Here is a 144,179-nt window from a genome sequence, read left to right on the forward strand (position 1 = left end):
ATGCAACAGATTAGCCTTAGGAAGGGAAAACAGCTACAGATGGTGGACAGTCATGAGTATGACAGCTCTGTGCGCTTGGAGGTTTTGTTATTAACATTATCATCACCCCCAATAAATGTACTGTACTCATTATTATTAAAGATAGTGTGTGATGCTGCAGGGAAGTCAGCAGAAGTATAATAAATATATACCAACAGTAAAAAATAAAGAAAAAATAACCAATTGGGTGCAACAATTACTCCTCCCCCCGTACTTTCGGCTCACACGCTATCGTAATACACTGTCAACGTTTTGTATACGTTTCTATTGTAACATGACATGTTCTTTGACATGATCCGTGTTTCGGTCATACATGAGATGGTACCGGCCAGCGGTGAGGTATTTCACGAGGGATGTCTCTAAGGTATTCAAGGCCGACTTTTAAGGATCGTCAGATGACAACCCAGTGTCTGCAGTCTACTACAACCACATTTTCAGGGATTTGCTAGTGTTAAATTACAGACATTCACTAGAAGCGTAAGGCCTTGACCCCACTGCGCTGCACGGACGAGAGCCCTCCCCTCAATGGCGCCGGGCCCCCTGCGAGGGGGCCATAGCGCTGGGGCGAGAGCTGCTCCTGATCTCAATGGAATTGAGAGCAGGACTCGCATCGAGCGATACTGCACGCCCCCCGGCGGTTGAGCCAATGAGGGCGAACCTGCCGGGTGACGTCATGGCCGTGCCCCCGTCACTCCCCCGCCACGCCCCCCCGGTCTCTCTTGCTGCAGACGAGGTAATCGGCTGCACGCGCCGCCAATCTCGCGGGCGCGGGTTGCAGCGGAGGTACCGGGGCCTTAGCCTAAGGTTGTATCGTTTTTAAGGATACGCCGCACAGGAACAAAGTGACAATTACAAAGAGAGGCGTTTTTCACAGACGGAAGTGTTACTATACATGGCACAGTCCTTAGAATTTAACATTTACTTTTAATGAATCCTATTAAAACCACGAAAATGGACCAAAATTCAACAAGTAGCACATAAAAAATAATTTGGCAAATTTACATGTAAAACCATTTACAAATGACCTAATTTAACAAGTGAATTTAAAAATCTTCTCGTTTGAGGATCAAAAATGACCTAATTTTACAATACAAATATCTGATATCTGTAGGGTGCGCGTGTTGCATCAAACTGGGTCCCTATCTATCCCATTAATAAATATAAGAGATATCAAGGGAAGTTGGTGTGTGTGTATAAAAGTGAGAGATAACCTACTGTGGTTTTTAAAAAAAAAAAATTTATTCAACTCCATGCCATTTTGAATGAGTTACAAAACATAATTTGATTTCTATAGTGGGTTTTAGCCCACCTCACCAAGCAGTGCAAGATCTTTGCAACACTTTCCTGTTAGGATACATAGTTACATAGTTACATAGTAGATGAGGTTGAAAAAAGACTTCCGTCCATCAAGTTCAACCTATGCTAAATTTAGACAACAGATACTTTATCCTATATCTATACTTATTGATCCAGAGGAAGGCAAACAAAAAACCCCATTAAGGGGAAAAATTAATTCCTTCCTGACTCCAAGAATTGGCAATCGGATTAATCCCTGGATCAACATCCTTCCCATGTATACTTATTTGGTATATCCCTGTATACCTTTCCCATCTAAAAAGATGTCCAACCTTTTTTTTGAACAAATCTATTGTATCTGCCACCATAGTCTCCATGGGTAATGAATTCCACATTTTAACTGCCCTTACTGTAAAGAACCCTTTCCTTTGTTGCTGGTGAAATTTCCTTTCCTCCAAACCTAAGGGATGGCCCGAGTCCTTTGTACTGCCCGTGGGATGAATAGTTCTTTTGAAAGCTCCTTGTATTGTCCCTGAATATATTTGTATATAGTTATCATATCCCCTCTTAGACGCCTCTTTTCTAATGTAAATAAATCTAATTTAGCTAGCCTATCCTCATAAGTTAGAATGTCCATCCCCTTTATTAATTTGGTGGCTCTTCTCTACACTCATCTAGTTCCATAATGTCTTTTCTTAGGATTGGTGCCCAAAATTGTACTCCATATTCAAGGTGTGGTCTTACTAATGCTTTGTAAAGGGGCATAATTATGTTTACTTCCCTTCCAGCTATTGCCCGTTTGATGCAAGATAAGATCTTGTTTGCCTTTGCAGCTACTGCATGACATTGGGCACTATTGCTTAGCCTGCTGTCTACAAGCACTCCTAAATCCTTCTCCAACAAGGATTCCCCCAATATATCTCCATTTAATTTGTAAGTCGCCTTTTTATTCTTGTATCCCAAATGCATAACCTTACATTTATCTGTATTAAACCTCATCTGCCATTTACCTGCCCACGTTTCCAGTCTCTCCAAGTCCTTCTGAAGAGAAATTACATCCTGCTCTGATTCTATTACCTTACACAATTTAGTATCATCAGCAAAGATGGAGACTTTGCTCTCGATCCCAACCTCAAGGTCATTAATAAACAAGTTAAAAAGCAGTGATCCCAGTACCGATCCCTGAGGTACTCCACTCACGACTTTAGCCCAACCTGAAAAAGTTCCATTTATGACAGGCCTCTGTTGTCTGTCCTTTAACCAGTTTTCAATCCAGGTGCATATATTATTACTGAGTCCAACTTTCTTTATTTTGTACACCAACCTCTTGTGTGAAACCATATCAAAAGCCTTTGCAAAATCTAAGTAGACCACATCAACTGCATTACCCTGGTCTAAATTCCTACTTACCTCCTCAAAGAAACAAATAAGGTTAGTTTGGCATGATCTATCCTTCATAAATCCATGCTGACTATTACTAATAATTTTGTTTTCCATTAGGTATTCCTGAATATTATCCCATATTAAACCTTCAAGTAGTTTCCCTACTATTGAAGTCAGGCTTACAGGTCTGTAATTTCCCGGTTCTGATCTAGCTCCCTTTTTAAATATAGGCACCACATCTGCTTTACGCCAATCAATAATTTGTTGCCAATGTTCCCAGCAGTTTGAGCTGTGAATTGTAACCATAGATTATGTTACCGTAGCAGCTGCAATGTATCTTTAGGCTTTGTCTATAGTGCCACCGACGGCGACACGATGGGTGACATCACCCGTCGCCACCGGCAAAAGTTATGTTTCGCTGGTCGGCGGCATCGTGGGATTCCCGCAATTTGATTTGTTAAAGGGCCGTCACGTGACGGCCCTTGAAAAATCAAATTTTGCCAGCGGCGGGTTTTTGTGACGGCGCTCCGTCGCTTGTTGCCGTCGCGTGCACTATAAGCGCACGCGGCGGCAATGCTTTTGTTTTTGGGCGAATTCGCGTCGCCGTCACTATAAGCACGGTCTTATACTGTATTACTGAGTTATACTGACTGAAGCTACCATTTTGTTAGGCACACAACAGGAGCACCAAACGATTACCAGCTTTGGTAAGAATGTAGAATTATACATTTTCACATGTAGTATTGCAGCTTTAAATTAGTCTTTAAGAATTTACTTGTGAAACCAGGTGATTTCTGAATTAGAGATCTATTGTTAAATGTCATTTTTGACTTGAGAATAAAATTCATTTATTAGGTCATTTTGGAACTCTCGCAAACTTGGGTTTTCTAAAATATTAGATTTTTTTTTTAGTATTCATTTGCCAAATTAGGGGGGGGGGGTCTGATGCGCTACTTGTTGAATTAGGCTTTTTTTAAATAGGATTCTGTGATAGGCCCCGTCTATATTCAGTATTCAACCACTTCAGCACACAACAGTTTAATTTGAGTTACAAGTTACATCTTGAAATTACAGATGGGGTCAGGCAAGAATGACCCGGCATTTGTCTAAATTGGGATTGTGTGTGACTTGGCGTGGAGTGATTGTCAACCAGGATTGTGGGTCTGTGGTTTTAGTCAAAGTAACCAGAGGATATTTATTTAACTTCAATTTGGAATAATTAATAATAATTATCTGGGCAGAACAAGTGTCTCTCAGGAAGACATTCCACGTCTGTGCACGTTTACTAAAAATAAAGATAGCTTGGATCTGATCAGGTTCATAAGAATAAAGGATACTACCCACATTATTAATCTTTTAAAAGAAGTGATCTGGCAAAACAATTATATCTTGAACACAATTGGTGTCTTCCCTGTACACAATCAGTTTCAATCATGATAAAGGTTGTGATGCTGTTAAAAGATTCTTATTGGACAGAATTTTTTTTAAAATATGGCCCAAGTACAATTTATTTTAGATATGTTTAAATACATTTTAACCCACAATTATTCATGGTTTGAAGGCCAGTTTTATTTACAACTTTGCTGCACAGTCATGGGGAGCAGGTTCGCGCCAAGTTATGCCAATTTATTTTTAGACACAAGGGAGGAAGATTTTATTTATCATGACAATCCCGTTGGTGAAACCTGGTCCTCTGGTGCCGCTACATTGACGATTTATTTTTATATGGAAAGGGGAAGAGGGTTCTTTACTCACATTTTTAGGATATTTAAATACGAATGTTCTTAATCTAAGTTTTACTTCAAATTATAGTAAAACATGCATCCCATTTCTGGATTTATGTGTTTACATTGAAAACAATAACACAAACGCATTTTAAGTGTGGATTACAATAATTTTATCTTAAATATTAGTTGCCACCACAAAAAATGGCTAAATAACAATCCATATGGACAGTTTAGAAGAATAGGGATGAACTGTTCAGATTTGAATGAATTTCATCTACAAGAGAAAATAAGATACCTGTAATCCATAACAGTGGAGCGAAACGCGTAGGGTGAGTAATGCAGACTGAGTACAACCAAGTGGTTGATGGATTAATTGGGGGATTTCTGGCCAAGGTTTGGTTCTTCCTTTCCTGGACATTACCTTCTTCCACTGTGGACGGCCACCGCAGGGGGGGGGGGGGGGGCGAGATTATCAGTGAAAGAGGGCTGTCTTTCCTCCATTCCTGACCCTGGGTGCTCTCACTGCTTATTAACACAGCTTACTTGTGAGTGTTACTTTTTTTTACCAAATGTATTATAAAGCAATCTGCCCTATATTTGTGTCCTCTTAATTTTTCATATGTGGGAATCCCCTCCCTTTGTCCCTCCACACTTGCACATCTGGCTTGACAGACTTCATCACGAAAGTGTATACACAAGTTGGTTACTCCACACTACCATTATTACTGAGCAATTTATTTCTTTAATAATTTCACTTATTTTGAGAACTCTATTGCATGGGTTTCCCATTTTTATATACACCTGGATGTGTGCGCTCCTGATCGTCTGTTCCTGTGATTCTTACACAGACTTGGATTAAAGCCACTTCTGGAGCTGCACCAAGTCAGAGGACTGTATAAATGTATTACCCTTATTTTCACCAGTGTTCACATGGTTTAATTTAAACCGATATTTGCGCTTGGATTTTTTTGTCTTCTCCTAAGAATAAACAAATATCTTTGTGATATCTGCAATCAGATGGATCACAAGACTACACAATGCATGAGGAGGGTGCAAAGTTCAGATTTGTGTGCCCCTAACAATTAGGCGTAGCCCTAGCACGACTAGTCTGTACCTGCTGGAAACTCACCTGAACACATTGTTTCGGGTTCCATCAGTCTAGAGGTTATAGGGAAAAAAGTAGTTATGTGTAGTTTTTATACTCAGTTTTTCTTTTCTTTTTAAACTGAAAATGCCTATCTGGTCACCCCAAGCCTTAAAAATGTCATTAGAGATTGAGGAGGAGTTAAGCCCACATTCTGGTGTCCTTATCCTGTTCCCAATCCAGGGCATTTTATGATTAAAAAAAACCCCATGCATTTGGAGATATGAAATTAGAATTCCGAGGCGTTTTGTATGCCAAAAAGACACGTGAATTTGCTTACTCCAAATAGCCATGATCTCTTGGGGAACCTGATATGATGTGGTAATGTACAGTACATTAAGTTTTCTGTTTTGATTGTGGTTATTTTATGAAATGGTCTGCATTTATTGTATGTTCTTGTAAAGTTTTTCTATAACTAAGCCCTGTACTACTTTGCTATATTATATCTAAAGTTTAATAAGTATTGTCTTGGGCTCTAATTGAACTTTGCACGTTTGAGATTGTAACTGTAGTAAAAGTTGTCCACAAATGCAGTGTATGTATATGCATGTAATCCACCTGCAGTAGGTAACTAAAGTACTATGGGTTACTAGTAAGCTGTGGCGGATCGTTCCATATGTCATGAAAACATGGAGCCTATGTGACAGGGGGTAAGGAATGTGCTACAGAAGATTCCAGCTTTTGAGGAGCCTCAGAGAGTAGAGGTAGGGGATATGTTCCCACAGTTAAAGTATACCTCAGCCCCCCCTTTTATTGTGTTTGTTAGGGACAGTGCCCTATATGTTAGGACCCCACAGTATGGCCATGAGAAGAACATGTCCAAAATTGGGACTGCAGACAAGCCACAAAGGGCAATGCAGAGAAGGACCCAGGATGACAAGGGCTGGGTGGTGAGGGGGGAAGAATCAACAATATACAGAGGCAGTAGACTTCATTGCTCCCACAGATGACAAATTTCACAATAGAAGACAAATATCAGAGTTGTATGTATGTGGGTCAGTGCTAATGTGTTTGAAGGTTGGTGCTTGTGTGGGGACCAGGAAGCCAGGTGTGTATAAGTGTGAATGTATTTCTTTGTCAGTGTACACAAGACTCCACCTGAAAGCCCTACTAATGACAGGTAAAACCTTCATGCAAGTTCATAAACAACTATTTTTGAACACTTTTGATCAACCAAATAACTTTGCCAGAAATCACTTTCACATACCTTGCGTAGATATAGAGAACGTCATATCAAATTAGCATTTAACAAAAATGTGATTGGCTTAATTTGAGCAGTGCTAATTTTTTATGGCTTAATTTGAGCAGTGCTAATTTTTTAATCTGCAAAATCAATAAATGGCTCACTCAAATGGCACACATTTCTAATAAGTAGATAAATACAGTACACACTTCTATCCAGCTGAATATTTGTATATTATGTATACACTTGAGAAGGCAGCATACATCTTGGCTTGATCTTTTGTTCTCGATCTGGATGTGCTGCACCAACAAAACTTTTACCCTGGTAATGTTCCAAGATTCTTTTTTTCTACAGTTTATAAAAGGATTGAAAAACAAATACAAGCTTTTCAGCAAACTTTAATAAAGTCCAAAGTTTAATACAGTTCAAATGAAATGACAAATTTAACAATGTGCACACAGTAAAAAAACAGCATGAGGTAGACCGACTAGTGAAGCCAAAATTCACCATATGTTTTTGGTTAATAAAAAGTACATTTACAAAGCAGCATATTACAACCTCCCTTTAGTCACAAAAAGCAATTGTATAAATTATAGCAAAATAAACATGGCATTGACAGAATACATTTTAGTTTACATTCAATATCTGCATTTTCTATGAACTGAACAATGGCATAATGTCAGCCATTAAAAAGCCAACATAAGTAACAATATAGTATAGCCATGCACTCTTGTGGCAGGGCTGAAGACTATGTAAGGCTGTCTGATACCACCACTAGTAAACTTTCTATAGAGAATAGCTATTGTAGTTTAGGGGGAGGGAGATCTCCAAAAACTGCATGTGAGCTCGGATCTAGTCTGCTACCTGTGTTCTAGAATCGTACCGTATATAAAATCGTGTTTTTGCTTTTCTTCCCACACCTGAAATTGGAATAATTTAGTGCAAACTTAAAACCTTTGGCAGGCTTTAGGGAACAAATATATTGCACTGCAGAACCCTTTGGCAGTTAGGACGCAAACATACTGAAATGTACACACACACACACACACACACACAAAATAAAGTATACATTTTGTAACAATGCTGAAATATACAGGCTATAAGAACTTCATCCGTTCAGCGCAAGACTACCTTAGGGACGGGCAAGACCAAAAATCTCCCACGATAAATGTATCAAAGACTGAAAATGTTCTAGTAAATCTGAAATAGCGTTATCAAAAGAAATATATATATATATATATATATTTAGATTTACTAGAAAAAGGGTCTATATTCGTTTCCAACCCCTTTCCATGTAGAGCACTTTCCCTTTGCACACCTACACTGCTCCCATCACCCTAAAATCCTCCACAGCCCATCACTCATCCTTGGGTACTCACAAAATGTAAAAAACCACATTTCATTTACAAACGGTTAATACAAAAAACGCTTAAACATACAGAACACATTTTTCGACAAGAACAAATGGCATCAAAATAATTGTTAAAACATTTTATAAATGAAATGTGTTTTTAAACAGGGAATATCTAAGGGTGATCGTGATGGGATAAGGTCTGGATGAATGAGTGATGGGAGCTGTCTTGGTGAGAAACTGACATGCAAGTGCAGACATGAAAAGGGGTTAACAATGAAGGGATTAACCCTATTGTTACGGGAGGGATTTGCATCAAATTGCTCTGCAATTTCTCACCGCCTCTTGTAGTAAAAGGGTTAAGAGGTGGGAGGAGGAAGGGGTTAAGAGATGAGGGGCGAGAAGTTGAGGAGAAAGGTGAAGGGCAGTTAAGAGTCCCAGGGAGGCAGGGGATAAGAGGGAAAGGAAAAAAGGGGACGGGTCAGGTTTAAGAGTGCAAGGAGAAGGAAACCAGTGAGGAGAGGGGTTGTGTGACCTTCTGGTTTCTTGGTCATCTCACATCCTGTCTCTCACATGGAGCTGCCAGACGCTCCTCCTCCATGCAGTTAGAAGCCCGGGAGGGAGGGTGAGTGAGAGAAGGGTGTCCAGCAGCGGAGACGCCACACCGTAGCTGCTTCAAAGCTGCACCTGCGACCCCCACAAGCCGGCACCCAGTAATACATCTCATTGATTTACCGTCCATTATTACCATGGCATTGCTATAGGACCAGTATATTGCCCAACCCTAGACTACCCTCAATTGTGGGGTGCCAGCAAACCCCAAGGCTAGAAACCTATTCCTTTGTAGCAAGAGAACGGAAAGGTCACCCTCGTTTATCCCATTCTAAAAACAGTCCACTCCAAAGCATATTGTACTCTGAAGCGTGGATAAGGCAAGTTCATTTGGAGAAGAGTAAAAAAATGTCAAAAAAGGTTGCTCTAAAACAAAGTTAATTTAAAATGTGCTACACAAGTCAATGTATATTACAAGTATGCAAAAAAGTTTATTTCTAATATATTAAGTATTTTGTTCTTATTTGTAAACAATTCATTTTTAATACGTTAATACTATGATTTCTATGACGAGACTGCGGCATGTGCTTACAAAAAAGCGAGAAAGAATGAGAAAGGATTGTTACTTGCATATTAAATATGCCATGTGCCAAGGTGTATGTTTGTATACTTGTTTTATGAATGGCCCAGTCATACAGTATGCATCCAGAATACACTTTGACACAACCCAAATGAATATGAGATGTACATTTCTATTGAGGAAAATCAATCACTACCTCTCTACAGTGAGAATTAAGGTTGTTGGTTTTTTTTTTTTTTTTTAAAGAATTCAACCAATAAAGCAGCAGAAACAAAGAACAGAATGTGACTTTCCACAGCGTTTCTCTGTTCCACCGTTTGCAATGTGTGTTCCTGACGATACCGTTTGCCTTCTTCTGCTCCATGTACTTTCTAGTTTTTACTTCTTGTTGGTCACCATGAGTGCATTAATGATGCAGCCACAGGAAGTGGGCAGGGTCGGCTGCACAGCACATGAGAAATATGTCGGAGCATTCTGAAAAAAATGTAAATTAAATTCTGCGTGTACAATAAGGTAACTTGTATGAAGATTACTGAGAGAGCAGGAAAAGCACTAGAAACCGATTTTTAAAAAAAAATCCACACCTCATCACAAACCCAATGCTGCTGGTTTTCAAGGTCCAATCCCACTTATTTTCCTCCTTTTCTCCGAAATCTGGGTTATCCAATTGCTGCAGTTCATCTTAAACAATTATTACTTGTAGTCACTTTTAAAAAATCTAGACCGAATAGTCTTCAGAGACCATTGAGATATTTGATGTGGAGAAATTACCAATTGCTGTATGGTTCCAGCACACCAAAAAGGCAAAGCAGACATACTAAAGCCAACACTGAAACGGGAGAGCAAAAGCTGCTCGGTCATCCAATATTTGGTAGTTCTGAACCCCTGAGAACGTGTACTTAAGAAAAGGTCCACAGAGTGGCCCATTAGAGCAATATATTCATGGAGATCCATGGCATGCAGCTTAAGGGCACAATCAAGCCACTGAGGTAACCAATGGACATGTAATATCGCAAACAGTCCAAGAGTGAACATGACACAAAAAAAACATGGTCATCAAGCTTCAGCTCTATTGGAAAGTTCTCTTCGTACGAACAGCAAAAATGTATTAACCAGTTCACTTTTCTGTGACTTCAGGGTCACAGCATCTTTTTAATGAAAGGATAGAAGTAAAACACGGTCTTCTGATCCACTGACAAGGACTGGTTTACACTTTGCTCCATGGTGATTGTTACAATCCATTTCTTTATGTCCCACACAAAACAACCTTCTGAAGCTCATACGTGGCGTCCTGTAAGGAAATAAAGTGGTTTGTCGTCACTGCTGTTGGCAGTCTGAAACTCATCCCGGAGACGGAACTGCCATTCATCTTCCAGCTCCAATCGGACAATGGTTTGACGGAGAGAGCTTCTATCTTGGCAAACTACACAAAGCGTTGCACCTTCAAATAATAATGAAAAACAAATACATAAGCTTAAGAACATAACCACTTTGGCTTACTAACCTTGCATCACTACATATTACTTTTAGTAGTGGAGTAGTGCTATCACTTGGCCAAATGGGTAGCACTAGTAAATTAATTTAGATTGGCAAGATAAGTGCATGTAGTCTTGCTTGTAAGAATTCTTTTTTTCATCATTAAACAATGAATCCATAAATGTGGAGTAGCCCAATTTAAATCTACCCCCTGAACCCAATACCGTCCAGATTCAGGAGCATGACTTATTTGTTGGAGATGGAATTGCTAGAACAAGGTGTCCTCCTAGTAGTGCCCTTCATGTAATGGCTCCATTATCTAATGCATCCCCCCTTTCTGGAAATTTACAAGCAATTATGTCTGAAAAACTTCAGCATAAAAATGAATAGAATCGATCATTGCACAAGACACAAAAAGGCTAATTAAAAAGGAACACACTGTACTTTAAAGGCCACAAAAAAAAAAAAGCTTTAAATATATTTAAACAGAGTCCATGATGACCCAAATCTTACATTACCCCTACTCCTCCCCTATAACATACTACAATGCTACTCTGTCAGGTAAAGATCTTTGCCAGCATCTTGTGCATGAACGGACATGCACCCCTCACCAAGACAACTGTAGGCAGCACAAAAGGTGTGTTTATTGAAAACTTTTTTTTTTTTATTACGGTCAGATTAGATTTCTAGGACAGACCCCCTACTCTATGGGGGTTATTTATTAAACTGCTATAGTGTCAAATCGGCACTATCCATTGACATCACCGAGTTTCTGTATTATATATTGCCCTAATGTGCACTCAGTATAATAACCCCCTATTTCTCCAAAACTTAAACCGCGCAGAAACGCTTTACTATTACTTAAATTTGAGATCATACCTTTAAGGAATCGAAATTTCTTCAGCATTGCTGCACACACAAAGGAGTCGCACAAATACAGCAGCAGTCCACTGAAAGCCATCCCCTCACAGCTCAAGTTAACAGAGTGCGGTCTTGAGCTCACACAGCACAAAGCAACCTGAGAACAGGGACATCATTTTTTTTCACATTACTTTAGTGTCAAAGTCGTAATCACATAGAAGAAAAAATTAGCTTCATTTCCCATATTAGTTTAAGAAATGGTTTAGTTTTGGGTTTTGAGCTTGCAGAGACTGGATTTCACATAGCATTATCCTTTTAAAAGGAGCACTCTTGGCGACACTGGTTTTCTTTCTTACATAGGTTTGAAGTAGGGGGTCTACAGAGCTGAACTGAGATTATTTCAGATCCAGGGACCCCCGCTTCCCGAGATAGTTACCCAGAACACATGGTCCGATAGTAAGCTGTGACGTCACCCCAAGTGCCTTCCCATCGGACCACAGAACATTTAAAGCCGCCATTGGCTATAGCCCAGTCTGGGCTGCTACCGGGACCCACTGCTTCAAATCCATTAAAAAAAATAAACACATTAAAAAAAAGTGTCCCTAGAAGTTCCTCTTTAAGCCTGCAAAACAGTTAACTATGTACGTACGAAAAAGTTTGGGAACCCCTTAGATTAAGATCTAATCACATTTTGGGATTGAAATGTGGAAATCCTAAATCCTAATAATAGATAAAAAGAACGTGAACAAACACAAAAACATGATACATTTTCACACGAGGTTGAATACTTGGTGGATAAATACATTTAGTAAAAGTATGTGAACCTTTAGTTTCAGTACCTCATGGCACCCTCCCCATCCCCCTCTCTTTGAGCAGCACTGAAGTCAACTAAGCGTTTCCTGTAAGGTCAGTCTCTCGCATATGAAAGGAGGAATGGGCCAAAATTCATCAAAACCTAACTGCTTCAACTCTGACATTTGAGCTCACTTCAGGTTCTGCCACAATATTTCGATGGGGTTTAGGTTCGGACTTTGACTAGGCAAGTCTAAAATTCGGAATTTCTTCTACAGCCATTCTTTTGTAGGTCTTCTTGTATGTTTAGGATCATTGTCTTGCTGCATGACCCACTTTTGGTTGAACTTCGGCTCACAGACGGACAACCTGACATTCTCCTCTAGAATCTCCTAATCTATGAATTCTGTATTGTTTGTGACAATGATGGCAAGCAGTCCATGTCCAGAGCCAGCAAAGCAGCCCCAAACTGTCACACTCCCACCACCATGCTTGACGGGTTGGGATGAGGAGTTTCTCCTGTTCGAATGAAGGGTTTGGTTTTCGCCAAACATATCGTTTCTCATTGAGACCAAAAAGTTATCCCTATGACTCGTTTGTCCAGAGAACATAGTTTCAAAAGTCGCGTGGATCAACGTGCGCTTAAAAAAAAAATCCTCCCATGAACACCATTCTTGCTCAGTCTTTTTGTGATAGTTGAGTTATGAACACTCACATTAGCAAACACGAGAGCGTCCTGCAGATCCTTGGATGTTACACTGTGTTTTTTGCGACTTCCCGTATGATTTGCCGATTTGTTATTGGACAGATTTTGGTAGGACGACCGCTCGTGGGTAGGTTGACTGGTCTTCAACTTTCTCAATTTGTAGATTACCTGTTTGACAGTGTATTGGTGGGGCCCAAATCCTTAGAAATGGTTTTGTAACACTTACTAGACTAATGAGACTAATAAAGCTAACTGCTTTTCTGAGGTCCTCAGATCTCTTTGGAAACACATCATGCCACGAACAACACACCTGTATGGTGAAGACCAAACACAACATTTCTGATCTTTATATAGGGTGAGGCTTCCCAAATTCCTCCCTGAAGATCTACCTAATTATTTTAACATCTAATTATAATGAGGCCCTTTAATTTAGCTGATAACACAAGGGTTTCCCTTGCTTTCGCGCATACCCAGATTCATTGTTTGTCTAATTCATACATCATTTTGCTTCCAACACAGATTTGGTCAATATAACCCTATTGGATATTTAAGAAAAGACGGCTTTTGATTGAAGAAGGTTATCATGGAACAATATGAATTGCTGTAATTATCATTGGGGTTCACAAACTTTTTCACCACTGTATAAATATATTTTTTTTAAAAAAGGAGAGAAATCAAGTGCATTATTACATCAACTCGAGGCAGACAGGAACGGATAATCTTACACAGGAAGGTTGATTTAATGCTCTACAGGCACTCCTGCAAAATACAGGAGGTATAATGATTTTGTGATGCTCAGACATGGCTAATTATTTAAAATAGAAAAATAGTTTCACACTAAACAAGTGGCCAGGATGATAGGTTGCATCACCATATAGGTTCTTATTGGAATGCATTGCACACACACACACACACACACACACAAAAAAAAAAGCGTGCACTGAGAAATCAGGCTCGAGAAAGGGGCACTTGGTCTCCAACACGTTGCCATTGTCATTTCCCTTGTTTTGGGACCATTATTTATTTATTTTTTAACCTTTATTATTGCATGACATGTGTGCGCTGGGTTTTGGTTTTGATATTTTTGTTGCATTATGATTGGGAATTAGCTAGCAGGTTTCCCAGGGAACTGGCTCTACCAATTCTTTAGTCCCATTTTGTGTATTGTGGAGATGCATTTTAGGTCTATTGTCTCACTGAGAAGGTTATCACTTTCTTACCTCAGGTCCTAAATTCAAGTAACAATCAATAGCCAGCACTGGGTTCCTGGTGTTGTTAAGAGCCTTTGGAAAGAGTTTGAGAGAGGTGTGCTGAAGGAACTTCTCCAGGAGGAACTGGGCTGGAGCAGCTAGAAGAGTCTGCTCACTGTCTGGGGCACATACATACTGCATTGGAGCAATAGGACCCGTGCTTTCTGTTATCTATAAAAGAAAGACTGATTAGTCAGTATGTGGTGGTACAGTTATGTATATAGCACCTGCTTGACAAAATTACAATACAAGGTAAATAAACAGGTAAATATAAGGCAAATGGTGACGTGCCTTAAGTGTATATGTGTGCGAGCGTAGGACATTGATTTCTTGCTGGAGGTCTTCTGGACTTGACCAAAATAAGAGACTTTTACCAAGCAAGAAAGAAGGCGGGCCTCCATATGACCAAAGTGATGTTCAACAAATGTGTGAACTCTGACTTAGTTGTATTTCATCTATTTTGAGATATGTCAAGACTATGTCAACATTGGCCAGCAAGTAAATGGATGGGAACCTTTCAAATCAATAGGATAATGAATATTGGATGGAGCACATGTGGAAGAAGAGAATCTTGCGAGGGAACCTTCCACTGTGCCTCACACATATTCTGCCCGTGCTCACATATGAATGCAAAACTTGGACCCTAAATGTGAAAATAACCCGACACCTCAGACAACTCAAAGTATGAAGAGATGTGTATGCTGGCTATTACTGCAAGACAAGAAAATGAATGAATGGGTTCAACAAAAACAAAAATAAGTCTGTGACATGAGTGCAAAGAAATGAAAAGGACAGTGGCCGGACATAAATAGCAAGAAGAAATGACCATCGTTGTACAAAGATGATACTTGACTGGATTCCAAGGGATATGGAGACCAAGACGACCAAATGTAAAACGGGAGGATTAAATTAAAAGAAAATCGTCAGAGCAACGTGGCAGAGAGACGCTTCCAATCGCAGTACCTTGAGGATCATTGGGGAGGCCTTCATGCAGCACTGGATCAAAGGCTGAATATGATCGATATACACAGAGTAAGTGTAGAAAAGGGCACTCTTGTATCTGTATATTCAGACCTGTGAGTGCGTTATTTTTCAGTGAAGTCAATTATAAACAGGCACACACATCTGTATATTTTTCCAAATGTCTAGAACAATCACAAACAGTCATACAATAATTTTGACGTGTCAGTGCTGTGTTCTAACCATACCAGGCATTACGGGATATTCCAGCATCTCACTCCTTAGGTCTGGGACATAAGCATATTTATAAAGGCGGTTGTTTAGATTATAACCTTTCTGACTAGGCACAAAGTGGCATGTTTAATTCATGTTTATGAATTTATAACAGAAAGTAGTGATGCTGTGAGAACATTCCTGTTAAATCAGATGTTGGGTGTTAAGATGGGAGCCCTCACAAAATACATATCTCTGAACCTACCATCATTTTAGGTTTGATGATGAAGTCCTTTTGCCCTCCAACATGGATATGTTTCTTCATGAGACTGAAACTGTTGAACCGGCAGATCAGCAGGCCACTACTGTTCGCTCTCAGATTGAAATCAATATCCTCACAGAAGTACCTGTAAAGCAAAATGGGAACACATTGGAAATGCAACAGAAGCCATGCAAAAAAAAAAAGAAGATGACCAGAATCAAAGTTTCGCAGTTTAAACAGACAAAGTTATAGTGCTGAAAAGCGGTTTAATACGGCAGGCATACGCTTATTCACAACAAGGGTTCCATGTTAAAATGGATGAGAAGAAAGTAACACTGTGCTCATTTGCATGTCTTTACCCAGAATCCCTGACTGCAGTGGAATAACTGTTTGCCAAGCGATAATGGGGACAGACAGGGTTGCAGACCTAACGGAAACATGAAAATACACCACAAGTGGTATTTTTTTTCTTTTTTTCTCCACATCAAATTTTTTATTGGATATCTGGTACAGACAGTAAGCAATCTTCCAACCCATTGTCCTGTATTGGTGTTACCAAATATCCCTTTTTATACAGTTTTGTAAATTCGGGAAACAACAGAGCCGAAAAGACATCACATATAAAAATAACTCGACTCGCTGAGGAGGCTCACAGACAAACTCTGACACACCACAAAAGGAAGGGGGGGATTGTAATCATAGATTTTTAGTTTTTTGTAGTTTCCTCTTAGAACTCAGTTATCAGCTATTTCCTCCGTTCCAATTATGGTTCTGTCCCATCCTGTCCTTGGTATCTTAATAGTCTGCCCTGTCGTCTTCTGTCCCAACTGGTTTGTCAGAGGAGACTGCACTTACACCTATTACTGCCAAATAGTAGTAGCATCTACCCCAGGGATATCTGATTTGTCTAACCAAAGGAACCATATTTTGAGAAGTTTTGTGCCGGTGTCGTTGACCAGACTTGTCAGCTGTTCCATCCTGCAAACGTACCAAATTCTGTTTCTAATCTTAGGAATCGTGGGTATTTCTGGTTGCTTCCAAAGTGCCGCGAGCTCACACCATGTGGCTGTTGCAAAATGTGCAACTAATTTGTGCTCTGATCTGTTAAGCCCCTGCGTGCGCCAACCGAGGGTATTTTTAAAAAAAATTACTTACTGTACAGTTTAAACCAAAATGTACTAAAAATGTGAACAAAATCAGACAGCTGCAACAGATTGCAGTGATTTCAGCTCGACCAGGAACATGATGAAATCAAAAACGGTTTTCTACTAACAGTAAAGACGTTTGTGAAGAGATATTCAACTTGGATGCAAACTCACTACCCACTGCAGTCATTCACGAAGCTAGGGTTGTGTGCGCGCCGCGCGATATGAAACAAGAACAAACGTGAACAATATCAAAAGTGTGTCTGAAAACAGTGTTCGAGGCAGGCACTGCAGGAGTTGTAACATGTTTGCCATTAGCGGACACCCTCTGTAGTTATGCAAATGAGTGCAGTGAAGAAATCACACTACACTCCCAACTTCTACAAGTAGGTCCTGAAAGCTTCAGAGCTGGTTACATAAAGCCGGATTATTAAAGGCATTACAGAGCAAGAAGCCCATTAATGGAACCACAATGTCACCTAAAAGAGGGGGACACATCTGTTAAAAAGGTACAGTGCCACATAGATTAGAAAACCAAAATTAAACAAAATATTTTAAAAAAAGCTAATAGAAAAGGTTTGTCTGCTTTAGTTTTTGAGGAATTTAGTGACAAGTTGAATTTATTGGTAGCCCCTGAATGAAGAATGGTTTGTCAATCAAGGTTTATTCAGGTTTATTACCATTATCCCATCCTGGCCATATCAGAGAGCCGATACAGCTAAAAGGAGGTGGGGAGGGGGAATTGGTGGTATAAGCACTGATCACACAGTGACAACGCACAAAAGGGAGCAGCCAGAGGAAATCACACCCCTCCCAAATCTAACTGTACAATTTAAGGGAAAATGCTTATTATACGTGTGAGATAGGTATAGGTTGAACTTGATGGACGTATGTCTTTTTTCAATTTCATCTATGTAACCATGTAGATGTTAAAAAAAAAAAACAATTAGGCATCACCCAGATCAGACCCCTTAAACATGTCACTGGAATTTGTTCACGTCAGTCCTAGGAGGGATTGACCTTTTATGACCAAGTTGTTATGCAATTGGCCACTGGCAAAACTTAGTTTCATAAATGCACAAAATTGACTAATGCCGCCTCTTTCATTGCCCGAGAACAGATGTTTCCGGCAGTGAATGGGTTAATGTGAGACTCTGGCAAGAGAAACGGTGTCCATCAGTGATCTTCTCAGTGGTTTCACAGCAGATAGGAGAATGAGAAGACCACATGGGCCAAGTGGTTCTTATCTGCCGCCAAAGTCTGTGTTTCTACAGTATGTCTCTGGTAACCAGGGCATGGATCGTAAAACCTCAGTGGAAGAGCCATGAGACATATTGTAATGTCATTTTAGAAATAGCGTATAATCCAATAAAAGAATACTTTTAATCACTTAAGTATTTATAACAGCGGTACTATATTGTCCATGCCTTATATTGAAAGGGGAGTTTCACTATGAAATATTGTACTGCTTGAACCATTGTAATGATTCAGCTAAATTTTAGGTGATCCTGAGCTAAATTAGGGAAAGTACACAGCAGGCACTTGCACTACCCATTACTTTCCTACCTAAATCAGTAAGTACTGTACACCAAGGTTTTAACATACCCCCCTGCAGAGATAATTCCCAACCTTGTGTTAAAACCGTATACCTGTTGAGATCATACTGCACATTCTGGGTAAGGTCTACGTTGAGAAGCATGAAGTCATGAAGGTGGCACCTGGAGAACGGGTGTCTCGGTAAAGTGGAATTCAACTTGCTGTTCCACTTTTGGATGCCCAGCATTGCATAGTTGGTAATCTTTGGTGTTGCTTCAAGATGCTGCAAGACATACTTCAGGGAGACATTCCTACTCGTACTGTCTGTCTCCATAGACTGGCTGCAAGTACAAGGCATACAGGACGGTATTTAGAACTGAGATGAGAATAGGATCCGTCACAAAGATACGAGGGCTACTCAGGTAAACCAACAGCAATTTAGAATTTAAATTGCTTATTTTTTTATTAAACAAAACTTCATAAGAAATTTTTAAAAAGTATGAGTCAGTAGAAAAAAAAAAAAGCTAATTACCCTTAATGCAACCGATATTTATTTTTTGAAACATGTAAATGCATCGCTTTGTCAGGAACGCTGCATTTAAAGCATTTTAGCTACTTTTACAAATGAGGACACCTTTACTTTGCAAGCAAACATCTAAAACTACAGTGAGAGCGGGGCAAAGGTAACCATATACTTGAGAGCACTGGCAAAGGACATTTGAGATTGTAAAAACTTTCAATGCTTTTGTTTAATGAATTGACTTAATAGCCCATGAGACAACCAAGGGTGATCTAGTCCACATTATAAATGGCAAACTAAAGGACCACGGCCTTTGTTTTTCCCATAAGGGCCAATTACATGCACTAAACATTTTCCCAGGTGACACTACTCACCTGGACTGTTCCTGTATGCCGCTGTGTGCATTCCATAGTACACAAGAGTCATCCATAACAACAGTAAAGGGCCACACACATTGACGTTTGACTCCCAAATCCTCCAGGCGATTTCTCTCCAGCTCCAAGTTGTGGAAGGACAGTTCTTTAATCAGGAATCTGGCTGCCCCTGTATTAAAAAAACAAAAAAAACAAAAACAAAAAAAAACAGTTGTCATTTAATTTAGGACAAAAGCTGCATATCCAGTTATTACACTTGAATGTGTGTTGTACAACTATATAACAGAGAGTTGTAAATGGAACTTTTTCAGGTTGGGCTAAAGTAGTGAGTGGAGTACCTCAGGGATCGGTACTGGGACCCCTGCTTTTTAACTAGTTTATTAATGACCTTGAGGTTGGCATCGAGAGCAAAGTCTCCATCTTTGCTGATGATACTAAATTGTGTAAGGTAGAGACTGGAAACTTAAGCAGGTAAATGGCAGATGAGGTTTAATACAGATACATGTAAGGTTGTGCATTTGGGAAACAAGAATAAACAGGCGACATACAAATGAAATGGGGATAAATTAGGGGAATCCTTGATGGAGAAGGATTTAGGAGTGGTGGTAGACAGCAGGTTTGGCAATAGTGCCCAAGTCATGCAGTAGCTGCAAAGGCAAACAAGATTTTATCTTGCATTAAATGGGCAATGGATGGGACGTAAAAACATAATTATGCCCCTTTATAAAGCATTAGTAAGACCACACCTAGAATATTGAGTACAATTTTGGGCACCATTCCTAAGAAAATACATTATGGAACTAGAGAGAGTGCAGAGAAGAGCCACCAAATTAATAAAGGGGGTTGACAATCTTATTTATGAGGAGAGCCTCTTTTCTAATGTAAATAAATCTAAGAGGGGATATGATAACTATATACAAATATATTCGGGGACAGTACAAGGAGCTTTCAAAAGAACAATTCATCCCACGGCCAGTACAGGGGACTCTAGGGGCATCCCTTACGGTCAGGGGAAAGGAGAGTTCACCAGCAACAAAAGGAAATGGTTCTTTACAGTAAGGGCAGTTAAAATGTGGAACTCATTACCTATGGAGACTGTGATAATAGATTTGTTCAAAAAAAGGTTGGATGTCTTTTAAGAAAGGAAAGGAATACAGGGATATATATAATAAGTAAACATGGGACAGATGTTGATCCAAGGAGTAATCCGATTGCCAATTCTTGGAGTCAGGAAGAAATTAACTTTTCCCCTTATGAGATATCATTGGATGATATGTCACTGGGTTTTCTGTTTGCCTTCCTCCGGATCAATATACGGCAAGTAGGATAGAGGATAAAGTATCTGTCATCTAAATTTAGCCTAGGTTGAACTTGGACGCGTCTTTTTTTCATCCTCATCTACTAGGTAACTATACTTTTTTCAGGGGGAGAAGATACCTTATTCACTGCAGAAGAGGAAAGGTTTCCGAATAAGTCATGTTTACTGTTTAAATAACTGGCTGCACTGCTATCCAATGCCCACCCGAAGCATAACATATGGGTCTGAACACCCATCATGCTTTCACACTGGGTGTAAACCCAACTAACCCCAGGCAGGGGCAATAGTCCCCAAGTCCACTAGCATTGTGCGGTGACTTCATATCCACCCCAACTGAAGTCATGATACCTCAGATAGCCACAACGCCTCCATTGGAATAAATACATCCTTAATATCCGTCATATCTACAGAGGCTCATCTCTGAGTTGGGGACATAGCCTGGGTCCCAGCTATCTGAAAGAGCTCCTAGTTCCTCCACTCATTCAATCACGTCGATCTGCAGATACAGGACCCCTAACAGTTCCCAGAATCTTCTTGACTTCCTTTGGGGCCCGAGCTTTTAGCCACGCTGCTCCCACTCTTTTAAACAGTCTGCCTTGTACAGTGCGAAGACCCCCCTCCCCCCACCCTCTCTCTCTCTCTCTGGAAACCTATTCTGTAAAGCCAGGCTCTAGAGCTACCCGTTTACCTAGACATTTAATTAATCACAACCGTCCCGTATTGTATCTTTTCTTGTGTTTGGAATCTTTAACATTGGTTTCTTCTTTTTTCATTTTTATAACTGAAGTGTTTGAGTTTCATTGGGAGAAAAGCGCTATATTAAAGTTATTTATTATAGGTTTTAAGAAATATGTTCAATTCACTACAATGCTATGCCATCCCTTCTTAACCCGTTCAGTGCAGGATATGGCTAAATGCCTCTGCTTTTATTGGGGGAGGTCATAGATGTGCACAAGTGCTTTAGCCCAAACATTTGTTCAGACCAAGATCGGAGATGGATTACTGCAGCTGTGCGCAAACTGGGAGGCGCGAGACTGACTGTGGGGGGCGCGGGGTTTACAGAGGCCCCGCGCGCTTCTCGAACACACTTAAATTAAGTGCCGGGGGAGCAGCGAAGGCCTCTGTAAACCTCACTTACCTTGGCTCCTTCGGCTTCTTAGACGCGTTGCCATGGCAACGTTGGTCATGCCGCAGACGCCTGAGCCGGGGTGAGGAGGTGGAGCACGGAGAGAGGGGAACCGCCGGCAGGGGGGCACAGGGAAAAAAGTTTGCGCCCCCCTGGATTACGGCAAAATAATCCTGCTCTATTACTTACCAACTCCAGCATTGTTGAACATGCCAGGCAGCACCAGCATGATGTGGTTGGACCAGTATTTACGGTAAAGTGGCATTTCATATTCCTTGACCACCAGAATGTGCAGGTGGCTGATACCTTCCATGGCATGGAAGAGATTCAGAAGGCCGTGTTCATGGCGCCCACTCGAAGGCGTGAAAATTGGGCTCTTCAGTATACTTGGGTTTTGCTACGAAAAAAAGTCAGAAACAATAAGTTGTATTTTTAGTTTTTCTCCATTGCACACTGCTGGCGATGTTATCACAACAGAGGCAGACCAGAAGCCACGCTGAAACTGGAGAACCATGTCTGCACCCCAAAGTGCTCAACTAAAATCATTCAACTGTTTATTGAAGCAAGTACAGCACACCATAAAATGACATGAATGCATGTATCTAAATGTAGAAACTTGTATAAATATTCCAACAAACTTTAAAAACGAGAGGTAATGTATTTTATATATATACTCAATCTCCAAATATACCATGTTTAAAACTATATTGGGGTGCACTAGGATAGGCTTGTCCATTCTACACGTCCTGTTTGCAAGAAATAAAAATGTGGTAGCATCTACCCTATGTGGTATATTAATCCAATCCTCAATTTTAAAAAGGTGTTGCTCATGTTTTACAACAAACATCTGGAAATACACATACATATCATGCACACACAAGGTAATGATTATATATGTATATGTATATATATATATTTTTTTTTTTTTCCCCCTTTCTTTTTTCCATAGAACTTTTAATTAATAAATACTTCTACATACAAATACAACATCTGAACGTACAGTAAATAGATGGGAAGCAAACATGATCCCACCTTGTCAGACACCAGGGGAAGGCGCATGCTTTCCAAGTGCTTGCCTTGTTTGCTGAAGACAAAATGATGTTCTTTAGACTTGGGGATGATGAAATGAAGCTGGACTTCTTCTCCCAGCATTGAAGACGAGAATGTGAAGGCATGCAAGGTGGATTCTGGCATCTAAAGAAGGGAGAAGTTTAAGTATGTACCCATATCCCAAGATGCAGTGTGCCACCAGTTTAGTACAAACAAAAAGGTTTGGCTGTTATTGTGAACACACACACAACACATTTAAAGCAGCAATACTACATTTCCCCGTTCCCCCTTCTTTTGCCTCTTTTTACTTGTTTGTATATGTCAAACATGTGACCATGTAGAATCCTACATTCTTACCCAAGCTGGCAATCATTTGGTGCACCGGTTATAAATCCTGTGTGCCTAACATAGTGGCCGCCTTGCAGTTTCAATCAATCCGTCAGCTAGCGTAACTTGGCAGCTACAATGTATTCTTGTATAAGGAAGGTAAAATTATCTATTGTTACAGTTTGCAGCTCAAACTGCTGGGAATATTGGCAACACTTTCCTGTTTGTGATAATTTGTTGCCAAAGATCCTGCACTGCTTGGGAGGGTTAAACCTGCTATAGAAATCAAAGGATATTTTAAAGCTCATTAAAAATAGAATTAAGAGTTGAATTAAAAAAAAAAAAAAATCACTATTATCTAATACTACAGAACTGATCTATTTATAAAAAAAATATTTCTCTATTTCGTAGAATTACTTAAGTAGACTGCAGTCAATTATTTTCTACACCCGGCTTTGTAACAGAATGTAGCCGCAATCCCAGAAATGCAGTGACCAAGGCTTTCTGAACTTACACAGGAGGACCAAAAATACCGCAGCATCTGTTGTACATTGTCGTTTTTATTGTGCACTTTGAGCTTAAATGTCTATTTCGAGTGCCACATACATTTGCTTCTTCATAAAATGGCAAAATTGCATTTGCAGAATCCCGATGCGCCAGAACGTTTTGAAAACAGAAAAATACGTTAGGACACTTCTAGACTGCGGAAAACAGGTCACCAACTGGGGAAGTGCTTAAAGTAATACATCATTTACTATTTTGAGGGGCTCCCCTGCCACTTTAATGCGAGTGTTAAATGAGGCTGTACAGTCTTGCAAGGCAAGTGACTTGTAGAAGTTTAGCATGTAAGGTTTGCAATCAGTCATTTAATAGGAGGCTTTTTCAATATTTTGCCAAGACCAGAAACTGGGTGAATGTAAATCGGCATTAAAAAGAAACCTTAATCTCCTTCGAGTTAACAAGATATCATTCTGGAATATAACCTGTGACACAAAGCATCTCCGTTATTTATGATTAAAATAGATTGGGGGGGGAGAATAAAAAAGGTTCAATATTAGTGCTTTACTTTATAAAATGCAAGTGGATGTGACTGAATTATGAACGTTACTGGAGTTATTTGAACCACAAAAGCCGCGGCCGATGTATACAGTAAACTTACTTACCTGTGCTACAGAGCTGACATCCATGTACTGGTGGCACTGCTCACAGTGATGGAATGTGTTGTATGCTGCATATTTAGTAAGCATCATGGAAACCGTTTCGCGCTTCCTGGATTCGTCGACCTTGATTTCTGCGTCCAAGTCTGTACAGGGAGGAAACGCATTTTAAAAAATGGCTTTCTTCTGATATAAACACACTGTAGTCGATGCAGCCAAATGATGAAATATTATTCGGAAATATATGAAATCCTGGAAGAACAGACGGCACTCTAGCGATCTTGGCAAAAAATGTTTTAGTGGACCAAAAAGTTGATTCTTGTACTTTTGCACTTCGTGTGGGCCGACCGAAACGTTTATTCTTATACCTTTGGCCCAGACTAGGAGCGAAACATTAATCTTTGTACTTTTGCACCACTAAAACATGTTTATTTTTTTCTCCCAAGACCACTGGAGTGCAAGCTTCTTTGTTCCCAGGATTTGAGCACCCGTGGCAGCTCTGCACCGAAATTGTGAGTGCACCTACCCTCTCAGTGATCTTTAATATATTAGTCTGTCCTAAGCATCTGAAAATAAAGGGTCAGCTCTGTAATACTTTAAAGCTGTATACAGTACTCATGTTGAGGTCATACTGTTAAAAGTTGGGTAAAACACAAGGTAGAAGCAGGATATATTCAGTAAAAAAATAAATCTATAGCATCTCTGCCAGCACCAAAGTCAAACAAAAGCAGATAAAGTGCAGAGCATGTTTATTGTGATGCATTTTTTTTAAAGAAAGGTCTGAGGTCATTTTAAATATACTTTTTTCATGTCATGCTGGATTGCTTGGTTCCATGTACTACAGGAACCTGGGATTTATTTCTATTCATTTAAGCTGCTCCTTCATGTGGTTGTGCTCAATAGGGCGGCATTTTGGCCCATTTAAAAGGTTCCTTTCCCCTACTCATGCCCGGCACTCACGCCAGTGAAGCAGCAGGAAACAAAGAACCAAGGGGAGGAGGGGGGGGGGCAGGAGTGTTACAAAGCAATGGAGGATAAATATTTTCATAAAGCTCCCTGAACAAGCGATTTTTTTTTTTTATCAGGAAGATACAATAGTGATCTGCAGATGCAGGACTAAACAAAAGCAGGTCTGTCTGCACACTATATATCAGCATCACAGGCCAAGAGACGGCTACTAAACCCCACATCCCTGTGTGTAACAATTACCCATGTACCTTGTAAACATTATACTCTACCCACTGCTATTCATTCTTTGGTAATACTGAAATGTTTTTCAGTCACGTCAATAAACCTGTTCTGGCCCCCGTTTGATTCTCCTTGTTATGTGACTGCTGTCAGTCCTTAATATATTTGTTGGTACAAATGTAACTCCCTTCCCTGGCTTCTGAGCCTGTTGCCTTGGTAACTCCCCTTTGCTCCTGTGTGAGTTGGACTGCCCCTCCTCTCCCTGCTATTTGGTGCAGCCCCTGCCTTGTTCCAGCAAGCACACTTCCTCTTTGAACCCTGCAGTCATTGTGAGTAGTCACACCTCCCCTATCCCTTGTTAAAGTCAATGTTATTTACCTATACCTAGTGCTTTCCCATTTGCCATTGTAGCTACCCCTTCACCTTCCTTGTTCCCATCCCACAGTGTTTACTGAATACTTGTTGCCCTTTTTATTTATGTGTTGTGCGAAATAAACACTTCGGCATATAAGAAGCATCCCCTAGCTTGGTAAATGGGATGGAGTTAAGCTGCCTGCCTATCCTCACTCGCTACAGTGTTGGAACAGAACAAACGTCGACGTGATTTGTGTTAACAAATAAATCCTTGTTCACCAAATAGGTACTTAAAGTTATGAAAATATTCAAGATCACTTGGTTATTAAAATATCTAGTTATTTTATTAATAAAGCACTAGCTGCCCCCCATCCCCCTCCAGTAAGAGGAGTTTCTCACCTTGTTTAGCCTGTGAAAACCTCTCAGTAAACAGTGGGCTCATGAGTCGATACTTTGGATCATGTACAGTGACATCAAAAGGCATTTTATTAAAGACTTCAATGTCAGGCCACTGAGAAAGTTCTGGTTGGGCGACTTCATCCTTTTCACACTCCTCTACTGAGGGGGGGGGGAAGGGAGGAAATTACATTTTATTTCAAATGGAATAGAATTACCAAAAAGGATGAGAAATCACAGGAAAACAAGACTCCTATTCCTTTAAAATTATACATAAAAACCACATTTCAAAAGATAAAACAGGTAACCTTATACACTACCCAAAATACAGAGTCCTCCAGAAAGCTACAGCATAATTATAATTTTTTTATTTAAATGTAACCACTCAAAGGAAGCATAAAACGGTGTGTAAGGGACTCTCAATACATTTTTCATTTGTACCTTTAAATTAACCATTATCATTTATTATTAGCATGAAAGAAGCAATCCAAGTCATTTATTTATTTTTTCATATGGTTTAAAGCACGGGGTCTCCAGAGCTGAACCCCATGAAATTCAGCTACGAGGGCTCTCCCTCCCCCCCTCCGAGATAAACCTTCAAAGGGGGGTGGCAAACAATTTAATGCTCCCGTGTCACGTAAACCAATTTTGATGACGTCACAGGTTCCTATTGGCCTGAGAACCCTGCTAGCCGAGTAGCTACCCCTACAGCGGTAGGCATCTCCGGAGCTGAAATTAATGGGGTTTATCTCCAGATATTCTCCGCTTTTATCCTATGTTAAAATAAATAGAAGGGCTTTCCCTCACAAAAAAAAAAAAAATCGCATACTTGGATTCCCTCTTGAAGGCACTTTAAACAAAGGCTTAATTATGCCAACTTCATTGCACATTTTATGTCCTATTTAACCATTTACTAATTCTTTGGTTAATCTATAACTCCTTTAGTGCTGGCGATAGGCTTCAGGGCTCACCAATATTTGGAGAGTTAAAGCAGTAACCCTCTTCAAAAGAAGCCCATGAGAATTTAACCGCTACATTATGTCCGAATCTTTCCCCCAAACATACCCTGTTCTGTAACTTTAGCTCTAAATTGTGATTTTTATTTATTTTTTATTACACTGCACAAGGTTATCCTCCCTGACACCTTATACTCCTTGATAAAGCGCCCACAGGTGTGAAACACATAGGTTACTTGTGCCTCTTTTTTATCCATGGAACAAGAATAAAGGTATTTTGTATTGCCCCTGACCCAGACTCCTTTTGGCTGTGCGCTGCTTTTACCGTCTCTTACTGGCTGGGGGCCAACACTCAGAGTGGGCTGGAGGAAAAAAGGGAGTAAACTATGCCCAAAATGGGAACCGTGTCTTATTTAATGTGTGATTCCGAGAAATATTTGTGATGTTATAGGGGTGTGAACCCAGCTCGGAGGAGTTTTTCACCGCTATGCTTCTGAAGAAAGTTTTGGACAACAAGACCGATGTGAACAACGCATTATTGTTTATTGCTCACCCACTGAGAATGGAGGCCACTATTTCAGTGTTTTCAATCTAAATAACATTGGGCACGGTGTTTCTTTAAACGTACTTGAGCACCCATACACAAATCTACACTTAATATTTCAAACCTGTATACCTCCCTCAACGGAGCATGGGATTTAAAAACAATAAAACCAGTGTTGAAAAGAGTAAGCAATAGGCAAGGAATGGTGAGGAGTGCGGGCTGTTGCTTTAATCCCTGCACGTGCTGCGAGACCTACCTGCATGTATCTCTTCCTCGTCATACACATCGACCTCCAGAAGACGGATAAGCATGCGGAAGAGTATCCTCAGGAACTGCAAGTAAGCACCAGTTTTCCCAACCTTTAGAGGGGGAGGACGAGGGGAAAGCATATGGATTTCCGAAATTAATCATTTGTTTGGTTCCAAAATCAGCAATATCTCAGCGTTGTATAACTAACCAATAGCATTTTAAATGAAAATATTTGGACATTAAGTCTATGGGACGAGTCCGACTATGGTAAAAATGAGAAGGGCTGGTGAAGACAACACAAGTGACATCTGACAGGCCTGTAAGTACCCTCTGAAGGTCTTGCATAGCGCCTACACAGAGCGAACCCTGCTACAATGTGTTATACAGGACAAGTACATATTGCACATAAGCATCAGCAAGTAACTATATTTATAAAAGGGACAGATGAAAGGGACAAGCCGTCTGCTTAAAGCCGACAAACTATACAGCTGTCAGATGTTATATTGCACATTGTAACATCTATTTTACATATTAAATCGTGGTATTATGAAGTTTTTTTAAATGATTAAAATGGGCCCTCTTACCAATTTGAGAGATTACGGTTGACCAGCATTTCAGCCCCACTAGTGAAGGACAGAAGTGTTGATCATGGTAGGGCGGCCTGTCGTGATAGTTCATATGTTAATGAAGGTTGGTGGCTGACTTACAGAAGCACTTAGTTTTTGCTATTGGGTGCCTCAAACCCGAGGTGCCAAGGGTATCAATGCCACTCAGTACTTTTGTATAATCCCTATGATCAGTTTTATCGGGTATTTAAAATATGTTCTCAAATAAGTACTTTAGATCAGGGGTGCTCTAACTGGGGGCGCAAGATTTTTGGGGCGGGGGGGGGGGGGGAAGGGGGGCTTTACGGCATTTACAGAGGTCCCACGCTCTCCCCCAAGGCATTTAAATTAAATGCTGGGAGACCAAGCGAGGCCTCTGTAACAAACTCACCTTGGCTTCCAGCGACGCATCGTCATGGTAACCCAGCGTCAAACGTCAAATGACCCACGCCGGAGCTGAGCGGGGGGGGGGGGGCGGATGTTGCGCAAGTAGGGCAGAAGAGCGGGCCGGGGCAGCGCAGGGGGAAAATAATGCACACCCCTGCTTTAGATACTACATATTATATACTTCTGTGCCTGTGTCTGAAGTGAGAATAATAATCATTGGTACACACAGCACACCAGTGAGAAGTAGCACATCGAAATCCCAGAGGGCATTTTCCACTCATATCTGATCAAGTGGAAAGCATGAACAATAATGACCTGCGGTGGTCCAGTCAGAAGCAGACGACGCAGGTGAGCAGTCCTCAATCCCCCAGCCTCACTGGGGTTACAGAAGTCTGCGTGGTGCTGCCTGGCTGCGGTCCACTGCCTGTAATGTAAGGACTGGTCTTCGCTGCTCATGTCTTTGTGCAGCAAGGGTCTCAAGGAGCTCAACCAAGTCACGTCTGCGTGGGGCAAGAGAGAAACCATAGAAAGGGTCTGTCCGCTTTTCTGTGAGGCCAGGAGGTTGTATGCAGCCTTCGACAGTACCACAATGCGAGGCAGAGCAAGATGCACAGTCCTGCTCTCTCTCCCTAACTCACAAGTCCACTGGAAAGCCTGTGATGAAGAAGGCAGCTTTGATGTGGTGCTGCTCGCCATTTGGTTATCCATAGAGTCACAGTCCGGTTTGCAGAGATCGCTGGCTGTAGAGTTTGGATAAGCGCCTTCATCCACAGAGCTAGTTGACATGTTCTGGAAGCCGAGGTTGGCTGGCTGCCTCTGTGTGTCGTCTGCAGCACTCGAGGAACTGACCCCATTCTCTGCAACAGAACCTGCGCCGGACAAAACGATTACAGCTTAGGAACAAGTATGGTGAACAGAAGGGACAAAATGTAAACCAATCCAGTGTCGTGTCTGCGCTCTTCCAAGACCATGCAGAACTAGTTTAACAAAATGCATTACATATTTAAGGAATGGTGTTCTCCCATAAATTACATTGCTAACTTTTGGTGAATTAAAATATATAGGAATTTAAAGACTTTAAAACTTGTCGGTAGAAATGTGCAATATCTGATGCTGCATCCCATCCAAAGGGCCTCATTAATAGGACCGTTTGTCCCCAAAGTTGTCAAGATAAGTATATTTCAGAAATAGACGTGCTAGAATAAGAGGCCTTCCTCTTAACCTGGTGAGAGGAGGTTCAATGGAAAATGTTAGGAAGTACTTCACAGCAAGGCTGGTGAGCGCCTGCAATAAACCACTCAGCACAGAGGGTGGTGGCTGGTATGGTGAAGGGATTCAAAAGTACTTGGGATAGACAAAAAAAAAAAAACCATCTCAAAATATGAGAGTCATGTTTTAAAGAAAGTGGGCTGACTAGATGGGCTTAAGTGTTCAACTGTTATCCATGTCTATGTTTACATGGAAAGTTCGTGCACGTATATAGAAAACTGTATGGGTCTAGCCAGTGCTGGGATCCCTACAAATACATGGAATAGTATTTCAAAACAAGCTCGGGTCCACAACTTAAGGTATTTACTAGTTGAGACAAAGGATTTGTATAAAGTTAACAGTTCCAACAGCATTGTGCTTTGTTTAAAAATATATAGCATAATGGGGTGTGGGGGGGGAGCCCCACCGTTAAATTGTATTCAGGGCTTTAAAGCAGCAACACAATTCAAATCCTCTATGGTAGTATTTGATAATTACTGTATTAAATTTTTTTTTTTTTTAAATTACGCCTGTTCGTGCTAAATTATCCTCCATGGATAGAACTGAAATGAAACAGTATTTGTATTTGATCAATTCAATGCATTATAAAATGACAGAATCAGCAGATTACGTTACCCGAGGTTCCAGTGACTGCGCTGCTGTTACTCTGGGGTCTTTCAAGGTCTATGAGCAGCTCTCCAGAATCATTGTCGCTGATGTTAACCTTGTCCACCACCTCCTTATCACTGAGGTCCAGAGCCACCATCGGTTCTCGAACAGCCTCTTTGGACACATAACAGCAGGCCAGGCCTACTTCTTGTTCCAACGCAGTACGAGTTAAAAAGCTGGAGTCAATTAGCCGGAGGTCACAGTATTTCAGCGATCTAGAACATAAAATACCAGTTCGTCTCCGGTCACTGATAAAGTATTACAAAAAACTGCAAGATGTTTATATGGGGGTGTATATACCTGGGGAATGTTTCTCCAAGGGGATCCTTGCCAGTAAGAATGACAATACAAGGCAGGCCTTCGAGATCCCAAAAGGTTCGTGGAACCCAATCTTCATGCTCACAAGCCCGCCAGACCTTGACAAAAAGATTTGCAGTTGGGTAACATATTTTGCATTTCAAACTTCTGCAATTATTCATTTTACTCATAAAACGTAAGCTTGTTAACATGCACTCTCTAATAGACACCTGCCAGACACGGCAAACCAGACTGACCCCTCAGAATTCAGCAAGAGCTTAAGAAAACAAAAAGTGAATCCTTAGTCCAAAAGCATAATTAGTTTTCCAAGATTTGCTTTAAAAAGTAGGCGATTGTCATCTCTGAAAGGTAAACCAAGATAAAGGATTGAGAAGTTCAAGTTTAAAGCTTAAAACCAACACTCACCCCCCCCCCCCCCCCCCCCAAAAAAAAACTAAAATTGGGTTACAATGTTTAAACATTCAGGGTAGAGCAAAAAAATTTATTTTAGAAATATTTAACACGCTTGTTTTTTTCTTTTAATGGTCAGTGAGTGACCTTGTTTTAAATATCAAATATTATCCTTTATAGTACTTCCCCTTTAAAGGGTGTTTGAAAAGGACCCCATTTAAAATCATTTTATATGTAGATAAGTTACATCCTTCGGTCTAAGGTTTCATACGAAAAAGTTACGGTCGGACAAGAGCCATTTTGCAAAACCAGTCTGTCGGCTGCCACGCTCGACATTTCTGCCCCGTCCTGGTTTTGACAATCCTCCCTTTTTATTGGATGTTTAGCCGTGCCCTTTGCATTTTGATACTGATACTACCCACTACTGGGTATGAGCAAAAAAGCACACGCCTGGATTTCAGATTTCTGGCACTCAGTGTACGATAATGAATTTGTGCAGCTAAATAACATCAGGTGCCGGCATTCGCAGGATCAACAGGTATACAAAAATAAGATGGTGACTTCAAAATATGGACTGACTGGTTATAAGATTGCTTTAGAAACAAAGAGTGGCCTAGACTGTCAACCAGTGTGTTCGCCTACATCCTTCTCACCTTTAACCGAGCCGCAAAGTGCTTAGCAACACTGAGCTCTGAAACAGGATTACCAAGGATGACTTCAAACCGGTACTGCAGCCCGAGCTTGTCTCTCACTTCCTGTAGCCTCTCCTTTGCCAGCATGGCCAGCTGCACTGAAGGCACTCTGATAATTAGCATGTGCCCCCGACCACTCTTGTCCTTTCCCGGGGAACTGAGGAGGTCATCTATGATGCTCAGCGTCTCCGGTGTGGTATGATCTCTGAGTGAGGCCATGGTTGTAAGGGCCATCAGAGCTTCAGAATACTGCTGAATGAGAAGGTAGCACCGGACCACCATGCTGTGCAGCCTGGGGTATCTGTAAAGAACAGCGAGGATAACAATGTGAGACCTGACTAGTATACTTCATGAGTAACAAAGGTGTACAAGCACATAGAACACAAAGCATAACCAAACATTAAAAGAAAGTGTCATTTACATGTGTGAAAGTGGCCCCTTTTCATGTGATAAATGTCAATATATATGAAACATGTAAAACTTCTATGATATACTACATGAGTTCATATGTCCTTTACACATGGGCACAAGTTACAGTTCACAATTAGCATATTAAAGTGCAATTCAATAGTACATAATCAGGGTTTTCCCAATGAGTGATTACTTTCAATTTTCATCTTGTACCCATACTTCAAATGTACACACACACCCCACACACACCCCACACACACCCCACACACACCCCACACACACCCCACACACACCCCACACACACCCCCCACACACCCCACACACACCCCACACACACCCCACACACACTTTTACAATCCTGACCAACGCATCCTTAATGAAACTAGCATATATTGTGTTCTCTGCTGCCCTTCAATGAGAGAATAGGCATTAATTGCGTTTGCAGTGTGTTTATCACAGGTTAAAGCAGCAATACTAATTTCCCACTTTTTATATGTAAACTATGTGACAATGTAGAATTCTACATTTTTACGCAAACGGTGTGCTCCTGTTATAAATCCTGATTGTGTGCCCAAGTGTAGCACATTATTGTAACAGCTTTCAGAGTCGTAGACAGTCTGTTTGGAACACAACAGATCTGTTTGTGATACTTGATTGCCAATTTCATGTGCTTATTTTGGGATCCATGCAATTTCTAGATTGTAAACTCCATTGAGCTAAAGCCTCCCTTTCACAGTACTGATTTTGTTATAAACATATTATCCTCCCTCCCAAATTGTACTGCGCCGAGGAATATATTGGCAACATACAAATAAAGTAGATCCTAAATATTTATGTATTATTATTATTATTATTAATAATAATAATACGGTCTAGCTCCGTTTACCTTTCCAAGAGGGTGTTAAGCATTTTTTCGAACGTCTCGTCACATCGTAGAAGGGGGCTTGTGATGCCCCACTGAAGAGATTTGCTGTATTCATTTAAGCCAAAGTAAAGCTTTTGGTCAATGCTCACGTCCTCCTGGGGCAGAGAAACACCAGTACAAGTTGAAACAGTGCATGCTATTTGTAATTGAACATGTCAATATGACGTCTACATGACACAAAGAACAAAGAAAAGGAAATGACAGAACTCTGCATCTTACCACGATGTCCGGCTGAATCCAGTGAACCTCGTTACACGGGCTGATCCTGGACTGCTGTGTTTGTAAGGCATACGGGAAAGAGCTGACTTGGAGCACAATGAGGTTCAGGGCTTCTTGCACTTCTCGGCTATTGATAATACGATCAGACAAGCCCTGAGTTGGCTCTCCATGTGACAGAGATCCTGAAATGGCACTGAGGAGGGGAGAAAGTGTCAGAGGATCCACCACGCAGTCAGATTTTTGCCCGTGTGTGTATAACAGTTGTACACATGCACGTGTGCATTTTTATAACCCCTTCAGTGATGCAATGGACTGTAACACATGGTGGCTGTTTATTTATAACGGAGCTGTAATCCCAGTTAATTGCTGCCAGCTTGTTTCCATCGCTAGATAAAGAGTCATGTGGTCAACATGTGAAACTGTCGGCAGTCTCTGTATCGAAGCAAAACCAGCGCAATTATAACGGGAGATGGGGGGGGTGGAGGGCGAAGGGACTGAACCAGATCCATAAAACAAAACATGACATTATGTAGGATTTATTTAATACATCTGCAGCATTTGTCAGAAATGACTTATGAAGCAAAATGTGTCATCTGCCATCAACCTGCATGTGCTTAAAAGAAAATAGAAAGACATGTTTTTTCAGCGTAATACAAGGAAGTCTTCCTTTAGATTAGAAGTAGTAATTCCCGTCTGTTTGTCATATTTCCCCAGCAGTTTATCAGGACTGTGCAGGATGAACCGGTCCAGGCATTTCAGTACGCTCACCTAGTTAAATCAACGTGGCTATTATCATGTATAAGAACAAAGAGTGTGTAGGGATTCTGTTTCACTTTCTTCACGAAGGCCTCAAACTTGGCTTGGACATCCCCGTCCAGTCGGAGAACGTATTTATCAGCTCTCTGATGTGCCGACGCCGTTTCCTCTAGACCCAGGTCTGCAAGCACTCCTGCCAAAAGGACAGATCATGTTTAAGGCCAAAAAAACAAAAAGCAAATGACTGCTTGGTATTCCGACTATACAAGCAAGGAGGAGAACCCTTTCACTGCCAGTGCAGTGCAGGCCACTGTAGCATGGAAAGAAAAAGTAGCAGCAGAATAGCTCCACCACCCGACTTTTGTATTTTTTTTACAACTTTGCCTCCCGTCTGCTCCCTATTCACAATAAGCTTTTTTTATACAGTAAGGACTAAAATTGATCTACATTGGCTCCTATGCTAAAAAAAAGTCCATTCCTGACAGTTCAGTCCCTGTCAGTAAACACGTACTCCAGGCATCTTGCTGTTCAGATCAAGACGTGTCATTGTTGCAGCGTGGACGTGAATTGACCCCTCCAACCTGAGTCGGTGTTGACCGCCATTGACTTGAATGGCAGTCAACGCCAGACTGGGGATCAATACTTTGCATTGGCAATCACTGAATCTCCCCTTAGACCCTGTAAATTGTGATTAAGGCTCTTTCATTGAAAAAAAAAATTATATATATATATATATATATATATTTTATTTTTTTTTAACTCCCTTACAATCCAATAGCTTCCGAACCAAAAAAGCATTTTTTAAATGACATTGTTACGGTGTTTAAATAAAACAATGCAACAATACGCCATGCTTCTCTTTTCTATGGCACTTCAGCCTCTACTATTCACCAGCTGATGCACAAATGAGGCTCATCAGCATTTATTAGTATTGACCAGAAAAATTAGCCTGGTGGTGAAGGTGCCTACAGGTTACTTTGCACCAAAGCTTTTAACTGGGTTCGCAACCCTATTGTCTGGCAAAACAATATTTACGGTTTCATTTTTTTACCCGATTGTCTAATTCTCCGCAGAGTCTGCTGCACCAGAACTTCTGAGCGAGGGACCAGGATGATGAAGTCAACTTTGCTGAAGCGACCCAAATCCAGACACTGACTGCCGCTGTCTGCTATGGCGCACACCTGTGACAAAAGCTTCCGGGCCAACAGGAGCTGAGACTGATGTATCTGGAAGCTCTCTGCCTCCGAACCTAGAACACATTTGCGTACATTAGCAGGGCGTGACTACACCAACGTGTTACACATCACAGACAGCAAAGGAATAGAACAATCGGGCAAACACTATACCCAACACAAAACCACATTTTAAAAGCGAAAATAAGATCCCCAGTAGAGCGTCCTTCCCTTAAATTAGGTCTTGTGTGTCTGGTGCTCGTCCCGTTATATAGTGTTTAAAATGCTATGGAAATGGTTATTAAATACAAAAATGTATTTAACAAGTGTCCGCATGGTCAGAATAAAAGGTCACTATAAACCATAACAGATTCACAAAGCATTTATAAAATGTAGGGTTTCTGGTAGCTTGAGTATAAAGCATCAGTATAGCTTGTTCCTCCGAAAAGCCTGGTTTCTAGTTGAAGTGATTGAGACAGTGCATTTAATGTCACATCCGGTGCAGGAAAACAGGATTTGCATGCCAAACTGCATGTTGTACGAATACAAATACAAATGAATGTGCCTGCAGTGCACTCAGGCAGTGAATGTCCAGGCCGCAGATTCCAACGTGACTGGAAACACAAGTGTTACCCAAACAAAGTGTTCAAAATTGCCCATTAAGCCCTTCAACAGAAGCTTCACCCATTGCAAACAGAAGGATACCTCTTCCTTGTGTAGGAACCATCGTGGCTGCTTCCTGAGATGACACACAGTCCTTAACATCTCCACTAAAAGGAACCACAACATTATCTCCTCTCTTGTGTTGTATTTTCTCCAGTAACTTGTCTAAATCATCACCTAGTAATGAATAAAACGTTCAGGAATAGATAAAATTAGTAGTGCTCTGGTTTCTAACTGCTTGAACCCCACACCCACACTAGTCACACAAAATATATACCGGTACTTTAACCAAACATCAAAAGGGCCCACAAATACAGACCAATCTCAACCTAAATCATGAATCAATTTCTACCCACATCTGACATTGTATGTTCCCATAAACAGATCAAAATATATTCAATTTCTAGGCTTGATGTTCCTGGGGAAAGATTAGGCACAGGTTTTGGATTAAGCCCATACAGCCATATATATTCTTTCCACATAAATGAACCATAAACAACATTTTTACAGAAAATTAATAAATGCCTTCCCTTCTATCCTATAATTAATCAACAAGGCCAAGGAAAGGTCTTCTATACTTTAGCAGCACTTCAAATGAAAACTCATGAGTGCTCATTTCACCAAACCTCACTCCCTCCACCAGCAAAATAAGTATTTTGTATGTATTATTGCCCTTCATATTCAAGTGGGTAGAAGTCAACTAGAGTGCAAGTGTCCTCTCCAAATAATAGTGCATTTTACCTCCAAACGCAGCAAATTATGTTCCAGGTAAAGGCCACAATGATTGTAAAACGGTATTTTGACAGCATGTTTAAATACCCACTTACCCAGGGATGTGTTTTTGAAGTGCGATGCCAGAAAGCTGACCTTGCCAGTGATGAGCTCGTAGCTGATCTCCTTCAAGAACTCACTTGTGGTAAGCATGCTCTCTGCCAGAGCCCTGGACTGGTACTGACCTGCAATAACCAGACACTTCATATCACTTACAAAGGGAAGACATTTGCATTCTCATTAAAAGCATGGACATGTGACCTGGTTTGCCAGTGCCAATTAACTTTGGGAAGTTTACTCTATGCCTCAACTAGCAAACAGAAGAGAACACCAGCCCTTGACATTTGACTATTCAGAGTACAGAGGAAGGTCGTCTTCTGACACTTTGGCTACAGACTGTTCATGCTGTTTGGTATGCATCATATTGCATCAGCACCACATATCCAGTTGTGTACACAATATAATTGCGGCTGGAAATATACCAGTTCATCTTTTTTTTTTTTTTTTTTTTTTTTTTTAAGGACAATCAAGGAATAAAAAGGAGCAAGGACACCATCTATTTTTTTTTTCAATTTACAAATAATTAGGTCCTTCTTTAAAGTACAGAGCCATTTCCGTAACCCGTATTGGAGCTGGAATACAGAGCAATCGCTAAGCCACGACAAGATTTATTTGTTATCACTAGTTTCTGAGTTTATAATTTATTGAACTTGGCTAGAAAAACAAACAATGCAATACATAAAACGGGCAGCTTCCAACAGGGGCCAGCTAGGGCTGTAACTGACCTAACAAAAGGAAAGGAAGGAGTAGCAATCTAGGCATTGCATTTAGAGAAAGGATCTGACCATTGTGAATTAAAGGAACTATATTTTTACAGAACAGGGTTACTTTAAAATGTCACAATAAAAAAAAAAAAAGAGTTGTATCAAGAAAGTAATGTGATTACAAACATATCGACTACAGGAACTGTAATCTTGGCAAAGCTCATGCAACCGGAAGAAAAACACACAACACAAAGTAAAGGAATGTTACAATGCTACAAATGGAGTGCTCTCTGTACATTACTTACCCAATGCGATCACACAGAATTCATTGCCGCGCGTCTTTGAGGAACAAATTGCCACCACGTAGTCTGGGAGTCTTTGCTGATGCTTTATTTCACTGAGAGATCTGAGCGTCTCTGAAATGCCTTCTGCCAGGGAATTCTGGGTAACGAGCACATGAACCAAGTCCTGGGAAACACTGGCTGACAGCCGGGCGAGCCATGGTAGTTGACTCTGTGACACAGACATGCACTGGGAAGCCATCTGCAAGCACCGCTCTTTGTAAGTGAACTCCTGCATCGCTTTCAATACGATCTGTTCAAACTCTTCACGGATTGGTATTTGATAAGGACCTACAAGCAAAAACAAACTCTAACTTTACACACATAGAATAGTCTGTGCATTCGTTGATTGCAGAGAAAGTTGAGAGAACTTTATGGCCAGCCACATAGCGACAGTATAAAAACTTATTACATCTTACAGAACGATAAGAGTGATATATCAATACACAGGTCCACACTTGGATTTCTGTGTTGTCTCGTCAGGTGTGTGCGATCTGGAATTACCAAACACACACAATTATCTGTGATCCTGAACCTATACGGCTGTCAGTACTATGGATCTACCTACCTGCAGCACGTTGTTTTAACACCCATTATTTTATATGTTGGTATTAATAAAGTTTATGTTTTAATTCATTCACTTATCACCAGAGGGTGAACCTGAGTGCTAATCTGGGTTCTCTCTCTCTATCCTCTAGTACCCTATCTTACAGAACGAGTAAATAATCAGACAATTTAAAGCACAGTTGGGATGTAACCAAGTGAAGGTCTCCAGCCAGGTAACATTTTGGCGTTCATTCATTTATTTTTAATATACACAAGTGTGTTTGCAGATCACATCTGAACTTTGAGATCACAAAAGTTCAGATAAAGCTGCAACTACATGTTACAAATTATTTATACATGTATCACAATACAATTTAATCTAAACCAATCAAGTTCAACAAATTCGAAGCAGAAAGAAAAAAACAAAAAAAAAACAATATGTAAGACAATATGTAGAGTACGTTCTTGTTAACTATTGACAAGTGCTCACCAAGCCTCACAAGATACTGTATGGTCAGCAGAATCATGTTTTCTACACTTAGTAACTGGCCACTAGACACTCCCATCTGATCCAGGGCCTTGTTTTCCAGCTGCGGTAACTTGTAACAGTTCACTAGCAATGGGCTTACAACAATATCTCCAACATTGCCATAGAAATAAGGTAAAGTGCCATATCCTGTAACCAAAGAGACAAGAAATCGTTCAATCACTGCAGATTGTTGTTGACCTAATAACTTGTCACAATCTAAGAACCAGCAATCCTTAGGAGATATGAGAAACATTCAGAGTCCAGGGACTGATTCTCCTTTGTAAGGAATAGCCAATGAATTACCATCTCTCATAGGTGAATGCGTGTATGCCTGCTTACAGGGAGGGCGTGATGAGGCAAGAAGGTATAGGTGGGGAGAGTGACTGGGTAATGGGAGGAGTCGTGGAGAACAGAGTTAAGGTAGTAACACTGGGCGGCAAGTGGGATAGAGGGCAATGGGGGTCAGGTGTGATAATAGGTGCAGCAGGTACAGGTGAGGATATCAGGGTACAAATGAAAGTAGTGTGATGCAGAAATGGAGAAAGGAGCAATACGGTGCAGACGGGAGGGAAAACATTCGTTTGGATGGTGGAGAAAGGTGATGAAAAAACAGACCACAGAGTTTACAGATGGAATTATAATGCTTTATAGAACAGTCACAGATTTCTTGTTAGTGCTGTGCACACTAATTTAATCTGCAAAAACACTTATGCTGGTCCCTAAAAAAGACACACCCTATAATGAACTTCCATTTCGCCAGGTCCATATTGAACTACTTTGCATGTGTTTTTTTTTGTTTTTTTTATATAATTATTTTCAAAAAGCAAACGCTTACCTATCAAAATTACAGGCCGGATGCCGGAGTTATTCAACAGATTTTCAGGGACGATCACCGTCTCCATCGCAGGAATAGGTTGAGGCTGTAAAACCCCTCCCGACATGGTCTGTGGCACAGAGGCTGCCATAGCAAGACACAAACCAAGGGAACACGTTACAACATCACAAAAGATAAAATCACAAAGACCAGTTGCATCAACATGAAATGGATGAGTAATAGGTGAGACGCGAGGGAAATCACACCAACACACCTCTAGCAATTTCCTAGCCATGTTTAACGTAGCCACAATCACGCAGCATTTAAAGCTATGTGGGGGGAAATTGGAATAGATCCAATTGAAATGCAGTTTTTCAAAAAGTTGGATTTATTTCCCCCACATGAGGACTACTGTGCACTGTACACATTACTGTACTCTTCAATCATTTAAAAAAATACAGCTACCTTCCTCATCAATGGTTACCTGCTCTCGCGAGTGGCCGGATAGCAGGCACAGGAACTGCCAAGACTGGTGCTTGCACAGGTGAGCCAGGAGGCCATCCGCGGTGTCTCTTCTTTGGGGGGCCTGAACAGGTGACCGTTGCTGTAGATGTAGTAACAAGACAGTCATGAAACGCAAACCTAGTAAGAGAATAATTAAAACACTACAACCAAGGGAAAACACGTAATATTGCTAAGTCAACAGAAATGAAGCCTCATTGAGACAAATTTGCAGGCAGTACCTTTATGGGTATTGTCTGTGTTTTTGACTAGAGTATAAACATCAAACTATATGATATTTTCTTTGTACAAGAACATTGCAGACCCACGCTTCACATACATAAGGTGGAAGTATGTCCTTCAGGGACCACAATGTTCACCACTATTAGGGTTTTATTGTTGGTTTCTGCAATGTTTCAAAATTCATTTCAGGCAAACTTCTATTGCCGTCTGTGGCTTTTCTACCACTGCCAGCAGATCAGGGCTGAAAAGTTATTTATTTTATTTTTTTTAGATGATACAAGTCAAATACTTTTAACAAACCGATATAGATCTATTTCTTAAAACTACTACATACACAACCACATTTCATTATTTTTTTATACATAGATGTACTCAATTAAATTCCAAAATATGTTGATCATCCAAACTATTAGCACTTAAGAGGCTTACTATAAAGTTAGAGTTTGGATACAAGCACCAGTAGCACCTTGCCTCAACTTCTCTGATGGAGTTCATCTTTAGAACATCTCTAGGAGTATGGCACCCAATGCCTGACATACCAATGCAAATTTGCATACCATGATCCCCAGCAATGCATCCAGGGCTTGGGGATGTTGAGTGAGGGGCAGGCTGAGAAGGTACAGGATTTAATACTGTTGCTCGGCCTACATTCCCAGCCCCATTGGAGAGCTCAGGAGCTTGAAATGAGATAGAAGCTGGAATACAAATATGGGTAATTAATAGTGTTCCTTGTATTTTATATCAAATAGTTTTGCATTGGGGAAACAATAATTTATGAAGGAACAAACCCAAGAAAGATCTATTCTTCAAAATCGGGATCTGGAAAAGCAACCGCAACTCACCTGCAGGAAACGTCTTCCCAACAAGTTGCATTGCCAAAGGTTTCACGACGCCCTTACTACGAGAGAGATCCTGAGCTGTACTTAAATTAAGAGCAGAGGGTGCTTTGGCAGGGCTGTAGGATGATATATCTGTCAAAAGAAGTATTCAGTTCATTGAATCAAACGGGTTAGGAATATGAAGGTTAGCACCATTTAGTAAATATTGCAGATAAACATAGAATTAGTGTTGACACTCTAGTCTGAGGTTAACACGAGCTTAAAAATTGTCAGATCCCATTTGATTCCCAAGTTTCATATTTAGGATAACATTATGTTGGTTCATCCCATTTTGCATTCCCTTAATGTACTACCCCTGATGAAGCGCATCCCAGAGAAACATACATTGGTGATACCGTCTGGCCAAAGGTAATGTTGTTGAGCTGCATGGGAGTCTAATGTGATGGTTGGCATGTACCAGCGACCATGCGTCTTCACATTCTCTTACCCCTATATTTGAGCACTAACTCAGTGGCAGCCCCAGCAAGCATTCAGCTTGCGATGAGCCATTAAGGCATAAGAAGAGGAGCATTTGGATATTGAAATATTGAAATATTGAAATATTGCACTAGCACATAAGTACAGTAAAATTTAGGATTCCTCAGACACTGCTTCCATTACTCTATTAGAGATTTCTTCTATTACTACCTTCTTTTCGGCCTACCAGTCCCAATCCAGACTAGGGTTACTAATAAATACTGCTTTAGTTGACGGTGTTGCTAGCAGATTAATACTTGCATTGCTACACTCAGACACTTGGGTTGCAGCAGCTAGGCCATTTTCTGATCAGCAACACTGTGCAATACTATTTCCACTATGTTGCTAAAACAATTCAATGTATTAGTCAGCCCAATGCCAGCTCCTATGATTTGACTGGTATATTATTAAATATACAATCCATCAAGAATGGCTGAGGACATTTAATAGTCAACACAATATTCAATATATGGAAAAACACCACTGCCAACCCCTCCATATTTCTAGTGCTGGCAATCTAATCATACCTGGGCTGTGCGCCTGTTCTCATTTTATTGTACTATAAAAACACTCCACCTTTATTTTAAAATAAGACGTAATTTTTTTTTTTTTTTTTTTTTTTAAAATAGAGTTTTATATATGTAATTTTTTCACTACATTGAATTTGAAGGCATATTGGGTGGAGTCTCCCACTTGGCAATTTGCCCTTATTTTACTAGCCTTTAGCATCTCTTTTGGGAGGCTGTGTCACAAGTCCATGGCCCAATCAGTGCGGGAAGGGCTGGTCCAGGTTTTTTTTGCTTTTCCCGAGCCTGCCACTCTCCAGTGTCACCGCATGGCCTCTTATTCCAATACTCATCTCTCTCTAAAATATACTTTCCTCCTGTATGTTAAAACCCTTTATACAGTTGAAATCATACCCCCCTCCTTTTCATATGTCCTACAAGCTGTACATATTGAGGTCTTTTAGTGTTTCCTGAAAAGTTGATGAGGACCATGCCTTTTCTTTGGACATCTAATTCACGTCCTTCTGCGGATATGCGCTCTGATTTATTACATTGCTGATTTACTTTGTAGTCAGCTGAAATACTGAGTCTTGTCCCTTTCCTATATAGTTAACAGTGCCCTAAAACCTGTATCCTGCCTTTGGATTTTTATGGCACATGTACATGTGTCGTACGCAAGAATGCAGACTATTTGCAATGTCGACAGCAGACAAAGCCTTAAGCGCAAACTCTGCATGTGTATCATAAATAATAAAAAAAAGTGCAAGTGAATGTGCAGTAAACAGAATGAATCCACTCACTAATAGATGTCATGAGGAACAGGATCAGGGTGTACTGATCCTAAATTAAGTTAGGAATATACCTGTGGAGATCCTGTATTCCTATCTTCATTTAGGATCAGTACACCCTGATGCTATTCCTCCTAACATCTATTAGTGAGTGGATTTATTCTGTTTACTGCACATTAATGTGCACTTTATTATTTATGATACACATATAGAGAGTTTGTGCTTAAGGGTTTTTCCGTGGCGGTCTATTAAGGGTGTTGAGAAATGCCCTACCACTAGCTGCATCTCTTTGTATGTGTTAATCATTAATCACATTATTTGATACATTTCACGGATCACCTAAGTGATTTCGTTGTGCACATTCACTTTGCTGCATATTTGCATTGGTCGCCAAGATTAAAGAGCACTGGTCCCAGTACAGATCCCTGAGATACTCAACTGGTAAACCTTCCGCTTCTCTGAATTTTCTCTATTTACCAAAACTGTGGCCTATCCTTTGACCAAAGTCGAATATAACCCATAAAACACCTATTGGTCCATTTAGGTCAATGGGGCTTATTGCTTAGGAAATACAGCCTTATATGGTTTAGGTCTTCAGCTAAAGCTTACCAAGGGGCGAATTGGTTTCTTGCACAGCTACATCATCACAGTTCTACAATTCAAATGTTATCTATACACACACTACGTCAACTTCCAAGTACAAAAATAAAGGCGTATTGGTCGGCAGATGAAGTGCGCAGTACGAGCTGTCCTATACCTGAATGTGGGAAAATGGGTTTGTATCCATTGCTGGCTCCATTCTCTGATGTGGAGGTCAGTGATACAGATGAAAGTGGTTTAGCAGGAGGAGCGGCAGTAGTTGACTGGCGACTTCGACTTTCTGAAAAGCAAATCAGAACAGATGGTCTGTAATAAATTGCACAAGCCAACGATTGCAAAAACAAAAAACAAAAAAAACACATGTATGCAGATACTAGTGAAAGGATTTGTGTGGCTGTCACTAAGAATCTCCATTTTGCAGTTACTTGGTTCATTATTTTATTCCTGGACGTTACTTTCATTTTTGCACCCTGACTTGGCATCAAAAGTATTCCGATTTTTTTCTTCTGCAGATGACCTTCATCTACCTCCTACTATAGCCAATCAAGTATGTCACGGGAGACCAGAACTTAACACTTATACTGGGACCATTCACAAGGCAACACACAATAGTGGAATAAAATGTAGTTTTTCGGGTAAACCCGCGTACACACACGAAAAACACACCTACTTGGGCTCTGGAGGTAATAACTAGGCTAAATTAGGTGCAGGGTGCCTGCTTCGGAAGGCTTACCCTGACCGGGATATCCACCTGGGAATCCTGGTCCTCTTTTCGGCTAAAATACTTAGCCGCGACCGCTACATTCTAAATGAGAGCTTGGACCTTGCGTCTGACTTAGCCTCATCAAGGCAGGTTTTCTTAGCTCCAAAAATGAAGCCGGTTGCTCTGCTATCCGTAACAGAGCAACTTTGAAAAGGCCGCCTTTGCATCACCGGCCCAAGTCACAGGATCGTCTGGTTCTCTGACTGGGGCTTCTCCTTACATACCTTCCGCTGTTCTATGTTCAGCATGGAGAAAGGAGAAGCGACCAGAGCGTGGGAATAGCTCCCCGCCAGCCAATAGGAATAGGGGCTCGTCCTTTGGCTGACGTCAGAGGAGGGGGCTTGCCATGCTGCCGCTTCCCCCAGTCAACCCATTGCCACCTACTGGGCAGGCTCCACTGAGTCTGGCAAACCAGAGGGTCCACCCCGCAGGGGGTCTCTGTTCTTTGGACCCAGTACTCCGCCCTGCCCCAGACACTTAGGACCCTACACCTCAACATCCCAGCTCCTCTTTGAGCTACGATGTCTATCCAGACTTCCCGGCACCTATATGGATGCCCGGGCTGACTGAATAGACATTTATAGTAAATGCACCAAACATTATAAAACATATTTTAATACATGTTATAACTTGGGGAGACCCATATCTATGCGGGACATAGGACTGGGATATCTGGGCTCGAAAACTAGGAGTCTGGAGGACACTAACTTTTGCATGTGATGTTACCTGGCCCCAGGCTTATGGTGCCATGTAGCTACCAAGGACCCCACGGTTTCAGGGGTAACCAGATGGGCTTAACCTTTATTGTATAGCCTGGTTACCTCCTACCGTCACAAAGTACAACAATAACACATTTGCACACGTTACCATTTTCAACAAGATGCAGATTCTATCCTCCTATCGGACACTAGCATGCGTCATAGATGTATCACTATCCAATGTTAACAAATGTATGCTACGCCCCTGTAAGAGGCAGAATATATCGTTTTGCAATTCCTATGTCAAGTCGTGTGTGTATACCCCTAGGTACAGCTCACATCTTACTATAGTAAATCCAGCTGAAGAATTACTCCGGTGCTTGTGTCCTATTTTCCTAAAATATATTGTTTAACACTAGCAACAAACACTAGATTGTTTCTTCATACAATTGTAATTCTTTGAGCCAAATCACGTTGAGCAAAAAAACATTTTAATTTTAGTTCGCCAACTTTTCTTGCTCATTCCACATTGATCGCTCGAATGGAAATTCCACTCTTAATGCTCAACTCCGTTAAAAAAATGCATGAAGCCTCCCCACAAACCGTGCGCGTGCCATGCTGTGTGCCATGCTGTGTGCGCTGTAAAAACAGCTGCAGTACATTTATGCCTCAGTGAAATGCATGGAAACCAGTAGGACGGGCACCCTGCAAAGTTCACTGTACACCCCTATTAGCAATAGGAGGTTCAGGAATGGAGAATGAAAGCTGTTGTGCATGAGAGATGGATATCAGCAAAAACACAGTACAATTTCTTCTGATACTTTATTTATAAACCAAATTTTAAAAAAAAGGGCAGCATTATCAATTTTTTTTAATGTAAATATATAAATAATGGCAGCCTCAGCCTTTTACAAAGTAGTTTTTTTCCCCCCTTTATATGCTGGTAAATTAATATAATCTCTATCCATCTGAAATTGTCTAAAGATCCCTTCCATAGTGACAATGGGGATGAGAAGTGTGCAAATAAAATGTTTATTCAAGAGTCATCAGGAGAAAACGTAAACACTGCGTAGTTCAGGGATTTTACTTTTGGTTTTAAAATGGAGTTTAATGATATCTAGGGCACCCCAAGAAAGTACTATTTCCTTGGGTGAATAAAAAGTTTAAATACGGAGATAAGCTTCACTGCTGCATGGGTATAAAATGCTGCAAAATAGACTACGAGGAAAGCAGGAACAATTAAAATATAATTTGCACAGCAGTCTGTCTGGGGGGGAAGTCTTCACCTATGGGAAAGGTTACCCATTACCGCCTCGAACACTCCCCACCCTGAGAAGGGTGGGGGGAACAGGTGGTTTTCCATGTAGCAGCCTTACCTTTCCAGCAGATAAGGGGACCTTTGCACAGCACACCCTGGGAGTTCCTCACTAGGTAATACTTTAAGTGCTTTTGCTTCTTTGGTTGAGTTGTGAGCTTCAGGTTAATGTGATTGGAGAACTCGGTAAAATACCTGAAGCCTCTCTCTCCGCAGCCAACACAATTTCCAGAGAACCCTTAGAAGAAAGATCGGTGCAGAAGACAGATGGTGAGATGTGCACGAGTAGGACAATTCTACCCAAATCATACTTGGCTCACATATTCTGTCAGTTAATGAGAGGGATCGAATGGCGGGCCGTCATTAAGCAACACCGTTAATAGTAAAAATCCATCAGTAACGACCTCAGTCATCCGAATGCAAAAAGGTGAAATCCCAATATAGGTGCTGCATAGCGCACAACCTCAAAAGGGGAAAATATCTTTCATTCCTGTGGCGCTTTTCTTGCTGGACCCTTTCATACACCTTTTAGGACCAGCGGGGGCTACATTATATAACGTGCCACCTGTACATTGGATGCGGAAATTATATATTTTAAAAAAGGGCTCTTACCTAAAAGTGCATTTTTTCCATTATCATCCGGCAGAAACCGCTTGTCGACCGCGCAGACTAGAATGTGCTCCGGGAGGTTCGGAGTCTTCGCCCCAACTAAAATAAAGCCGGTGGGAACGTCAATCTGCTCTGCGCTCAACGATGACAGGCGCAAGTCCTTCCCCGCTTGACAGTAACCTGATATAAAACACATACAATTTGTTTTTTTTTTTAACTTAACCATGCTAATATACAGCAGGTCAAATGTACACAACCTCACACAAAGCTACGTTCAATTTGAGAACATATTGAAATGTAACATTGACTTTGAACATAAAAGATTATTTTCTATAATATCCAAGTAAACTAAATCCGATTTAAAAAATTACTCAAATAGCACAAGATAAACCAAGGCCAACACCTTCCTTATCAGACACTGCATCCTTGTCGGAATAACTGGGCCCACTAGGGCTGGCCAATCCCATGCATGCTGCTTTCTCTTTGGTACACCACGCTGCATTATGAAGAGAGCGTGTGATTGCTGCTTGAAATTATAGCTTCTCAAAGTAAATGAAGGTTTGTGCTTCTGGTAGCGAAAAGACGGCACAGAAGAAATATAGCAAACCTGATTTAACGCTCACGGGGAGAAGGAAAAATACTTAAAAAAAATATATATATATTTTATAAAAAGCAGTCACATTCCAACTATTATCCCATTTATGTCTATTAATTACGGTGCATACAAGTCAGTCAATAGAAAAACAAAAAGTACTTTATGCATAATTAACTGAAGTAAATGTTATAACAGTATCTTCAGTGCAGAGAGTTCTCCCTCCTGTGTGAGTAATTTTGGATGGCTGGGATTGCCTGGTATCCTCTGCGATACTGCGGCTTATTTACCTTGGGTCAGTGCATGTGTGTGCAGTTGATCCTTTGGCACGCACACAGGATATTCTTTGGCTGATGAGTGCAATTGTCACAGCAGTCACTTGGTAAGAACGTACACTCTGAGGCCAGGTCCCCGCTGCAGCACCCACTATGGCGGGCGCTGCAGGGACGAGAGCCGCCCCTCAATGGAGCCGGGCACACTACAAGGGGGGCCGCCGCACTGTGCCACCAGTTTTTCCTGAAGGCAGGAAAATTGAGCTCAATGCAGGCAACGGGCGCGGTGGCCACGCCCCCGGTGGTTCAGCCAATGAGGCTGGGTGACGTCATGGCTGCACGCCACCCCCCTCCCGCCCCCCCAGCAGACCGGGGATCAGAGCTGACAGCGGGGCCACAGCCGGAGAAAGTTAGAGCAGCAATACTACATTCCCCATTTTCTTCCCCCCTTCTTTATTTGTTTACTGTATGCATCATTCTCCATTCTTAGCTAACCTGGCAATCGTTTGGTGCTACCATTATAAATGTGTAAACATCCTGATTGCGCAACAAACAATGGCTGCTTCAGTCAGTGTAACTCAGCAGCTACAATGTATCCTTATATTACTAAGGTAACATTATCTATTACAGTTTGCAGCTCAAACTGCTGGGAATATTGCAACACTTTCCTGTTTGGGATAATTTGTTGCCAAAGATCTTGTATTGCTGGGATAGTGTGATAAAACCTGGTTATAGAAATTAAAGGATAATTTAAAACTCAAAAAAGCATTAAGAATTAAAAAAAATATATAATAATAATTGCAGTATTCTCCAATACTACCGAAATTATTTTGTTTTGCTGCTTTAAATGTTCTTACAACTTAGCATGTAGCCTGCTCTGAAAATGCTTTCAATATTGAAGCAAAGATGTTTTTACCAACAGTAATTTGCCAGTAAACCTGCCTGACCAAGACGTGTAGCGGTGTGATTTTATATCAATTTTGATTTATTAGCATTTATATTGCATGTGGGAAGGTTTACAATAAATACTGGTCTAGAGAGCACATATTGTGCTCTTCAAATACAAAACTGGCATAAAGGGAAAGTGATTCAAACCTTATTGTTGGAAAAAGATTCACTCAAATTGTAACCAGGTGGCAGGAAAAAAAACCAAGACAGTTACTCTTCACTGCAATAAAACTAAACAGATTTCTCAGCACTCCAATAAGTAAAAAATACATGAGATATAAATCGCAAAAAATGCACTCTTACTAGAGTTTGACTAAAGATAAGTAAATAATCAAAAATATAAAATGACGTGTGTGTGTAATCATGTGATAGAAAAATGCACCAAAAATATATACATATGTACAAATACAGATACTTTGCATAATTCCTCGTATTCTGCACGGTAGAGAACTACAGAAAAGGATCACAGAACATCTGCACTGGTGCACAAACGAGTACCTTACATGCTGAAAACTCAACAGAGGGCAAAAAAAAAAAAGTGAATTGAAGAACTTAAACAGGAGAAATGTTTTAAGGGGGGCATCATGTTAATGTTGGGGGTGGCATCATGTTGGGGGTGGCACCCGCTTCTTCAGACCTGTTCCCACAAGTATAGTACTTTGTGGTATTGGACTACAGAAGGAAAAAAACAACCCGCTGAGGATATGTATATTTCTTACCTTTCATTTGCCGTTTATTGCTGCGAGTATTTGCCATAGAGCAGGGTAAAACCACGTGTACTTTACTCGTGGGAACGGGCCTGAAGGGGGTCCCTCCTCGGAAAGGATGCCCCCCCTCAGGACTGCCGAGAGGGTGGGGACAGCCGGGGCTGGTGTCCAGGGCCCACTGGTGGGGTGGGGTGGGGCCGGCCGGCGCTGCATATTCCCCCCCGACCTCTGGCCAGACCGTGCTGCTGGTCGCAGCCTGTCCCCAGTTCTCAGCTGCCTGCAGGACCTTCCCTCTCTCTGTCCCCCGCCGCCGAGCTTCCACTGCAGCGCACAACAAGGCTCTCTGACGTCAGCGTGCCGGCAGTGGAAGGTCGGCAGCGGGGGACAGAGAGGGGAAAGGTCTTGCAGGCAGCCGAGAGTCGGGGCCCGGCTGCGACAAGCAGCAAGGCCTGGCCAGAGGTCGGGAGCAAATTTGCAGCACCCGCCGGCCGGGCCCCTCCCCCAGCCAGCGGACCTCGCAGACACCGGGCCCGGCCTGACCCAAGGTAAGTCTGTATTTTTTTTTTTAATGGGCTGGGCTCATTTTTAAACGCATTGGGGTCTTTTTATGTATTGTTATATGCATGTATTGTTATAACCATGTATGGTTGTATGTATTGTTATATGCATGTATTGTTATAACCATGTATGGTTGTATGTATTGTTATATGCATGTATTGTTATAACCATGTATGGTTGTATGTATTGTTATATGCATGTATTGTTATAACCATGTATGGTTGTATGTATTGTCAGTGTTCGACAAACCTATACATTTGCTCGCCCCGGGCGAGTGGATTTAACCCCCGGGCGAGTAAATATTGACCCAAGCAGCACACGTTTGGTACTAGGTGGCGAGTAGATTTTTTGGTGATTTGTCAACCACTGTTATTGTTATATGCATGTATTGTTATAACCATGTATGGTTGTATGTATGGTTGTATGCATGTATTGTTTTATATATGCATGGGTTAGATGTATTTTTTATATGTATTGGGTAGGTGTTTTTTTAATGTATTTGGGGGGGGTTGTATATATTTTGGGGGTGGGGATTGTTTTGTATGTATTTGGGGTTGGGAAGTTTTTTGGTATATATTTTGTGGGGGGGGATTATGTGAGGGGGAGGGAATGAGTGAGCATGCGGTAATTGACAGAGGGAGAAGAGAGAGGGGGTGAGTGAGGAAAAGAGGGAATACGAGTGCAACGCAGGGGAGAGAAATACATGCGAGGCGTGGGGGCAGGGATTGAGTGAGCATGAGCGTGGGGTATTTGATGGAGGGGTTAGAGTGCGAGGAGAGACGGAGATAAATATATGGGAAAAGGGAGGGAAATAGGTGGTGGCTCGTGAGGTGTGAAATGGGGCTCGCAATACTGCCGACACGGGGGTGGCCCCGATCAGAACTGTAGTCCTGAACCCCGGGAAATCTGTCTGCGGCCCTGCAACCCCCCCCCTCCTCAAAAAAAAAAAAAGTTTTTCCTGTTTAAGTTCCTCCATTTGCTGTTTTTTTGCACCTCTATATTGAATTTTCAGCACGTTAGATGCTTGTTTGCACCAGTGCAGAGGTTCTGTGATAATTTTTCTGTACTTATCCACCTTGCAGAATACGAAGGATGCCAGATAAGTATCAGTTCATATGTATATATTTTTGGTGGTATGTATGCATGATTTTTTTTCGATTATTTTATGTGATTTATACTTCTGTTATTTACTTATCTTAGTCAAGCACTAGTAACAATTTCAATTTTTTGCTACTCCGGTCTCTTTAGTTTCCTTTGCACCATCATATTAGTTCTTGTTCTTTTTGGATAGAGATGTGCTGTCTGATAACTATATAAGTATGTCTTCTTTCTACCCCCTTTGTATCTAAAGCCCTCTCCCGCCTTAAACGTTTTTCACCGACTGCCCCACACCTCTGGAATGCCCTTCCCCTCAGTACCCGACTAGCACCCTCTCTATCCACCTTTAAGACCCACCTTAAGACACACTTGCTTAAAGAAGCATATGAATAGCACTGTGGATATTCTGAACACATGAAACATAAAGCTTGGCCCCCTGCAGATGCACTTACCAGAACTCCCTCCTACTGTCTCTGTACGTTCTCCCTACCTACCAATTAGACTGTAAGCTCCTCGGGTCAGGGACTCCTCTTCCTTAATGTTACTTTTATGTCTGAAGCACTGATTCCCATGATCTGTTATTTATATTATCTATTATTTATTTTATTAAAACATGTATTACTACTGTGAAGCGCTATGTACATTAATGGCGCTATATAAATAAAGACATACAATACTATACTTTGTATTTTCATTGCACCGTTTAATCCTGTGTTCTATTTTTTACCCTAAAAAAACTAATTTATAGTGTCAGAGTATCCTCTTGGATATCTTACTTTTCTGAACCAGACACACACAGAATAGATAAAACAGCTTTGCTGGCAGCACTGTTGCTTTTTAAATACCAAGAGCGCATTAAAGAAGCAATTTATTTTGTTTGGTAACATTTGCTCAAGCAGTCAACACCATTTTACCTCCAAGACATGCTGTCCCAGTTCTGCCCACATAAGCAGTAGCATAATATGGTCAGCAGCATAATCCAAGCTAACCTCTGCCTTACCCCAATTATGAACTTGGGATGCCAGAGGCCTATGTTCTAGACCACTAGTGGCCTTGTATAAATGCTGGTGTTCCAATCCAGAGGATGATCAGGCTAACATCTCTGGGTTGGCCCGATCAAAACAGAAGTGGTCCCCTTCCACTTCTGTTTCGGTCTTTGGTTAGCCGTTGCAGCTATGCATTCACTACCTAAACAATCACATGGCCACCACTTACAGTAGTCTGGTGGCCCTCTAGTGCTGCTGGACTTTAAGCCGAAAGAAAAAGGTTGGCGAGTAAGGAATCACTAAGGTAAGAGACATGCTCTTTATTCAATGATGCTGGACATATTGGGCTAAAGCACATACAGAGATAAAGAGGGCACATCAGCTGAACAAGGCACCTCAGATTAAGACCAGTTCAGATCATGTAACAAACATGGTGGGGGAGAACCGTGACAGGGACTTTTACATTTGTAGAAAACAAAAGTTTGGAAGGTACAGTTTACTTATTTTGCATCAGTACACTTGAAGAGGAAATCAGTGATGTCTGCCGTTTATAGAGCAGTAGGCCTAGAAGATGGAGGCCATTAATGACTTGTAATGTAAAGAAGTATAGCCAGGTCTCCCTCTGGGCTCCCCATGGCTTCCCCTTACCTCCGATGCAGCGGGGAGGTTGCGGCAGAGTGAGTGCGCCGGGAGGTTGCTGAGGCAGTGCAGGCATTTAGGGAGCACTCCGGTGCACCGGAGGCTCTGCAGCGGCCCGACTCCACAGGACGCAGCCATCTTGTTCTCTATCGCACAAGAGCGAGACCCGGCGTATGCGCAGTTTCACTCCACAGTCCGGCGGCCATGTAAGTTAGGCTCCGCAAGGGAACTACAGTTCCCAGCAGCCACTAGGGCTGCAGAACACATGCTACCAGAGGATCAATAGGGCTGCAGGATTCATGGAGGACTGCAGTTGATACATTTGGCGTGCTGCAAACTACGCTGGGACAAGGTTAGGGTAGGTTGTGTAGGTGCAGGGTGTCTGTAACCCCTGCACAAGGCCAGACCACCTAGGCCCTGCCTCACTGATAGCTTGCGGCTGCTGCAGGGACCCCCTTGGAGAGGGACCCTGTCCTGTAGCACTAGCGTGAGGAAAAGCCAGGACGCGGCTGTGGCCCGGGCCTCTGGTTATCTGGGACCAGGATCATCATCAGTACATAGACACTAGTCATGGTGGAACCGTCCATGTGGGACACCACCCAACGAAGAGGCGGAAGCTTCGCGGATGACATCGCTGTATCAGTGGATCCTACCTTACCGTATCAACGCTACCGGGTGTTGGAGCACCCGGTAGGTACCTCACCAAGTTGACTTTAGTTCTAGTGGGCAGCGCTATCTCACATTTGGGTGGGTTAGCTCTTGTGGACATTGGGGAAGTTAGGTGCCCAGGAGCACCGCAGTACTTTGAGGGAACATTCCTTCGGGTTGTGAGAGTTGGGTTGACGGACACTGTGGGAAACGGCCGTGTGAGGCCTCCATTGGTATGGTACTGTTATTCTGTGTGGTTGCCTATAGTAAAATTGTTATAGATCACCACTTGTATATTGTTATTTGGGTCCTGTATCGGGGTCATCCCACATAGTATGGTCCCGCTACAGGTGGAGGCGCTTGCACCTGACGGATCAGGCACACCCCAGGCTCCCAGCGGCGGAGGCTCGGCCCTCCTGTGAGCCCCAGGTAATGCATCACACACACGGTAGCCACCATATCACCCAGGGGGTTGGGGAAACATGCGCTACCGAGGCATTACATGGCATTTGCACTTTACCTTTTCTAGGTATGTTGCTTATGTATTTATATAAAATACTTAAGCAATTCCTACATACAATTTATATTTAAAAATGTGATTCTTCTACCCCCCTAACACTACTACTAGTTCTGGACACCCTCTGTTTCCCAAGAAATCGGCGCATGTAAACAGAACGTTAAAATGTTGGAGTGTGGGGCGGTCATGTGATCACGACCACAGATGCCACAGATCTTGCACCGCCCGATCTCCAGCAGCAAAAAGGTTCATTATTCTCTTAACTTTACATGTTTAAATTGAAGAGGAGACAATAGCATTTAACATTTATTCACCACAAAATGAACATTCTTCTAGGAAGGGAATATGCCCCGATATGGCTCCACCCTGGAGATGGCTTGCAAGTGGTTTCCCGCCTAAACTAGAAAGCGCAGCGGTCGTTATGAATGGCAAACTCCTTGCAGCTTCTTGTTTTCCTAGATAAGGTATCACAGCCTCGTTGTATAAAATCAGAATTGGTTACTGGTTGAAATCTTGATCACCAACGCTCAAGTCAAAACTGCAGTCATTTCTAGTATATTTATAGGCAAGCAGTCCTCAAATGCAGACCGGCGACCATGGGCAAGAGACACCTCTGAGTTTAGTCCCCAACCGCTCTATAAACACTGACCTATTCTCTTCCAGTAGCCTTTTGGCAGAAAGATTTGACTCCTATTCCCATCATGTCGTAAGGTCTTCCTTCCCACGATTGAATATTCAGTCTGGGATTGTTCCCATTCTTGTTCCAAGGTTTCAACAAATCTTACTTTTTTTTTTTTTGAGGCTGCATGTGTGACCTTCTGGGCCCGCTGCAGTGTGTATGGTCACAGACAATGTCCAGGAGCAGCATACAGCTTTCTGCTGCAATTAATTCTGACCAAAAAAAATAAAACACTACAAAAAACAGACTCAACTTGCATAATACCCTGAAAACATACGCTGCTTTGCTGAATACCCTGTTGAAGTTAACACCTAGAAAGGGGAGGTCTTGAAGGCAGACTTTTTTTTATGCCCATTTACAATACACAAGTGTTCTAACACTTCCAGAACCGTATCCATAATTGTGCTGCGTTTTCCGAAAGGACTTCCCATATTTGGACGAATGGACTACAAGAGAAGATAGAATACCCCGACTTGTCAGCTGTGCGGATAATTCCCACTCTACCGTTGTGACGATTCTGGGCGACGTATCGAGGCGGAATTGTAGTGCTGTGTACTGGAAATGTTTTTCTTACTGCGAAACGCAGGCAGATTCGGTGCGACTAGCATAGAACAATACGACGTTTATGGCAGCTAAGAAACGTTCACTGCTTATTATTACCTTCTTTGACGAATCCATTTTCAAGCGTTTTAGATTAGAAAAATGTGTTGAGGCATTAAGAGTCCAGTCTGCAGTTCACATGGCTTAAACAACAAATGCAAAAAGGACTTTAATCACTATTTGTACCTAAAAAATGTTTCAGATCAGCTTTGTAGGAGTAGAAAAGAGAACTGGCGCACAATCCAATGAAGTGGGTCCCAGGATGAAGTAAAATACTTTATTGAATAATTTTCCATATAACAAACGGAGGTGAGCACCCTCCTACGCGTTTCGTGTACACCAGAACACTTTATCAAGGAGTAATAACTCCCTGAAAACTCACCATTTCAAAGAAGCCTACTTGCCACACCTTTAACATCCAACTCCCCCCCTCCCCCTCCAAACCCATTGGGACGAGCTGTATGGCTGGACCAATACCCCCCCCCCCCTATTGTAACCTGAGCCATATTCTACAATGAGCAGCCACCTTGCCTTCTTCTTTCAACATGTCCCTTCCTCCCTCTAAATTGTAAGCTCGCGCCAGTAGGGCCCACATTACCTCTTTGTATCAGTTTATGCATGTTTCTGCTCACGTGCATATAACAATGTAATATACATAGCTGAACCCTATTGTTCCGCATACTGCATTCTGTATACTAGTGCATCACAAACAAATAATAATAATAGAAGAAGATCTTACCATCTACAGTACAAGATCCTTCAGGAGCTGGTTTCTGGGCGTACGGCAAAGGAGGACTGCTTGAATCAGACACTTCATCTTCCTCATCTTCCTCCTCCATTTCCGTCACAGTTTGGCTGGTAGAAAAATCCAGGCTGCCGTTCTGCGTGTACCGTTGGACAAAATCCTTATCTAGCTCCTCCACTTTAGGTTTCACATCTACACCTTCCCCAGTGAGAAAACAGAAATATTAAAACAAAAAAACAGCAAACATAAGCCCATGCATTCCGATCAACACGGCAGGAAGTACAGCATAGAACACTGAATTAAAAAAGGGAATGATGTGTGCTGGGGCTCCTCTATACAGACGTCAACGGGTGAGCCCTTCATTAAAAGACCGAAAGGGCAAGTTGATGTACAAATATCAATAAAGTAAAGGGCAGGAGAACTTTTCTGGGAAAAGAGGAATGCTACTGTAGGTCATGCTCTGACGATGGAGGCTGGTATGTTAAAAGGGTATTGTGAAAACGTAGTCGAGTCACACAAGGGTTTCTAAAACATTAACCAAAGTTTCATTTGAGTAAAGTGAGTATCCAAGGAATGTCAATTGGTTTTCTCTGCAAAAGTATCTGTGTGGTGAAGACATAAGCTATGCAATAGAAGAACATTGTGGCTTTCCTGAAGTGAGGACTGGGACTCGCACGACCTCAAAATGCTTCAGGCATCAAATAGTACATTGTAAACTCTACAGTGTACGGGCATAATCTGGCAGCCACGCGTCGCACAGTGCAAACAGAGGCTGTCTAGTAAAAATGTCTTTCAGTGACACCCAACTCTAGTGCCATAGCGCAGAAGGAAAAATAATACATAAAACCTAAAAAGATGAAGGTTTAACACCCATACATACTTTTCATTAACTCTAAACACTTAACAGATTGGAACCTGTGTGATCAACTGCAGGCACAGTAACATCTGAAAATAATGTTCATTAGTTTCTAATAATCAGCTGTTGCATACTAATTCTACAGAGCGGTTACACAGCGCGGTGTATCAAACTGCCTGGTCCAGCAGATTGGATCATTTTTCAGAGTCGGAGAAATGAGACGGCGACCTTAGAAGGCTTACGAGCTTTTAGCAAAGTGTTTAACAGCATCTCTAACGTACAAAACCAATTCCCACTTAACTGTAGGAAAGGAGTAGCCTGGTGGTATGTAGTTTTGAAGTATGTAGGTTATCCATTCAAGTGTCTACAACATCATGTACAATTTAATGTGACCGTGTCAATGTCATGTGGTATACTCAAAAGGACAGTTCCACACTTACCTTCAGGAGATAACGTGGGACGGTCTGCATTTAGGTATAGCTGCGAGAAGACCGGCCGTGGTACGACATTGCTGCACCTAAGGGAGGCCTCGATTGAATTGTGAAGAGCTTCTTCAAAGCGGGCAGACTTCAGCTGCCCTGCATACGAATTCCCCATGACCTAAAATACAGGTTAGGGAGTGGGAATGTAAGGAAGATCACACAGAAGATTTGCACATCAGTGACTGAACGTTACATCTACGCACATTTTTTAGAATAGACAAATTCAAGTTTAACTATAATCAAAAATATAAAATGTTTATATCTGCTTCCAAAAATAAAAAATAAAAAAAAAGAAGGTTCCAGGGCACTACGGATTTTCAAACGAATTTATTAGAACTGGTACAACGTTTCAACCACCAAGCGTGGTCTTTCACTTGAGAAAGACCACGCTTGGTGGTTGAAACGTTGTGCCTGTTCTAATTCATTCTTTTCAAAATCCGTAGTGCCCTGGAACCTTCTCCTTCTTTTTTGTCTGCTTTGGAGCTTGTCATTGTCAGGAAGGAACTCCCTTGTTCCAGGAGCACCGGTAACAGCAAGTATCTACTATTATTCAGATTGTGGTGTGCAGCATTACTTTGCTTTATGTGATTATATCTGCTTCCATACATGAGAATTTGAGGAGCCTTCATGTACTGCTGACTTTTCAGAGAAGTAGGATAATATATATATATATATATTTTTTTTTTTTTTATTTTTATTTTTAAGGACTACATAATCTGGTTCAGTTTTATTTTAGCGTATATCCAATAAATGGTTTTTAAGTTATTCACTACACATTGCATTTAGGACCAGATTATCATTTGTGACTGCACCAATTGCTATTGAGTAAGGTGACCCTGCCCACAGACACGGAGTGCAATATATAGGGACTTGTCCGGATGGCAGTGCCTTTGCTCCATTTGGTGTTTCTCGCTTTTGTGGTCTATTCATTTGCCTTTATGCACCGGTCTGTATTTTTGACCTCTGGTCAATTTATGTAGAGCAGGTTTTATCCTTTTTTTGTTCTGAGTTTTAAGATGGACAAGAAAATGTTTTTCTACAGCTGCATTCAAAGACTGAAAAAGCATTTCCGACAGCTGGTGGTAAACTAATCCAACTCTAGTGTTTATGTTTGGCTGTTCTCTAGGAAAAGTCAGCGACACACTAGCAGGATCCTCATATGCTAACCAAGGACGTGAGAAGGGAAATATTTGTGGGTGTACATAAAACGTGAGTACAGATGTATGTACACACATTGGTTACTGGGCACTGCCCAGTGTGGGTTGGGGGATCCCAGGGTGGCACATCAAAGTCCTAGCCGCTCTCCCTCCTGCATGTGCACAGGAGTCAGTGTTTCTTCTCAGTGTCTGACGTCCCACCCAGGAATTCAGGGACACCCGTACAGAGGGGGCTGTAACATCCATGGCTTTAACTCGTGTGTAAACATAAGAGCAGGACAACTTAAAGCTGCAGAACAAGTCATATCCTAATAAATCAGTTCTGTACGTTAAAAAAAAAAAAAAAAACCTTCAAGTATTTTTTCAAATACAACTCTGAATTAAATTTTGAATGTACAATAATGTAACACGCTTTTTGGTTTCTATAGCAACCATTTACAAAGTCACAGATACTGAGTCAATAATCCTCTGCAGCCATTTAGTGAAACGCGAGCCGAATCTTCGCCGATCTATCGGCAACTTTGCTAATGACTTATTGTGTGGATTGTATTGATGCACTGTAGCCATGGCTGGTACTGGCTATCCTTCTGCCCCTCCCTGTCATGTAAGTCCTGATAGTTGCAGGCTGTGACAGGCTGACATCTTGGGATTTCCCCACCCTCACGCAGCCTCTCTGAGTGACAGGGGTGGAGGTGAACTGGGTCTGTGTGCAGCCCCTGCCTGAGTCTACAGTCTATCTACAGGTATGAAGCACCATGACACCGGTAGCGAAGGCCAGATCTCTCAGAGGGGAGGGGGACAGCAGCTTGTACTGCTGCTTTAATGGCAAGTCCTTTTATAAAACCTTTGAATCACTGGAGTAATTACATTACATAGTTTCAGCCACTTACTGATCCAAAGTGGTCAAAAGCTTAGACAAAAGTCCATAGGTGAGTACTATAGGGGGGAACCAAGCACCACTACTTTTTTTAGTGTAGAAACTATAACATTTCACTTGTGTTTTGAAAGGGGTCACGTGTAGGAAACCTTTCTAAAATAGTCTAAAGAGCTGCTCCAATGTTTAATAAAATTAAAAGCTTTTCAGGAAATCAGTCTGCGCCGCTACTTTATGCCACTTCACCTACAGCCTACACAAGTGCACGAACCACAAGCAAAAAGTATACATGTGTAGCCAGGTCTCCCAGCAGTATCAGCACCCCCCTCACCTTCCTAGAGATCGCGGGTGCCGCCGAGTCCAATGGCGGCCCCATCGAGCGATACGGGAGGTGAGGGCGGTCGGGTCCCGGCTCGGGGGTTGCTGGGGACGCGTGCGGCCGGTTGCCAGGGCCGCACGCGCGTCACGGGAATCCCGGCACTCTCGGAGCCGGGCGGTTAGGGCGCCACCATTGCGCGTTAGTTCGCGCATGCGCAGTGGTCGCGCGAGTGTAGGGCTGGAGCGGGGAGTAGCGCGTTGCCCCTTAGTGCAGGCCGGTTGCCGGGGACGCGATCGGGCCGTCGCTAGGGCCGCGATCGCGTTGCTACGGGCCCGGCGGCTGGCGAGAGGTAGCGCGAGGGAGTCAAGGCAGCCCCCTATAGTTCGCGCATGCGCAGGGAGGAGGCAGAAAAGCCCGCGAAGCCAGAGCCTATTAGGGAGGGCCCTAGAGAGGGACTACAGACCCCAGGAGCCTTTGTATGCCCCATGTGACACCAGGGAGCCAATAGGGCTTAGGAGGGCCAGGCAGGCAAAGAGATACATTTCGCGCGCTGAGCCCACGTTAGTTAGTCAGAGACCGGAGCAGCCCAGGGAAGGAGGTAGGGTACAGGAGTCAAGGACTCCCTGTACTAGGCCAGCAGCCCCCAAGGCCCAAGATAGCCCTGAGTCCCCCAGTAGAGTGAGTGTTGCCAGGGACAGCCCTCAGGATAGGGACCCTGTCACTTACCTTAGTTGGAACTGGGGAACAGAAGGGAAGATAGGGACAAGTGGGCTGAGTGTTTATTCGCAGTGCGTTGCTGTAGGCGCTGATAGGTGTCAGTTGGAGCTAGGGAGCTGTGAGGGAAGGAAGGGTGCGGGGAGTGAGAGCAGCTCCTGCACCCCCATAGGTACCCACACCCCAGGTAGGCCCCAACCCCCCCACTAGGTAGAGTGGGTAAGTGCTGAGGGAGGCCCAAGATAGGGACGCTGCCCTTAGTGCGTTAGTGTGCTGTCTTGTCAGGGTCACGGCTGTCAGTGCGTGAGGTCTGACAGGCAGACACAGTATTGTGCAGCACGTTGGCTGTACACACCCAGTAGGTTGCAGCGTGCTACTGCAAGTGCTGGAATGACTAGACGTAGTTAGTCAGGACTGCGAAGGCTAGTTGCAGGGGTAGAGTAGAACCGGGGACAGTTAGGGGAGCGGAGCAGGCTATTAACCCCTTAGGTCCCAGATAGGTTCTCACCCCCAGTTGTGGTACTACAGGGACAGGCCCTAGGTTAGGGTTCCTGTCACGTTAGTGCCAAGTGTTAGTTAGGGACTCAGCGGATGCTGCGGTTCCTGTGAAGCGGTACGGACCACGTTGGGGTCCACAGAGACTGTTCCAGGGTGGGTTTGCCCTCGGCGGTCCGCGTGCAATGAGGACGGTTGGGGATCAGATGACGCCATCCTACGACTGATCCTTTGCGAAGTCCGTTGGAGATCCGAGCACTGCAGGTACTATCTGATACACAAGTGCACCAACGGGCCCTTAGTTTAATAGTGACTGCGCAGTCACCCATTGACTCTGTCTGCAAGAGTGCGGGACATTGGGTGGGGTTCTTTGGACACTGGGTGGGATCACCTGGTGTTGGGGAAGCGTCCTGCTGGATGTCGCAGTTAGTGTCTCCTCGTGAGAGGGACACCGATGATATTCTCCCTGCATGTTAGTAAAGCCATTAGTTATTATACCCACTGTGTATGTGATTATTTGTGATTGTCCTGCGAGGAACAACTCCCCCTCTGGTGGGAGCCATCGCAGGTGGAGGCGCTGCATCGTTGTAAGTGAGTACCCTAGTATAATTGCCCCAGGTTCCCCGTGGCGGAAGCTCAGCCCTCCTGTGAGCCAACAGGTAACGCACCACACCTGAGTAACCTTGTATGTTCCTGCACCCACACAGTGTAATCTGCGATTGGGGGGGGGAATACCCGTTACATTTGGAGGCGCTGCTGAGATAGACCTGGGGTGCCCTGTTCCATTTTTTTTTCTAAATTGTGCTATTTTTGGTCGCCATGAAGAAGCCACGTGCTGATTTCCCGCCCGCGCGGGAAAATGTTGCAAACTGTCCGGGTTTGGCGGGAAACCCTAAGCCCCGCCCCCGCCAACTGAATAACTCCGTGCAGAGCCAGAGTCACTCCATGAAAGAGTGTGCTGCCCCTCAAATCTCCGCAGAATAGGTCATTATACAACTCCTAATGCCGGGGTTCTCAACTTCAGTCCTCAAGACCACTGAACAGCAGGTTTTCAGGATATCCCTGCTTCAGCACAGGTGGCTCAGTCATTACTTGTGGTGAAGCAGGGATATCCTGGGGGTGCGCCCCCCGTGTGTCTCGGTCCCTGCACTCGCGCCCCGCCCCCTCCACCCCCCCGAGTGACCCGGCGTCAAATGACGTAGAGGGTCACGTGTCCCTGCAGCGTCATTTGTCGCACGTTGCCATGACGCCGCACGTCACATGACCCCGTGAGCAGAAGCTGGCTGAATCCCGGTATGTACAGCTTGCAGAGGCCTCACGCGGTCTCCTGGAATTTAATTTAAATGCATCGGGGAAGAGCGCAGGGCCTCTGCAACCGCCCCGCGTGTCCCCCCCCCCACAAAAATTCTGCGCCACCCAGTTTGCGCACCACTGATCTACAGGATTTGGACATTTTGGTTTAATTTTTTTAAACAAAATCCGACTCAAGTATTTTAAATCATTTTTTACATTTGGTTTACAAACATGGTGAAGGAGACTGGAGAATGGGGTCTTCACTGCTCCTTTGTGTGAGAGGTCTCTGTTTGCAAAGCCAAAGCCCTCTCTCTGCTCCCTCTCTGATAAGGACAGGGTGGGCTAAGGCTGGGTAAAGAAAGCACGCGATTGACAAATGCCCCATCACTCAGTGGCCACAAAGATATTGGCATTTATTTGCAATTTAAAATTACATTTCACAAGCAACCCAGACATTTAAGGAAGCCGATTCAACTTATTCCAGGTTGCACCTTCAAGAGCAGTCAATGCCTTGCTCTAAAATGACAAGCTACTGTAAATTTTCTTTAGTAAGCATTTTAACGCTTTACGCGTTTAGGTTTCGCAGCTTATCACTCTTCTGCCAGAAAGGTTAGTATTGCATGCCTGGAGCTTCTGGCAGTGAAGTGGTTAATGTCTGGGCCTGTACTGTGGGAAAGCTGGCGATTAAAATCAGACTCTGTGGGAACCCGTGAGCAGCAGTATTTATCGTTTTCCATTGCTTTGAGGGAAGAAAAAGAAACCACGTTGAATTAGTTTCTATTTTGGTTAAAACAGCACTCTTTCCCTACTCTGAACTGCCCTATTTTCATCCCTCACCCCAGTTACCAAGATATTTACCTGGTTTAAACCCCCCAGGGAGAAACAAAATGGCTGCGAAATTATAGGACCAATAGGAAGCCACAGCATCGGTTTGCAGCTCCCTATTGGACAGCCATTTAAAAGGCCTGCAAATCCAAGAAAGTAATACCTTTACCGGTATCTCCGGAACAGTGGTTTCCCCCGAGCTGAAAGCAACACTGCCTGTCCGATTAAAAATAAAAAAATCTATGTATAGATGATTGGTAAGGGTGGGTTGCTTCCTTAACTCCTTCAGTGCCTCAGTTTAAAGTCAACTGAAGGGGTTGAGGGGCAAATTTGCACAGGACGGAGTTCACAGCAGCAGGAGCAGCAGCAGTGTGGCCCAGTAGAAGCAGAGCAAAAAGGGTTTTCATGGACTTTCTGGGCATTCCTACATCAATAATTCAGGTTTTAAAAAGGCTGAAAGACCATGCATCCAAAACATTATTTCATTTTGGGGGCTTTCGGAACAAGTTGTGTAGAAGTCTCTTCTAAGCCCACTCCATAAGCAAGCGGTGTTAAGGGCTGGAAAAAAATAGCCAGTGGTGTCAAACTCTGCAAACCGGATTCCCTATAATGGAAATGGAAATACACAGACACACGAGCTATAAAGTATGTGAATCTGGTTTATGGAAGGTGGCACATGTGGTTTGTGCTGTATTCATCAGCATTAGTTCTCAGTTGATACAAAGTGTTTTGCCTCTTTGTTTTGGGTTTTGTTTGTTTTTTTTGTCTCTTCTGTTTGGTCCCATCTGTCACAGAAACAAGAGTAGGAGGGGGGGGGGGAGAGGGAGAGCACATAATTCAGAACAGGTGGTCAGCAATTGTGAAGTAAGGGGACATGTCACAATAAACAGCGACACGCGGCAACACACCAAATTAATGACGACATGACCAGCAGAGGGGGAGGAGGGGGAGGCACGTGTGATGTGGTAAACAGCAGCACAAGAGACTGGTCAGAGGGGGCACCAAATCTATTGGCAACAGCTGTCCCCAGATCCTCATCAACTTCAGATCAAGACATTGGGATTAAACCTTTGTTCATGGGAGGCCTGGAATGAGAGGATTTGCAGAATTCTCCAGTAGTGAAAGTGTTAAGACATGAGCGCCCGCTCAGCATAAAGTCATACATAACTAATACTGCCCAACACCAATTAGGAAATCGTCCCATGGATAAACGGCCTACACTAAAATGGGAACAAACCCACTCACTAGAGAGAAACAATGCCTTTGTGACGCACAACCTTCCCTCTTCCATATTCACCTTGTATATCACATTTAATACCTTGCATTTGAAAGCACAACAAAAACACTGTTTAAGCCCCTAAAAAGGTCTTACATGGTGGGTTCGATACCCCGACTTGCACGCTTTACACAGAATTTCCAGACAAATTTAAATGATTGCATATGGATAGATTGTACATCTTTGTTCCACTCTCCAAGGCAATGACCCCTCGCATCACGTTACAGGACCAATATGTGAAGGTAAGAGGGCCTACGTTTAGTGGTGAAGAGTTTGGTATTGAACATTCCACTCTGGTTTGATTAGTGTGCGATATTGGATAAATCCTTTGATTGTCCTCTCAAAAATCACAAGTATTTCGGCTTTTTACATTTCTCCCTTTACCAGACTGCAATCAGCATCACCCCCAGGAACCTATAAGAGCTCACTCATGTAATATTAGTAGTTTGCTCCCTTCAGATGTATGCCCCATATGTAGATTTTAAAAAAAATAAAAAACCTTATTTGTTCATTCTAGCTTATGATGTTACCCTAACAACCTTTAAATGGCACAGAGCACTGGGGATAACTTTATTTTGACCTGCCAGACACTTAACATTTTAAACTTCTATTTCTTGATCAAATCTTAAAAGTAAAAAAAAAAAAAAAAAACTGCACTGGACAGGGGAAGACGAGATGCTGCCACAATTACTAATTGAAGATGGCTACATAAACTGCATTGAAATGCAATGAAGGTGTTTTCCAACAGGGGTTACTATAGACCCTTTGGTTCCCTGCGATTCAGGTCACTTGAAAACAGTACCAAATACAGAAGAATTTATCCAATGCATCTGATCTCAGACACACTATTAGGCTAGGTCCCCAGTGCAGCCGGCGGCACGTGCACGCACCTCTTGCCAGCCCCTTATCTGCCCCCTGTCTGTCCCCAGTCCCTTCTCGCTCCCAAGCTCACTGCGCACTGCGCACTGCGCACTGCGCACTGTGATGTGTCAGCCGGCAGGAGCTACAACCAGTTTGTGATCCTGAGCGCCGACGCGTCACGTGGTGTGGCAGGGAGCCAATCAGACAGGTGGGGGTGAGAGCGAGAGGTGGGGGGGGGGGAGAAGTCTGCTGAGCTCCGTGTGTGTCACAGAAGTGTGTGTGTGTGTGACGGAGTTTTTTTGGTTTGGCCGGCGTCGTGGTCCTGCCCCCTCGTCATGACCACGCCCACATGACCTTTTTTGGCCACGCCCCCCGTCCCCCAGAACGCCGTCTGCAGATCGCGGTATAGCGCTTTGCAAGCGCCGCCAGGAATTTCCCACTAATATATACATTTCCAAGCTGCATTCTGCTTTCCAAAGGCCCTGTGTATTCCCCTATTACAGAAGTTACCATTCTTGGAAAATATTTTTCTCCCGGTCTGTCCCAAAAAGGCATGTCGGGGTATCGGTGATCCAAGTGGGACTTCCCTTCATCTTCCTTAATGCCAAAGATTCTTTTGTTACATAAACAAAACTTGTCAGGAATCTCAAAAGCTCGGGTCATTTACCGGAGGCAATCTGGGTGCCACAAAGATTCAAAACCATAATGGTCAACATGAACTCTTCGTGCTTCACAAGAGATTATGCAACCGAGGCAAGGTGACTAAACGGTTAACGTCCCAGAACAAAAACAAGACAAGTCCTGTAGTCCGCTTCCATGATCTAAGCAGAGCGTGAAGATTAGCGGTAGCGATGTACTTTAGCAGACATTATTACACTAGTTAACCGATGTCAGGTTCTCTACTATCACCATTACTACAATCTTGATCATAGTTATTGTGTAGCCATGAATGCCTAAAATCAAAAAAATTTAATTAAAAAAAAAAAGTGCAAGCCCCTTAACCCAATGTAAGTGACACTTGACATTAATTTGGTTCCAATCAATTCTTCAGTCAGTGTAACTCAGCAGCTACAATCTATCCTTATAATAGTAAGGCAACATTGACTATTGTTGCAGTTCACCGCTCACACTGCTAGGAACATTCGCAACAAATTATCACAAACCGGTGTGTTACAAAGATCTTGCACTGCTTGGAAGGTGGACTAAAACCTTCTATAGAAATCAAAGGATGCTTTAAAAGTCATTAAGCGTTCAATTTAAAAATAAATCACTATAATACTACAGAAAGTTTTTTGTTTTTTTTAAATAAAGATTTCACATGTTTTGCCACTTTTAACATTAAGCTAGAAAGCACAAAAAAAACTAATTTTCAATAAATGTTCTAAACCAAATAAAAAATAAATAAAAAGATTTCACAGTTTCAAGACCCAAATTATTTTACCAAATTTAGCATGGCCTACATAACTGGTGCTGCAGCAAAATCACGACATAAGAGCCACGCCTTCAAACCAACGCTGAATCATCGTTACAATTTCTATATAAAGTAAAAATTACACAAATCTAATGCACAAAAAGTGCCCATGAGTGATTAATCTCACATCCAAGTAGTCCGTGCTATGTGAAGTGTCATGAGAACAATGAAACTCTACATCCAGAGCTAACCACCTTCTTAGGCCCGGGCCATAGAGGTGTGAGGAGATCCGAGCCGCGCTGACGCTCGCCTGCTGAAATCTGCGCGATTTCATGCCCATGCAGGCGAGCCAGCGGGCGCGATCGGAGGCGGGGGGAGACTGAGGGAGGCGGGGCAGTGACGTCGCTGGGCCAATCGCCCGCAACGCACTGACGTCGACGTCACGGCGCCGACGTCACTGTGACGTTTACACTGCTGTGCTGTGATTGGAGGTTTTCAGCCGACAGCGCGCTGAAAAACAGCTTGGCGCTCGGCTGAAACTCCAACTCGTCAGCACGCCTGCGGACGCTCGCGTGAGCCCTTTCTCAAGGCATCCTCATTGAGGATGCAGGGGCTCAGCGCGGAGCGTCCGCACGGCTCAGCACGGCCTGTCCTTCTATGGACTCGGCCTTAGGCTAAGGCCCCGCTCCCTCAGTAAGCGCGCCCGCACTGCAGACAGGCGGGGCGCTGACTGACACAGACCGCGATATGCGGTCTGTAGGGAGCGGGAGCCAGGGCTGGAGTGGGAGGGGCATGGTTTAAGCAGAGGGGAGCGTGGTTTAAGCGGAGGGACCCGCTACCCCCCCTCCCTCCACGGGCTCGGGCTCCCGGGCTGCAGGAGGGAGCTGCTGCGGGCTGCCCTACTCACACGCTGACACTCAGGCACACACACACACTCAGGCAAACACAGGCACACACAGACACACACAGACAGGCACTCATGCACACATACACACAGACAGGCACTCATGCACACATACACACAGACAGGCACTCATGCACACATACACACAGACAGGCACTCATGCACACATACACACAGACAGGCACTCATGCACACATACACACAGACAGGCACTCATGCACACATACACACAGACAGGCACTCACGCTGCTTTCCCTCCACACTCTCCTCCCCGCAGCCTCCCCTCCTCCCGAAGCCTCGCCTCCTCATTGGCTCACAGCCACACCACGTGACGCGTCGCCGCTTGGGATTACAATTCTCTTGAATCCCCTGGCGGCTGACGCGTCACAGCGTGTAGTGAGCTGTGCCGTGAGGGGGACTGGGACAGGCTCGGGAGGATTCCCCTGCTGGTGGGGAACGCTCGTGCGGCCGCCCGCGCCGCGGGTCCCAGGCCTTACAGAGGTCGGCATGTTTGAGAAAGGAATATAGGTCTCAATTCATCTCTCCTATTAAAATAGAAAAAATTGTACCCTACTTTTATTCTATTATGAAATGGTTTATTTTAAATGGTGGAATCCATATCTGAAATTGACAAAAAATTAAATACATTTAAAAAAAAATAAAAATCTATTTTTATTACTGAAAGAATATCGAATATATATTAAAAAAGCCAGTACCTTTCAACAGCTGCATATAATTAGTTTTATCATGTACATTTATAAAAAAAAGTTTAACCACATCAAAAAAAAACAAAAAATAGACGTGAAAAGTCATACTTGTTTTTAATTAAAATATGAAACCTACGCCTGTTCTTACATACATGAAAGTCCTGCAGAAGAATTATACAGCAAACAGCGCGTCACTGAATCCTATTAGTTACCACCATGTTACTCATTCACTATGGTGCTTAATATCTTACTAATGTGCCCATAATTGGTCAGATAAGACACAAGGGTCACCGTGGCACAGGATCTCCGGCTGTGCAGAACGTTGAAAAGCTTTTCCACAGCACGCCGCTTCCTCGTCCCCCAAGAGGGCGGCCTACGCTTCATTCTATTGTCACAAATACAACAGGTCTTGACTCTGGCATTGATTCTCCTCCCAACCACCCCCCATTATGCTGAAAATCAAAACAGAAATCTTTCCAACCACAAAACTGTCAACCAAGAAAGTCAGCCTCTTTACAGTCAGGGTTTGTTTTTTTTCCCCTCCAGATTAACACACGGGTGTAAGGTCATATCTCACATTAACACTTCAATTGCCTTTACTGCTACACAAATTGCTTTGAAGAACTGCAGAACTACTTAGTAACGCGTTGCATACCGCAAAGGGGTTAGCTCCAGGATTTCCAGAAACATATTGCTTGTGCCATCATGGGCCCATTCTGCAATGTAAACGTATCCAGTTTTCTATTTCTGGCAAAAAAATGTTTTTTTTAAATAAATAATAAAAAAATAAAAAAAACTTGTTGTGAGAACTTGAATATAACTGCCTTTCTAGTCATCTATAAAAAAAAATACTTGGAAACCATGGTCCCTTAGTCATACCCTAATAAATGCACTGTATATTCTACAATATCCATCAAGTGTCCTTGTGGCTCCAACTATGCAAGGCTACAAAACACCGCATCTTAAATTATGAAACAGCTGCTAAAAATAGAACGCTTGCTTTACAAAAGCCATCACATGCTGCAAAACGAGACCTTTATACACTGCACAACCTGGTGTTACAGAAATATATATCCGTGACTCCCCCCAAACCTTTCTGTCCAAGGCCTCATTAATATTTAGTTGCAGAATACCTCCATGCAACGCAAATCAATTAAATATGAAGGACACACACACACACACACACACACACTTGCAGGAGTTCTTATATATTTTGGATTTGCAATAAAAGTGAAGTTTGTGCCTGGATCACTATTATAGATTTTTTTTTTTAAATGGAACAAAGTTTAGCATTTACAATGTAGGCACACAATCCAAACTTTAAAAAAAAAAAAAAAACAACAAAAAAGCCAAAGTCAATTTCTACAACAGCATACGATATACAGTAATGTTGTCATCATACAGGGAGGATAATATAATGGTGGTATATCCAGCAAAAGTTATTCCACAGCAATAGGCTTCTATGAAATGCTGATATCAAAGGTCAAAGTTAAGGCTAATTCTATGAGAGCAGTATTGTAGATGGGCGAAATTGAATTTTAAGTTTAAACGCCCAGTTCCAAAGGTGCAGTTAAAATGGTCATCGCTGGCACAGCTGTTACATACGTAACATATTGGACTACATACCTTAGGTGACAGATCTCAGAGCTATACAAACAGCCAAGTTTTGACAAAACAAAGTGAATTGTAACCTAGGCAGTCCTTTGAATTCTTTATCAACTGCACAATGCTAAGTGCCCGACATTTGGCAAGGATTAGCCCTTTCTTAAAACAAAAGCAAAGCATTCCTGAGATAAATCAGGATTTAGCCTCATAAAATCTTCACAATAAGATTTGAAGAGAATCCTAGGAGGGATCTTTAGAGGCTGCTCCCTTTACAGAGTAACAACTCACCCCACGGGGTGTCTGACCTCCCTCAGCTGTGTCCCCCCCTCTTCCCCCCCCCGACCTCTTCAATTGTTGTTGGTCACTTTAGGGGCCACAGGACTTTCAGCATTTGAAAAAAAAAAAAAAAAATGGCACTTCCTGGTAGGGAAAATGCAACAGTTCGCTCCCTTTTGTAAGCAAAAGCAGTATGATTAATGTAAACTATATTGATAAGTGCCCCAGCCAAACAAATGTTTGTGTGCGGATATATGCATTTCTGTTCACAAACATTTAAACGGATGTACCCAAACACCAAGAAAAACCACGTACACCAATCTGTGGTTAAAAGGTCTGGGAGAAGCGGTGCGGTGACCACATTAAATTGAAAACATTTCTAAATCTACGAACCCCTCTTTCTTTGCTGCCAGGCAGAATGACTCTACTAGGGGTGAAAGTTAGGCTGCGCTTATAGTGACAGCGACGTCACAGCAAAACAAATGTATTGCCGCTAGGGTTACCAGGCGGCTTCTCCAAAAATACTGGACACAATGGTGAAAGGTGTGACGCGCTCTTGACACACACACATACCGCTCCATGCGGTTTCCTCCTCTCGTCCCCACCCCCAGGGCTCCTGACACCTCCTCCTGATTGGCTGCATTACCCAGCAGCAGCCAGTCAGGATGGAGGAAGCTGCCTATTCCCCTAGCAGTAACCCTGCTCTCACCCTGCTGTGGGGAAATCCCACGGCGCACCAAGCTGTCCAGAGAGGTAATACCAGACACTTACATGTCCAGTATTACCTCTCATTTTTACTGGACAGAGTGTCCAAATACAGGACAGTCCGGTTCAATACTGGACACCTGGCAACCCTAATTGCCACCGTCCCGTGCGCTTACAGAAGCGACGCGACTGCTTGGTCGCGATCGCTGGATGTCAAGTCAATTTGATTTTTCCAGCGACCGCAGCGTGACATCACCGTCGCGACGCTGTTGCCGGCACTAAGCGCGTAGCGCGTAGGCAACTCTGTAAGCCTTCTTTAAACAAGAAAAAAGTTGAATATTTATGCTCTAAAAGTAATAGATAGAGGGCTTATTAAAGTATATTTCACAAAATTTAAATAAGTAGTGCCACTTTGGATTTGAAAATTGAAGAGCCGTGGTACTCTATACCCTCCTGCACCCTTAATGTCTGTGCCCCTTTTTGTCGGACATACAAAAGTGCGAGTAAATTTTTTTTTATTAAAGCAGCCACATCTATGTTATTAGCAGTCACATTGGTGACAGAAAGCCAATACTACTGGTAAAGGCCTTAAAAAGCAACTACTAGCCAGCTGAGGGGTATTGCACCTTTAACTTACAGCGATATGGACAATAACAATGTTCGCTGAAATGCTACCCCCAAAGTAACATTACACCAGCATCACAGGCCAGACAGGAACATGCAGGTGAACGGTCAAGTTCAGAATGTACAACTGCAAGGCGCATATTTGCAAACACAGCATTCCTCATGTCAAACAGTGCAGCAGGAGTAGGGATATTTTGACTAGAACGACAGACTGAAACATACTTCCCACACTAGTGCCTGTTCATGGTCAAAAAAACTGCATTATGCAAGTTATGCTAAACAAATGACACAGAACGTTATTATATTTGCGTAAAGCAGCAACACAGGTTTAATTTTTTATTTTATTGCAGGATTGAAGCGGGGGGGGGGAGCTCTGGAGCTGAACTGCGTTGATTTCAGCTGCGGGGACCTTCTGCTTCCAGAAATGCTTACCTCCGTAGTGGGTGGTGGTATCTCTGGCGAGTTAAGGTCCTGGTCACGCAGGCTAATAAAGAAGTCGCACCGGATGACATCACAGCTTCCAATTGGCCCGCGTGACAGGACATTTAAACGCCGCCATTTTGTTAGACACAAGTTCCCTGCCTGCAGATACTGGCACTGCCCATGGCGATAAGTATCTCAGGATGCAGATGGGCCGCGAAGTTGGAATCAATGCTATTCAACTCCGGAGACCCCCTGAGTAAATACTATAATTAAAAAAATCAAGTTTAAAAAAAATAAATAAAAAAAAAAACACTTATTGTGGCGTTAAGGATTCAGACCGGTTCAGAAAACAGCCTGTTACAGTTGATAGAAAATTGTGGCATATCTCACTGTAGGTCCTAAGTGAACGTCTACTAGTGGCAAACGGCCTTCATATCGTCCTATTAAAGGGGCAAGCCCTCCTAGGACCAACGTGAACCAAGGAGAGTAGCATGTTTAATAGGTTAAATGGAGCCGATTTAAAATAAAAAGTTAAAAAAATTAAATAAAAACACCCTGTCAAACTTAAAGCAGCATTCTGCATTATATTTATTGTACCTGAAACTTGGTCACCCAAAGTCCAGGGACCATGGATGAGCCACAGGTGGTGGGGAGCAGAGAGGATCAGGGATCTCTTGTTCAGTCAAGAGGAGCTCTTAAAAAAAAACAACAAAGGACCAATCTCCATTTAACTCTTATTTTATGATTGTTTTAGATCCAGAACCCATCACAGTTCAGTAATATGGGAGAAGGAGTGTCTCAGCGAGTAACACACCAACTCTGCAAACACTGACAATTTCAATCAGGGGGGAACCTGGTTCAATTACTGGTGTCAGGGCAAGTCACTATCTCCATGTGTCAAGATCTACCGGGCAAGGGCCGGGTCTCTAAAAATACAGTACTACACATTTGGAAGTGCTTCGAGTCTCATTGGGATATAAAGATTCTGATCATAAATCCTTGACCAGTATTAGTTGAATGAAAACAAATTCATACGGTCACTACAGTGGGAACGACTTTTCGATTTTCAATGCATGTAAAAAGGCAGAGTGAAATTAGGTAACGGCTGCTCACACAATCCCTCAAACAGAACACAATTAGCAAGTAAGCCACAGTGCACGGGTTTCAGCAGGGGCGCACCCTCCCCTCATCTCTGCGGCGTCATGTCAATGCGTTGCCACCATCAGCAAATGGAGATGCCGGATGGAAAGCAGTTGGCAGTTACAGAGACCCCACGCACTCCACAAGCCATCAATTTCAATGTTCTGGGGAAGAGCGCGAGGCTCCGTTTGGGTCACCCCCCCTCCTCCCCCATCTCCGGGGAACAGTAACAACTAAACATGCCATGTCTCAATACAGTATAATCATTGGTTCTAATGTAGAATCATATCATGACATTTGCTCTGCACGAGAACATTCAAATAGCACATTAATAGAAACTGAGCCGTGTATATACCACAATATAGAAAGAAAAATATAGTATACATTTCAAAATTGTTACCTTGTTTTCTAAAATCGTAAAAAGCAGACACTATAAAGGGCTTTCATTTTGTATAGATCGTTACACAGGGGAATATGTAGGAGGGAGTCATTCGTTTGCAAATTAAACAGCCTCAAAAAAAAAGGTTAAACATGCCCAATACATTGCAGGACGGGTCCAATTGTCACGAAAGGTATAACTAAATATTTGGCGGGGGGAGTCGATATATTTAGTCTGAAGTGCATATTAAAAGGCAGATATTCATCAAGTGCAAAAAGTCAAAATGTTAAAGTAAAAAAAAAAACGAAACCTCTACAATAACTATCCCTCCCCCTTCTAAATAAAACTTGTAGGAAAGAACAATACGTTTAAAAAAAAAAAATAATAATAATACATTTGTGCAAAACACTGTATCTACAATTTTTTCACAAAAGGTATCTTAAGAAAAAACTGCCAGATCCTTCTTCCTTTGACACCCCTCAGTGATTACTTTTTTTTCATTTTTTATTTAAAACTGGAAAAGTGCAACTTGCCCTTTAGAGCAGGAAATGCTTTTAATAAATAAGTATAACTGCCCAGTCTCTTAATTCCGCAAATAAAAGCAAAGAACCAAACAGAAAATTTCACATGCAAGGCTTTGTCTCTGAAGGACATACATCCTTCCCTTAAAATGGGTGGCCTTGCTACTCCACCAGCATTAAGACTGTCCCAGATGGTCGGCAAGGTCAAACTATATTGCTTCTAACAAAACAAAACACAAAAAAAACTTAAGCCTTCCACAAGGATCTCAATAATGTAAAAAAGAAATGCTGTAATCCAATCCAGCTGCTTTTGAAGCAAAATGATCATGTCCCCGCTGCCACGTGCTGCACACTTCATCTGATCAGAATGGCATTTGTGTATTTTCATCTAATTATACTCAACAGCAAGACCTTTGGCCCTGGGCCACAGACCTATATTCAAGCTACACACATTATCCTAAAAGCCCAGACCCTTTGTTGTCACTCTTCCCACTATTTATACCCATTATATCCAGTTACCGTCTCTAATCGGTTCAGTTTGATTCATTTTAAGCAGGACTTCCCAATGTTGGGCGAGAAGGCAAAAACATCCCTCTGGTCTATTATCCATGATGTGTGTAGCAAAAAGGACCACGTCTAGTAACAGATACCGAATTAAGATGGCCCTATACATCCTAAATAGGACGTCAAAATGAATTGTTCAAGTAGAATACATTTTTTTTTTTGAATAGTCAAACTTGTTCTGCCACCGCCTCTCTCCAAATGTAAGATACATTTCATAAGTTGATGCATGCTATGCACGGTTTGAAAATAAAAACGTTAAGGACCTGTAATATTGGTCCATATTAGCTTCCTTGTGTTAGAGAAGATTTTACTCTTGGTTCAAAGAAGATCGCTTTAGTGTATTTATTTATAAAAATGTGTTATCAGGAAGAAATACATTGAGAGTTACCTCTCATTTTCAAGTATGTCCTGTCCATAGATTTATATTATATATGGAATAGGGACGAAAAATCTACTACACAGTTCTGCTAACCAACAAAACTCACCTATTCTAAACCTTGGCTCTGCCATAGGGACATTGCTTTATATAGAATAAATCTCCAATTCCATGGATATTTAAGAACAATCACTTTGCAACTACAAATAAAAAAATAAAAAAAGAAACCAGTGTGTCTGGGTGAATATTAGCAAAAAATACACAACGTCCCAAAACTCACAGAAAGTCTCCCCCACTCCAAAAAACAACTCAAAATAATTCACATATACTAAGCCACTGTGTCCTATTCCATGGAAAAGTCCAAACAAAAGGCAGAGATCAATGTGAAAGGACCACCTTAGTTGAGAAGACACATGATAATCTTTCTTTTCAGGGATTGCAGAATATGACACACGATCCATCTTAGTTCTCTTCCAAACTGCATGGCTTACCCTTGATTTCCAACTGTATTGCCTTGTCTGTTCCCTGACCATACCCCCAATCGCCCAAGCCCTTTCTTATTTCACCATTTGCTTGGAGCAGCAGTTCACTTGAGACGCATCCGTCTTACAATGCCTGGGGTGACAGATGCTCTTAGGAGAGAGCATACTGTGGTGAGTGAACACAAGATAACATCATCTCCAGGAACCACAGCCTTAAAAATCGGGGGTTGTCCTGGCTGACACTGGGACCATAAACCCTTCAAAGGAAGAAAGAAAATAGCAAAGACAGAAATCCACCACAAATCAAGGGCAGATAAGAAAGTCTTTATTTGGTGACCAAGCTCACATTTCTCCTAGGATATATAAAAAGGTCAACTTTCTGGCTAATTAAACCATATCATTGCATAGCAAAACAAAATATATTTCATTACTTACCTTTGGGCGATCTCGTTCAAGAAACCCAAGCTGTACAATATACACGCGATTAACATTACATATTTATAAATGTCATTTTACTGACAAATGTTTGATATTGGTTTGGAAAATAGGTCAAAGTATGACTTGTGGGAATTGGCAACTTTGTGAAGGGTCTTTTGAACAACTCACTATCAATACCACTCGGGCGGCCCTTATTTTAAATGCAGAACATCTATTTATGGATTATTATCATTATATACACGCAGCCGTGCAAGGCATTCTGGGTTATCGGGGCACTCCATTCCACAGCTCTGTGTATTAGAGGATGAACAATTTCATTTTCATACATCTTAAAATAAAAATGTGGGTTTACGTCCCTCCTATATATTCGGTTGATGATATCACCAATAATCCCTAAAATATTTAGCAACTGCAGTTCAAACTGTAAGGCTATGCTGAATTTATTCTATAGAAACGGCACACCTAGAGAATTGAAAAAGTACAGTCCCACGTAGGACTATTGGACAAAGGAGAACTTCTAACAGGAAGTATATTTCTCAATGTGTTCAATATTGGCATGTAGTGCCATATAATAACAATTATTTTTTTTAAGTAGTATTTTCCAACATATATAAAAGTTAGTGAAGAAAAACAAAATCCCCCAAACACTTCCTTTGTTTTCAATTACAATAGGAACTCTGACTGAGGGCAATTGTTTTACCCAATGAAAAGGAAATGGATTTAAGCACGTCACCCATCTGTCAAAGGGCCAATTCTAAACATAAGGGCCAAAAAAACACAATAGAACCCCCCTAAGCTTCAGTGTAGGGGAAAAGAATTGTAGCATTTTATATATCAAATCATCTAGTTTTCACCTATTCAAAAAACCTAGTCATTAACTGAACTGAAATACTGCACCTTTAGGGTTCCCTGATAGCAACATTGCTGGCCTGTGAAGCACCACCCAAAATTATTATATAGCACTGACGTGTACCTTACCCCTAGAACAGGGGTGCTCCATCGCAGAACCCAAGACACGCCCACCCCCTCCCCCAACAGATCAGGTTTGAAGGATTTCCCAGCTTCAGCAAAGTTGGCTCAGAGGCACAAAGACTGAGCTTCTGATTGAGCCACCTGTGCTGAAGCAGGGATAGCTGAGGATATAGGACTGGCGTTGAGCACCCTGTTACCCTAGATCATGGTCCTTCATTTGGCAGACTGTGGGTCAAATGTGATCCACAAAGGGTCCAATACGGTAACGTACATAGTGAAAACGTTAAAATTACTACTTTAAGATGTTGCCAGCATTTATGTATCCTAAATGACATTAACTTACTCGTGGCCATTCTACACCGAATTTATTTTCTTATCTGGCCCCTTTGGAAAACTGGTTGAAGAACCCCTGCCCAAATTAAATGGACACAAATTTAGACAGAAATGCTGTGTTGATCCAGAACTATGTTGGCATGACCTGACACGGCACGGATATAATACACACGTCACATATTTTACCCAGCACTAATTTCTGTCAGTTATGCTAGCTGTTGCCACTGACACATGACCTTGAAATGACAGTTCTATTAATGCCCTGCTTATTTGGGGGGGGGGGGGGAGATGATGGAGGGGGGCAATTTAAATTGAATTGATTAAATTAGCCCCCTCCAAAGACAATGGGGATCCATACATATAGAAAACGTACACCCACATGGCAAGTTCTTTATTGCGTGGTTGACCAAAAACAAAAGAGTGCACCCAATCCAGATCACAGGCAACAAGAAATCTAGACAGGGAAAAGAATCAATCACGAGGAAACAATGAAAGGGTTTTACCCTTCACCAACACATTTGCACTTCAAAAAAAAAAGTCTCAAGTCCTTCAGCTAAACCCCAGGGTTGAGCCATTTCAATAGCAGCAGACCACAGTCCGGGATTTATCTGCATTTTGTCTCCTTGACACAAGTTTTAAGTTAACTAGTATTGCTGCCCTTCTAAAAAGGCTGGGCAATACAAACAAACCTAAAGAAATGTTACCTGCTGCTCACCTATTACAAGTCAATGAACCCCTACTATTAATATGTGCACAAGGGATACATAGCAATGTGTTTGCAAGAAGGTTGATAAGAACAACCCAAAAAGACAACTAACTGCACTCAGTTAGGTGTCTTTTTGGGTTGTTCTTATCAACCTTCTTGCAAACAATATAAACAATCCTCAGACTTCCCCCAACTGTTAATTAGCTTGTATTCAGGGGAATCTAAATTTTGTCAAGATGTAACCCAATATCAGGAAGTTAATTACTTATTGTAAGCTGGCACTCGTGTTCTCAAATTCATCGACTGAAATGGCTCTAAATTAACATTTCTTGCATTTATGTTTTGGGTGTTGGAAGAAAAAATGATAGCCAAACAATTTCCCAACTTAAAAAGTATAGTCCCACTCGGCAGCAGTTTTGATTTGTGAAAATCGAAATGGCTTTTGTATCTATTTTGTTCTCTACGCATTACAGTCATTAAGAACACAATCAAATCTTCTCATTGCCTCATTTGATGACAGGTAATAAAATCACTGATCTATAGTGGTTTACACTCTTCTGCTAGGAGGCAGCAAATGTAGTGGAAGTAAAGTGAGGGAAATGATCTTCATAATGTCCTGTGATTACCTTTATGGTTAAACACAAAAGAGAAGGCTACTCCGTGATAATGTTGTGAAATTGATCTTCCGCAAATTTAGGCTTATAGTCCCGCAACAGCGACGTTGCGTCAAAACAAGTGTATTGAATCAGTCGTGTGCTTGGTCGCCATCGCTGGAAATCAATGAAAATTGATTTTGCATCGACCGCAGCGTGACGTCGCCAGGACTATAAGCGCGGCCTTAGAAAGGCAATTACGGTCACATCATTATCACAGTTTACATTCAAGATCATCTATAAACTTTCATATTGAGGAAACAAACTGTAGTATACCTGAACAAAATAAGTTTAAAATGAATTCTACAGCACGGTCACGAATACATGAATCCGACTGCTCAAAAAAAACATTTTTTTAAAAGAGAGAATAGTATACAGTAATAACTAACCCTACCCCTCATTGTAGCAAATAGTTTTTATAAATGTAACCCTCGTGCCCGTCTCATAGGGAGTTTACATCAATGCCTCTTATCTTTTCTATCATGTGGTTACCTTTGTTAGGGTGCTGAATGTGTGCGGCTGGGCAATGATATAGTGCCGTTTTAGCGATACCGCCTTATATAAGTTGACTTGGTATAGACATTACTACATTCATATTGATGCTGTCTGGACCTTCATCCCCAGATGCCCCTATATCGGCCTGCTTGAGAGGTATTGCGCTTTATCACTGTTACCTATGGAAACCCTCTGCTGAGTTGCTTCGGTAGGACTCCATATAAAATGGGTCCCTATAGAGCCGGTGCCATCTCCCCATGGTAAGGATAACTATCCCTCCCTCAGGCACTGCATGTCACTTTGTGGTAGTTTGGAGCCAGGCCAACTATGGACCCTCCTATGAGGCTTGTCTGACTATGCCCCAAGACTATGGCCTATAGTCCCTTCTGGGCATAGGTTGCCTCTCCATAAACCCTGAACAGTGAAGGTAGTCATCTCTGTGGGACTTTATAGATAGGGACATTGCCCATGTAATGTAAAGTAATAAAATGGGATCCTTACCCTATAAATCCAATGAACGTATACACACTATCAACAGTGAGATCCCACTACTTCAACTCATCCTGGGATCTGCATTCCAGAAATACACACCATTCTCCAGGCAGAAGTAGGCAGGGCATAACTTCTGCTAAATCAACCCCACCACCATGTGATCAAAAGGGTAAGTACTTGTGAGCCCACACCGTTAATTACTATGTTAATCCCAAAGGGGGTCACACAAATTTAGAAATTATATACAACAAGCGTACACCAATAAATAATGTTTTAACAATGTTACCAAAGTATTTGATTTATCATATAACTAAGGGCTTTTGTAGAAAAAAAAATGAATCAGCGCAATTTATTTTAGCCATCTCCAGCTGCAAGTTTGTTTGTTTTAAATCTTCTGGGGACCCCCAGATTGTCAGACCACATGAATCCTGAAGTAGAACTGCTAAAGTAAAATCCCAATTTTGTCATCCACAGCAGCACTACACATACTCAGGAAACATTGTTTTTCTCCCTCTAAACAATATAATAAGACCAATTAAACCCATATGCAAATCAACAAATAAAAAAAAAGGCCCCAATAAATAAATAATACGGCTATAAAGATTGAGATTTTACAAAAGTGTTGTAATACTTGGAGATACAGTATATACGTGTCCCCTTATGCACTGCACAACAGAAATGTAACCTTTCCCGTTTCCCAAGAGATTATTTTACATCCAAATAGTCACCCAGGGTTAATTAGGGGCTGGGGTATCAGGTCATGGCCTAAACCTCTTGCAAACAGCCCGGACTACCTGCAGAGCACTCCTGTTAGCAGGACACTGTATGAGGACGCAGAGTTCATTCTCAGTAAACAAAAGGCTGCAACATTCCAATTGAATGCCATTGCTGGAGCTAGCCTATAAAAATCGCTGGGTTTAAGAGTTTAAATGGCTGATTAGCCGCAGGCAGAAAGGAGGAGGAGAACGGGAAACAAACACTCATTCTGGCATATGAAGAAACCATCATCATTAAATTACTGGCCAACTATAAACCGGCTCTAAACTAGTGGCACTGAAAGCAGTGACGGGTCTGTGACCAAATCAAGCTATTCAAGGTAACTCATTCTTGACCGCAAGTAATTTAGCAATGAAATGTCGTTGTGTTTAAACTCCGAGGCAGCAATGACAAAAATAATATGAAAAGTTCACAGTACTCATGAGAAGGGAATACTGCGTCACTGTGCCAATCACCAAATTCCCCAGGCGCAACGATAGATTGGGAGTCCTTTTGCAGCTCAAGGCTTTCAATATCTCAGAGAAGGGAAAAGGTTACTTACAATGGAAGCAATTATTACACACAATCCCCCTATCCAAGCCCTTTAATTGCAGGGCAACCAATTCAATTTGTAACTGGTCACCAAAATCCCAAGATCGTGAAAAGGTCAAAGTGGATCACCAGATTCACACAATTTAAAAACGGAACATGGGAATACATTTTTAAATAAAAGCTCCCTTGTTGCTGATGCAACGCTCTGAAACATGAAAGGTTGAGCTACCAGGAAACATGAAAGCGAACGTGCCTTTGCAATGCTCCAGAGTTAAGGCTGCAAACAGAGGTCAGTACAACCTTGTTTGTCCCAGTATGTGCTTACTATTTGCACAGAAAACAAAAATGTGTTTAAGGAATCATTCCTGATGCATGTCAAACACATCGTGCTCTTGGCAACGCGTTGCTGGCCTCTATGCCAGAAAATTGGTTAAGTAGCAGCTTTGAGGCGCGCTGGATCCACATTGACCCTTCATTTTTACAGCAACTTTTGTGTGACAGTAACGTCTGAATCTCAGAAAAAGGTCTATTTTGCAGGTCATTTGGGTTTTTCTCCAACTGCAGGCACCAGAAAGTAAAAAGCTTCTCTCCCCCCACATTTTTTTTAAACCAGGGTGTGAACAACTGTTTTGCAAAGGATTACCAAAGATGTGCAAAGCCACCCCGTATGGCAAGGATTAAAATGGGTCACAGCGGTCAGGGAGATTCAGCGGGGCAAAACCACCCTGAACATCTCATCCATCACTGTATGTCACGTCATTTATCAGAAGAGCAAGACATGCTTGATTTTGTATGTCAAGACTTGGAATTAGCATATCAAAAGGCAATAGGTTTGCATTGTTAATGCAATGATTGCCAAGGCTCAAGTCAATTACCGGGGCTTGCAAGGTTGTAATAGATTTAAAACATGTAAAAATATATGTACTGTACCTTTTTGTGCTAGAATACAAATGAAAAAATATTAGATGAAGCATGTAGGCTAGTACAAGGTTCAGTGTGACAAAACCAATGCATTCATCTAAAAATTGACAGAACGCACGTTCAATTTGGACCCAGATCTTGACAAAGCAGAAAAATAGCCCGATATTATACGCTTTGGAGTGAATTAAAATATCCTGTTTTTTGAAAATGAGTGTTGTGGACATCTTTGGCAATATAATTTTTTTTGCAATTAATCTAATCTGAATTAATCAATCAATTTGGACCCAGAGCTAAACTACTTTCCGACAATATATTTCCACAGGGCAAAAAAAAAAGCAATCAATTCATTGATGTCAATAGAAAAAAAAAAATCAATTCTTAATTTTATAAGTGGAGAAAATTACATTTTTTTTTTTTAATTTATAAAATGTAGAGATTATAGCTTCAGTGCTGATGGGAATTCTCCGTTCAAACATTCTTGAATTATGTTACACAATAAAATGGAATCCTAAAACATCAAGCCTGAAAAATGATGTAAACTTTTAGGAGCCCCACATGCTAATCTCTGGCAGCAAAGATAAAAGGCTCACAGTGAGGGCAATCCGGCTCAGATAATTGTATGATGTACCCTCTCTCCCTCGTAGGCTATAGTTCCATCCTCCCATTAAAAAAAACAAAAAAAAAACACACACGATTTCCACACAGCACAGGGAATATTTAAAATGAGTACAGCTCAACCCCCTTAGAACACTGTGCTTGGGGTCCAAAGAATCACATGGTGTTATAAGTGGATCGCGTTAGAAATAATGTACAATTGTATGCATTGTACCATAAAGTATTTAAGATACCAATAATCGAGTTGTAAAGTATTCATAAATACGAAAATTGGGAGCCACGCCTGCATCGCGTTATAAGCGGATTCGCGTTATAAGCGGATTTGCGTTATACCGGGGTTGAGCTGCATTATTGTGAAATATGAAAACATTCTCTAATATTCAGCTTTTCATAAGACACCAAGCTTCAAATATAGAATATCCTCAAAAAAGCAAAATTCCAGTGATTATGGTTCTGCCCTTAGTAAGAACATACAGAACTGTATAAAGAATCACTTTATTCCAGCACTGGAAAGCAGACAGAACCAAGCGTTTTTATCAAGTACAATTTGTTACACCTATGTACACAAAGACAGAAGAACCTAGACGTTTTGATACGTATCCAACATGAATAGAAACAAGCCTAACTTACAAGTCGACTTTAGATTTGTCCTTTTAACAATGAGCAGTTAGAATTTCTGCTACGTTCAGCTGTGTGCCAGGAAATGCTATTTAAAATTGTAGACACTGGGACACTGTGACCCAGCGTGTTTTATCAGCCCTGCTGTGACCCTCACTATTTACTGTCAGACTCCCACACAAAAATATTTGTTCATCGTGTCTCTAAACACAGCTTAGAAACTGTTCTTCCAACAGAAGCAAGCACACCTTGTGAAAACCATCAGAGTTGCTCAACACGGAAATGGGGTGTGTGCCGCCAAAATAGGGGAAACAAGGTTACCGATTACAGAGGGTTTGCAATGCATTCCTGGACCCTTTGGTAGTGAAGGAGTTAAATGTTGGCCAGTATACAGAAGTTAACTTGTTCATTTAGTTATAATTACCCATAGCTGCCAAAGTCCAAGAACCCAAAAGAAACAGAACTCAAATTCGGCACCAATGACAGAAATTAATTACGGGAGAAAGATTAGACGGTAATGAAGTACTTTGTTTGGCGTAGGCGCTCTCATACAGAGTTCGATTTAAACACGTTATTCACACTGATTTAGAGCCCCATGTAATAAGAGGAGCTGGCGGAGACAGCACCTTTCCACAGTAACAGCGCTTTAAGCAGAAATCTCAGTAGAGTGCGAGTAACCGTGCAATTGTTACATACTCCTAGAACATATTTTATCTCTAACTGTTCATGGTAGGTAGGTATGTAGTTTATGTAGGTATGCAAAATGTTCATTTAATGTAACCATGTATCTGTTATCATAACTCTGTGCCCAGGACATACTTGAAAACGAGAGGTAACTCAATGCATTACTTCCTGGTAAAACATTTTATAAATAAAATCCTTAAACTTGAAGAGTACCAGCAAATTGTGCTTTACCTGAATGTTTTACACTATATTGTATGTTCTTTGTTTTTCACATCTCCTTTGAACACCCTGCGCCCAAGAGAACCTACGCCAAACTAGGTTCTGAAATCGGTTTCTGACAAAATCAAGATTTTTTTAGGATACAGGGCATTTTTTTGTTTCTATTAAGAGACATTTCTTTGGGCATGTTTTTCATTTTAGGTTATACATGTATTATTGTTTATCACTATTTGTGTTGTACACACGGAGTATTGGGAAGCATTAGCGCGAGGGTGTGTAAAATTCTTTGCTGCGCTCCCGTGTGCCAGCCCCAGCGTTCGCGCCCCCCACCCCCTCTCCAGTGACCCAGCGTCAAATGACAGAGTGTCACGTGACCCCACAGCGTCATTTGCCGTGTCACGTCACATGACCCCGCAGCATCATTTGACACCATGTCATGGCGACGTGACCAGAAGCCGGCTGAATCCTGGTAAGTTGATGTTGCAGAGACGTCGCGCGGTTCCCCGGCATTTAATTTAAATGCCTCGGGTAAGAGTACGGGGCCTCTAAAACCGCCGCTCCTCCCCCAGAAAAATCCTGCGCCCCCCAGTTTCACAGCCCTGCATAAGCGCTTCGTGTAATTTTTTCCAGGAATGAAGTACTGACTATATTAGACAGAGTGCTATTTAAAAAAAACAAAAAAAAAAGCATTATTATGGAGTCATTTTATCTACTGAATAAGTATATGCTACAGGATTTTATAATTGGGGAATGCTGTAATACCAGCTGTACTTTGCTCTCCCTTCATCTAGAAACCATTCTAACTCACAGCTTCAGGGGGTTTTAACCAGTTCACTAAGGGGCTGGATCAGAACACATTTAGAAGTAGGAGGACCACAAGCTTATTTTAGATGCATTAAAAAAAAAATTGGTAAAACTTTATTTACCTTTTTTTTTTTTTAAATTAAATGACTACATTTCAACATTTTGCAAGCATTGTAACATCTGCTTCGTAGCTCAAAACAATATATCTCCAACTGGAGTGCCCGTTTCTCGCTTTGGGAAGCTCCTGCTTGACGTCACAGTTTCCCATTGGCCTGCGGGACGTGGGAGATTTGAAAAGCAGCCATTACGTGATCCCTGCTAACTCAGCCGGAGCGGCTACCAGCACCTACTATGGAGGTATGCATTTCTGGAAGCAAGGGGTCCCCAGTGCTGAAATTAATGGGGTTCAGCATCACTTGGATTGCAACTTTAACAGCAAGGAAGTTTCAGCATCAAAACCTGCACATTGCCGCGTAAGCATCTAGTATGAAATTAGCAGGAGCAGACACCAAAGGGCCACAAAGGCCCTTCGCAGGCTGCATTTGGCCCATGGGCCATCAGTTGAAGTGCCCGATTTCATCCCAAGGAGCTACAAAATAATGTAGGTTAACCATGAGGTTAAATGTAAAGGGAAGTCATTCAATACTAAATGAACAGCTGCAGCTTTGTATGAAACCTCCCGCGGGGCAGCAGAAGCTATGGCATCTTATGGCCCTTTCACTTCTAAGGTTATTGCAGCCCACATAGATTTGTAATACAGAATGGACCGGCTCTTGGAGTCTAGTCATAAAAAAATACAATCATTGGACTGGACCAGATCCGAACCATTTGTATTTACACGCATAGAACAAAAACAAATATACAGGCATACCCCGCTTTAAGGACACTCACTTTAAGTACACTCGCGAGTAAGTACATATCACCCAATAGTCAAATGGCAGCTCACGCATGCGCCTGGCAGCACGTCCTGAACAGAAAAGTTGAACTCCCTACCTGCACCGAAGCTGTGCACAAGCGGGGAGACTATAGAGCCTGTTACAAATGCGTTATTTACATCAGTTCTGCACGTATATGATGATTGCAGTACAGTATATGCATCGATAAGTGGAAAAAAAGGGAGTGTTTCACTTCAAGTACATTTTCGCTTTACATACATGCTCCGGTCCCATTGCGTACGTTAATGCGGGGTATGCCTGTATTTCATCACGTGCATTATCAGTGGGAAACACACAACCCCCTTTTTATAGTGGAGAAAGGCTGAAAGCGGTCATGACAATTCTTGCAATGGCCATATCTTCAGAGTTAAAAAATATATAAGATGCCATATCATTTGGCAGGCAAAGTAAGTTCCTGAGACAGAGCTGACAATGTGCTTTTGGTGCCGGAGGCACAGCCAGTGTCAGTATTGTGACTTAACGTCACAAGAAGAGCAGATACAGTATTGTATTACTACTGTGAAGCGCTATGTACATTAATGGCGCTATATAAATAAAGACATACAATACAATACAGTACTAGGATTCGAAACAAGTTCACGCTCTTCAAGGAGGCACTGACATTAACAGTGAGACAGGCGTGTGCGCACACAGTATGAGAATATATATATATATATATATATATATATATATATATATATATATTTACACCGGTGTAAAAAAGGACAGTAATCAAATACACATACACGTTGCATTTGTACGCTTTACCCCACCAGTGCCAAAGTAAAACCCACAGCTGGACAGAGTATCGATTTATATTACATTGTGCACAACCAGTTGTAAGCTACTGATAGAGGGCCCCTCTGGTGCTGAAAGGGTCATCGTTGGACCATAATAAATATAAATGAATGGTTTCACGCCATACACAGGCCCTGTATACCCATAAGATAGATTTTCTTTTCACTTTAAAATCATTGGCACACATTGTGAATTATAATAATAATAAATATATATATATAACCCAGTGACACAGCCAGGGCATGTTGGAGATGATTCATGTGTGCTCAGCTCATGTTGTTCTCTTCAGAATGCACATTTATAAAGAAAACTCAGCCCTTATCTGCACAGAGCAGTACATTTTGTACACTGTAGTTCTTTTTTTCAAAGCTCACCATAAATTACAAACCAAATACGCCAAGATGAATTAAGCTTCCCCCACTCACACGCTAGGAAACCCACTTCTGCAGCAACATCGTCACCCTTTGGAACTGGCAATACCTGTATTGTTAATTGGAACAGGCCTGTTGACATGGGGGGGGGGGGGTTGTGAGGGGGAGGAGGGGGAAAGAACATGTGTCCCGACAGTGGAAGTTGGGCTCAACTTCTGGTGCCAGGTAGTACCCAGGTAGTGTCTGGGGGAGGGGAAGGGGACGAGAAGAGACAGTAGGTGATAGTTGGAGGGAGGCAGATGGTGAGATCAATTAGGGTGTCATCAGCATAGAGATCCCAAAATCCAAATGAGTGCAATGTTTTACCAAGAGAAGGTGTACAGTGAGGAGAGCAGAGGGTACAGGACAAATGGAGCTGCCAAGGGGCTTCTCTTTCCACATCAAGTGATGCTCTCAATACAAAGTCTGCTTACGATCAAATATTATTTCATAACTCAATACAGTTCCAAGGACTCTCAGAAACAGAGAGATCATATGCTAAAGTACTCATCCAGCAAGTGGGAAAAGAAATGAAGGATAAAACCAGAAGGGCTCTGTGTCACAAGCACAAATCTCCACAATCCTTTTGGTGATCCGACTCTTTGCAAAGTATAAATCCCACAGATCAGGCATGTTATGTGATATTAAAATCAAAGCTCACATTACGCCAGGGGGGCACAAACTTTTTTCCCTCCGCCCCCCCCTGCCGGCTGTTCCCCTCTCTCCGCGCCCCCGCACCCCACCCCCGCTTACGTCTGCTGCGGCATGACGTCACGTTGCCGCTGCATCATTTGACACCGTGTTGCCATAGCAACGCGTCTTAGAAGCCGCCAGCGCCAAAGTAAGTATGGTTTACAGAGGCACTTAATTTAAGTGCGTTCGGGAAGCGCACGGGGCTTCTGTAAACTCCACGCCCCCCAGTTTGCGCACCGCTGGATTACACATTAGTTTAACTGCAAGACCAAGGCGGGGCTGAATTATGGGGAAGAAACTCGTAACCTTTGTGGAAATTCTACAAAGCTTTTTCTACCGTACCGTGGGGCGGTTTAAGCACTTGATCCTTCCAAGATTTGCTTTATTAAAGAGCAATTTGTCAAATTGTAAGCAATGCATTTGTCCCTTTCACACACTGCAAAAACTCTGACACAGGCCCTCATTCTCTCCTGTGTAGACTACTGTAACCCTCCTGCCTCTCACCCGTCTCCCCTACAATATATCCTAAATGCTGCTGCCAGAATTACCCTACTATTTCCGAAATCTGTCTCAGCATCCCTCTCCTGGCTTCCTATCAAATCCCGTATCACACACTCAATTCTCCTGCTCACTTTTGAAGCTTTACACTCTTCTGCTCCTCCATAGGCCGAGTCCATAACAGAGGAGGCCGCGCTGAGCCGTGAGCCGCTGATCCGTGAGCTCTGCGCTGAGCCCCTGCATCCTCCATGAGGATGTCTTTAGAGGGGGCTCACGCGAGCGTCCGCAGGCGTGCTGAGGCGCTGGATTTTTCAGCCAACAGCCAAGCTGTTTTTCAGAGCACTGTCGGCTACAAACATCCAATCAGCGTGGAGCAGCGTCAACGTCACGGCGCCGTGACGTTGACGCGTCGCAGGCGATTGGCCCAGCGACATCACTGCCCCGCCTCCCTCAGTCTCCCCCCGCCTCCCGATCGTGCCCGCTGGCTCGCCTGCATGGGCATGAAATCGCGCAGATTTCAGCAGGCGAGCCTCAGCCTCAATATCCAACTAGCACCCTCTCTATCCACATTTAAGACCCACCTCAAAACACCCTTGCTTAAGGTATCATATGAGTAGCTCCAAGGCTGATAATTAACCTCATACATAAACCTTGGCCCTTTGCAGACAAACTTACCAGAACGCCCTCCTACTGTCTCTGTACGTTCTTCCTACCTACCAATTAGATTGTAAGCTCTTCAGAGAAGGGACTCCTCTTCCTAAATGTTACTTTTATGTCTGAAGCACTTCTCCCCTTTATGTGTTTTTTATATTATTTGTATGATTGTCATGTATATTACTGCTGTGAAGCGCTATGTACATTAATGGCGCTATATAAATAAAAATATACATACAACATGCTTAATAAAAAGGTGTTTGAGCCTGGAAGAACACTCCACTGTCCTTGATATAAACATCATTCCATAATATATTGAAATCAGGGCCACCAACAGGGAAGGGTGTGTGGGGGGGAAGGGGGGGAGGTGAAACCCGGGCCCAGCGGCTACCGGTCCTCTAGTTGCCGCTGGGCCCAGCTCTCCCCCAGCTGCGAGCCTCCCTCACTAAGCTTCTGATGCTGGGCCTTTCCACGCGCCGGAAGCAAGCTGGGCCTTTCCACGCGCCGGAAGCAAGCTGGGCCTTTCCACGCGCCGGAAGCAAGCTGGGCCTTTCCACGTGCCGGAAGCAAGCTGGGCCTTTCCACGTGCCGGAAGCAAGCTGGGCCTTTCCACGCGCCGGAAGCAAGCTGGGCCTTTCCACGCGCCGGAAGCAAGCTGGGCCTTTCCACGTGCCGGAAGCAAGCTGGGCCTTTCCACGTGCCGGAAGCAAGCTGGGCCTTTCCGCGTGCCGGAAGCAAGCTGGGCCTTTCCGCGTGCCAGAAGCAAGCTGGGCCTTTCCACGCGCCAGAAGCAAGCTGGGCCTTTCCGCGTGCCAGAAGCAAGCTGGGCCTTTCCGCGTGCCGGAAGCAAGCTGGGCCTTTCCGCGTGCCGGAAGCAAGCTGGGCCTTTCCACGTGCCAGAAGCAAGCTGGGCCTTTCCGCGTGCCAGAAGCAAGCTGGGCCTTTCCACGTGCCAGAAGCAAGCTGGGCCTTTCCGCGTGCCAGAAGCAAGCTGGGCCTTTCCGCGTGCCAGAAGCAAGCTGGGCCTTTCCGCGTGCCGGAAGCAAGCTGGGCCTTTCCGCGTGCCGGAAGCAAGCTGGGCCTTTCCGCGTGCCGGAAGCAAGCTGGGCCTTTCCGCGTGCCGGAAGCAAGCTGGGCCTTTCCACGCGCCGGAAGCAAGCTGGGCTCAGTTCAAGTATTGGAACTGTAAATTTGTAAAGCAAAGAATAAAAAATAAAAAAAAAGTGTGATGTCCACCTAGGCTAATCGTTGATTTTATGGTTGATCTCAGCTCGTGGATTCACTACTTCCCGAGATACTAATCTATGGTGGAGTCTTCTTCTAATGTCCTTTTAAATGTATGAATATACCAAGTTTACCAAGGGACGCGAAGCACTAGCCCATCTTAATTCCCAATTCAAATGAAAGGAAGTGGACTCATGCTAAAGCTCAGCACCCTTTGGGGAATTGGCCTTTGAACTAGGGCAGCTGCGCACATGAACACAATAGCAACAGGTGTGCTATATTTTGTGATAAGAATTAGCAGAGGGCAAAATGACTATCTGCAATATATTTTTAAATGATTAAACGAAGCTATTGCGATGCCAATAAAAAGATGCCATGGTGACTTGTTCGTGTAAGAAGGAAAAACAATAAAAAATAAAAAAATAAAAAAACTTTAGGTACACTCATTTTTATTTTAAGTTACATTTGCTTCCCTGGCTCCTTTTGATTAATAGAGGGAACACACCTTCAAATAGCACTCACTTATTTTCTAAAAATTTCTCAACTTAGCCCAATTACTAAACGTAACAATTTACTGGTACATTAACTCCTTTACCATCCCCAGCCTGGTGAGTAATACAAGCAGTATCTGTGGTATGTCCCACTGCTGTTTTTTGGGCCCTACATTTTCAAGCTCATTAAAAGCACAGCTTAAAGCCCCTGTGCCTAAACCAGAGTGTCCAACGGTGTGAGGGAAAAGTTGCAATGTCATCTCCCGATGATGTCGCAGCTTTCTATTGGCCGTCAAAACAAGGCCATCCCCAACAGCCATATTATGTCCACCAGAGAAACCACGTTCTATCATTTTCTTTAAAGGAAACACGCCATTATTTCTGTGTGGCATTTTATTGCTTGATGTTGCAATGCCCAACAGAGTCTTTTTCAAGCGCTACCATAGTAATGCAGTAAAACTATACTTACCCTCATACGCCCCAAACAAAAAACCCAGCACAAAACCTGTGTAAATTAGTCGCTGACGTCATAGGTCAAAGGAAAACAAAAACAGAATTGTGCCCCTATAAAAGTACAAAAATACAGCAGAAATAAGAAACAGACATAGAAAGCATACAATGTAGCTAACCATGAAATATCAATGTAACAGGGAAACATTACAACAACGAGATAGCGAATGGCACACGTACACTAGCTGGTATGAAGCAAATAAGCGGAGGACATACGTGGGTAAAGAAACCTGTACAATAGTTTGACATAACAAATGGCCGACTCAAAGTTTACATCTTACTTAAAAAGGTATATGTCCTTCCATAGGTTTATTGCAGGGGCTACCAAAAGCCTTCAGAAATATTATGGTCATGCAGAAAGGCCGACTACAAACATATTATGCAATACGCACGCACAAACGACATATAGCTCAAAACATGCAATGATAAACAGTCCCGGGGCACAAGGAAACAATGTGGGTGTAGAAAATGGAACACCACAAAATGACAAATGTACCACACACAATCCCATATCAATGAAGCAATATTATACACAGGGCCCATGACTGCAGTGACTAATCCTGTCAGAATAGTATAAAGGGTTACACATTTGAATATTGCAATAGGTGGGCAAAGGTTTAGGGGCAGGATTAGCAAGGGGGGAAAAAAAAGTCTGGCAGGCTGAAGAGGCAGCCATTTTACAACGGTTTCAGCAGGTTCCCTCCCTCCCTCTCTTTGTAATTGGAGCAGAAAAATCATTAACACAAACTACAAAATAGTCACAGAATGCGGGATGTTGCTTGCCAGAAGAAAAGTTGGCGGAGTTTACCAGGTTTGCCTCCCCTTAGGGGTATGGTTAAGGTAGTAGCAATGCCGTTCGCCTTGTGCCAACCTTTGGAAATTACAGCGATATGTGCCCATTGGCTCTAGTGGTCAATGGCTGGCATATGTTTCCCGTAAACAGTATGTTTAAACTATTACAGTATGGAAATGTTCGCTGGCAAGTTTGTGTGATATCAATGCTGTGGCCATTTTACATCCAAACGGTTTGTGTTTAATTAGGACTTGGGTAGAATTGACTGAGAAAGCAGGAAAATGGCGTCTGAAAGCCAAGCACTTTACGTAAAGCAGGCATTGATGTGTCACATGACAAAAGCCAGTGTGTCCGCAAAATGTGTTTATTGCCCCTCAATGGTGCAGCAGGACTTGGGCATATATATGAATATGAACGCGTGATGAAGGAGACAATCTGAAGGGATGCAAGACCCAAGATAAAAATATAGGGCTCGCCCCGCATATTTAAAAGGCAATAATGGAATTAAAATGGAACATGTATTTACACCGTGTACCCAAGAACATGCCAGATGAGGTCTGAATGAACCCAGCTGCAGTATCTTGGCCCAGGCTTAAAAGAAAAACCGTGATACCTTCTGGGATTACGGACGGCAAAAGGCACAGTACTACTACACGGCAATTATCCAATGTCTGCACGCCGCACTCAGACACCCGCCAGCAGTTTCCCAGTTTGCGTATTAACCCCTCGGACACCAGAGGAGCTTCAGCTTTGCAATACATAACTGGTTCACCTGGTATCCAAGGAATTCGTTTCATGCAAGGACAGCATTTGTCGGCTCCCTTAAAACGGGGCTGCCTCTGTGGAAGGTTGTAGAAGGGCTCTCACCGGGATAGCAAATAGATTGCCATGTAGCAGTGTTAGATTTGACAGGAGATGAGACCTGCAAGAGTCTGTGGACAACATATAAATTGGCTGCAGAGAAGTGTCAAAAGGAATTTACAATAAACTGCCAAGTTGTGCACAGATGGCAACTCCAGCAATGAACGTGTCAGAGGTAACACTGGCAAATTTACACTTCAAGGCTACTGGAGACTCCGTGTGATTTTGAAGTTGAACATGAATGAGGAGGCAAAGAGCTTTCCAGGTAGCAGAACAGGACATCTAAATTGCAAGCACACATTAAACTAGCACAACTTGAGCAGCCTCCATTAATGCGCTTTATGTTTTTCACCAGCACTTTAAAACAAGTACAACCGTGCCCTTATTTTTATGTGGCTTTTTAAAAAACAATATGCTTTCAAATAAGTTGAAAACGGACCCTTGTATTTGCCGCTCGTTTGTCTCTTAAGGGACAAAATTGGGACCAGAACTAATTTTTTAGCATTTTACCTTAAAATTGCCTTACTGTTCTTATTAGTGAATTCGCCTAAATCAAATTTTATACTTTGACTAATGTATAGTCACTTTTTAAAAATCGCATATCCCCATCAATTCAAATTCACTTTCCACCAGCTGGCAAAAGGAGCCCTTCCCCCTTTTTTCTTCATATGGATTGAAATCAAGGTTGCCCAGAGTCGAAACGTGCTATTTTCAGCTCTAGGGACCGCCTGGTTCCCGGTGCTGAGATACAGAGCTGTTCAGAAAACCCTGCTCACTGTACGTGTTAAAAAAGAATGCGATCCCACATAATTCCGAAATGTTACTTTTATGTCTAAAGCACTTATTCCCATGATCTGTTATTTATATTATCTGTTATTTATTTGATTACCACGTGTATTACTACTGTGAAGCGCTATGTACACTAATGGCGCTATATAAATAAAGACATACAATACAATAATCGACCAGTTTAATTTCTTAAAGGCCTCTGACTGGGGAAGTGTTGGTCAATCAAGTGTTGTCTTTACCCTTCTCCCACCCACGCTGTCCTTAGAGAACTAACACAGAAAGAGGTGGGGAGGGGGGACTCTGGCTGTATAAGCCCTTACTGATCACACAGTGATATCACACAAAAGGGAGCAGCCAGAGGGAAAATCAATTCCATCCCTAACCTAACTTTCATGCTTTTCAACCAAAATCTGACACCTGTAAGTATTTGCCATTTATTAATCACGCAAATGAGACCCCTTAAACAGGTCAGTGGAATTATTTCACTGGTCCTAGCACAAAAGCTTCACTTAACAGGCCTGTCTCATCCGACTCATTTGCAGTCAAATTCCCTTATTATCTGGCAGCCTTATTTATTGATTTATTTTTATTTTTTAACACAAGTTTTCATTTGAATAAAAATATTGTTTTGGGCATCAACACCTAAAAGCCCACTTACAAGAGCCTTTGGATTTTCACATTATGTAATGAAATCAACATCTGTCCTGAACAGGAATGAACAACGCTCCTCAAGGATCGAAACCTGCGAGTTCAGCGGTTGCCCAAAGAATGATAATGACCTCTGCATCTCTATAAACATTATTGCTTGTAGCGTGCTTGACCTTTCCTGCCCTCATAATTCAGAGGCTATTAAGCAAGAGCAGCTTCTCTTTGCAAGGGGGAGAATGAGACGGCAGCCATAAGCGATATGCATACATTATTCATTTCACAGAAGAAATCTTAAGATAAAAATGACTTAAGGACCTCCCTGAGATAAATCCAATGCTACAACACAATATGTTCCCACGTACCCTGGAAGTTACATCTACACATCACAAAAGCCGAGCCAGACTAAAACAGCGGAAATGCATGAAAGTCCCGGGGTGGGAAGGCGGAAGAATGTAATAGTAAAAATAACTTTCCTTATTTTCCCACTCCACCTTAATCTTTTCGCTGCTACAGGAGCCAGAAATGCATTAGGCCTGTTATATAGCGCACATGCGTGCGCGCGTCAATGATAAGTGACCGTGTGAGGCGGATGTTACAGTCGAGACGCGCGGCCGTGAGCAGTGGCGCGGCAGTTCAGAACAAATACAAGAAAATTTTATTTTCGTGCTGTGGCCGAGCCACGTGACGCTGCAAGCCAATCAAAGCGCGGCCTAACGCGGTGACAGAGCCACGCCCCCTAGCCACGTGCATCACTGCTTGCAACATAGAAACTAAAACCCCAAGAGCGCCACACCATGCACGCGCATACTATATTACAAGCCTTAGGCTGCGTCCACACTGGCGCCCAGTGTGCTGAGCGCGCGGTGCTTGCCGCTTTTACTTGCATAAATCTATGTGTGTAAGTCCCCACTCACGTGGTGCGCGCACTCGCTCACTCAAGCTTGGTGCTTGAGTAAACAAAAAATGTTTTTACTTTCAAGCGCAATCAACTTGCCCGCAACACCAACCCTCCCACCCCCCACGTGCGGTTGCAAAATAGCTAGGACACCCGGCGCTCATGCGTGGAGAGCTGGTGACGTCACCGCTTAAGCATGAGCGCGCTCAGCGCCAGCGGGGCCGCAGCCTAAGGTAACGCTTATAGTGCCAGCGACGCGACGGTCAGGAGACAATCACTGGAAAATCAAATAGAGATGACCTCCAGCGATAGCGAACGCTCCGTCGCGTCGCTCTTACTATAAGCGCACGTGACGGCGGCAATGCATTTGTTTTGCCGCCATTGTCGCATCGCTGGCACTATAAGCGCAGCCTTAGCCTGCACTGCAGGCAGCCGTCCTTTCAAATGCCCAACATCCTGAATCAAGGTTTCTGTGTTCCTTAGACTAAAGTAAAGGTTCCCCACAGGCAAAAAGAAGTTGGATGATATGTTTGTGTATGGTTCAATATAGCACTTAACAGAAAAGTAGGAATTGACAGGTGTCAAAATAACAGCGGTTGTATAAGTAACCCTGCGCTTACAAATAGAAAAGGAACATTTCTTTGCCACGTAGATGCTCAGTGTTCCCACCATCAAACAGTGTTGTGGTGTACATGTGCACGGTGAGAGTGAGAAGGTGTTCAGCTGTGTCACATTTGAGTTTTAAACCCAATGCCAAGAGATCTAGCACTGCCAATAAGTTAGGGTGGTAATTGCACAAGGCCGTTTCACGTTGTGGGTGGCAGAAAAAGAAAAAAAAGTCCGCATTCCCAACATTAGTAATCTATTTTATTTTTTCCCACCCGAAAACTGCACTGGATCATACAAAGGATTCTGGGTACGATTGCCGATTAACCAAATGGTGCTAAGCCAGAAGACACGTTACGACTCCGTAAGACCCCTTACAGCAGATTCACGCAACCGAGGTGATCACTTGTCTTCAGAACCAAAATGGATATCAGCTTTACAAAGATTTTAGAGCCTCTCCACAGAACAAGAGAAAGGATTCAGCCTTCACGTTAAAAAGGGTGACTTTTCTATATAGATCTATTAGCACATCTATTTTAGAAAATAAAAACCATTTGATAAAAAGGATACATCTTGAGATGACAAACAAGACCACCTACGTCACAGCTCTTGTGAATTAATGGAAAATGGCTGTGGTCAAAATATTAGTCATCTCCCATACGCCGGAGACAAGCAACTGAAGTACTGTGTGCACTTTTTTCAGAAAATGATGGCAGATTAATAGAGTCTGAGCTCTTCTTACAGGGACCTCTTCACCAGCTGCGTATCCGCACTCCTTACACCCATCTGCTTTTTTTTTTTTTGTAGTCTATCATTTAGAGAACAGCTATGCTTCATGCAGACCTAGTAAAACGGTTTCAGGCCACATACAACCATGAGGCATATTACATGGAAAAAAGAAAAGAAAAAAGTTTGTCAAGGATTTACATTGTATATATGTGTATATGTGTATATGTGCAAAAAGAGGAGAGAAACAGCGCACAACTCTAGTGCATTACAACAAAAATAGGATGTATTCAATAGAAAGGGGATAGACAATGCCCACTTACAAAATGATTAAAAAGTGAATACATGTAACTTTTTTTTGCAACTTTGTATCACTATGGTAAGTCACTCAGCTGGGGGAACCTCCAATCACCAGTCAGATAGCCCAAGACACCACCTACTTCTGAGCTGGCTGCTGCTGGCTGCTGCAGGCTGCGAGAATCCTCCCATCCCGACACCAGCAACAGCTTTGCCCCATGCAACACTGCAGTAGAGGCGCAAATGGATCCGGTACAACCGCTTATGGTCCACATGTTTAGTAAGGCTTCCCTCTGCACACAACTCGCATCTCCGGTATCAAAGTAGCGAGATGACGTAACTCCCAACGCGTTTCGTCAGCTTGTCATTTTATGGTATTTAACATTCATATGTGCAATTTAGATTTAGTGATACTTTTCTTTGCTCGTTAGGAGTTCATTTAGCTCCTTCATTACATTAGCTGTGACTCTTGGTTTAATTTGGGCAATATAGTCCGTAAATTATATATTATAACAATATAATTTACGGACTATATTGCCCAAATTAAACCAAGAGTCACAGCTGATGTAATGAAGGAGCTAAATGAACTCCTAACGAGCAAAGAAAAGTATCACTAAATCTAAATTGCACATATGAATGTTTAATACCATAAAATGACAAGCTGACGAAACGCGTTGGGAGTTACGTCATCTCGCTACTTTGATACGGAAGATGCGAGTTGTGTGCAGAGGGAACCCTTACTAAACACGTGGACCATAAGCGGTTGTACCGGATCCATTTGCGCCTCTACTGCAGTGTTGCATGGGGCAAAGCTGTTGCTGGTGTCGGGATGGGAGGATTCTCGCAGCCTGCAGCAGCCAGCAGCAGCCAGCTCAGAAGCAGGTGGTGTCTTGGGCTATCTGACTGGTGATCGGAGGTTCCCCCAGCTGAGTGACTTACCATAGTGATACAAAGTTGCAAAGAATCCATTACATGTATTCACTTTTTAATCATTTTGTAAGTGGGCATTGTCTATCCCCTTTCTATTGAATACATCCTATTTTTGCGGTAATGCACTAGGGTTGTGCACTGTTTCTCTCCTCTTTTTGCACAGATTCTTCTTGGGAAGTGATTCTTCCTGGACACAGCAGCCCCCATTCCCTGCATTTTTGGCATTATAGCACATTCTGTGTTATTGGACCATCTACATTCTTTTTGTCTCCTAAACTGGAATAGTAACTATATTTTGTTTTTTTTTATTTTAGTTCTATGTATTTATTGCATCTGTATTTAGTGCTAGTTTTTTTCTGTTTTATATTTGTATATATATGTCAAACTAACATATTTGATTTTTTTAGCTCCTGCATTGCCACGACATAAAAGTTAAAATGCAACCACAAACAAGTGCAGCAAATCCTCGGCAAAGAAGATATCAAGTCCTAAAGAAACAGTTGCCTTAGAAACCAGGGAGACAGAGAAAGGAGAAGACTTTCAGATGTTGCAGGTTTTATCCAGTCTAAATACAGTTAGCCCCTGGCTGAATTTGTATGTCTCAGCAGGCCTTTGGAATTCCTCAGAGCTGTCATCTGGGTTTTGTTTCAGACTTAATCCCGATTAGCTATGCAAAATGACAAAGATCTGCTTTAAGTAGCACAAAGGCCAAAGAGAAGGAAAATTAAAATGTAAATAGGAGAGATACTGCAGAGACAGGACATGCATCTGCAATTCAAAATAAATAAATATGGGATCTGTTAGAATATATTAAAGTTAAAAAACAAAAAACACAAAGAAAGGAGTGTGTGTAAATAACACCCAACAGGTTGTCCCTGCAATAGTTACCTTTCCATGGGATTAAACTGAATTTAAGATGGTGTTTATATCTGCAGTTTATCCAAAACACAAGATTAGAAAAGAACTTCAAGTGCATACACATTTTCATACGTAGTCTCTTATAGCTATTAAAAAAAAATAAAGGGATCATCAAAGTGTATACTGAAGACTGTATATTTCTGGATAAACACGTTAAAAAGCTTCCCAACCTGTGGTAAAATATGCCAAAAAGTTACTTTACATTTGTCCCAGAAAACACATGAAATTGTATGTCACCGGAGACAACGTTGTATCGAATATCAATTTTCACTGCATGCAGAAATAAATTCACGTCAAACTCACACAGCCTAGTTTTTAACTGTGCTCTACCGGCCAAAAGCTACAGCTACTGAATTGCAATCCATTTGCTGAGCAGCTCTTATACAAATCGCAGGGCTCCGGACTTCGCACAGTGCTTGCAAACTTGACTGGGACATGCTCTGTTCTGTAGTATCACTAAGGGCTCTGCTGTGGAGGGTTAAGAAGCCATTGTTTAACTAACAAAAAGGGCAGATCATAGGAAGTCAGCCATCACAGGACAAATGACCTTCTGATTTGTGTTTCAGCTCCCGCCTACTCAAAAATTACCCAGGGACTTGATGAGCATTTTCTGTAACCAGGCAACTGAACAAAATCCTGATTTGATTCATTTTTTATTTTGTCTTGTCACCACAATATAATCAGCCTTTTCAAAGCTCTTTGATATAAATAATCTGTCTAACCAATTTACCAGTAGATGGGTCATTGCAGTCCAAAAAGGGAATGGAGGGGGGGGGGGGGATTTCGTAAGAGAGAGAAATGGAGTTAAAATACATTTTGTGAGTGGAGTGCAAGGACAGTTTCAAAGTCTATGAGTACATTGAATTTTAAAGAATGGCGTTCAATACAATAGATACTTTACACAACATAGGACAGTGGTGAATATTACTCATTAAAATCTGTAAATATTGAAGAATAGCATTGAAAACCAGGTCTTGAGAATTTTTAACTCCTTATTATAATGTGAAGAGTAAGGTAATTCTTGCACACAAAAAACTTGTAAAATTGATATGTTGGTTCTTTAATAGGACTCACCATGCAAAGTATTTAACTTTAGATATACATAACTGCTATTACACCCAGAACCAGCAACACACATTTGTATACTTCAATTCTTATTTTATGGTCAAAGACACTAAAGTTGTTGCTGCAAATCTGAAGCCAACACTATGTTTGTAACATAGATCATTGGATTATTTATCCAAATGAACTTGGGGATAATTGAAAGTTAGAAATATTAAAAAATGGTGTGTGCATCTTAATGCATTAGCCGCGGGAAAAAGCACGAATGATCTAAAAAAAAAAAAAAAAGTCTGGTGGGGGGAAAAATAAAAATCTTACAAGTTTTTGGGAGGTTTTGTCTTATAGTTATAGAAAGCCAACGTTTCAGTCAGAAGGCAGACCTTCCCCAGGTCAGACACAGAGTAACACCGACTTGGCTCATCTTCTGAGAGAGCAGAACCGCCATGTGATACAGATTAGATAAAAGAGTCCTACTTTAAAGGAAGCACGCACAAGCCATGGCAGCCGGCGACAGAAAATGACGGATTTTCACAAATGTAATCTGTAATTAAATGTATCATTTAGACCACGTTTTAAAAGGGATTTAACCTCCTATAATTTTAAACAACCAATGTATCAATAAACTAGAACGCATTGTTGGTTTATTTTATGTTTATTACTCTACTTAAATATAATGAATTCCATTTCTATGTAATCTGAAAGCATAAAAGACAAAATATTGGACTTGATAAATTTGCCTCTTCATAAATTACCAAAACCTCCCCGGCCACTACAGCCAATAGGAAACTGCGACTGATGACGTTGCCGCTTCCTGTTGGCTCTGGTGTCGCAAGAGGTTTAAAACCTCCATCTTGTTTACCCAGCCAGGGAATATACCAGGAGCAGCTTCGGAGATATATATCTCGGCAAGCTGCAGCTCTCCGGAGATAAAATGATTCAGCTTTGGAAATCCCCTGCCCTCCACCTAGAAGACAATCATGAACCCTAGGGGAGGAACCATACCTTTAAGGCCAAGACGATTGAAGCAGACTGACGGTTTCTTTTAGTCCACATGTTAGTGACAGATCCAGAGTAATATTCACTCCACATTAATATTTTAGAGGCCTAGTAGCTACATACAGGTCTCACTGCGAAAGCGCCCCCAAAATTGCAGAAAAGCTTTCATGTTGATCTTTTCTTTCCCCTGCAGGCCATATTAGAACCGGATTATAGCCACAAGAAGCAAAAAAATGATTTAATTTTTTATTTGCCTCTACTATGCAAGTAATAGGATAACTGAAATATAAGGTGACTGCACACTACAAATTATGTGGTGTAGGGATATCCTAACTCTTAATTGAAAGAGTGGTCCACAAATACATTGCTCTGGAGTCCACTAGCAGAGATTCGAGCAAAGACACCTCTTTAAAAATGTCATCTCCCTTGTTCTGTATCTCGTATCTTCGATTGTAAACTCTATGGGACAGGGATTTCCTTTCCTATGCTTATTGTATTATAATTCCCTGTACTGTATTGTCTTTGTGAAGCGCAGAGTAAACTATTGGCGCTATATAAAGATATACATACATCTTCCTTCCTAAACCTTGGTGTAAAAAACAAACAAAAACCAAGCCGTATTACCACACGACACATGTAAGGCAACAACTATCTTTTCAAAACCTAAAACATGCACCCAGTTACTTATAAAGAACAGAAGATCAGTGGTTTAAATCTATAATCTACTCCCTCATGAGACCAAATCAAACTCGACAAGTCTATTCCCATATAATTTAAGCACATACAAAAGCAGCTGTAGGATTTGTGTACGTGGTAAACTCCGTTTACATGATATCAGAAAAAAAAAATTGTTCCATTAGGCTTGGGGCAATGAATCAATCCTATTAATTATATTCTCAAATGTAAAACAAAGTGTAAGCTTCATGGACGAGATACCCTGGTCCCAGGTGGTTACATCTTGTATCCTTTCCTTTGTATTTGACACAGATCAATTTAGTTATACATGGTTTGCAATTATTGCAAATCCCTATTCAACCGTGAAACTAGAGGGGGGGGGGGGGGGGGGAGTAGAAAGTCTGATTTTAGTAAAATTCTCAGCTCAAACAAAGATTAGTGTTGGAAACGTAGGGACTTCAAACAATATGTTTTATACTGTACGTAATGCTTAGCAGAGGAAATCATTTAAGCTGCAGGTCCGAGTTATAACAAAGTAGTACTTAAAATCTAATCTAAACATTTACACTGTGGCCATTGTCAAGAGCATCACTATTTCTACAACACGGAAAATAATTTAAGAAATCAGCAAGTATGATCAGGATGGGAAAGCAAAAGGCAATTTGCACAAGAAACATTACATTTTGGTCCCAACTAAGTTGAACTATACCATTCAAAAAAGTGTGGGTGTTTGAGCCTCTGCCCTCTCATTACCCTGCCCCCAACAGATCACATCTTAATCCTTCACTCCCAAAGGCAAAACAGACTGCAACTGGTTTCAGAGCCTTGTAATGCGATCAGCCAAGACAAGCAGCTGCTCCTTCTTAAAAAGAAGAGAAACTACGCCTTGAGACTGTTCCTCCATCATGTGTGTGCTACACAGAAAGAATGCCAGACAGCCGAGTAAGCGCTGCATTATGTAGCAGGCATTTACAGTAATCCTCGTTCCCTGTCATGGTCACTTCTCAAATACAGCTCAAATACTGGATTACCAAAAAAAAATAAAAAAAAGTAGGGAGGCAGATGGAATAAAATAAAGTCGCAATCTATCCTGATTGTTATTTTTGGGGGACATTATTATAAAGAAGAAAAAAAATAAATAAAAGAAATAACAACATTGTGTAATCCACGTCCATTTAGGTTTATTCTGTTTTTTTTTTCTGTCTTGGAGGGTCCAGCTCCACACGAGACCAAACAATTGAGGATGACATGTTCACTCGTTTAGCTCTCAAAAATGTATTGGTTTCCTGAACTGATAACATTTTCCCGTCAGGTTCAAAAGTCAACCCTTTCTCCAAAGTCTGTTTGATTTTTGTCTCCCAGATGCATTACTTAGGTGCACAGAAATGTATCCACATTATTAGCATTCATTTAGCTATAATATTCAATAGTAAACTTTATTTTTCTTGGTGACATCCCCATCTTATTTTAATACATGTGACACCTTTATTCCCTTTATGCTGTAGAGTTCCATGTGAGAGCTATGGTAAATCGTTTTAAAGCATTTCACAGATGTTCCTTCTGCGGTCAATTCAAATGAGGTTTCAATTTCCCCTTTTAAATGTTCATAGCTGCAGATCACTCAAAAAGGTCTTTCTGTACTAAGATTTAAGAGGAGTCTTATTGAGTAATGGCTTCTTTCTTTCCACCCGTCCATACAGGCCAGCTTTGTGTAGGGACCGGCTTCTTGTTGATGTGTGAACACTGACTCCCATCTCAGACAGTACTTTGAAGCCAAGAATGACCTTGAGAGAGATCTGCAGAGTTAGTACATCCCAAATCAGTTTCCTGCTTGCCCGGCTGCTCAGATTGGGAGGGCGACCTGATCTGGGTAGTGTGTGGGTGGTAAGATGCATCTTCCACCTCTAAATAATGGATTTCACTGTGCTGAGAGGGATAATCAGAGTCTTTGACATTTTCTTTAACCCTTCTCCTACTCTGTGCCTCTCTACCACTTTATCCCTGACCTATTTCCAAAGCTCTTTGGTTGCTTTGTTGGATAACATGCCGAGTTCAGCATGGAAGTCTGTATATACCCGAGGAAAATGATCTACACGTTTAACCCCTTTGAATAAAACAGGCTGAAACCATTTCAATAATGTTGTGACCTTACAAACAATTCATTTGCACCCTAGCCAATTACGGCTGCTGTATCAAAGGGGTTGAATACTTACTAATCTCAGTTGTATCTGTTTTTCTTTGTAAATCTTAATTGCAAAATATATATAGAGTATAAAGTACTTGAGTAATTTTAAAATGCTGTGGAGAACGCTCAGGTACCAACAAAACGTTTAACATTTGCCAGGGGGGTGAACACTTCTGCAAACCACTGTACTTGCTAAACACAAAATACCAGAGGTACATACAACCTAAACCTTGGTTGAGGGGGTGGGGGAAACAAAAACTCCATCTCCCACATGACAGTATGCAAGTCAATAAAAAAAAGGATGTGTGCATGACAGATGCCCAATCATCTCACGTTGCCCCTGCTGTTTTGATAATTAGATTATATTTAGAATTCTATAAATCTCATATATTCCACTCAATGCCCTGGGTATCAGAGTTCACACTTTAGCAACAAAGAAGTTAAATAGCCTCTTCAGCTTTATTAACGGATCAGGGCATGAGCACAGTGGGCTGCTAAATGGAGCTTAATGCTGCCCATAGAGGTTCAATACAATTGTTTTGCACACCACTATGCCTATCATAACCCTTTCGCTGCCAGAGAGGCTAGCAACACATTGCAGTCCACCCTGGCCCTTGGAGAGATTTCCCCTTTAACCCTTTGCGTACTAATGGCAGTGACATGTTTAAGTGGTTATAACTTGGTATTTTTTTTTCTAATCATAACTGACACCTATAATTATTTTATAAGTTACTTTCTAAAACGTGGTGAGCTAAAACTTGGAGGCGTTTGATTTCCCCTGGTCACTCACTTTTGTCTGGTACCATAGTGTACAAGTGTGCTCAGTCAGAACCCACACTCTTCCTCTCCTCATATGTTTAATGGCTCTGATTAGGGCAGGGTTGAATGTGTAAAGCAAACACTTGATTGACCAAATACCCAATTCATCCCCCATTCCAAGAAAGATAATGTGTAATTATATTTCCAGAGAAACAAAGAATTGATTTTTGCATAGTTGGATTAGGAAGCCAATTCAATTGTTAAATGGTTTACAGAACCTTATTGTTTTGGCATATATGTGGTTTTCATCTTAAAGGGGCAGTCGTCTCGTCCCTCCCCTACCCCCCACCCCTCCTCAAGGAAGAAAGGGAACGTACGATAGTGGTATGTTTAAAGCAGAAAGCCCTTGTGTTTTTAAGGGAGAGAGGGTGTTTATTTTAGCTGAACAAGGGGGTCCTTCAGAGCTGTTCCATGGACCAGTTGACACCAAAGAGAAACAACAAATTTCAATTGGCCACAGGAGTCAGCCCTGACCTCTACCATATCAATTTTGAATCTTCCAATTTGTCCAATATACAGCCACCTCACTGCTCCAGAAGGTGACGAAGTGTACATTGAGATTAAATTACACGAAGACATAAGCAAAATAAAGTTAGGTAAGGGAGAGCAACAGGAACGAACCATAGCGCCAAAGCTTTTCCCAGTAACACTTAAACTTTTCAAGTAATTGAATTGGGAAGAAAAACAAATTCAAAACCCACCTACGATTTGCAGACATTGTTATCTTTGCCACAAGTCCAGAAGACCAGCATCAACTCCGATAAGTTGCCGAAGCAGGTAAGAAGGTGGGCTTCCACACGAATCTCAGCAACAAAGGGCTGTACAACAACTATGTCAACGCTACAAAGCTCTAAATGAATGGAATAGAACTAGAAGTAAAATTATGTCTACTACGGCCAGCGAGTATCCATACACGGGAACCTTTTGAATGAAATCAATAGGATAATAAAGATGGGGTGAAGTGCATTTGGAAGAAACAAGACAATCTTGCAAGGGGACCTTCCACTGTGCCTTAAAAGGCAAGTGTTTGACCAGTGCATTCAGCCTGTGCTCACGTATGGATGTGAAACTTGGACCCCAAATGTCAAGATAAATCAGAAGCTTCAGACAACTCAGAGGTTTGGAGAGATGTATGCTGGGTATTACCCAGACTGGAAAAATAATTAATGGGTTTGAAACCAAGCAGAAGTCTGTGACATCACAAGGGTCAAGAAATGAAAATGGCACTGGGACAGACATCTCAAAGAAATTACCATTGTTGGACAAAGATTGTACTCTAATCGAGGGGCGCGCAAACTTTTCAGTTCGTGCCCCTCCTGTCTGTGCTTCACCTACTTACCTGCTCTGGGCGTCATATGACATCATGTGATGCCGCGTTGGCCTTAGCGGCGCCGAAAAGCCGGCTGAGAGCAGGTAAGGGAAGTCGCAGAAGTCTCACGCCTCCCCCGGCATTTAATGTATGCACCTGAGGGAAGAGCGTGGGGCCTCTGCAACTGCCGTGACCTCCCCCCCCCCCACAGAAAATCCTACGCCCCCAGTTTGCACACCCCTACTTTAATCCAAAGAAGGCCACCTGAAACCTGACCAAAAAACGTAAATGAAAGACTCTGGATATATCTCTAAATATCAAATACATTGCACAATTATAGCAAAATTACACATCCAACATTAAAAACAGATGTCAGAGATTGTACTAGTCTGGATTCCAACAGAAATTGAAGACCAAGACAACATTCAAAAGTAAAATGGCAGGACAATGTGGGGGAAGTGACAAGACCCAAACCTACTGTAAAACACATACTACTTCCAGACTAAGAAACAGGAAAAAAACATTAAAAAAAAATGGCATCTAATGGCCTAAAAAAAATAAAAAAAATCTAACATGATAAATCCACATAGAAGATAAATACCAAATATGTGATAACCATATAAGGGCAAACGATGGCTTATTACAGGTTTAATGACTTACCAGGTCAAGGACAAACCCCATTGTTTAAAAAACCACCAAGAAAAACACTTTCACACTATCTTCATCCTACTTATCTAAAGCAAACATTATTTCAGGTGCGAATGTGAAACCAAAATGCATGCCTTCTGTGGGGAATATGGGAACCAAAAGCATTGAACTGCGCTGGTGGTGAAACACTGCAGTACGCTTGATGCATGCAATGTAAATAAAAAAAATAATAATTACAAAATGGAAGCAACATCAACTTCAATACCACTTCACTACACATATGTAAAATAAAATACGCATATTCCACTGGATCCCCTGTAATAAAACCATTTATTTATAAAATACAATAAATAAGGTTTGGAGGGGGCTACTCTACCAGAATGCCAGAGCACCACATGACCGTGCTGTCACTTTTTAAGAAAGGTTAAAGTCTCCAGTTATATTACGTTCAGTGTTCCGTATATAAATCTCCTCCGCCAAACTAAACACGCATGATGTAGCTACGACACTATGGAGCCTTGGCTTACCTGAGGACAAGATTGCTATATTATGGGGAACCCAAAGGGTTAAAGTGTACAAAATAAAATAATGGCATGAAGTTCCTCCCAGTTACTATTTTAACACCATTCCTAACAAATTGAGAATCACTATGGAGTTTACCCCCCCCACCCCCCCCCCCCAAAAAAAAAAAAAAAAAATAAACAGTATACACATTTGTCAAAGTGCATAAAAATAACGCGGACCCTCCCTCCGCACTCGAGATGAAGCCGTTACAGAGGCTCGGCGCTCATCCCCACAGCAATGAAACCGATTGCTGGGGGCAGAAAGCGAGGCCTATGTACGAGAGCAGCTTTGCACCTTCGGCATCACGGCGTCATATGACGTTACAGGTGCGCCAACGAGTATTCTAAAACTTGCCTTGGAAAATCTGGGGCGAATCTGGGGCTATCACTCAGGTATCAGCTGGGTACATGCTGCAACATTTCAGTGACATTTCTGCAGAGACTAATGGCCCATCGGATTAACACAGCAGGGGTCCCTGGCAGTCCCATTCAGTTTGAATGGGACTGCCAGGGACCCCCGCTGTTAATCCGATGGGCCATTAGTCTATATGCAGAAATGTCACTGAAATGTTGCAGCATGTACCAGGGTCTTGTTGGTGATTGCCCCAGGTTTGTTTTAGAATACTCGTCGGCACTGCAGTATCTCATCTTGGCAACACCTCACATGACGTTCCGGGCCGGCAGGTAAGTGAACTGCCCCTTATACTGAAGTTACGCCACTGACAGAGTGTGAAGTACCTGAGGGCCTGCCCTTTGCAACCTAAAATTTGCAGACCACTGCAACTCATGTAGATTGCCAATTGGAACGGCACTGTGAAATGGAAGTGTAAAACCCCAACTGTTTCCCCACACCTTGTGTATCTGTTTAAAGGACCTTTCACGAGCAAATGCCCTAAACCATTCATGTCTCAATAACGTTCAACTTGAACACTTTGTTCAAAGAGGCCTCCAATGCCTCATAGGACCACCTTGCAGTGAATAGATTGGTGGAACTGTCTCAGTAATGTCATTTTAACCTAACAGTTAAGACAAACCCACTTACAATTGATCTTTAATTCTGTGATGATGCCTTTTACTTGCAGCAAGCGTTCATGAAGACTTACTATATTCACATACTACGTTGGAAGCGCCAATGCACGTACTAGGCAGCACACACACACACACACACACACACACACACACACACACACACACACACACACACACACACACACACACACACACACACACACACACACACACACACACACACACACACACACACACACACACACACACACACACAGTTATTTTGTCAGGTGGCGGCAAGTGTCTATCCCAGTGGTGCTCAAGCCCCCACCCCCCCCCCCCACCAGGTCAGGTGATCAGGATATCCCAGTGTCGGTACAGGTGGCTCACGTAAACCACCTGTGCTGAAACAGGGACTGATTGAGCCCCTTGTGCTGCAGCAGGGAAATCCAGAAAACCTGACCTGTTGGGGGGGTAGGGGGGGTCTGAGGACTTGGTTGAGTGCCCAGCGGTGCACAAAGTGGGGTGCGCACGGGACTGACTGTGGGGGGCACGGGGGTTTACAGAGGCCCCGAGCGCTTCCCGAAGGCACTTAAATTAAGTGCCGGGGAAGCGGCGAAGGCCTCTGTAAACCTTACTTACCTTGGCTCCGGCGGCTTCTCAGGCGCGTTGCCATGGCCAGGCGGCGTCAAATGACGCCATGAGGTCATGTGATGTCACAACGCCGACACCAGAGCTGCGGTAAGGGGGGAACTGCCGGTAGGGGGCGCAGGGCTCCCCTGCTCAAGCCCACAGTAATAATCTGGTCATTTCACTGCCAATGTAGCAGCTGCAAATGTCGTTTCTGGAAGGGGTTTGAAGACCCTTCAGGGGGCATTAGCTGCAAGTAACAAAGAACATTGTTTGTTGTCCCTGATCTGACTTAAATACAGGAGTGCAGACAGTGTGGCCAGTATTGTAATAAAGAAAAGTAATGTACAGGCTGTAGGGGGGTTAACAACATTTCATGCTTATTTGTGCTTCGAATCAACAAAATATTGCAATTAAAATTAGAAAGGTGGGGGTGAGGAAATCAATGTGACCTCTGCAGGGTAGATTCAGTTAGGACTGACTTGAAACCATTTCAGAATGGCGTTGCAACAACAAAAAAAACTATTTTATCTGTTATTTATTTGATTACCACATGTATTACTACTGTGAAGCGCTATGTACACTAATGGCGCTATATAAATAAAGACATACAATACAATACAATTTAAAGAAGCAGCTCATACAAAACATCTAACACCGGTAAATATACTAAAAATAAATAAAACCATCGTACTCCCAAGCAATGGTTATTCCAGTAGACGAGGGGTTAACAATATTAAGGCAATACTTACTCTGCACATTGTATCAGTAGCAACCCACTGCTAGAAATGTGTCTTTGTATAGCCCTGCCAGTGTACATTGTCCTGTACATCAAGTAAGGCCGCGCTTACAGTAGTGGCAATGGCGCGCAGCGCGAAAACAAATGCATGAAGTCCGTCGCGGGGGCCCATAGGGGGCGTGACCGCGAAGGCGCTGCACAGTAACCAAAATCGCTCGTCAGTGGATTTCGTGTTGGTGTGTGGCCGCCACGTTACCTCAACGCCACGTGAAGCCGTTCAACCAATAATGGCGAACCACTTGTGTGACGTCATGGGACACGCCCCCTGTCGCCGTCCCAAGGTCTCCTGCATCAAAGTGCAGCTATCGCTATAGCGACGTTGGCGGTCGCGAGCACGTCGCCGCTACTGGAAACGCGGCCAGCGCCGTCGCTATGTGCACGTGCACTTCTGGGACTCTTACCTGATTCCTATTGTAGTTCCTCAAGTGCCCGCTGCCCCTAGCAGCGCTGACGCTACACTTTGGCCCGACAAGTAAATTTGTGATTTCGGGCTGCAGACGCGTGATGTCGGCGTCACGTGAGCTGCTTCAGCCAATGAGGGTGAACCAGCTTCGTGACACGGGTTCACCACGCCCCTGATCGCCTCCCCAGTCTCCTGCAGCCTAGTGCACACATCGCTGGGGCTGCAGGAGTGCGCGCAGTGACGCACACGGAAGCGCGCCCACGCCACCACCATGAGCACGCCCTAAGAAAAGCACAATGAACTACAAACACATGCATGTTCTCCGATTGGTGCATTAACTATACGATTTAGTCTCCTTCATGCCCCATCATGGCGGGAGTGGGGCATGAGACCCTACTCAAGAGAAACCCCATGAGCAATAAGACGTCTGCATGGCAGAAGCCAAGTCAGAAGCTTATACTGTGTGATTGTTGTATGAAGTTATACTGCCCTGTGCACTGGGGCTACAACGGAGATCTACACCATGATACCTTAAGTCAGGGGTTCTCAATTCCAGTCCTCAAGACCCACCAACAGGTCAGGTTTTCAGGATATCCCTGCTTCAGCACATGTGGTGCCCCCGTAATGAATGGGTTAAAGCAAAGTGTCCAGTGACCAGAGTAAGAGTATCGAGGATAATGAACTTCTAGAACTTTTGCAGCTTTTAGATGCTTTTTATTTACTAAATATGCCTGTCGCTTTCAATACATATAGTAGCGCAATCCTTTATAAGTGGGAGGTCCCAACAGCTTGACCACAATGCTACATAGAATTTAGGAGATCGTGATATCAGGAACAATAATATAACTCCTTTAATAGCCACTCGCCCAGTGGCGACACTTCTCCCCTGTGACAATAACAGGTTAGCTAGATTCGGGGTGTGGAGATTAATACCACAAAACATTACAGTCTCTCTAACAGGAAAGGGAAGAATCCCATCATGATCCGATTGCAATCAGCGGGCAAACCACTGTAAAAAAAAAAAAAAAAGTAGCCGTACCATGCCTTATTGCAGAAAAATAATAATACATGTAGTTAAATTAGATCGGCAAGACATCATTTAAAATAAAAATAGAAAGTCTTACATGTATATACACAGACTGGTTAAGCTCAAGTGATAGATACATATTAAAATGTTATTTCTGCACCCAAACTTGCACTTCTACCTGTAAAAGTAGTGTTAATGTTTAGGTGTGTAAACCATACCCAAAATAAACATAATCGATGGTATGAAGTACCAGTAAAAATAACCCAGCGCCATAACATTGCTACTACTCAAGTGCCGTCAAAAAAATGTAAAAAATATTTTTTTTTAAGAAGGCACTATTAATTATTACTAGTAATTAACCACCACAATTACTCTGCCAAGGACATACTTGAAAACGAAAGGCAACTACGCATTATTTCCAGGTAAAACATTTGATCAATAAAAATAAATAAGAACAGTGAAGCAATGACCCCAAGTATCACCCTGTTCTGTCACACACGTATCACTGATTAAAGCAGCCTTAATGGATCAGCTCTGCGCCGCAGCCCTCCCCGGGGAACTGCACAGGGCTCTGTACAGGGCTCTGCGCGCAGCCTCCCCAGGGCTCTGCAGAGGGCTCTGTGCGCGGCCTCCCCGGGGCACTGCACAGGGCTTTGCACAGGGCTCTGCGCGCAGCCTCCCCAGGGCACTGCACAGGGCTCTGCACGCAGCCTCCCCAGGGCTCTGCAGAGGGCACTGCGCACAGCCTCCCCAGGGCACTGCACAGGGCTCTGCGCGCAGCCTCCCCAGGGCACTGCACAGGGCTCTGCGCGCAGCCTCCCCAGGGCACTGCACAGGGCTCTGCGCGCAGCCTCCCTAGGGCACTGCACAGGGCTCTGCGCGCAGCCTCCTCAGGGCACTGCACAGGGCTCTGCGCGCAGCCTCCCCAGGGCACTGCACAGGGCTCTGCGCGCAGCCTCCCCGGGGCACTGCACAGGGCTCTGCGCGCAGCCTCCCCGGGGCACTGCAGAAGGGCTCTGCGCGCAGCCTCCCCGGAGCACTGCACAGGGCTCTGCGCGCAGCCTCCCCAGGGCTCTGCGCGTAGCCTGCACAGGGCTCTGCGCGTAGCCTGCACAGGGCTCTGCGCGTAGCCTGCACAGGGCGCTGCACAGGGCTCTGTGCGCAGCCTCCCCAGGGCGCTGCACAGGACTCTGGGCGCAGCCTCCCCAGGGCGCTGCACAGGGCTCTGCATGTAGCAGCCTCCCCAGGGCTCTGCATGCAGCAGCCTCCCTAGGGCGCTGCACAGGACTCTGCATGCAGCAGCCTTCCCAGGGCGCTGCACAGGGCTCTGCATGCAGCAGCCTCCCCAGGGCGCTGCACAGGGCTCTGCGCGCAGCCTCCCCAGGGCGCTGCACAGGGCTCTGCGCGCAGCATCCCCAGGGCGCTGCACAGCGCTCTGCATGCAGCCTCCCCAGGGCGCTGCACAGGGCTCTGCATGCAGCCTCCCCAGGGCTCTGCACAGGGCTCTGCATGCAGCCTCCCCAGGGCTCTGCATGCAGCCTCCCCGCTCCAGGCTTGTCCCAGCCCTACAGCGACTTACCCCGAGTGCGCCAGACCCCCCCACAGGTGCAGCAAGGACACGCACTTCCCACACACCGGGGTCTCCTCCTGCACCCCGATTTACACCGGATCCTTCTCCGCTTTCGCAATCCCGTCCTCCACAATCCACAACCGCTCCAATCCTCCCCAGCAATGCAAGCCCAGCCCGCTGCTCCTACCTGCTACTGCAACACTGACCAATGAAGTCCGCTTGTAATGTGCAACCTTGCTCCCGTCTGCCCGCCCAACCCGGCCCCTTCTATGTGAATCCTGACAACACGAGCCCCTGCTCTGGCACCAATGCCCCTGTCCTGGGATTACCCTGCCAGGCAGGATCTGCAGCCGCCGCCTCCTCCTCCTCCTCCTCTGCAGCTCTCCCCAGCGGCAGATGCACACACCAGCGACTGCTGCTCCCTCCTCTGCTGCTCTCAGGGGGGCGGGAACCTCCCAGGAGGAGGGCTGCTTCATTTAAAGCCTCGGTCCCACTCTCATGGATCCCCCTTCCTGGGGGGGGGGGGGGTACTGATTTTTTTTTCTCTCCAAATGATGGTCCCACTTGCCGAGGCTTCCCGTCTGTTTATCAACAGTCATGTCCAATAAAGTCCCTAGAAAGTGAACTGGGCTGGGTGTCAGAGGGGCTCATTTCTCAGTCTCCCTGCTGGTGCAGAGAAACTACACCACATTGAGCAGGGAGACACATTCCCTGCTGAAAGCAAGAGGATTTGTTTTCCTCTAATTTGGTGCAATATCATTGCGGTTTAGAGATTTAGACAAATGACCCACATAGTCTGCAAAACCTGAGGCTAAAAGCATTGCCAGATTGATGAAACATAAAAATAGGGGTTCGCTTTTAATTGGGGTTTTGTTCATTCTGGTGCTGCATTTTGCCCCAGTTTTGCAACTGGGAGACTTTGATTCATAGGCGGGTCATTCATATGTGGCACTTTGGCATAAGAAAACTATTTGGGGAGCTCGCTCGGGTGCGTTTACTTATTATTATTCGGTGTTTGGCCAAGAACCCCAAAGTCTTATTTGGTCCATCGACCAGGATAGTTATAAGGAAGGCGACGCCAATTTGAATGAAGGAGGAAAACTTTACTTACAGCCTTGAATAAGTAAGAAGACAACACAGAAGGAAAATTGGTGCAAAATTCAGCATCTGATTAATCGAAGAACAAAATCCCATTGATTTCAATGGGAATATTTTTACTTGGTATATTTGGTGCAGCCAATTTTGCAGCCAACTTTTATAAATGATCCCCATATCCTCTCTATATAATAAATGACTTATTCATACTATTGAACTTCCAATGAAAGAGGGTCATGTACATGTAACAGAGTATGTCTATTCTACCTGTCTTTCCACCTCTGTCACCTAAATTCTAGGTAGTCTGGGCTCTGACAGGTTAATCCATGGCTTTTTGACCCCCTACATGCTCCTCTCTGATGGACAGGAGTGTGGTGGTGACTCATGGCCTGTGTAAGCCTATCAAGGAAAGGTGTAGACCATGAGCCCGCCCCTTCTGGTTCATGAGGGGGACGCAGAGCCAAATGTAGTCAGTCCTGGTCTGGAGGAGGAAATGACCAGTAGGGCTGTGAGCCTCTCCCATTGGGAATGAGCGTGCCCACCTCCAGTCCTTAAAGACTGGGGGAACATCTGATTGCTACAGATCACCCCATACTACTGGGGTCCAGCACCATTCATAGGCCAGGAGCCTCTAAGACTCTGCACCGCTGTGCATGAAACCTCTTGCTCATCATACCTCTGCTGCGTGTCAGTCCCTGGGCAGGGGGAAAAGAAGTGTGCAATAGTGGGGACTGATCTCCGGACACCCTGGAGCCCACTACAGATGGAGGCACTAAGCACCCTGAGAAGCAGCTCAGAGGAAGAACCTAAGGCTGCGCTTATAGTGCCCGCGACGGAGACATGACGTCGCTCAAAACCAAAACAATTTACTCCGTCGCCAGCGCTTATAGTAAGCGCGACGGAGCGGCGTCGCGTCTGGAAAGTTGGTAGCCGGGTCTATTTGATTTTTTAGAGACAGTCGCCACATGTGACTGTCTCTTAACCAATCAAATTGCGCAGCCCGCCCCCTTTAGTGACATAACTGGCAACCGTCGCTAAAAAAAAATGACAACGTACGCGGGTGGCGATGGGTGATGTTATCGATCGCGTCGCCAGCACTATAAGCGCGGCCTAAGCCTGTCCTGATCTCCATATCACCGCAGATCAGCTCAGCTCTCCTGACCCTAACAAGTATTCACACCATAGGTAGAAGGGGGGGGGGGGAGAATAGTGCTACATACAATTGCTCCAAAGTGTTGGATTATTGTTTATTTGTTTTTTTTAATCCAGGAAATCGGGACCATAAAGGCTAGTCTTTCAACATTGAAGGTTCCTTATAGGGTAGTAGAACTTCTTAGTGAATATGGCCCTATGTTCTTAATCTCCAGACTAGAAAACATGCTTTCATTGGGACTCCTTTCTTTTGATAATTCTGGTGCTGTTTTCCTGGATTCATTTGTTTTATTTCATTTGTTTTAAACATTGGCTATTTTTTCATTTCTTTACTACTATGGAGCCATACAGCATATGGCTATACAATGTGTGTTACAACAGGTTCACTGCTAGCAGAGCTGAAGCTTTGTAGATGCAGATAAAACTTCCACTGTCGCTGAGGAAAGAGGAAGTGGCCTTCTTCTTTAGCGACTCCCGTGGCTTTCTACGGCTGCGGTCATAGTGCACGTGTGACAGCACGTGTACCTGTTGCCTGAGCAATCTGTGGACAAAGATGACGCGTGTAATGTGGAGGCGTGGCCGTGACATCACCAGGCTGGTTTGCCCTCATTGGTTGAAACGCTCATGTGACACAGCTGTCGCGCGAAAAATCAAATGGATTTGTCTCCTCCAAATCCTGCCTCGCCATCGCACTTCTGTGCGCGCCGCATCACGCGCAGTATGGCTGGACTGCTTCACATAATGGTTTCGTTCGTACCGCGCGCAATGTCGCGCTCGCACTATGGCCGCAGCCTAAGACGATTTTGGCCAAAAGGCTTACGCTTATATTGGCTTGCTGACTTGTGGGAACCTTTTTAAGGGAAAAAGTAGAGCATTCATATATTTGACAGGCAGTTTGCACATTACAAAGAGGAAGCTGTGTAGAATCGCACGAATCACCAGTTGGGCCTTGTTATGTTTGCTAATTGTCAAAAGTGCAGACAAAATTGTAAGTGCTATTACTTTTTCCATACCAATCACAAACTCTTAAGAATGGCCAGGTTCAGGTAAGCTAAAAAAAAAAAAAAACAGTAAATTGGAATTACTGGAGGAAAAAGATCCTGTTACAATGTTCTTATGTCTTGTCCTTTTCACATAGCTGCTCAGTTTTGACGCTTGGCATATATGTGCTGCCAAGTGTTGGCCATGCAATAAGAAAGCAAGAAAAATTATGGAAGTGGACACATTTCTCGGAACATAGGTCAGTAATCCATTCCCCGCTAACAGTATCCTCCAACTAAAATAAATGAATAGTTCCGACACAAAATTATTATTAAACCTGATGAGCCCTTCTGATTTACAGGATTCTTGGAAGCAAGAAGCAGGCTGATTATTCCAAAATATATGTTGGACCAGGGAAAAACAAAATTAATTTTATATAAGGGGGAGTTGTGGCCCTCCTGTGCTGAAACCTGAGGTTGTCAGTTAAAGCTGCAGTTCAAGCAATATCTTATATGTGTGTTTTTTTTTTTTAATAAATCAGTTCTGTACTATGAGAAAATACTTAGACAAAACACTAGGGTTAGGGAGTGATCACAAAACCACACCAATTGAAACGAAATAATGAATGAATATATGGTAATCAAAAAAGTGGGTGCAAACTGTGAACTGAAAAGTGAATCAGAATAGGGGGGGAAGGAAACCACACAGTGGATGTGTCTCCTAAAAGAATTCACTATACTGCACACCTACTAAATTTTAAAATTTAACTTTTAATATATTTACATAAAACATATGTTACCAAATCGTTGTGTATTATACATTAAAAATAAATTAAATTATCAAGAACAAGCGTCCGTGTCAGTGAATGTGCGTTGGAATAATCTCAAACAGCGAATAGTATACGAGATAGCAGGACACAAGACGCTGATAGTCAGGGTATGAACCCCTCTGGGACGTTTATGAGACCAGGTGCATGTGTATATATATATAAAATATGACTAACACACTCAGTGAATGATGGTATCACGAAAATACTGTAGTCCTGCTTGGATTTATAAACCACAGAGCACTTAGGGATGTTAGTTTAAAGGTGTATAACCATACACTAAGTATAAATGTGCTACTGATAGTGTGATAATGGAGGGTCACTGATTCATAGCAAGTGAAGCAAATGTTCACAATGTGAGTGTGTTAGTCATATTTTATATATATATACACATGCACCTGGTCTCATAGACGTCCCAGAGGGGTTTATACCCTGACTATCAGCGTCTTGTGTCCTGCTATCTCGTATACTATTCGCTGTCTGAGATTATTCCAACGCACATTCACTGACACGGACGCTTGTTCTTGATAATTTAATTTATTTTTAATGTATAATACACAACGATTTGGTAACATATGTTTTATGTAAATATATTAAAAGTCAAATTTTAAAGTTTAGTAGGTGTGCAGTATAGTGAATTCTTTTAGGAGACACATCCACTGTGTGGTTTCCTTCCCCCCCTTTTCTGATGAGAAAATACTTGTAGCATTTAAAAAAAAATAAAAAAGTGTAAAGACATTTTTAATGTATTATAATGTAACAAGCATTTTTTGCTCCTATAGCAACCATTTACAAAGTCGCATCCCCTTCCTCTTTTGAAAAAGGCTCTGGCACACCCCTTTTTGAGCCTTGCTCTCTCTCTAGCAGTGCACCAATTGTATCTAGTGACTGCCTGGCCACATGACCTTCCCCACAGAACTTTGCATCTTTGGTCCTCTTCTGCTGCACTGACAGCCATTTAGTGAACCCCCGAGCCGAATCATCGCTGATCGATCACAGGAGAACGGATCGATTGGCAATTTAGCTAATTACTTGCCACTGTGTAGATTGTATTGATGCACATATTGAATGGAATTTTTTTTTTTTAAACGGCATCTTTAACTGCAGCTTCAATAGAATAACATAGAAACAGAATTTGTCAGAAGGTAAGAACCACTTGTTCCACCTAATCTGCCGATTTTGCTTCCACTGTTCTGTTGCAAAGCCTCAAATCCTGTTTGATCCTTGGCTTTCTTTCATATTTAGGATAGACATTTGTCTATCAAGCATTTCTAAATGTTTTACTGTATTATCCTCTACTGCCTTTGCTGAAAGGGTATCTATAAGGTGCTATTACTAGTTTGGGCTGGTAATACCACTCAATACATATACATATGTTTTGTTACATTGTTTGCCTACTTTAAAGTCACTTGATACAAACTTCCAAGTCCCCTTTCTCTATAGTGGTTGACATTATAGTGTTATATGCTATTAATCGTGACTTCTGCCTTTGGATTTTTGTTGACTAAGTGCATCATTTTCCACTCCTTGGCATTGAATGATAGTTGCCTTACACATCGCCATTACTCCAATCTACCTAAATCATTAATCATTTGGTTTACCCCCTGCAGTGTCAGCCCTGTAGCAGATCTTTGTCTCATCTGCAGAAACACATACTTTCCTTTACAGACCATCTGCAATGCCTAACTCTTTCAATTGGCTCCTGATTAATAATATCCAAGTAATTCCTTCTCTGCCATTGCTTTGCAATACATTGCAAGTATCTATGGCAGGGGAAGGAACCACTCCATCCCAAGTGATCATTAAGAGTATAAAAGGCCCACAGATCTATCTTTTGGATGTTTTGTAGGGTACCTTTAGTCTGTGATTGACTAACATGAAACATCCGAGCTCCAAGATTGGCTACACTGCTTACAATAAGATAGGCCATTTGTATCTCTAACATCTGCTGCTTTCACAATCAGCTCTGATCCGTCCCCATGCTGTGTCATTAGGCAGCGTTTTTTTACACAGCATTAAGTAAACATTTCAAAGCTGTGTCAGGATGTACTTCTTACACAGACAAAAATAACCTCCTTCAGTTGACCAGTCAGGATAATGCCATGGGCAAAGAAATTGTACTTATCATGTGTCAAATGTTAATTGAACTCTGTAATACTTACTATTTTATACTGATGCATTTTTTATATATTTATATATATATATATTATTTAATACTAAATTGTATTTATTTTATTTTAAATAAAAATGCCAGATAATCTTTCATCTAAACACGTTATTGTAAGAGTTAATAATTATCCTTATCACACTTCACACACACACACACACACACACACACACACACACACACACACGCACTTTTAAAGAAGCAATCTTGCAAACAATTAAATTGACAAGTAACATACCCTGAGTGTGTGTTGCGGTTTATTTTTGTACAACTATTTTTTTATAAGACAATGAACAGAAAAACTCTAGAATACTAAAACAAAAAAGGAAAATAAATTATCAGTGAAAAAAAGGATGTTGGCAAATTGTGTCCATTGGTGGAAGTCAAGAAGATATGAAACTTCATCAGAAACACTCAACCGTGAATTAGAATAACCTTACTAAGAGAGACCACTCTGACCCAAACAGTGAATACCTTTCTCAGAGAAAGCACCCTAGCCCCATCCATGAATACCTTACTTAGAGCACCGGGTGTCACCTGCGAATATGTTATTCAGAGAGGGAACCAATGGAGGGGGGAGATTTTGTGAACTTTGGGTCTCAACATAGATATGGACCTGGTCTCCTTTCTATAGTATATGCATAGTATGTATAGCATTTGTCTACAGTCCCTCTTAGAATAGATATATCCATCGCAGGGGAGTGGTCTATTTCCATCATTACAATACATTGCAATTATTTCTGATAACCACGTTTACACCTTGACCCCCAGTTTTCTCCTTTTCTGTACTGGTGTAATATTAAAAATATGTCGACTGCTGATTATTAACATAACTATCTGTACTGTGTAATTCGGTTTTGTGTATTTGTCCTCCTGATGATAACACCGTAGACATACATGATCTAACGGTTTTCATGTTATTGCCATATTTTTGATATCCAATCATTCCATCCCCCTTAAGGTTTAGCCAACACCTTAAAATCTAGAAACCTCCTAACGATACTCATTCATGGTACTTTAAATTAGGCTATTCCAGTTAATACCTGGTGTCCACACAAAATCGTTACTATGTATGTTTGTTCATTCTGGCCAGGGATCACATTCTCCCTAATAATATGATGCACTTTTGCACTTTTGCCTTTACTATTACCCAAGTAACACTCTCTCTAAGTAACAGCCATCTCAATCATTGTCCTCTTTAGGATTTTTTTCTGTTTACGTTTTTTTGCAAATCCTAAAAAAAGTCTTGTTAAAACTTGTTTCATTGCATGACCAACACAATGGAATAGATACAGAAAAACATTAGTGATAAACCTACACCAGATACTAATATCTTATGTAACGGGTATTCCACCCCACCCAATCGCATATATAGTGTGGGTGAGTAGAACATACGGTGTTACTCGGTGTGGTGCATATACCTGCAGGCTCACAGGAGGTCTGAGCCTACGCTAGTGAGAGCCTGGGGTGAATCCTCTGGAACGTATCTTCTTTCAGCGCCTCCACCTATGTAGGATTCTAGGGAAGTGTAGAATGACCCTAACATAGGAACCCACTCAGAAACCACACACACAGTGATTATATAACTAATGACTTTACTAACAAATAATAATAACCTGTGTCCCTCTCACGAGGAGACACTAACAGTGACGTCTCGCAGGACGATTCCCCAACACTAGGTGATCCCACCCAGTGTCACAAGAACCCCACCCAATGTCCCCTACTCCTACAGAGATAGTCAATGGTGACTGCGCAGTCACTAAGAACCTCTAGGCCTGTTGGTGCACATATGATGGTATAATACCTGCCGAGCACTCCGGTGCTCGGGTCAGCAACAATCTTCTCAAAGGGTCAGACGTGTGATGAATCCGTCTGATCCTCCACCCGAACTCCTTGCACGTGCGGACCGCTAGAGCGATCCCACTCTGGAATCGTCTCTGTGGACCCCAACGTGGGTCCAACCGCTTCACAGGAACCGCAGCGTCCGCTGAGTCCCTAACTAACACTTGGTACTAACGTGACAGGAACCCTAACCTAGGGCCTGTCCCTGTAGTACAGCAACCTGTAGTGGCTTGGGGAACTCCTATGGCCGGCAGGGGGTAATGACCTGTCCCACTCCCCTAACTACCCAAGTCCCTTCAGCCTCACTACTTTCTAACTAGTCCCAGCACCTACAGCAGCAAGCTGTAGCTCACTGGAGGCTGCAGCCAACGTGCTGCGCAACGAGGTGCCTGCCTGTCAGACCTCACAGCACTGCCCGCTGTGACTCTGACAATGCAGCACTCCAAACTAGGGGCCGCGTCCCTCTCTAGGACCTCCCTAAGCAGTTACCCACCCAACTAGTGGGGAGTTGGGGCCTACCTGGAGTGTAGGTACCTATATGGGGCAGAAGCTGCACTCGCTCCCCGCACCCTTCCTTCCCTACAGCTCCCTGACTCCAACTCTCTTAACTGCAGACTTCCTTTTCCAGCTCCCACTAATGTAAGTGGCAGGGTCCCTAACCTGAGGGCTGCCCCTGGCAACACTCACCTTACTGGGGAGCTGAGCTATCTTGGACCAAGGGGGTGCTGGCCTAATACAGGGGAGTCCCTCTCTCCTGCACCCTACCTCCTTCCCTTGTCTGTTCCTTCCTCTGACTGACTAGTGTGCTATTTTGCCCGCGAAATATATCCACTTGCTTTCCTGGCAGTCCTGCAGCCCTATTGGCTCCTATGAAGCACCTGATGGGCTTGGCCCTAAGCCTCATGGGAATTGTAGTCCCGTGGAGGCTGTACTTACATTGGGGCCGCGTGCGCGCCTTTCCTGCACCTACACTAACCCCTAATGGCCGCCACAACCTCTCACTATCTATCCCTACTCTCGCGCGACTCTCCTGCGCCTTCCCTGCCCTCACGCAACTGTTCCCTGCCCTCGCGCGATCTTCTGCGCATGCGCGACTATCTCGGGCCGCCGGGGACTCACTGCGCATGCGTGACCCGGCGCAACATGGTGGCGCCCTATTCGCCCGGCTCCGGGAGCGCCGGGAGCCCTGAGACGCGCGTGCGGCCTTGGCAACCGGCCGCACGCGTCCCCGGCAAACCCCGAGCCGGGACCTTACCGACCTCTCCCCTGCCATCGCCGGACGGAGCCGCCATTGGACGCGCGGCCCCCACGATCGGCAGTCAGGTGAGGGTGGTGCTGGAGTGCTGGGGAGACCTGGCTACACTCTCCCCCTGGTGAAACAACCAACGTCCTCGCTTGGAGAACGCCATACCCTGACATAAGGTTACACAATAAAAAATTGCATGTCATAATTGGTACACTTATCAGGTCGAATTTACACATCAGGTTACATGATACATCACCCTCAATAATACCCGCGACTGGCTGAGACCATGTGTGGGGTGCCCCGAACTGAACATGTGGGGGTACCTCACTTTTGCGTCCGTGAGCCTCCCCCAGAAAAATTTCTTGGAGAGCACACTCTGAAGCGACAGTTACTGGCTCTTCGTTACTTCCTCCCCCTGGTGGAAGGAGTAGCACAATGTCTTTTAAGCTGACCTTTACCCGGTCATCCGTGGCAGGGATGCGGCAGACCAGGAGGCCAGGACCTTTCCCGCGGTCCACTACCTGAGGAATGGGGCGCTCCTTTTTGGGCTTAAAGGAGGCAGCTTTCCCTGAATCTCTCTCCTCACAGTCTTTGTCCCCATATTTTTGCGAGGCTTCCACTGAGAAGCGAACACTGAACAATGTCTCTGTTTCACCTGGCAGGGGGTAAAGAGTAGACACCTTACTCCTGCGGTGATTCACGGTGGCCAACAGGTCCTCGGGGGCGCTGTCAGTTCCCACCTTGGTGGTATCGGGACCTGTCCCCAACTTTTCTGGGACAGTCCACTCACTGACTCGAACTTCGGGAGCGTTGGATCCCAGTCCTGGGATCATTTGTGTTGGAGCGCACGGGCTCACACTACGCTCAGGCGCCGTAACTCTGACCTTCTTCACGGCCACCTCCATCGGTGCCTGTGGGGAGCAAGGGGATTCCTTACCACTCGGCTGGCTTGCGATGGGTTTCTCTTCTTCTGGCACGATAGGTAGTGGGCACTGGTCCACTCGCACCACTGGACAGCTATCTTCTAATGAGGACACCTCCGCCAGGACGCGATGCAGAGGGGAGCCCTTCGCCCGGGCGACCAGACTTAAGGAGCCATCGTGCTCTGCAGTCACCTGGAGGCTCACGCCTGGGGCAGTCGACTCACCCTTGTCGTCTGTAGGTACTGGTCCCAAGCCTAGGACCGATGGTACCTCTGTAGTAGGTCGGACTGACCATTGTAGGGCACACGGGCCCACAACAGGGTCCGCAACATCGGGATACACCTCTTCCAGGGTACACGGACCCACAGCAGACTCTGTATCCTCTGCATCACCGCTGGGGTGGTTCGCCGGTAGGCGCATCGCCACCGATGGGACTTCCACCTCTTCCCCGGAAGATATCATGACAGTATCCTCCGCAAGGTAGTCACCAGATTCTTCTGTAATACAGCCAGTGGTTGTGGGTACGAAGCTGGCGTGCTCCGGTACCTCCACTGCAGTCGCACTCTTCTCCGCCAAGGGTTCACTTGGCTCCTTAGCTGGCTCTGTAGGCTGGGGTACAATAGGCATCAAGAAAATTGCACCGCAGCAATCACATCTGGGCTCCCACGCCAGTGCGCCTCTAGAACAGTCACAGGTGGGGTTAAAGCATTGTACACCCGGTTCTCCGCCTACCTCAGTCATCTTGAAGTTTAGCGGTAACTGGGACATGTCGGCTCCGTCGACATAAGCTTCTTGCAAACAGGGGCACATTAGCATAAGGAGTTCTATTCCTGGCGCTCGCCAGGGCACATACACATTAGGGTGTATCCCCTGACAGTCTATCTCATCCTCATCCTCATGCATCATCTCATCCTCAGAGATCAAAGAGTCTATTACGGCATCAACGTAGGGTTGAAGATCACAGTGCTTGCTCCCCCTGGTGGAATCTGAAGGAAGGGCACTTTCTACAAGGGAGTGGTTTTGGCTCTGCACTGAGTCACTCACATCACAGGGGAGGGGCTCTGATTTTCGCGCCAATCCCGGACAGATTGTTGCGACATCTTTCTGTGCAGGTTGGCAGTCAGCAGCATGTGCGATTTGGCGGGAGACGCCATTTTGCTTGGTCTGCATAGACTAGGGGGTACCCTTCTGAGGGGCCCCCGGGCATGAACAGTGTGGACGGTGCCTCTGCCAGGCATATATTCTCAGTGTGGGTTTCTACAAAAAGAATGGTTTTCCATGTGGACGTGGGATCTTGTTCCTCATCTAAGACACATGTCCACGGCCACTCAGGAATTTTACACATATACTCCCGGACCTTAAGTGCGGGTATAATAGCGGGAATGCCTCCTACCGCCACTACCTGGCCAGGTTCTAGATATTGCCTCAAAGCCCAGGCATGTACCTCGTGTCCGGACTTTACAAACATGGTGACCAAAATAGGGACGGGACAATTTGGAAAAACATGGAACAGGGCACCCCAGGTGGTATCTCAGCAGCGCCTCCAAATGTAACGGGTATTCCACCCCACCCAATCGCATATATAGTGTGGGTGAGTAGAACATACGGTGTTACCCGGTGTGGTGCATATACCTGCAGGCTCACAGGAGGTCTGAGCCTCCGCTAGTGAGAGCCTGGGGTGAATCCTCTGGAACGTATCTTCTTTCAGCGCCTCCACCTATGTAGGATTCTAGGGAAGTGTAGAATGACCCTAACATAGGAACCCACTCAGAAACCACACACACAGGGATTATATAACTAATGACTTTACTAACAAATAATAATAACCTGTGTCCCTCTCACGAGGAGACACTAACAGTGACGTCTCGCAGGACGATTCCCCAACACTAGGTGATCCCACCCAGTGTCCCAAGAACCCCACCCAATGTCCCGTACTCCTACAGAGATAGTCAATGGGTGACTGCGCAGTCACTAAGAACCTCTAGGCCTGTTGGTGCACATATGATGGTATAATACCTGCCGAGCACTCCGGTGCTCGGGTCAGCAACAATCTTCTCAAAGGGTCAGACGTGTGATGAATCCGTCTGATCCTCCACCCGAACTCCTTGCACGTGCGGAACGCTAGAGCGGTCCCACTCTGGAATCGTCTCTGTGGACCCCAACGTCGGTCCAACCGCTTCACAGGAACCGCAGCTTGCGCTGAGTCTCTAACTAACACTTGGTACTAACGTGACAGGAACCCTAACCTAGGGCCTGTCCCTTTAGTACAGCAACCTGTAGTGGCTTGGGGAACTCCTATGGCCGGCAGGGGGTAATGACCTGTCCCACTCCCCTAACTACCCAAGTCCCTTCAGCCTCACTACTTTCTAACTAGTCCCAGCGCCTACAGCAGCAAGCTGTAGCTCACTGGCAGTCCTGCAGCCCTATTGGCTCCTATGAAGCACCTGATGGGCTTGGCCCTAAGCCTCATGGGAATTGTAATCCCGTGGAGGCTGTACTTACATTGGGGCCGCGTGCGCGCCTTTCCTGCACCTACACTAACCCCTAATGGCCGCCACAACCTCTCACTATCTATCCCTACTCTCGCGTGACTCTCCTGCGCCTTCCCTGCTCTCACGCAACTGTTCCCTGCCCTCGCGCGATGTTCTGCGCATGCGCGACTATCTCGGGCCGCCGGGGACTCACTGCGCATGCGCGACCCGGCGCAACATGGCGGCGCCCTATTCGCCCGGCTCCGGGAGCGCCGGGAGCCCTGAGACACGCGTGCGGCCTTGGCAACCGGCCGCACGCGTCCCTGGCAACCCCCGAGCCGGGACCTGACCGCCCTCTCCCCTGTCATCGCCGGACGGAGCCGCCATTGGACGCGGCGGCCCCCGCGATCGGCAGTCAGGTGAGGGGGGTGCTGGAGTGCTGGGGAGACCTGGCTACACTTATAAAATACTAACTGTCCTTCATGCTGTACAAAATAGAACATTAAAGCACAAAATTACACTTTTTGGCACAGCATCATAGACAAATGTGATGGAATCACAAAGATGGTGTGTAGAGATGATTTCTGGGGAATAGGAAACATATCTACATGCATCTTAACAATGCAAAAAGTGAATCTCTCTGACTAAATATGATATAATAAAACTAATAAAACTAATTACGTTGGTAATTCTAAATCTCTGTCAACTTCTTTGTTGTATCTATTACATTATTTTGAAGACTCATGCATATGTGTATAATGATACAAAAAAATTGTGTGTGTGCTGATCACGCGCATGTTAAGTGAAACTTCTTTGTCTTTTGTCACTGTTTTGTCACAGAAATTGTATTTGTAATGGTGATGTTTTTAATTAATAACCAAAACGCAAAGAAATTTGACTTAGAACGTGTGTTTTAGCTATTTGCACTTCTATATTTACAGTAGCTGAATTCCTGGTGTGGGAGTCAGTCAGTCAGTGTGTGTGTGTGTGTGTGTGTGTTTGTGTGTGGGGGGGGGATCAGTGGGTGCAGGAGAGGGGGGATCAGTGGCGGCGGTTCACTGGGGTGGTTGGGGGCGGGGGGGGGGGGGATTGGAAGGTTGTGTGTGTGTGTGTTCCTCCTGACTCCTGCTGGTGGAAGCTGGCAATATTCAGTGGCAGTGAATGTTGCTGACGGCCTCTTCTGCCAGCAGTGACGTCACTTCCGTCACCACTGACTCCCGCTCCCATCTACTCCATTCACTGCCACTGAATTGATCTCATGTGATAGGTGACGCTAAAGAAGTCTCACTTCAAAAAGTTAACAAATATCTGACGCAATGGTTCAATGTATTTTAATGTCAATATTGTTTGAGCACCTCTTCAACAAACACTCTGAGGTTACTTGTGTGCAAGAGCGATACAAATTTAAAGACCTGCGAAGCCCAATTTTGCAGCTCAGAATAAAGAGCCATTTAAAGCACAATAGACTACCACTGGATCAATGTGGATCTATTACAAGATATTCCTCCATGCAATCACTCAACGTGGAATCAGAAAATTCATCTGCATATGCCAAGCATTCTGAAACCTGTTAGTTGCTTACAAAATGGACTATGAGTCCTAATAAGGGCGCTATAGTCTTAATTCTGCCCTGTATAAAAGGGAACCAGACAGAGCGCCCCTGTCTATACCCCTGAGGAAGCCTGTACAGGTAAAATGCGTAGGGCAAGAACCCTGGCCCGTAACAGCCTCCATAGTCCCTTCTCTCACATTCACTGAGTGAGCGCTGTATTTGGACATTGCTCAGACGTCCTCGGAAGAGCTGCGCATGTGGAGGAGACCGGCAACAACTGAAGCTGAACCAGCTACGTAAAGTAGCAGGCCGAGCTCACTCTGCCTATCTCACAACGCGGCGTGCGCATTTGCGGGCCTCTGTCTGCTGGGCGATGTGTGCTCATCCCCAGCAGACTGAAAGGTGCAACTTGGAGGCGGGACTTCCATATCCTCCTTCATGAAAAAAAGAAACAAAGTGTGTGTGTAATTTCATTGGCTGGCAAAATACACTTGACGCGGCTGCAGCTTGAATTACAACTTCAGTTGTCTCCCTCCAGTGCAGCAGCATCAACGCTGTACTTCGCCGCCGTCGTTCGTAGTTTGAAAACTCCCATCCGCAAACATTAAAGAGTGACGAACGCGCACGCGCACATAAGCGCACGTCACATCGGAGCCAGAGTGAGCGGTGCTGCAGCTGCGCTGTGACGCGCATTGCTGGAGGAAACGTTCCATAACAGCATTTCCAGCCTGTGAACGGCTCGTAGGACCCACAGTGCTGCAGCTAGGACAACGAGAGCAGTGGAGATACCCGAAATTTGCAGAGTGCACAGCTCATGCAGAGCAGTTAACCAAGTAAGGTTACCCACACAGACTCCATACATATCTGTCCAGAAGACGTTATCTATCAAACACAATGGGGAGACAACCCTTACTAAGCCTACGGCATTGAATACACGTGCCTAATAAGTACCCATTCGGATGGAACATTATAGGGTGATGACAATACCACATACATTCTAACCTTACGGGTTAAAACAAAAGAAATCTGTTTCCTCCGATTTAACACACTACTCCTATTAGGTATTTGGAAACAAGCATACCATTACGAGGAACCAACATCTTAAACCAAATTATCTATGCTTAAAACTTGAACTATCATTGTCTGAAATCGGACAGCAGGACATAGATCAATACATCTCTTTTTTTCACATTTTGTTCCTACAGAGGAATCCGGATATGCTACCTTTAAGGGACTTTCAGAGGCACATGTGTTTGTGTTCGGTTTAGCGCAATCAAGGTTCAGGTGACATACTTGGATGTTTTATGAAAAATATTTTAATAAATTGTTATTGTTTATATATTTGGATGCTCTGTTTTTGTGAACATTGGTTCTTATTGTATTCTTGCTACCTTAGTCACAACTATTGGTTCATGCGCCAGAGTTCTCCCTTTTTTCCATGTTACTCAGAGAGAGCACTCTGACCCAAACCATGAATACCTTATAGCAGAGAGAGCAACCTGACCCCAACCGTGAATACGTTACTCAGAGAGAGCACCCTGACCCCAACCGTGAATACGTTACTCAGAGAGAGCAACCTGACCCCAACCGTGAATACGTTACTCAGAGAGAGCACCCTGACCCCAACTGTGAATACGTTACTCAGAGAGAGCACCCTGACCCCAACTGTGAATACGTTACTTAGAGAGAGCACCCTGACCCCAACCATGAATACGTTACTCAGAGAGAGCAACCTGACACCAACTGTGAATACGTTACTCAGAGAGAGCACCCTGACCCCAACTGTGAATACGTTACTCAGAGAGAGCACCCTGACCCCAACCGTGAATACGTTACTCAGAGAGAGCACCCTGACCCCAACCATGAATACGTTACTCAGAGAGAGCAACCTGACCCCAACCATCAATACGTTACTCAGAGTGAGCACCCTGACCCCAATCGTGAATACGTTACTCAGAGGGAGCACCCTGACCCCAACTGTGAATACGTTACTCAGAGAGAGCACCCTGACCCCAACTGTGAATACGTTACTCAGAGTGAGCACCCTGACCCCAACCATGAATACGTTACTCAGAGAGAGCACCCTGACCCCAACTGTGAATACGTTACTCAGAGAAGGCACCCTGACCCCAACCGTGAATACGTTACTCAGAGAGAGCACCCTGACCCCAATCGTGAATACGTTACTCAGAGAGAGCACCCTGACCCCAACCGTGAATACGTTACTCAGAGAGAGCACCCTGACCCCAACCGTGAATACCTTACTGTGAGGACTCGGGAGTCTCGTGGCCCTCTGCGCGCTCCCGCAAGACGCCGACGCACGCGCAGTCTCTCACCCTCTGCTCCGGCACCCGTTGCCGTGTCACTGGAATCCTGCGCATTCACGCATGCCCAGGGCTTCCCCCGCTGGAGCGGCGCCCTCTACCCGCACGGCGCGCATGCGCAGTGGGTCAGTCCCCGGTCGCGTCACGCAATGCACGCGCAACGCTCCCAAGCGACCTGTCAAGCAAAAATCAGTTTTTAAACAGCCTCACCTGCCATACATCTACTAGCCTATTGCTTCTCCTGCAGAGGCCGCACCTCTGCTCCACCCCCCTGGGGGATTGGTTCCTTCTGCACATATATGCTCAGCTGTGCCACTGGCACTTTGGCTGAGCATAGTTCTTGTTCTCTGTGCTTACCTCTCCTGTCTGCTAGATTCCTGCCTTGCCTTGCCTTGCCCTGCCTTTTGATTTCCCGTGTACCGATCCGGCTTGCCTTTGGACTACCGCTTCTCTAGACTACTGATCTCGGCTTCCCTCGACCATCCGACACTCTCCTACCCTGACCTTGGCTTACCTCCTTCTACGATCCGGACCTCTCCTGCACAGACGTCGGCAAGTATACGACAACTCTGATCTCTCCTATCCCGACCTGGCTGCCAAGACCACTCTGCATTCCTGACGCGACCCCTGTGTCTGTGGCTGGTGTTTACCCATTCACATCTCAGTACCGGGGTCTCGTCTAGTCTGTGGTGAGCACGGCGTAACACTTACTCAGAGAGAGCACCATGACCCCAACCGTGAATACGTTACTCAGAGAGAGCACCCTGACCCCAATCGTGAATACGTTACTCAGAGAGAGCACCCTGACCCCAACCGTGAATACGTTACTCAGAGAGAGCACCCTGACCCCAATCGTGAATACGTTACTCAGAGAGAGCACCCTGACCCCAATCGTGAATACGTTACTCAGAGAGAGCACCCGGACCCAAACCATGAATACATTATAGCAGATAGAGCACCCTGACCCCAACCGTGAATACCTTACTGTGAGGACTCGGGAGTCTCGCGGCCCTCTGCGCGCTCCCGCAAGACGCCGACGCACGCGCAGTCTCTCACCCTCTGCTCCGGCACCCATTGCCGTGTCACTGGAATCCCGCGCACTCACGCATGCCCAGGGCTTCCCCCGCTGGAGCGGCGCCCTCTACCCGCACGGCGCGCATGCGCAGTGGGTCGGTCCCCGGTCCCGTCACGCGCGACGCACGCGCAACGCTCCCAAGCAACCTGTCAAGCAAAAATCAGTTTTTAAACAGCCTCACCTGCCATACATCTCCTAGCCTATTGCTTCTCCTGCGGAGGCCGCACCTCCGCTCCACCCCCCTGGGGGATTGGTTCCTTCTGCACATATATGCTCAGCTGTGCCACTGGCACTTTGGCTGAGCATAGTTCTTGTTCTCTGTGCTTACCTCTCCTGTCTGCTAGATTCCTGCCTTGCCTTGCCTTGCCCTGCCTTTTGATTTCCCGTGTACCGATCCAGCTTGCCTTTGGACTACCGCTTCTCTGGACTACTGATCTCGGCTTCCCTCGACCATCCGACACTCTCCTACCCTGACCTTGGCTTACCTCCTTCTACGATCCGGACCTCTCCTGCACAGACCTCGGCAAGTATACGACAACTCTAATCTCTCCTATCCCGACCTGGCTGCCAAGACCACTCTGCATTCCTGACGCGACCCCTGTGTCTGTGGCTGGTGTTTACCCATTCCCATCTCAGTACCGGGTCTCGTCTAGTCTGTGGTGAGCACGGCGTAACACTTACTCAGAGAGAGCACCCTGACCCCAACCGTGAATACGTTACTCAGAGAGAGCACCCTGACCCCAACCGTGAATACGTTACTCAGAGAGAGCACACTGACCCCAACCGTGAATACGTTACTCAGAGAGAGCACCCTGACCCCAACCGTGAATACGTTACTCAGAGAGAGCACCCTGACCCCAATCGTGAATATGTTACTCAGAGAGAGCACCCTGACCCCAACCATGAATACGTTAATTCAGAGAGAGCACCTTGACCCCAACCGTGAATACGTTACTCAGAGAGAGCAACCTGACCCCAACCGTGAATAAGTTACTCAGAGAGTGCACCCTGACCCCAACTGTGAATAAGTTACTCAGAGAGAGCAACCTGACCCCAACCGTGAATACGTTACTCAGAGAGAGCACCGTGACCCCAATTGTGAATACGTTACTCAGAGAGAGCACCCTGACCCCAACTGTGAATACGTTACTCAGAGAGAGCAACCTGACCCCAACCGTGAATACGTTACTCAGAGAGAGCACTCTTACCCCAACCGTGAAAACGTTACTCAGAAAGAGCACCCGGACCCCAACCATTAATACGTTACTCAGAGAGAGCACCCTGACCCCAACCATGAATACGTTACTCAGAGAGAGCACCCTGACCCCAACCATAAATACGTTACTCAGAGAGAGCACCCTGACCCCAACCGTGAATACGTTACTCAGAGAGAGCACCCTGACCCCAACCGTGAATACGTTACTCAGAGAGAGCACCCGGACCCCAACCATGAATACGTTACTCAGAGAGAGCACCCGGACCCCAACCATGAATACGTTACTCAGAGAGAGCACTCTGACCCCAACCGTGAATACGTTACTCAGAGAGAGCACCCTGACCCCAACCGTGAATACGTTACTCAGAGAGAGCACTCTGACCTCAACCGTGAATACGTTACTCAGAGAGAGCACCCTGACCTCAACCGTGAATACGTTACTCAGAGAGAGCACCCTGACCCCAACTGTGAATACGTTACTCAGAGAGAGCACCCTGACCCCAACCATGAATAAGTTACTCAGAGAGAGCACCCTGACCCCAACTGTGAATACGTTACTCAGAGAGAGCACCCTGACCCCAACCGTGAATACGTTACTCAGAGAGAGCACTCTGACCCCAACCATGAATAAGTTACTCAGAGAGAGCACCCTGACCCCAACTGAATTCCACCAATATTTGCATGAAAATATGAAAAGTATGCACTTGTCAACCCGTATTTTATTAGCTTTGAAACATTCGATTTAACTTGAATGGAAGTTTTTGGAGATTATAGAGTAAGCACCTAACTGGTATTTGTAATTTTTTTTATAACTTTAATTTTCAGTATATTTAGTGGGGTACAAAAAAGAAAAGGAGAAGAAAAGGGAATAAGCATAATAGTCATCTGTAACAGGTGCCCGCCACAAACTAGACTGGACCGCGAGGCCGAGGTGGGGATATAGAAACACCGACCTGAGGCAGCGAGATCGCATCCAGAATGCAGAGTCGTAGTCGTGGGTAGACGGGTCAGGGTTGGAGAAGAGAGGATCGTAGTATAACTTGTCGTGGTCGAGGATAGGAGAAGATATGGATCGTTGTGATCACCAGCCGTAGTCGAGGGTTGGAGAGAGTCAAGATCGGTGTAGAGAAAAGCCAAAGTTCCATTGAACTGCAAGATAAAAAACACTGCAAAACAGACAAGGCAAGGCAGGGCAGGCGATATAAAGTGCTTGCGACCAGTACGTCATCACAAGAAAAGAATATCTGCTCAGCCAAATTGCAGCAGCAATAGCTGAGCATATGAAGGGAGAGCAGCCAATAGCTGAGGAGTACAGCAGCAGAAGCTGCTGCAAGAATCAGCCCCCTGATTGGTTGCTGAGTGAGCTCAGCACATTAGGCACTGTTGAAGAACAGCAGGAGTCCGTTAGTGTTAAACTCTGGAGCGGAGTCTGCTGCTGATGCTGCCATCTCGCAGGTGACGCCTGCGCACGATTCTCACATCATCTTGGTACATTGCAATTTCATACAGGCAATGATACTTGGTATTATGTAGTGGGGGAAAGGCTTGTCTCCTCAATTCCAACTCCACCAGGAACCACCCATCATTTTCTTCACTGAACTCAAGGCTCACGTCGACCTGGGCCCTCTGCTGCTAATCATAAGTGTCCCCATCCTGCCCCCTTCACCAATCAGCCATGACCCCTATATTACTGAAAATATGTAGGTATTTCCCCTTAAGAAGGTTGGGATTTGTTCCATTGCTAGCACATACCATATCTTGCTCTTGATAACGCTAATGTCTGTTGTCTCCAGAGAGCCACCCCTGGCACACCTCATTGCCAGGAGGATCTGGCTAGCCAGTTTGACTAACATTCAAGGCAGAACAGGTTACTGTTCTGCCTACCCAGCAAGACCATGCTCATCTAGCAGTGAGCAAATTATGGTGAATATTTGTCTCCAAACTGGCATGATCATTGGGCAGGACCACCACGTTTTTGAGAAGGAGCCATTTTGGTCATGTCCCCAGAAGCATTGAGTGGATACATAGGGTTTAAACACATGTAACCGGTCAAGTACATGGGAACAGCAGTTTGTGTGAGTTTTCCTTCAGGGTTGTGCAAATAAAACTCGTGGCTACCGCCTCCCATATTCTCATTCCTCTATATCAAGAGCGTTCCTCCTCCCATTTCAGCATATATGTACATTTACAAGTGGGTTCAATATCTAGGAGCATCTGATAGATGTGAGAGAACTGGCACCCTTCAAAGTACCCTACCCTGTACATTAGTTCAAAATAAGTAGATGTGGAGGTAGATCTTTTGGTGTGGATGGTCATAGCAAAATGTTTGACCTATAAATATCTAAAGATTCCGGCAGATGGCAGACCAAGTTCCCTTCTCAGGTCCGCAAAGCTCTTGATATTCTCACCAGACAATAGGTCATCAACCCTGGTGATCCCCACCCTAACCCAGCTGCAAAAGTACCTCTAGATAGTCCCGGAGCAAATTGTGAGTTTCCCCAATACCCGAATTGTCAGAGGTGAATTTGTACTTACATTTAAGTCTGTTCCATAGAAATAGTGCTGCTTTGATAGTCAGAAATTCCTGAGAGATTTAGGGCCTATTGACATGAGAAAACCAGAGGAGAGAGTCCACATTGGCTGGGGGACATATGCTGTCTTCTATGTCAACCCAACCTCTTTTATTATTCTTTGAGTTCCAGAACATAATTTGCCCCAACCTCGTCGCCTGGATATACTCGCTAAGGTTAGGGACGGCAAGACCCCCCTGGAGGGCCTCTGGAGTACCACACTCAACCCTCGGTTGTTTGCCATCCCAAACAAAGTGGGAGATGCAGGATTGTAGTTCCTTAATATTTCCAACCTTGTTGGGAATTGGGAGGGCTTGGAACAGATGCAGAAGTCTGTGCAGGAGGTTCATCTTGATGGAGATGATTCTTCCGACCCATGATATAAGCATTTATTCCAGGATTCTAAATCTTTCTTAAGGTCCATAATAGTTTTTTGGTAATTAGATTTGTAGAGTGAGTCAAATGAGTTTGTGAGATTAATCCCTAAGTAGGGAAATCAGTTTGCTTGCCAGGAAAAATTGAAGTTCTCCTTGAAGAGTTTTACCAGCCCCACATGAAGGTTGATGTTCAGTGATAGTGATTTGGACTGATCTATTTTGAAACGCGTTGAGTTGAAGTCTGGCAATCGCGATCTGGTGGTGTGATGTCATTTAAAAGACATTACCCCTCAGCTCGGGTTTCAATTCTTGTATACTGCACTGGAATTGTGAGTGTGCATTTTGTGGGAGTTTTGCACATCTACAACTCCTTTCTGTGTCCATACAGGATTTCACTATTATTATTGTTTCCTTGTCATGTACCCACCGATGACTTGTGTTCCCTGAGTTTTCCATTACCATCAAACACATGCCAATCAGTATAAAATAAAACTACATGTAACTCTGGTTCCCCTGTGAGCCCTTTTTACCTCCGCTGCGGGGGGCGCACGGTGCCAGCGGCAGCGTGTGAGCGCATCAATGGGGCTGGAGAGGCAAGCCAGTCGCCGGGAGCTTGCGGTGCACCCGGCTAGCGGGGGCCCCCATCTTTAGTTGCACAAGCATGCGCAGATGCAACCAGAGGTGCAACAGCCAAGTCGGGGCTTTGTGCATGCGCAACGAGTGCAGGAGAGGCGGACAATGTTGGGAATAGCTCTGCATAGGGATTACAACCCCCAGCAGCCTCAGGGGCTGCAATCACATGGGCGCGGACAGCCAATAGGGCTGCAGCTTCTCCTGCAGGGAGAGATTGATATATTTTGTGCGCTGCAAGCCATGCCAGTCGGAGATGGAACAAGGAAGGGGTAGGTTATGTGTGCAGGTGTCTGTGGCACTTGCACCAGGGCAGATACCCCCTATTAGGCCCCAGCTAGGCCCCGACTCCTACATAGCTTGTGGCTGCTATAGGGACTTGCCCTTAGACAGGGACATTGCCCCGCTTAGCACTATCAGGGTCAGGGACACAGTGAGACGCCGCAAGGTGACTGCAGCCTGCGGTCCAGAACCAGACCATCAGAGACTATCATCAGTGTGGGACCCTCCAGCTGGATACCACCCACTGTGGAGGCGGACTCATCGCTGACATCACTGGATCAGTGGATCCTATCTTCTACAGCGTGCCCGGGTGTGGCATCACCCGACAGGTACCCAACTCCTCACGTGCACCAACAAACAGTTCTAGTGGGCAGCGCTGACCTACAGTACACACTTTTGGGTGGGACTACTTACTCAGGGACACCAGGGTGGTCAGGTGCCTGAGGGCCCTTATGTGTGGGACTGTATCATTGATGGTGGTATATATATATGGTCATGCTTGACCTGGTGGTGTGTGTATATATACAGTTCATAGAAGTTGATGCAGTAAAACTGTTATCTTTTCACGAAGTGTGTGTTTTATTGCATGCGGGTCCTGTAACGGGGTTATTCTACACAATAGGATCCCGTACAGGTGGAGGCGCTACGAATAATCGTTCCAGGATACACCCCAGGCTCCCAGCAGCGGAGGCTCAGGCCTCCTGTGTGCCACCAGGTATTGCACCCTACACACACCGTAGCTACACATCTCCTAGGTGGTGGAGGAAAGTGTGCTACATACAGTTATGTGTATTAACAAATATTCAGTAAAGGGGACACTACAAGTCAACTGTAGACATGACCAAAGTTCAGAAATGCAGACTTTAAATCACATAACACAATCACATAAAAACAGGGTTCTATAGTCCTCTGAAAATATCTTCACATGTAAAAATATAAGGGGATTACCCATTAAAGTGCTATAGTACTGATCAGGCACTACACCACAGAAACCCTCATTTACTTAACTCAGATGAATGAACCATTTACTCGAATAGGAGTCTCCGTGCAGTACTCATCACACTTAATATAAATAACCCACATAGACTAAACTCTACTATATTTAGGATGATGTCATACAGTACACATATATTTTGTGCATAGTTTGTGGTTAAGGGATAAAGTGCCTATGATGAAGGGTCACTGGCCAGTTTTTGTGTAATTGTGTGTACAATTTAACAGACTTGTTTTAATACACTCCCCCATACAAATAAATCTACATAATCCTACCAATTCAAATCCAACTAAATCTACACAATCAAATAAGTGTACTCAAAAGAATCTTCCCACTTAAATAAAATGTTCCAATGCAACAAAAATCTCAAGAAGTAGTGTGAAAGCTTAGATAACAGTTCTACTGCACGTGTAAAATCCTGTTTTTGTTCTACTTACAAAACCATAAAAATAGTATAAATAGTGATTATTTAATGGTAATATAGAGCATCATACTCGTAATTATGACAATCTGTGAAAGAAAGTAAAACCTTTTGGGTTTTACCCCCCATATTACTCTTATACCAGCTACAACCGAACATTCCAAAGTGTTGGAGGCAGATTCTAAACACAACTATTACACCCTAATCTGGATTGTAAAGTAAAAAAGTTACATAGGTGTCTGAAAATGTATGTTTATAATGGCAATTATGGTCAGGCCAAAATAGAAATCTTAATACTAAACCTTTCTTACACAAAAAAAAGTCCTGTGTTAAGCTGTGGATCACAGTGTGGGAACCCGACTGAAATGTAAAAAAGTTCCTGTAAAGTTTCAACACAGTGAGAATTTAGTATATGACCCCTGAGCTTAAGAACAGTTACAATGCCACCTTCACCCTTGAACTTTGTGGTTGTATTTTTGGACAAAAGAGTAATCTACAGCAATGTTTTGATCACAACTTTTGTTAGCCCAGGAATGTGTTCCTTTTCTTATCTTTGACAATTCACACCTGACCAAAGAAACCAGAAGCCAAGTTTTTTCCCAGGACCCACCAAGAAATGGGAAGTTTATTGATTTGCCAGGGGACACAGAGAAGGCCCTTAGTGCTCGGAGCATAAATCTTATCAAATGCTTTCTGCTGGCCCAGTAAATGACGGGGCACTGTGGGCCAGATGTGGTGTTTAGTTTTTTTAAAACATCATTGCATTGCCAACGTTTTGTGTTGTTTAAAACATGTGTTAGCATTACCTTGTGGTCTATTTATTATAGTCTGGGTGCCAAACTGAAGTGTATCAAAATAACTGCACTACATTTATCATAGGAAAGCAATTGAAACCATTGAAAGCAATAGGTTTTTGCGTTGATACATCTGGTGCAGTTTTGGATAAGTCCAGGTTTGCAACCTCAAACGATGAACCGAAGCAAAACATATTTTCAAAACTGATCGAAAAGCAGCATGGGATTAAACATGGAACAAGTGCAATGCATTCATTTTAATTTGTTTAATAACCCTGATGCTGTTTTTTTCACAGATACTATTTGTTTAGGTAAAAGGGTATGTCCTGCTGTACCTGTTTCTCTCCACATAGTGTATCTGCTATGTAAGCCCTGTTAAGATCCAGGCATTAGCAGGTTAATCTATGGCCATTGACCCCCCCTTCTGTTTCCCCAGAAAGTGAAGGAAGGTTTGTGGTGACTCATGGCCTGTGTACAGCCACTTGTACGTGGGTACAGTCCATGAGCCCGCCCCTCCCAGAAGTTTCTAGGGGAGTAGCCAAAGTTAGGGGAGTCTGCCTCTGCACCTCAGGGTGTGAGGAGGTGGATGGAGGAGTTCCTCTGAGCTCCTCAGGGAGTGAGGAGGGAGAGAGTGTCCCTCTCTGAACCCTGGCTAGGGTGAAGGAGGGTGAGCGAGGTGGGAGCTGCGAGTCTTCCCCATGGCGGGGTAAGCTTGCTCATATTGGGCTGGCTAGCCTAATGACCACCTGGAGCAGAGCAAAAGAGAAGAAAATGCACAGTCTAGAAAGCGTGGGACGAGTGGAGTGTGATATGCTGCTAACAGTGCTGATGAAGAATGCTTGTAATAAAGTACCTTTCAAGATACCTCTGCCTAAGGTGTCAGTTCCTGGGCTGGAGGGAGGTAATTGTGTAGTGATGGGGGCTGACACCTACACTTCGTGGGATCCATCACTGCTGGAGGCGCTGACACCATTGTGAAGAACCCAGAGACCTGTGCGAGCCAGTCCTGTTATGTCTCATAACATCAAGCAGACTACTCAGACCTCCTGCGAACCAACAGGTGAAGCACCACAACAGCGAGGTAATGCGCCCACTTCCACACACTGGTCCCTAAGTGAGGTTGGGTTGGGGAAACACGTGTTACATTTATTTAAAAGTAGTAATAGGGGTGGCGTGAATGGCAGCAGTCGCATGAGGCACTAACTCCGCTCAGGACAAACCTTAAGAGCCTAACAAAACGTCCCTGTCACGGCCCAAAAAAAAACCAAAACCCAGAAATCCATATTGGAACTCAGGCTTCAGAGGAGTTAATCCAAACAACTAGAAACTCAGATGTGAGTGAGATATACCAAACTATTAAGGTACTATTTCAGACAGAGATGAAAGAAGCACTGAAGGAAACTATTAGAGAACTAAATGCTCTGGGTGAATGCACAGATGCACTAGAGACCAAAGGTGATGTCATGATAGATGCACAGAAAGACATGCAGCATGAACTATTAGAAACTAAAGCCCTGATCACAGAATTAAAAGAAAAGGAAGAGGATTTAGATAATAGATCCAGAAAAAACAATGTGATGATAAGAGGAATCCCAGACTGGGTGGATAACCTGGAGGCATACCTGCACAGGCTGTTCCTTTACCCGATCCCAAATACAGAGCATCATATGTTCCATCTGGACAGAGCATACAGGGCCCTGCGACTGAGACCAAGTGAGAACCAGAGCGACAAGGGTGACGAAATCACTAACATTCGAAGAAGCAGCACTCATGATATTGCCTGACCACTCAGTCACTACTGTGGCACACAGGAGGGAACTGAAGCCTAATACGAAGAAACTGCATGAGAAGAATATAAAATACAAATGGAGATTCTCCTTCAGTTTGGCGTGCAATTCAATGGGCAGCAGATCCTGGCCAGGTCTGTGTAGAAAGGGGAGAAGCTTCTGGAGACGCCCTAAGAATAACGAACTAATCATGACAGAGATCCTGTAACCAAGTGTGAGGATTGGGCATAGACTCCGCCCGCTATCAAACTCCGGTCACCTGATTTGGTACAGCCTTGTTCCTGCCTGCTGTGCAGCTCTGCGCCTGATTGACTCTTCCTGCTGTTTAGGCTCAGCCCCTTCCACCAGGAAGGCTGAGCATAATCTTCTCTTTTGACGTGTTCTGGTCGTAGCACTTCTGCCTCGTCTTGCCTTGCCTTGACTCCGCTGCTTTCTCCAAACTTGAACTTGGCTAGTGAACCCTAAGACCCATCTCTCTCCACTCCTCAACCCCGGCTACCGACCTCAATGATCAGTACCTATCCACTCCTTGACCTCGACTTGCTCACCTACTACCCAGCTCTCTTCTACCTTGACCCGGCTACCCACAGCAACGAGTCCCGCATTTGGACGCGGCTTCGTGACTTCAGGTCGGTGCATCAATATCCCCACCTAGGCCTCGCGGTTCTGTCCTGTTTGTTGTTAGAACCCATTACAATATGCTCAGCCCGGCAACCACGGACCCCGCTGAGGTGGGTCAAATTCTGGCCCTGCATGCAAGCCTGTTCCATAAACTGGAACTATACCTGGGCCAGAACGAGAAATGGATGGATCAGCTCCAGACCATAGTACAGTCAGCTTCCAAACAGGTACAGCATTCATCGACGCCCACTGCCCCCATCGCAGCGGTAGTTTCAGAACTAGTCTCTGCCCATGCCTCATCAGATCCACTTGGTTGTCGGGGTTTCTTAAACCAGAGCTCCATTCAATTTGAACTGTCATCCTCGCTGTTTATATCTCAGCTTTATCGGGTGGGGTACATTATGTCCCTCCTGAGGATAAAGCCTTGGCCTGGGCATCGCCTATTTGGGAAAATAGACCAGACCTCACTAACAACCAGTCTCTATTCACACAGGAACTCCGGTGGGTTTTTGACACACCGGGACGCAAAGTGACAGATTCCTCTTCCCTCTTGCATGTCTCACAAGGCTCGTATGCAATCGAGTTCCGGACCCAAGCCACTGAGACCGGCTGGCATAATGAGGCACTAGTCGCAGTTTTCTGGCAAGGCCTCTCTGAGAACCTCAAGGACGAGCTCTCTGCACTCGAACGGCCATCGGAGCTGGAGGATCTTATCGCCCCCTGCATTCACATGGATCAACGGTTGCAGGAACGGAGAGCCGAGAGAGCCCAGCACAGAGGAAGTGATCACCCCTTTCAACCTCGTTCAATTCCCTCCATTCCCAACAATTTCCCGAAGTGTGAGGAACCAATGCAGCTGGAAAGTAGTAGGCTTTCATCAAGCGAGAAGCGCCACAGGAAAGTGCTGGATTGTGTATATACTGCAGTCTTGCCGGACATCAGGCTCTTCTTTGTCCCAATAAGTCAGGAAACGCCACTTTCTCAGTGAGATCTGGGATAGTCACACTGGGATCATTCTCCTCTTCTCCTTCGGGCGTACCTACTAGGCTCCTGCTTCCTTCCTATGGACTCCGGGTCTGGCGGCAACTTCATCGACAAGGGTTCAGTCGAGAAATATCAAATCCCTTTTATTGAGAAGGAGTTTCTGGTAGGTTTGGAGGCGATCGATGGTAGACCTCTACAGCCGGCTTTCATTTCCTTGGAGACGGTCCAGATATGGATGAAGATGGATAATGACCATACGGAGGACCTGGCGTATTTGACATTATCCACTCTCCATCTTTCAGCATCATTCTGGGATTGCCCTGGATTCAATGTCATAATCCTCACGTTGATTGGAAAGCGTCTCGACTTATCGGCTGGAGCTCCCACGGGGATTACTCTACTATCCGAGGAGATTCCGTCCGCATTAGCTACCATCTATGTCTCCTTTAAAGACGTGTTTCACAAGGTTCAGTCCGAGTAGCTACCGCCGCATCGGCTGTTTGATTGCCCCATCGATCTGCTGCCCGGTTCAGTTCCTCCCAGGGGTTGCTCTTATCTACTGTCCCTTCCGGAGACCCAAGCCATGAAGAAGTATATTCAGGAGAACCTACATAGGGGCTTCATCCAGAAGATGTCTTCTCTAGCCGGGGCCGGCTTCTTCTTCATGAAAAAAGAGGACGGGTCACTTCGGCTGTGCATCGATTATCGGGGATTACACAAAATCATGGTCAAAAACTGGTATCCCTTATCTCTCATCTCCGAACCCTTCAACCATCTACAGGGATCATCCATCTTTTCTAAATTGGATTTACGAAGGGTCGAATCCGCCAGGGGGACGAGAAGGTGAGGCTGCATTCTTGTGCGTTCTTTTCTAAAAGATTCTCATCGGCAGAGCATAAATATGATGTGGGCAATTGGGAGCTTCTGGCTATCAAGATGGCTCTACAAGAATGAAGACACCTGCTGGAGGGCACTGAGAATCCTATCACTATCCTCACTGATCACAAGAACTTAATGTAGATTGAGGGCGCCCGTAGACTGGGGTCCCGGCAAGCTCGGTGGTCACTATTTGTTTTCTCGCTTCAATTTCATTATTTCTTATATCTCTGGCTTTAAAAATAAAAAAAGCAGACGCACTCTCTCGGCAATTCCTAGTGGATGACGTAGCGGAGACTCGCAAAGAACCTATCCTTCCTGCTTCTTGCATCATCTCCATCGCCACCTTCGATGCCTTGGAGGAGATTATTCGGGAACAGTCCCAGATCCATGAGGGCACTGGTGTCCCAGAGAATCACCTCTTTGTGTCGCCACACTTCCAACGAAAGTGTAAGGCCCCGAGGAACATCTCTCCCCAAGAGGGGTCCCCCCAGGCCACAACTCACCCGGCGCTCTCCGGCTCCTGCTCCACAGGAGCTCCGCCGCGAGCAGTCCTCTCCTTCCCCTTCCCTGGCTCCCGCGGCTGCCATTGGAGGCGCGCATGCACGCGCACGTTTGCGCACCTTTATTTCCTCCTGCGAGCAGGCCTCTCCTTCCCCTTCCCTGGTCCCCTCGGCTTCCACTGGAACCGCGCGTGCGCGCGCACGTTCGCGCGCCTCCGTCTCCTCCCGCGAGAGGGACTCCCGGCCCCAGCTTAGGCCGCGCGCATCTCCCCCGCACGGGGCACACGCCTGATGCGCGTGCACCGCTCACAAGCCGCGCGTCAGGCAAATCAGCTGGGGCATTATTTCCTCCTATCCCTGTCTCCCATGGGATCGCGCCTCCGTTCCTCCCCTCATCCCATTGGTCTCCCTTCTTATATATACCCTGCTCAGCCATTTCTTCGTTGGCTGAGCATAGTTCTGTATGACCAGTGTTAACCACGGTCGTGTCTGCCTTAGCTCTTGTCCTTTTGTCTTTTCTAGTGATCTTTTGTGTACCGAACCGGCTTGGCTGTGGATCCGCTCTGGACGTCGACTTTTGGCTAGTATCCTGACCTCCTGAACTTTCCGACCTCTTTCCTCTGCTTACGGATCCTGATCTACCTCCCGTCTCTGGACCCCAGGCTCTCGGTACCAACTATCTTCTGGAACCTCCCTTCTCGTCCGGCGAGTATCTTACTTTATCTTATACTCCCGTACGGTTCCAGACGCCTATTTTCCACTTTCCAGGCATGTCCCCGTAGCTGTGGGTGCAGGTGTTACTCTTCTCACCTCAGTTTCGGGGTCTGAAATATCTGGCGAAGCTGTCCCTTGAGTTCCCGGAGTCTCTCCTGAAGGGGGGGTATTGTGAGGATCAGGTGGAGGCTGTACCTCTGTCAAGATCCAGTTGCCTAATTGGCTCCAGCCTTGTTCTTGCCTGCTCTGCAGTGCTGTGCCTGATTGGCTCTTCCTGCTATTTAGGCTCAGCCTCTTCCACCAGGAAGTTGGCTGAGCATAATCTCTTTTGATGTGTGCTGGTCATAGCACTTGTGCCTTGTCTTGCCTTGACTCCGCTACTTTCTCCAACCCTTGACTCGGCTAGTGACCCCTACAACCCGTCTCTCCACTCCTCGACCTCGGCTTGCTCACCTACTACCCTGCTCTCTCGTACCCTGATCCGGCTACCCACAACGACGAGTCCCGCATCCGGACGCGGCTTCGTAGCTTCAAGTTGGTGTATCAATTTTCCCACCTCGTCCTCGCGATTCCGTCCTGTTTGTGGTGAGCACCCATTACACCAAGTTGCAAAGGAATGAGATACCTGTGGACTGTCCACTATTCATTAGCGGTAACAGAGGTAACACCCAAGAAAGGGACCATAAAGACAAAGTCTCTGTCTATAGAAGGTACAAAGCCAAAGGTCAGAATGGAACTAGAGGAAATCACAGGACATGGTAGCAAGGCAGGGAGACAGGAATGCAGTAAGCACTTCGAATTGAATGAAGTCTTATGCTCAGCCATCTACCAAGGGGCTGACTGAGCATATATATGTAAGGGGGTCACTCCCAGTATCCCTGATTTTCCTTTGCCCCCTGTCTTGCCCCTGTGGCAGTGGGGGAAGGGGACGGCGACTTCTCCCGGTGGGCGCCGCCATCTTGGTTGTGGCGCAAGGTTCGCGCAATGTGCAGGCGCAGTTAAGCATAGCGGCAGCCATAACAGCTTCGCACAGGCGCAGGAGAGATCGCGCACGCGGTTCCCATAGGAAAGAGGTCCTGAGTGGACTACATCTCCCAGCAACCTCTGGGGAATGCCCTATGATCCCTGTCACCTGCAGCCAGCCACTGAGACTTGCAGATTCTCTACAGCAGGGGATTTGATACAATGTTGTGTGCAGAATCAGGAAGCAGACTGTGAAGGACATGAGGCAGTCAGACTTAGGAGACAGAGGGGGAA

The 144,179-nt window shown here is 43.8% G+C and overlaps 1 protein-coding gene across 6 annotated transcripts; it reads right to left on the reverse strand.

The window, feature by feature from the left end:
* Positions 1-8,295: 8,295 nt before the first annotated feature.
* GREB1L (GREB1 like retinoic acid receptor coactivator) lies at positions 8,296-112,865 on the reverse strand. 6 transcript variants are annotated; one of them, XM_075585205.1, is made up of 33 exons: positions 112,829-112,865; positions 57,899-58,058; positions 56,597-56,800; positions 47,617-47,793; positions 47,066-47,242; positions 44,386-44,508; positions 41,822-41,950; positions 41,537-41,674; positions 40,720-40,839; positions 40,257-40,379; positions 39,383-39,568; positions 38,311-38,637; positions 37,298-37,426; positions 36,513-36,647; positions 35,687-35,884; positions 34,648-34,828; positions 33,880-34,072; positions 33,622-33,755; positions 32,286-32,625; positions 31,225-31,340; positions 30,892-31,139; positions 29,323-29,876; positions 28,023-28,125; positions 26,270-26,428; positions 24,335-24,474; positions 22,827-22,988; positions 21,984-22,191; positions 19,351-19,519; positions 18,570-18,797; positions 15,779-15,920; positions 14,311-14,511; positions 11,611-11,749; positions 8,296-10,696 (listed from the first exon to the last, which is right to left on the reverse strand). In XM_075585205.1, the coding sequence occupies exons 2-33, from the start codon at positions 58,053-58,055 to the stop codon at positions 10,533-10,535; spliced, it is 5,904 nt and encodes a 1,967-aa protein (XP_075441320.1). In that variant the 5' UTR covers positions 58,056-58,058; positions 112,829-112,865; the 3' UTR covers positions 8,296-10,532. The 6 variants fall into 6 exon arrangements, with proteins under 6 accessions (XP_075441320.1, XP_075441322.1, XP_075441321.1 ...); XM_075585207.1 differs by lacking the exon at positions 112,829-112,865 and adding an exon at positions 112,687-112,798 and having other exon boundaries at positions 56,597-56,794; XM_075585206.1 differs by lacking the exon at positions 112,829-112,865 and adding an exon at positions 112,687-112,798 and having other exon boundaries at positions 26,270-26,425.
* Between the last annotated feature and the right edge of the window lie 31,314 nt (positions 112,866-144,179).

The sequence above is a fragment of the Ascaphus truei genome, chromosome 2, assembly GCF_040206685.1.
Source record: "Ascaphus truei isolate aAscTru1 chromosome 2, aAscTru1.hap1, whole genome shotgun sequence".
In the NCBI taxonomy this organism is placed as follows: Eukaryota; Metazoa; Chordata; class Amphibia; order Anura; family Ascaphidae; genus Ascaphus; species Ascaphus truei.

What these genes read in the sequence shown, in the direction of transcription:
- GREB1L (XM_075585205.1), bottom strand. Translation starts at nt 58,055, where the DNA reads ATGGGGAATTCGTATGCAGGGCAGCTGAAGTCTGCCCGCTTTGAAGAA. An exon ending in ACTTTGCGGCTCGGTTAAAG is followed by an intron (nt 31,341 to 32,285) that starts GTGAGAAGGATG and finishes CTTTTTGTCAAG; the next exon opens with GTCTGGCGGGCTTGTGAGCA. An exon ending in GAAATTTCGATTCCTTAAAG is followed by an intron (nt 10,697 to 11,610) that starts GTATGATCTCAA and finishes TATTATTTGAAG; the next exon opens with GTGCAACGCTTTGTGTAGTT.